This window comes from Hypomesus nipponensis, chromosome 21 (genome assembly GCF_054491055.1).
Source record: "Hypomesus nipponensis isolate SF chromosome 21, ASM5449105v1, whole genome shotgun sequence".
NCBI classification, from domain to species: Eukaryota; Metazoa; Chordata; class Actinopteri; order Osmeriformes; family Osmeridae; genus Hypomesus; species Hypomesus nipponensis.
Window position 1 is genome coordinate 13,929,427 of NC_140381.1, and position 121,583 is coordinate 14,051,009.

At 40.3% G+C, this 121,583-nt stretch overlaps 2 protein-coding genes and 1 long non-coding RNA gene across 7 annotated transcripts; all 3 read left to right on the forward strand.

The window, feature by feature from the left end:
* The first annotated feature begins 403 nt into the window (after positions 1-403).
* LOC146238096 (uncharacterized) lies at positions 404-1,552 on the forward strand. Its single transcript, XR_014740492.1, has 3 exons — positions 404-513; positions 743-914; positions 1,086-1,552. It is a non-coding gene; the product is annotated as an uncharacterized LOC146238096 (long non-coding RNA).
* A 14,466-nt stretch (positions 1,553-16,018) lies between these two features.
* sptbn1 (spectrin, beta, non-erythrocytic 1) lies at positions 16,019-71,622 on the forward strand. Of its 3 annotated transcripts, XM_084684812.1 has the most exons (36): positions 16,019-16,148; positions 35,827-36,028; positions 44,304-44,455; positions 46,231-46,404; positions 51,019-51,110; positions 52,474-52,554; positions 53,102-53,217; positions 53,334-53,446; positions 53,696-53,883; positions 54,006-54,123; positions 54,254-54,412; positions 54,795-55,097; positions 55,428-55,581; positions 55,816-56,686; positions 57,058-57,195; positions 57,444-58,200; positions 58,416-58,618; positions 58,782-58,872; positions 59,090-59,236; positions 59,533-59,796; positions 60,031-60,255; positions 60,396-60,485; positions 60,681-60,959; positions 62,653-62,783; positions 63,236-63,440; positions 63,562-63,936; positions 64,240-64,484; positions 64,876-65,014; positions 65,107-65,191; positions 65,816-66,012; positions 66,945-67,045; positions 67,257-67,308; positions 67,990-68,201; positions 69,293-69,466; positions 69,622-69,664; positions 70,252-71,622. In XM_084684812.1, exons 2-36 carry the CDS (start codon positions 35,884-35,886, stop codon positions 70,474-70,476), a joined length of 7,044 nt encoding a protein of 2,347 aa, XP_084540938.1. In that variant the 5' UTR covers positions 16,019-16,148; positions 35,827-35,883; the 3' UTR covers positions 70,477-71,622. The 3 variants fall into 3 exon arrangements, with proteins under 3 accessions (XP_084540938.1, XP_084540939.1, XP_084540940.1); XM_084684813.1 differs by lacking the exons at positions 16,019-16,148; positions 35,827-36,028 and adding an exon at positions 38,630-39,013; XM_084684814.1 differs by lacking the exons at positions 16,019-16,148; positions 35,827-36,028 and adding an exon at positions 44,810-45,101 and having other exon boundaries at positions 44,366-44,455.
* Positions 71,623-73,917: 2,295 nt separating this feature from the next.
* eml6 (EMAP like 6) lies at positions 73,918-113,579 on the forward strand. Of its 3 annotated transcripts, XM_084685786.1 has the most exons (43): positions 73,918-74,114; positions 92,709-92,868; positions 92,989-93,087; positions 93,326-93,394; positions 93,747-93,932; positions 94,325-94,460; positions 95,535-95,736; positions 95,913-96,050; positions 96,323-96,579; positions 96,795-97,004; positions 97,243-97,410; positions 97,655-97,761; positions 97,912-98,012; positions 98,281-98,467; positions 99,800-99,905; positions 100,279-100,372; positions 100,929-101,029; positions 101,190-101,392; positions 101,601-101,712; positions 102,598-102,725; positions 102,893-103,034; positions 103,146-103,298; positions 103,451-103,582; positions 103,719-103,807; positions 103,911-104,078; positions 104,184-104,385; positions 104,513-104,639; positions 104,719-104,797; positions 105,603-105,732; positions 106,092-106,190; positions 106,523-106,543; positions 106,755-106,769; positions 107,501-107,674; positions 109,260-109,468; positions 109,790-109,947; positions 110,147-110,261; positions 110,357-110,545; positions 110,894-111,066; positions 111,178-111,340; positions 111,484-111,587; positions 111,980-112,133; positions 112,365-112,465; positions 112,751-113,579. In XM_084685786.1, the coding sequence occupies exons 1-43, from the start codon at positions 73,918-73,920 to the stop codon at positions 112,773-112,775; spliced, it is 5,883 nt and encodes a 1,960-aa protein (XP_084541912.1). In that variant the 3' UTR covers positions 112,776-113,579. The 3 variants fall into 3 exon arrangements, with proteins under 3 accessions (XP_084541912.1, XP_084541911.1, XP_084541913.1); XM_084685785.1 differs by lacking the exon at positions 106,755-106,769; XM_084685787.1 differs by lacking the exons at positions 106,523-106,543; positions 106,755-106,769.
* The last annotated feature ends 8,004 nt before the right edge of the window (positions 113,580-121,583 follow it).

Here is a 121,583-nt window from a genome sequence, read left to right on the forward strand (position 1 = left end):
CAGAGTTGCCTAATACCTTTGAGAAATTAAGATATTGTAAACTTGTAATTACACGGGAAGATACTTTCAATTATAGGCTATTAATTAACAGTTTTCTGATCAACTTGGAATATTTTGTGTTATATAACATTTTATCACTTGTTCTATACTGGTTGAACACATTTAATGTTCTAGGCTGGTGTGGCTTTTTGTGGCTTTTTCAAGGAAGCCAAGTGGCTTTTTCAAGGAAGTAGGGTTACATTTTGTTGTAATTAATTCAGTCAGAGCAGACTCAGCGCTCAGAGCACACTCAGCATATATTTAATTGGAAACAGCTTGGCTCCAACACAAAAGTAAAATGACGTAATACTTCCCCTTTAAGCAAGTTAGATTACAGAGTGCAACAAGGAGGTTGCTTAGCAACCAAAAATAGCCATGGTCATTGTCACTATACGATCCAATTCTTCATAACATGTATCATTGTGCTGAAATATGCTTACCAAGAAAGAAAAATATAGTATATGAAACGTTCCAGTAAGTACGTTTTTTCTCGAATGCGTCAGAGTGAATGGTGTGACGCCACATAGTTCGTTTCTTTTTTAACAAAATGTTTCTGTCATACAGTATTTCATGATTAAACTTAGACTAGCTTTCCATTTCTTTCTAAATTTATTGTAAACCTTCATATTTGTTAACACTTCTGTCTGTGTTGCAGCCTCTGAATCTGATGTTTCACCCAATTTTTCTGTTCAAATACATACAGGATATTTGATGAAAGGATACCTGACATATTGGAAAAAGTTACCAGAGACCCTAAAGAAAATGAGCTGCTTAAGACACACAATATTCCACAAACCTCTTGTGCCAAGTTTATTAGGACTAATGTAAGGTTCCTGAATGCACCTGTAACTCACATGGAGACAGAGATGACAAAGGTTTGTCAAGTAGGCCCTGACGGTATATGCGGTATATATTTTTTTGATAAACAACCTTATCAAGGGTGCAGCAGCTCTGTTCAATGTACTTGTAGGTTACCAGGTTGTGTCATATTTTTTCTCCTTATATACTCTTCTTTTAGTTCTCTCTCTCAATTTGTATTGTAACAGTGTAAATGGTGGCCAGTCAGTAGATAATGATTTGAGGGTCAAGGCACCATACAGCATGGACACCACTCAAAGGAAGGACTACCAGGCCATTCATCAAACACTGACTCCTGTCAGACATGTGACAAACAACAACAGAATGGCTGCCTCCGGAATACGTAACATTGTTGTGTGATTGTGTTTTTAAAACTACATTTCACTTAACTGAAAATCCTGGAAAAAAATGATTTCAATACAGATTGGTTTTCTATCAGCAATGTACGTATAATCAGCATCTAATGTAATCTTGTGACCAAGTTATTTTAATGGTTTGCAGTTCCCACTTTACCCCCTCTGGGCAGTCCAAAGGTTTTGTTGGAGAGCAGTGTTTGACTGTAAATTGTGATGCCAGTGGTAGTTGTGGGAGCAGCCTAGCTGACTCACTAGCCTAGGACCTTAAGTTATTTTTTACTCAATACAAATGTAAAAAATAAAAGTCCATAATCCAAAAAGTGTATATTATTGTTTGTTTACTGGTTAACTTTGAAGAAACAATATAACAAGATCAGGATAGTATTTTTAACAAGTATGTATAGGTCAAAAGACCGGTGCTTCAAGGTCCAAAAGCTTCTGACTGATTTGCAGGGATTCTTGACTTTAACATGCAAACAAACAGCCAATCAAATTAGGTAGAAAATGACTACACCATATCTCGGCCCCTAATTGACTATGCCTTACCATATCAATTATCAACTTAAAACTTAAAATTGGGGCCATCAACAACATTTAAAAAAAACTTATTTTAAGCGAGGATCTTCCTCCAACCTTGAAACTTCTCATCAGGCCAAGCCATTTTTGCCGTTCTTGCAGGAGTGGTAGGTACTCATAAGTCCACCTGCGCCAGAATAGATCCGCCATGTTTTGGATTTGTCTCCAGCAACAGCGAACATAGACATAATCCTTAACGAACACGCCAGGTGGAAAGCTGAGGTGTGCCTTCAAGGTGAGCAGATGATTCGGTGTCAGTGGTTCGAGGTCATTGGTGTCGTTCTGTGTTGGTGGTTAAGAGTCTCCCATTGATGATGCTCTCAACCTCGCATAGAAGAGTCTGTAGTCCTTCATCTAACAGCTGTTGATTTACCACGGAACTGAGCACTTTTCTCACTGTGCGGATCTGACGCTCCCAGATGCCACCATGGTGGGATGTAGCAGGAGGGTTGAAAATCCACTGTACACCTTTTTTCATAATGGCTTCATTGATACGAGACTAGTCTAGCTCTGCTAATGCTTCTCGCAGCTCTTGTTCAGTGCCAACAACATTTGTTCCATTGCCGGAATGAAGGATTGACACTTGTCCTCTTCTGGCTTGGAAACACCGCAGGGCATTAATACACTAATCAGTGTCAAGGGAATCAGCTACTTCTAAATGCAGTGCTCTCACAGTTATGCATTTGAAAAGCACTCCATAACGCTTCACCTTGACACGTCCTCTTCTGACCTCGATATGTCCAAAATAATCCACACCCGTGTTGGTGAAGGGTGGTTTGTCAGGAAGCAGACGATCTTGCGGCAAGTCTTCCATTTTTTGCTCTCCTGTCTTTGCATTCAATATTCTGCAGAGATTGCACTCTGTAATCACTCGTCTTGCTGCTGCATTGGCTCTTGGTATCCAATACCGTTGTCTAAGTCTGGCTAACATGTGGTTTCTGCCTCCATGTCCAGTCTCTTGGTGGATGTGGTGAAGAATGAGGTGGGCTATTCTGTGTTGTTTATGCAAAATGGCAGGATGCTTGGCCTCCTCAGACATAGCTGATCGGTTCAGACGTCCTCCTACCCTCAACACACCATCTTCGACGTATGGATCCAGTTTGAAAATTGGACTATTCCTTTTCACAGGGGAGCATCCTGTGTGCAAGGCCTTTATCTCTTCAGCATAGGTTTGTCTCTCACTGAATTTGATCAGTTCTATTTCATCTCTAGATATATCTACATATGTCTTTTTTCTAGGTTTTTCTTACATGGCACCATCTTCTGATCAACCCTGGATTTGCGCCTTTTTGGATCATTCTCTGTCAGCTGCATGCTCCGTTCAAACTCTTTTCTTTTTCTCGCTCAAGTGTTGCAACGTTGCAACCGGCAACCTTCTGATTACTAGCCCGATTACGTAACCACTCAGCAACCTGTATTACGACACAACACCATACCCATATCTTGACATGCGTCTGAGAAGTGATGAATTTGAGCAGCTTTTGTGGGTCCAAATGCTGTGGGCTTGAAACATTGGTTCCAACTGAGTTCTGAAAGCTTCTGTCTGCCATTTCATCCATGTTTGGTGTGGCTTGTCAAGGATTTCTTCATCCCAACCTTTCTTCTCTTTGCATAGATCTTTCAAAATGAGCTTGGCAGGCTAGAGCATTGCTATTAAAAAGCCCATCGGGTCATACACCGAATTGACAACGGATAAGATGCCTTGTCCGGCAGGTTTATCTTGAACCTAAATCTGTCAGTGCTTGTGCACCATTGCACGCCTAAGGCTCGTTCCACTGGCAATTCATTGTGCTCCAAGTCTAGATCTTTGACTTCAGCTGCTCGTTTGTGTTCAGGGATGGAGCCCAGCAGGACTCGACTGTTGCTGACCCATTTGGTCAAATGGAAACCACCACTGGCACACAACGTCATCAGCTCCTTCACAAGAACAACGGCTTGGTCTTCTATAGCTACTGACTTCAGGTATTCAGCACTGACTGTATGGCCTCTGTGCTTCTTGTTGTTGCATCTTCCGCTGTTCTTCTCAGTGCATATGATGCACAACTAGGGGATGATGTAGCTCCGAACAGATGCACACACATTCTATACTCCTCTACTTCCACATTCAGATTGCCGCCTTGCCACCAGAGAAAGTGTAGCAAATCTGCATCAGAGTCTGGAATCCGCACCTGGTAGAACGTGGATTCCATGTCCGCCATCATTGCGACAGGCTCCTGTCTGAATCTCAACAGTACTCCAATGAGGGTGTTTGTTAGGTCAGGTCCTTGCAACAACTCGTCATTGAGCAACACCCCTTGATACGTTGCCACACAGTCAAAAACAACTCGCAATTTTTGGATGGTACACCCCATGGTGTGGGGTGTACCATACTCTTCCATCGCTGCGACTCAACTGCTCTTCTGGAACCCTCTTCTGGAACCGTTGTTGCATAACCTTTCTACAGAATGTTGTTCATGAAAGTCTTGTACTCTTGAAAGAAGTTTGTATTCCTGATGAACTTACTTTTTAAGGAGCTAAGTCTCTGTTCAGCAATACCACGGTTGCATGGCATCTTCACCTTGTCATCTGTCAAAGGCAGCTTGAAACAAAAGTGACCATCCACAAGTTGCCCTGATGAAGTCACCGTATGCATGAACTTCTTGTCATGTTGAGAATGTTCTTGTCGGTCATCACATTGTCTTTCTGGGAAATCCACATTGTAATGTTTCACCAACATGTCTTCTATGTTCATCACAGAGATTTGATTGACAAGACAACTCTGCTGTTTGCCGTCATCTGATTCGTTTTCTTGGCATCTGCGGATTGGCCCATTGACGACCCAACCAGGAACTGTCTTCACAGTGTAAGGTCCGTCGTTCGACTACTGATGATCTTCCAAGACTCCATGGCTTTGAACGCGTTGGCGCCGATGAGAAGACCAACTTCTGCTTCTAGTTTAGGGAGATGGACTCGACTCAGGTAAGACCACTTCACCAAATCTTTCTTACGTGGTATGTTGGCTTTCTTTGCAGGTATGGGCTTTCTTTGCAGGTATGTCTGGCTGAGTGTACACATTGGGTAGCTGGATGTATTTTTCTCCATCTAAGCCCGCACCTCCAGGTTGGTAAGTACATAGCTACTCACTTTCTGTTCTTGGGCTATGGTTCGTAGCAGGAACTTTGTCTTTCTGCCGCTGAATGAAGACTTTTTGCCAAGTCTTCATTACAGAAAGTTGCTGTGCTTCCTTGATCCAGGGATGCATAGGTCTGTACAATCTTTGTGCCTTTCCTGTGTTTTATCTACACAAGTACAATCGGAAAAAAACACTCACTTTTCTTGGCCCCGGTATGATCATCTCTTCTAGACCCTGCAGACACGACTGGACTTCTCTTGTGCCCTGTGAGCCATTATCTGCACCAATCTTCTGAGGCAGCATATTTCCTCACAATGTAAAAGATAGCTGGCTGCTTGAGTGAACAATCTGAGCATGATGCTTTTTTCTTACAGTCGTTGGACATATGACCTGCTGTCAGACACCCACAGCAAAGGCCAATTGTTTTCAGGAACTGTATTCTTTCTTTCAAAGGCTGTTCTCGGATCTTGTTGCACAGTGCATGGTTGTTCAGTGCATGGTTCTTCGGACAGTACAGACAAGGACTTTGGAAAAAACGTACTGACTTTACTAAAAAAGCTTTCTTCTCAGGCTGGTCTTTAATGACATATTTTTCACTTGCAGACGTGTTTACAGCAAAGCTGCTTTTCCTAGACACACCTTTTGCGCTGCTGAGTGGCTTCTTGAAGCTCTTCTGACTATCTGCAGGGGAGTCCAGGATGTCTCCAAACAATGGGTCAATTGCAACTTTTGCTTGATGATAGACAAACTCTACAAGATCAGGAAATCTGGCTCTTCTTCCACTTTTTTTGTTGGATGTTATATGCACAACTTCTACATCTTGCCTTCAATTTGTATGGAAGTTTGGACAAGATGCACTTCATGTTATTGGGATTGTTCATTTCGAACATGTAAGCCACGTCATTCACTGTTTTGCTACATCCAAGAACAATGCAAAGGCCTTTCTTCTGATTTTATCATATATTTTTTTTAGGCCATTCCATTGCTTTCTTGATGTAAGCTGTAGCGACGGTCAGATAATCTCTGTAGTGACAATCAAGCTAAGCTCTAGCTTCTTTGTAAGCTCTGTCAGGTCTCATGTGCTCTCAGCTGCGAACGAGATCAAGTAGCTCCCCACTTGTGAACTGTTCGATGTAATACATCCGATCTTGATGGCTGTCTGTCTTACTGTCAATAACATGCTCGAAGGCCCTTATGAAAGATCTGTAAGTCAGAGGATCTCCTGCAAACGTTGGTATGTCTCGGTGAGGCAATTGAGATAAACTCTGCTGTTTGATGAGCATCTCAGTGACTTCATTCTAACGCTGTAGCACTTTATACAGTCTGTCTGTAGATGTCTGTAGAATCATGATGATCAGGACTGCTGTCTGTGATGAGCGGTAATGGTGGCCTTCTTCTATCTGAAGCATCAACTTGAACAAATGGCTTTCAATTTAACGTAGAAGAAGGCTTACCAGCTCCACGGCTGGCGTATCATCACTGTCAAGTTCTTCTTGTCTACGCATCACAGGTTCAGCTCTAGGTCTTGTAGTCATCTTTAACAAATCATCCACTGACTCATGAGCGTCTTCACATTCTTCATACACCCTTAGTTTGGCATCTGTAGCAGCAAGCTCAATTTCAGTTTCCAATAGTTTCTTCTTTGACTTCAAGCAAATTTCTTCCTGCTCTATAGCTTCTATCTTTTTCATTGAGACAGTTCTTGCCAACAATGCTGCACGTTCTGCTTTAATTCTCAGCTTTGCAGAGTTAGTGCTTGAAGTACGACTTACTGCAGAAATAGCCTTCAATACACTATCATGTGGACTAACTTCCTGAGGTTCTTTTATGACCTCTGCAATCCAATTATTAATTTCTTCAATAAACCTCTTGAATTTCTCTCTCTCCTTAGATGGCGCCGACGAAGGCAGCCGCGGTAGCTAGGTGCTCTCTGTTTTGTCTTGTTTTGTCTGTTAATTCAGTGTTCTGCCATGATTTCCGGGGTTTTCTAACAAGAGAAGTACTTTTAAACATCAGGACTATAACTCCTGTGGATTTATTTCCCACTTTTCTGCTTCCAGTGGCAGAATTAGTGGGAATTATAGTCAAAGCCACCCTCGGCTTTGTCCTACCAGCGAAGCGCTGGAGAAGAGGCAAACGAGCCGGTGCACTGGTGCGACTCCGTCGGCGTGCGGCATGCGGCATGCACAGCGTTACCGGGGATATTTTTCTCCAACGTGCGTTCACTGAGCAACAAACTGGATGAACTTCAGCTACTGGTGTGGAAAAACAGAGACTTTCATTCATCTTCCGTTTTGTGCTTTACGGAGACATGGCTGAGTGAACTGATCCCAGACTCTGCGCTACAGCTAGCAGGTTTCAAACTGCTGAGAGCGGATCGTGACCCTGTGCTCTCTGGCAAAACGAAAAGTGGTGGTATTTGTTTTTACATTAACAGTGGCTGGTGTGAAGATGTGACAGTGATTCTGCAGCACTGTTTTCCTAATCTGGAATCCTTTTTTATTAACTGTAAACCTTTTTACTCGCCACATGAGTTTGCTTCATTCATACTGGTCGGTGTCAACATGCCCCCTCAGGGTAGCGCCAACGAGGCTCAACGTGTGCTCGCCAACCAGATATTGTGCGTGGAGCATGAAAATCCTGATTCCTTGGTCATTGTGCTAGGCGACTTTAACAAAGGCAATCTCACTCAAGAACTCCCCAAATACAGACAACTCATCGAATGTCCTACCAGAGAAGGGAACACTTTGGATCACTGCTACTCTTCAATCAGTAAAGCATACCATGAGGTTCCCCGAGCAGCACTGGGTCACTCAGACCACGCCATGGTTCACCTGATTCCTGCATGCAGGCAGAAGCTTAAGCGCTGCAAGCCTGCTGTGAGGACATCGAAACAGTGGACCAGTGAGGCTATGGAGGAACTGCGGGCATGCTTGGACTCTGACTGGGATATGTTCATGACTGCCTCCAATAGTCTGGATGAGCTCACGGAGGCTGTGACATCATACATCCGCTTCTGTGAGCACTGCTGCATACCAACACGCACCAGGGTGAGCTACAACAACGACAAACCCTGGTTTACAGCTAAACTCAGAAGGCTGAGGCTGGACAAAGAGGCCGCGTTTAGGAGTGGGGACAGGGACAGATTCAAGGAGTCAAAGAACAGATTTAGCAAGACGGTGATAGAGGCTAAACGACTGTACTCATAGAAGCTGAAGTGCCAGTTCTCTGCTAACGACTCTGCTTCTGTCTGGAGAGGCCTCAGGCAGATCACCAACTTCAAGCCCAGAGCCCCCCACTCCACTAACGACTCTCGCCTGGCCAACGACCTGAACGAGTTCTACTGTCGTTTTGAAAGACAATTGGACAGTCCTGAACAACCCCTTTCCACCCGTAGGCCTCCCCCCTCCCCCCATCTACAGTGAAGACCCTCTCCATTCAGGAGAGAGAAGTGAACAAACTGTTCAAGAGACAGAACCCCCGCAAAGCAGCTGGGCCGGACTCTGTCTCTCCAGCCACCCTTAAGAACTGCGCTGACCAGCTGTCTCCGGTGTTTACCTACATCTTCAACACCTCCCTGGAGACATGCCATGTGCCAGCCTGTCTCAAGTCCTCCACCATCATCCCTGTGCCCAAAAAGCCAACTGGACATAATGACTACGGACCCGTCGCCCTGACCTCTGTGGTAATTAAGTCTTTTGAGCACCTGGTGCTGGCACACCTTAAATCCATCACCGACCCTCTACTGGACCCCCTGCAGTTTGCCTACAGAGCCAACAGGTCTGTGGACAATGCAGTTAATATGGCCCTCCACTTCACCCTACAGCACCTGGACTCCCCAGCATCCTACGCCAGGATCCTGTTTGTGGACTTCAGTTCTGCCTTTAATACCATCATCCCCGCTCTGCTTCAGGACAAGCTCTCCCAGCTGAATGTGCCTGATTCCACCTGCAGGTGGATCACAGACTTCCTGTCTGACAGGAAGCAGTGTGTTAAGCTGGGAACACAAGTCTCTGATTTCCGGTCCATCCGCACCGGATCTCCCCAGGGCTGTGTCCTTTCTCCTCTGCTCTTCTCCCTGTACACCAACAGCGGCACCTCCAGTCATCCGTCCGTCAAACTCCTGAAGTTTGCGGACGACACCACCCTCATTGGGCTCATCTCTGGTGGAGACGACTCTGATTATAGGTGGGAAGCAGACAACCTGGTGACCTGGTGCAGCCCGAACAACCTAGAGCTCAATGCTCTTAAGACAGTGGAGATGGTTGTGGACTTCAGGAAGAACACTGCCCCACTCACCCCCATCACCCTGTGTGACTCCCCAGTCAACACTATGGAGTCCTTCCGCTTCCTGGGCACTATCCTCTCCCAGGACCTCAAGTGGGAACTGAACATTAGCTCCCTCACCAAGAAAGCACAACAGAGGATGTACTTCCTGCGGCAGCTGAAGAAATATAACCTGCCAAAGACAATGATTGGGCACTTCTACACAGCTATCATTGAGTCCATCCTCACCTCCTCCATCACCACCTGGTACGCTGCTGCCACTGCCAAGGACAAGAGCAGGCTGCAGCGTATCATCCGCACTGCAGAGAAGGTGATTGGCTGCAATCTGCCTTCCCTCAAGCACCTCGAGGACCCTGAGACAAGCAAAGAAGATTGTGGCGGACTCCTCCCACCCTGGACACTCCTCCCACCCTGGACACCCTAGACTCCTCCCACCCTGGACACAGCCACAGAAGGCTGCAGTCCATCAGGACCAAAACCTCACGCCACACAAACAGTTTCTTCCCTTCCGCTGTTGGCCTCCTCAACAAGGCCAAGAGCTTGCACTGACTGAATGTCTTAAAAACTATTTACATTTTGCACTACTTTCAATTCCTGTAATATTTGTATTTTAGATTGTATTTTATATTGTAAATTGGCAACTTATATTTTATTTTATTGTATATTTTATTTTAATTGTATTCCACTTAGTATTGCTAGTTTATGTATCCTTAGTATAGTTAGACCACATTTAAATGTAAGATTCCTATATGTTTATTGTATGCACCTCCCTGCCAAAGCAAATTCCTTGTCTGTGCAAACCTTCATGGCGAATAAATCCCTTTCTGATTCAGATTCTGAATTCTGAATGTTTGCCGACGAAAACATCTTGATCCTCATTATTATCCACATCAATTATCAACTTGCACAATTCTTCATGAATGCGGTCATACTCTCCTAAGCATCTTTCACACATCAATAATGCTTAATCTTTAATGACTTTAACGTTGTGTTCACTTTCCTTCAATACCTTTAAGTCATTCTTCTGTTTGGTTAACCGTGCTAACTTTCCCTTGTGTTCGCTTTTTAGCCTTTAAAATTTCTCCTCTACAGCCTTTTCCGTGGGCTTTGCAGAGGTGTGGACTCGAGTCACTTGACTTGGACTCGAGTCGTCATGAATTTGATGACTTTAGACTCGACAAAATGTAAAGAGACTTGCAACTTGACTTGGACTCAAACATCAATGACTCGTGACTTCACTTGGACTTGAGCCTTTTGACTTGATAAGACTCGCTCCTTTCCCCAAAACCCAAATATTAAAAAGTATGTTATTAAGGAACGCTCTGTGTCTTTCATTGTGTATGTGTGAATCTGTGTGTGTGTGTGTACGTGCTGTTGGCACAACATCCAATCAAATTAGATCCACGTTGTTTTGAAGCAACAGCATCCATCCAATCAAACTGCAGGTCAACCAATGAAGAGCAACTGTCAAACAACGCGCCAGTTAGGGAAAAAATTATACCAAAGACAGTTTCGTTCGGGTATAAAAAACTACGAGGTGGTCAACAAAAAACAAAGTGCAGTCTGCAAAACATGCGGTCGAAGATTTCAGACAAAGACGCAACAACTTCCAACTTCGTTTGACATTTGAAGTTGCACAAAGAACGGTAGTCCCTCATACAACCCAACTTCCCAAATCCCGAAATGAGTTTTACAATACATGATCAGTGCTGTAATATGCAATAAAATGTCTGACTTGATTATTGATTGCAACTTGCCCCTGTGTATTGTGGAAAACAAGAGTTTTTGGCACTTTCTGACAGTGCTTGACAGCAAGTATAGCCCAGTATGTCGCAGAACACTGACATCAAAAACAGAGAACCTCCCTGAAAAGAAATGTTCAAAATTAAAAACTGATCATGTTTCAGTCATTGTGGACATTTGGTCTGACCGAAAGATTAGGGGATTCCTTGGTGTCACTGTGCACTGGATAGAGAAAGAGGCAGAGAGGATACAGCTAAAGTCCAATCTCTTGGCCTGTGAGCGCTTCAAAGGCTCACACACAGCTGAAAGAATCTGTAACCAATTTGAGGCAATATGTGATGAATACAACATTAAAGATAAACTGGACTACATTATTAGTGACAATGCTGCTAACATGCGAAAAGCATTCACTGTGTGCTTCCCCAGTGAACAAGAGGATGACGATGACAGAGATCATCTTGATGACCCTGAGCTATGGTGTGACTTAACACTGGAAGATCAGCAAACAGTAGACGTTGCTATGGCGAAGAAACAGCGCTTGCAGTGTTTTGTGCACACTCTTCAGCTGGTGGTGGGAGATGGTTTGAAAGAAACAAAAGTGGCATCTCCTTCTCTTTCAAAGTTATCAAAACTCAGCTCACTGCTGCACACAAGCACAACATTCAAAGATGTGTTTGATGCTGAATTTGGGGAACAGAAAGGCATCTCTGCTGCAGTCAACACAAGATGGAACTCAACACTGAGGCAAGTGAAGGTAGTTCTCCAGTGCAATCATCTGAAGCTTGGTGCTGTTCAAGAAAAAGCTGGGCACAGGGAGTTGTCATTCACAGCATGGGAGTGGAATCTGCTGAAGGAGCTGGTGGACATCTTGAAGCCATTTGGAGAAGTGACTGATTTGACACAGGGGGAGAAGGTCAACACAATCAGTGCTGTTGTTCCATCCATCTTGTCCCTCAACCACCACCTTGAGAAGATGAAGCCTCAAGTCTGTTTGCTGCATACCATAAGAGGCAGAAGAAGGATGTTGGGACCACTCCAGCACTCCAGCTAAGTCACTACCTTGACATAGCCGAAGGACGCGCTTTTGTTCTGGGTATTGAACATGAAGACTCTTCCTTCACTGTTCCGAGTGGCCATCAGAGTCCTGGCAGTGCCTGCCTCCAGTGCTCCAGTGGAGCGAGTTTTCAGCCATGGTGGAATCATACTACGTCCCCATCGTGCACAAATGACTGACAGACTTTTGGCCAATTTGGTCTTTTGCAAATGCAATGCAGCAAACGGCCCTGACATTTAAAAAGCACAACCCTGTTCATTGTTATGTTCATGTATTTGTTACGTTTCTCACATGTACACACACACACAGACAATATGAGGTGAGATAAATTAGAAGAGATAAATACAGGACAGAAACTGCTGTGGAACTAGTTAAAATGCTAAATACAATGTTAACGCTTTTGTACAAATAATTACAGTTGCACTTGTTTTTTCAAATGTGTTCATTCTGCAAAGTGGTTTAAAATGAAGAATCTTCTTTCAAAATATGAGTTAAATGTTAAAAATGACTTGGTTAATGAATGGTTAATAGTGCAATGTCAGCATTTTTTTTCTTCTGCAATTTCAATTGCACTTATACAAGTTATACTTGTACTTATAATACATAAATACAGATTTTAAAAGCATACATGATCTGTGTAAATATATTATTACTCTGTGATCAAAAGGACTCGAAACTCAAACTGCAGGACTTGGACTTGACTTGAGACTTGTCAGTCTTGACTTTGGACTTGACTCGGGACGTGCCTGTCTTGACTTGGGACTTGAGGGCAAGGACTTGAGACTTACTTGGGACTTGCAAGAAAATGACTTGGTCCATCTGGGGCTTTGGTCCATCTGGGGCTTTGGTCCCCTCTGTCTCCGTAGCTCCAATGATTCTCGGGGATTCTTGGCTTTTACATGCAAACAGCCAATCAAATTAGGTAGAAAATGGCTACAACAGTAGTGATACTCAGGCACATGTTGTATGCCCATGAGCACAAGCAAGCCAAATATAAACACAAAGGATTTTACATCTTGTTTTGTCCCTTTTTGTGAACATAAGAACCCTAATTTTCAATGGCATACCAAACACATAGCAACATAAAACAAACATATTATTTTGAATCAGAAGATACATCTTTGAAAACCACAAGGCTGATTGATCCAGGTCAGTCAGACGGGATTTAGTGTGGAACAAAAAGGCTTACACAAGGACATGAGTTTAAAGACACTTTAGGGCCTGGCATTTCCCACTCAGTTGATTTGCTCCAAGTCATGTTGTGCCTTGCAGTTGATGTCCAAGACTGTTGACCCAAAATATCACACAAAGAGGCCCTGTCTGACTTTGAAAGTACATTAAGTGTAATGTAAATGTAAGTAAGGCAAATATCATGAAATCCGATAAAACCAATTTCACTATTTTTGTGAAGAGTTGTTTTATTGACTAATCAAAAAACATTTAATTATGGATCCTTTATTCAAACAAAGAGGGAAGGGTCATTTATGAGTGGCATTTTGTCAAAGACAGCACACAACAATGAAAAAAAAAATAATGTCTTAACTTCACAGCAAGTGCACACTGGAATATATACTGTCTTGGCAGCTCTTGAACCGTTCAGCAAACAAAAACAAAAAAACAGCTGCATCCGCCATCTTTACCCACCCTCTCCTTTTTTTCTCAAACCTTTTTTCCCCTTTTTCTCTTTAGCACCATGGAGCTTTTGTGGAGAAAAGTGAATCCAAAAGGAGCAAGCACATTCCTGGGCGCCAGAGGGTCACGTCCACCAGCAGAGGACGGAGGAAATGCTGTGACCTCACCCCAGCTTTCCACACTGTACCCCCAGCACACTGGAAATAGTGGTGGGGCCAGCTCAAGTTGGGATGAGCCCCAAAGTTAGAGGCCCCTTTGTCTGGGGGTCATCTCAGGGGAGTTAAAGCCAGCTGTTTCAAAGCTTAAATAGATCCACATCACCCAGAGTGAAGCACATTGTCCAGGAAGAAGTACCATGGATCTCCATAATCTTTAATGCAGTTGCCGAGGAGAGATAATGCATGCGGTAAGTGCATGTGAAAAGCAACGAGAATCATATCTAATGAGAGCAGGCGTTGAGCCACAGCACGTCCAGTTGCTCCAAATCCAGATTTAATAAACCAAATGAGAAACCAAATTAGAAATATAATTTTGCACTGTGTTGTTGTATTTATTACCAATGGTAGAAATACGAATATTATAGAATGCAATTTAAATCCCAGAAAACTTCAGAAACATCAGAAAAACATAATGGTTGATAATGGTTGAGAGGTCCCTCTTAATGGGGATCCAATATGATGTTTTTGTACTTATGAATGGAATGCATTTTTGATAAGAACACATTTGTATGGGCAACAAGTGGGACACTGCAGCAAAAGGTGAATTAAAATATGTTTTACGTGAAATGTATAACCTAGGTCTCTATAATGTAAGGCTCAGATACTTTGATGTCAGACCATGGGATAGATTTAGGGGGGGACGCTAAGTACTTGTCCCCACCAACATTTGAAAATGACAAAATTGTCCCCACCAATATTTTAGTGAACTCCTTTGTAATGCAATTTGGATCGATTCCGAAAAAATATTTTGCACAATATATTTGAAAAACGCATTTCCTATTATTGTCCGTCGCCCAAAAAAGTGAAAAAAGTTAACCAATGCGCCCTAGAGCCTGGGAGACAAGATTATGTCATTTAATTGGTTGAAGTGGCAGAGTCAGAAACACTCCGTGAATCTTGACTTGCAGAAAGAGAGCTGTCAGTAGTCTGACACGGTAAACTACTAAATACGCCAGGAAATAATAAAGAGTCATATTACTATTTCGTTTGGTCTCAGCATTGATATTTTTGACCCTTTTGTGTTTTTTCACCACCCGGAGAGTAAGGAGCTAGCAAGGTCGTTCTTACTAGTAGGAAAACTACCCACACAGTGCAAACCTGCTAGCCTTACATCGCCACCCATTCTACAATGGAAACATGTTTTGAAAGTTGTTAGAGTAGTAGAGCATGTAACTTTTGCTTGTATTAAATATATCCCTAGCGTCTGCAATCTTTCGACCAGTGTGTTAGCAGCAGCTGGTCTTGTTGAAGCCAGAAGGATAAAGCTAACCTTCCCACATAATGGGACCGTGCTAGTTTAGCATAGTACCAGCAGGCTAGCAACTCAAAAGTGATTTTAACTGGTAATAAGTAGGCCTATATGATCCCTTGGATAGTAATATCCCTATAATCGCGACCAATGTCAGCAGTCAACTAAGCATGGTTAGTGTCTGTATTATTTAAATTGATGAATTACTGTGCAGGAAAAACTGCACCCTGAAGCTACAGATGTAGAGCAGGTTGGTGATGAATCAGCATCAGGGGTTAAGGTGAGAAGTTGAATTGTCCACTTTGGTAAAGATTGCAAAAAATTGCAGTTTTTTAAGGGATGTTTAGACAATGTTACCCATGAATGTTATCATTCACACTTATACTTGTAGGTAGTAAAAAGGTATAAATATAAATCCATTATTTCATTGCTTAGCAGTCCAGTACAGATAATGTAGGGTTAGGGTTAGGGTTAGGGGGGGGGGGGGGGGGGGGGGGCTTCAGTGTCCCTACCAAAGCTGAGACCAAACCTACGCCCTTGTGTCAGACACAACACGCATTGTCATACCTCTACTTTTACTATTCTCCCTCACACTCACAGTCCGTAGACATACACGGGTCACACAGTAGCTTATAAGATATACTTACAGTAGCCTAATTAACTTACAAAACGAGAATAGCCTACTTTTCTAACTGTGTGCAAAACATTTGAAAGAAAATAAGTCAGATCTACCAATGGTCCCAATTTTTTTTGACTAGATTTCTAATCTTGCGTATTAGCCTACACGTCAGAAGGAAGATGCCTTCTTAACGTGGTACACGCGGCTCAGACTATGTGCAAAGTAGGTTCGTGTTCTCTTCTTCAGTCTCCGCCCCTTTAAGGTTTAGTGCAGCAGTACGGCCTTTGTGGATTGGGGGGAGGCAGTGCGGATTCTTCCAGTCACTCCCAGCTTGTTGCCCGCCCAGCATCTCGTTTGCCCATTGCGGACTCAAAGCGGTGAAGTTCGACACTTTTTATTCGAGTGGTAAGTCCAATATGTGTCGTTTTAGAGAGAAGGCGTTATTGGATATGTTTGCTGTGCCGGAGCGTATATGTCCCAGTTAACCTTTGCGTAATCATGTGCCGAATGGGTAAAAGCACTGGTATTGTAATGCTGAAAGGTAAAAGGAACCAGGATGACGTGAGCCAAGTCTATCGAATTAAGTCTGTGTTTGCTTTTAGTCAGATAGACGTATTTAATTAGTTATTTTCAAATGTATTGCAACTGCTTGTAGATTGATTTCAGAATAGCCTATAGGCCACATTTACTGTAAATTGCATAATAGAGGATCATAATTATATATGTCGATGTGATAGTATTGATTACTTTGACTACTTGCCTCAAATATGGATGGAGATACCGGTACAGTCGAATGGATGCAAACAGGCGTGGTCGTGCAGTTCGGTGGTGCGGAGCGCTAAGGGTAGTGCTGATTTGACAGTCTAATATGACTTCTATTTTGCCCTTCCCTACACGAAAACACACTGAAAATTCAAATGTTTATATATTTTAAGTCAGGCGTACTAAAAAATGGGTGCTACTTGACACACTTTATACACCATTCGCAGGGTGCCCAATTGTTGATGCTTCGGGGATGTTGACATCCATGGTAGCGTTTTCCTCACATGATGAGAAACAGGCCTATTATGCATGACTTGGGAGCCCTGCTGCTGGCATTTTATACAAACATTTGGGCTTCTATACTTTGGCAGTGTCAATTTCCCATTTTAAGCACCTTCATTCTATCAAATATTACCTCATAAATGTACGCATCTCAGCATTGTACATTAATTGTAATGTGTGAATAATAACATCATCAAAATATGCGTTGATTGCCTGTCCGTCGATATATTGTAACATTGTATTGAAATACTTTGATTTAGTGAGTTACGGTGATGCGGACCTTCCAACCTGAAAACATTTCAGCGCTGCAGTACTGCGGCCTAGTCGAGTCAAGTCCTCTCTTGTAGCATGCAAGATACAATATGGGCAATATGACCGGGTTTACACGCCAACCATTTTAGCAGTTCGTCATAGAACAACACGTTGATGCTACACTTCTGACACTCACAGTGCATGTGCCAGAAAAGATGCTCTTGAAGGATTTTCAAAAGGGACTCCACAGAGCCACTTCATATCCGACACAAATTTAAGAGTTAAGGAAGTTATATTTCTATAGAAATTGATTGAATAGCATCTAATCATCTGTTATATTATAGCATTGTCTGTCTGTCTGTCTGTCTGTCTGTCTGTCTGTCTGTCTGTCTGTCTGTCCTACTAAACTAGTAGTAATGCAACATTTGTACTTTTAAAACATGAAAGTATCAATAGTTAAACATCCCTAACATATATGTATGTGCTAACTGCTTGGCACTCAAGAGCATTTTCCAATTAGTGCTTGATGGATCTATTTTATCAGTAGCATCAGCCCCATCCAGACTACCTCAGTGAGACCCACAGTCTGGCCTTGCCCGCTTAACATGTCTGAAAGCACCTAAAATGTGGAGTCATCTTACAGGGAGGGGTTAGTGACGTGAGAGACACAGTTCACAATGATGCGAAAGACCATTTATATGGAATCAGTGTTTGGCTGAAAATTGTTTGGCTGGATGACGCTTGGCTGATTGAGGCATCGGTGGGGTTTAAGTTGTCTGTGTTTGTGTAGTGTTTGTACTGTAATGGGTGTCTGTGTGTGTGTGTGTGTGTGTGTGTGTGTGTGCGAGCACATTTTAATAAGTATACTCAAATCTGTAGACATTGAGGTACAGTGTCATGTCTAGTCTTGACCAATACCCTTTATAGATTTACATGCACTGCACAACTTGGCAATATGGTTGCACTTTCCAGGGATAAGTGGATGTTAATGTAACATAATCTTCAACTGCCCCTGTACAACATTACAGATTGTCAAACTGCCCTTTGAAATCATGACTGGTAATTTAGATTCACACAACAGTGTGAACCTGTGTTACTATAGTGTGGGTGGTGGAGAGGGGTGGTATCCTATGCATGGAAGGGAGGAGGACATTACAACTGTATGGGGTATGGGGGGCGGGCCAGGAAGCAGCTGTCACCAAAGGAGTGACAGGTGAGGGCCACATGGCCTTACTTTGCTGTGTGTGTGTGGATACACTTGTGTGAGTGTTTGTGTGAAGTGTAAAGTGTGAATGAGGAGGCTGTTTTGGGAGTGGTCTGCCATTTTGAGAATACCAGGGTCACCTCCCTCTTGCTGGACAGTCAAACATCTCAGCCATTGCAAGCATGTTTCCACAGCTGTGTCTTGTAGGCTAAGAGGAATTTATGGCCTTATTTCTGGGTCCAAGTGTCTGAGAATTCAAAGAAACTCAACTGTTTGTCTTGCAGCTATCCCAGTTAGGTCGAGATCTACAAAAGTAATTGAATTACTAAGTGAGTGGATGGGAATGTATTTTACTGTAAGATTGCTTGCTTGTGTGTTGGTATAATTCAACCACACAATGTGTCACCAAACCACTCAATATCTTTCAATCTTTCATCGTATATACAGACGGTGTATTAAAATGTATCTTTGACTAGAGAAGAATAAACGTGGTGTTGAATAAAATCATAACGATAATAAAATAAATATGCTTCTGCCTAAAAGTTGAGGCATAGGTTTTTTATAAAAAAATGTCTGACTGTAATTTTGCAAATCACTATATCTTCAAAGGCTGCTTTTTAATGGTCTACTGGAGTTCTAGTGGGAAGCACACAAATCTGCTAGCTCATGCCATGCTACTGGAGTTCTATAGTACACCCGAACTACAGTTTAACAGCATGTTACAGTAAATTTAGGAATTTACATCAGTAGGATTAGACTCTACATAACAAAATGTTACAGATCTTTCCAGGTACACAAGTTGACCCTTGATTAAAAGGTAATCAAAAACCACCACAGAAAAGCAGAGCTGAGAGAGAAAGAGAAATCAAGAGAGAAAGTGCTCCAATTGGAAGACACTGTATGTTTTGCTCTGCTGAAGTACTTTTATTGTGCTTTCTGCTATCTAAACCCAAACAGAACATTTCAGCGGAAATGAGAGAGTGAGGAGCCCTTGGGACTGGGCGAGGGCCTGGCCTCTCTTGAATACTTTTTCCTCTCTCTTCCCTCCTCTCACTTTTTCTAGATATTTGATACACTGTAGCTTGTGTGATATTCCCTGAGCTCGCTCTCTAAGATACATGGCACAGTGCAGGCGAAATGCACACTTTGTTGGGGTGATGTATCACTTTGACCCGAGTTTGAGCCCACAGAGCAGCCCTTCTCCACATAGTTTTTTACTGAGAATGAGTTACAGTGATATTTTAGCTTGCTATTCTGACACAGGCTCCCAGCTGTATTTGAGTCAGATCACTTACAGTTTCAACACATTAGTCATGGATGGGAACCAAAGGAATTTAGATGACCATGGGTACACAGCTGTGTCTCACACCCTGGAGTCTGACATTGCAGGGAGAAGCCTGACAATTATGGTAAAGACTGGTTGTTGGTTTGGAATGGTTGAATTTGAATTGACAGGAAAAAAATCTATATTTAGTTGATAAACAATGCATTCTCTTAGAAGTTCTTGATTCGCGATTTATCTACTTTTTCTTTGAGTGGAATTGAAGCAACCTATGTCCTATGTTGCAATATGGTATCGTGGTGGTTTTGGAAACAATGATGGAAAAGTAGACGGTTGAAGATGGTTCAGAGCCATATATTATAAAGTATACAGCATTCAATATACTACTGTACATAGTTCATTACCTTCACATTCTTCTGTTTAACCTCAGGGGAAAATATTAGCATGAGTTGCTAGAAACATTGAGCTCATACATTGTAAATACACTTCCAGTGCCATAGTACCATAAAAGCAGGAAGTGCTGACCTGATGTTGTGCACTTTTCATATGTCTTGTAACTCAACATATTTCATATAAAAAAACTAAAAAATATATGTGTTGTGGACAAATACATGTTTTATTACATTTCTAAACTGCGAAGTAAAGTATATAATCTACCAATCTATTGAGAGGAACAAGGTACTTGTGCCATAGTAATGAGTAGTCAGAGGGGACTCAATGTGGCAGAATTATAGCCAGCCCAACTTATCCCCGCCCACAAAAAAATTTGGTCGGGAAGTTGGGTCTGGGGTGGCCCGTTTGGGGAAAAACTATGTCCGAACAGGACCTGTTTGGACCAATGAAATTTTCAGGGCGGGCTTTATACGATGATGGACAGATGATGAACATTAACGTAATGAATCACGTCACGAAAGAGCACTTGGGTTTAATTTGTTTTTAACAAACAACATATTACGTTGCTCTGATTGTTTGTAGGTCTATCCAATTGAGCAAAGAGGCATTTGTTTGCCCTATACTCACAGCCCAACGGAGAGTTATCAGACTCATATTCTGACTAGAATTATGAATATGACAATGTCAGGCTAGCAGAATTAGGTATGACACTTAAGAATTGAATGACTGTGGGAGTGTTTTCTTGCCCTGTGTAAGACAGAGTGGGAGTATAATGACATCCAGACCTCAGCTCTGAGTACTGCACTTCAGTTTACACTGGTAGAATTCCAAGTGGATGTATTCTATTCTGGTCTTCACACCGCCAGATAGAGAATGAATGTTGGGATTTTGGTCCTTTCAGGCCATGATTACACAAACATATATATTTTGGTGCATTGCCATCTTAAAAAATGCCAAGACAAATACGAATGTGCCATTTCCAAAAACATTTATTTTCAGGTTTAACTCACACATTTATTGTATACCCATAGTTGCCTGACCTGGGTTAAATCGCTTTTCAGTTGTGTATACACAATGTTATGTAGCTATGGACCTCTTTTCACCTGTTAGCATAAATGTTTGGATGATAGATTATTCATCTGTTTTTGTCAGGAAGATGGAAGATCTGGGTTTGTTTACTGGACAGTGTTTCCCCTCAGATTTTTTTTAGCAGTGGGGGCAGGTCCGGTCTACCCTACCTGTAGCAAATAATAACAATATACCCACTATTTATTCATTATAACTAGGCTACTTAAGCATAATAATGCACCTAAAATACAAACGTGAGCAAGGGCAGCAATCGCTATCAAATCAACAGACGTGCAATTTCGCTAGCAGGGGAAGAATACAAACAACGAAAATCACCAGTTAACTTAATTTAAATTTGCAAGAACTATAGCCTAATACAATAACAGGCTTAAATGAACTTACAACATAAGTTATACGACTTTCAGTTCTCAAGGACGCACACGCGCTATCTCAACTGCGCTGTGAAGCGCGTCTGTGCTATTCTCCGACATGCGCTCTAACAATCACGGCTGATAGACGACCTACACTTTTTACAGCTCTAATTCTGACACCGTGGCGGCAGAAATTTAACCGTGGCGGGCCGCCACGGTAAAATCAACATAGGGGAAACACTGCTGGATGTTTCCAAGCTCTTACTCAGTTAGTCCATATGTCAACCTCGTTGTAATGGAGTAGCTTCTACATGAAAGTAGGATGAAAACTATCAATGGAAATTGTCAAGTGATTTCAAATTATGTGAAAGTATACAGAACTGGTTAGGAATTGATAGTAGTGTTCAAGGGACACCTATTTGTCCTCTGAGTCAGCCCTTGTCCAATAGACTTCTCCCTGGTATGTGGTATATTCTCCTTGGGCTACTAATACCAGCCAGAGGAAGGAGATGTCCATCCCTCTCCCCTCTCACACCACCATCATGTGGTCCAATTGGTTTCTCCACTCTGGTAGAGACAAGTGTGAAACTCTGTTGCCTTGCACTGCAAGATACACTTTTTCAAGAGTTCAAAATTGTTATTCTTTTGATGTATTTATTACTTAACTTCTCTGGAAATGTCTGAAAGGTTTACATTTGTTAAGTTTCAACTATTTATAAAGATTCACCTAAAGTTCAGACTTTCACCTTCCTTTAACTGGATAATGTCAAACTAAGAGTGCAGGACAATAGGGTGTGGAAAAGACAGATCTGTTTACTTGGTGAGAGTGACAAGTTTAAGGGAGGGACCCTGGCTAGAATTCTATTCTGTTCACAGTTGACCTCTTGCTGTCTGTGATGTCCCTCCAGGGCTGGCCTGCATGTGCACATACTCACAAAGCCTGCATGGGACTAGGAAAGAAAACGGCAGGCATTTTCCAGGCTGTGGGCGCAGGAAATGAAGTAATGTTTCTCTGGAATGGTGACATTTTAAGCGCATGACATCGATGGGCCTCAACAGAAGACTGGAGTTGTCCCAGCCTCATTACTTATTGTCAGAGGCTGGTTGAACTGATTAGATTACAGTACAAATATACCCATAGAGGAGACACACTCTGCTTCATCACAGTACAGTAGTCTCAAATGGCTTAATCTCCTTCTTGGACAGATTCGAGAGACCGCAGATAGAGTGCGGCTAGTCTGGTTTGTTATATGTTTTAGATATTTGACTTTTATCACTTGTATTATTGTTTTGGTTGATTTTATGTAAAGCACCTTGAGCTGCAATTCTTATATGAAATGTGCTATATAAATAAATTAGTGCTGTCAGTTTAACGCGTTATTAACGGCGTTAGCACAAACCCATTTTTAACGGCGTAATTTTTTTTAATCGCGTGATTAACGTTCTTTTTGGCCAAGCAAACGTTGGAGTTTTTTTCACATGCTGTTGCAACAACTACTTACGTTAGAAAAACTACAACAACACACCGGATCTAGCTAGACCGGAAACAAAACAACAGGCATGCTGCACACACTTGTTTGGGCTTGCGAGCCGGCTAAAGAGTAGTAGGCTAACGTTATGTTTTGAGTGGATGGCGGGCCTAAGATGCTGAAATGAATGCCAATAACATTCTGAATGGATTTTTTATTTTTTTTTTAGTTGCCAAATGGTTCCATTGACAAGACCGAAGTGATCTGTGTGTTTTGTCGAAGTGAACTAAGCTATCATCGCAGCAGGTCCAGTCTGAAATACCACTTGATGGCCAAGCACACAGCTGATACTAATTCTCTGCCCCCTCGTCAAAGCCAGGCGATTGCAATGTTGTTTTCAATTAAAAAAAAACATTTGCACCAAGCAATCCGATCCACTTCTCCATGTTGATAAGAGCATTAAAATGAGAAAACATTATTGGACAAAAATAAATCAAGGGACATTTAGAAAAGATAAAAATGTGCGATTATTCGCGAGTTAAAGATGACATTAATTAAATTAATCGCGATTAAATATTTTAATTGTTTGACAGCACTAAAATAAAGTCTTACTTCCCCTATTGCTCCTATCCACTTATCTGAAACAGAACCAGGGGAAACAGGACAGACGATCCAGAGGATTTTATGCAGCTTGATAGAAATTCTGAACAACTTCCATTACATCAAATAAAGTTTGTTTAGTGAAAATATAGACTGAAGTCCTTCCAGATAAAGGAAGAAAATGAAACAAGTAAATGTGTGAAGGGTAACACTTTTGGCATGTTGTCCAGACTGGAATCTATTCAAAATTAGAAAAATAAGAAAAAAAAACGATTGTATTTCTGTACATAATGATTATTCTGCTAACATGGGTGAAGAAGTTGTTACCCATCTTGGAAATAAGTCTTGAATACCCATCAACCTGCCCGGGACCGGAATCAGACGATTTATTGCATGCTCGGCCGGACTGGTGACCGGTAGGTCAGTCGTAGGCCTATGTCTTTCCGATTATCGGCCGATCCGTTTCTTTGCCAGCGGCGCAGGCAATAACGTTACAAGTGTAACAGACGTGGCCACGCTCCGTCACAAGGTCTACAACCCGATGTTCGCCATTCGCCATGTTCAAACACGTTTCTGACTTGTCAAGTACGACCACTACCAGCTATGCCAACAAAAAGCTAGCTCTTTGTTGACGCGGGTGGCCTGTTATTTGAGGAGTGAGTTTCACCGATTCACACACAAGCATGCTCACAGCCGTATGTAAATATGTTGTTGGCGTGGGAGTTCTTCACTGTGAGTGAAGAAGACACAAAGTTCGCAATTTGTAAAAACTGTCAAGCTAAATTAACCCGTGGGGGAACCACCTCGAAAACGTTCGGAACAACAAACTGCTAGCCAGAGTGATGTGTCGTTCGTGAACGATTCGTTCATTTTGAATTAATCCTTACAAGGACTCGGGAGTAATGAGTCCCCTCAAAGAGAGATTTTTCCTTTTCTCGTGGCCGCGCATCGGGAGAGGTAACTGTTTCCTCTACTAAACCAATGCAGGTCACTTGAAAAAGGATCCAAAGACTCGTACAAAGACCCAGTTGGGAAATGAACAAAGAATTTCTCTTTCCTCTAGCTACCAGTGCAGGGGTCTCATTTATAAAACTGCGTAGGATTCTTACTAAAAGTGTACGTACGCCCAAAAGCTTAAGGTCACATGACATGAAAACTTCACTTTAGGACGTTCTTTAACATTAATATGAGTTCCTCTAGCCTGCCTTTGGTCCCCCAGTGGCTATAATTTTCGATAGGTGTAAACCAAACCCTGGGTATTTTTCTCCGCCTATAATAAAATGAAGGCTCAAACGCTCGGTTTGAAAATCTCCTTGTTGTGATGTCACAACGAGCCAGGCTACCGCCCTTCTCTCTGCTTTGCCCGCCCAGATAATCTGGCCCGCCCATGAAAAACTGAGCTATGATCGTGCAAAGGCAAGTTTTTCCTGGAGAGACATCATGGCCAGCAACTGAACGAAGTATAACAGTTGCTCAGTGTTTGGATGCACATTTACATTTATTCATTTAGCAGACGCTCTTATCCAGAGCGAATTACAGTAAGTACAGCACAGCGGGGAATCGATCCGCCAACCTTCTCATTACTAGCCCGACTAAAACTTTGGGAAGTTGTGTCGGCGCATTTCAAGCGAAAATAAAATTGAGACTGGTTGTGCAGAGGCTTGGATGAAGGAACTAAAAAAAGACTTTTGTTTTGATTTGTACATGGGGAGTCTAATTTTATTTTAGCTCGAAATGCGCCGACACAACTTCCTAAAGTTTTGTATGTCTGCGCCAAACATTTCAGCCACTACAATTTCCTCAATTTGAGCCAATACAAAGCTGGCCTTGATGAAATTAAATTCTGGATCATTACTAACTTTCCTCGGTAAAGCTACAAACCTTGGACAAGTAAGTTAACTAACGCTATATCATTTTGTTGCTTTACTGTATATGGTTACCCAGCTTGCTACCCTTAGAATGTGGCTGTAACATTAGCTCTGCAGCTAACAGCTGAGTTACTGTTGCTAATGTAAAGGTAGACGGCATCAAGTGTGTGTGTGAATACAAACGCTGTAATGCCAGTGTTGTACACTTTTTTGTTATTTGGATAACCGTTCTGCTGTTGGTGTTATGGCGCACAATGTCTGCCTTTCTCCTCATTGAAATGACTATGAGTGTGCACCTCTGCAAACCAGGGTGATCAGATGAGAATGGCTAAATTCGAGGCATCTTACAGCAATGGGCGCTACGGGCCATTGCGACACATCCGTTGTAAACATTAGCGCATGTCTCCTCCTCATTAGCATTTAAAGCTACAGACACAGAAACAGTGCGTTTTGAGGAAAGTTCATTGTGGGACTGCTCGTAGTTGCTGTAATTATGCACCAAGGCTGAATTTCGGGAAAGATACTTCAGATACAGTAACAGGGAACCACTAAGACCAATATAAAAGCATCACAAAACAGCATATCATGTGACCTTTAAAATGGCGTACGCACACAAAAAATGTATTAAAAGATTTATAAAACTGTACACAATGTTCCCTTTATAAATCACAGATTACCCACAAGTGTGCATACGTGAGTCAGCATTGTACCCTGCCCTGAACATGCCCATTTTTAACCATAAATAGTCAATGCAAAGCACCTCATGAATGCTAATCTAGTATCTCATCATGACCCTGGCATGCGATTGTTCTTTACGGTGAATCATAGCGCATGACAAATTCTCGGACACTGGTGGAGCTCGAAAATTCAGTGGCCGGTAGATCACCAATTTAAAAAAACTGTGCGAGTGGCGTCAACTGTGCCAGATAAGGGGATGAGAGGTTGGGACTGCAGTTACGTCATGACAAGCTCAGAGCTAGGCGTAGGGGGGGCGGGGGGGGGGCGTGTGTAAGCTTGTGTGTACATGTGTGTTTCCAATATGTATTGGTTATATACATCCCTCTTCCAGACAGTTTTATGTGATATGGTGAAGAGATATGAAGCCTGGTTTCACACAGGCTGGGGCCACACAATAACGGCTACTGTTACACAGCACAAAGGTTGCTGGGTACTCAAAGCTCCATGGTGATTTGCCAAGCTAGTATCCAAGCTGCTACAATTTCCGCTTTCACTTAAAGTGAGAGGGAGGATGAGGAAGACAGTAATAGCTGAACAAAAGGTTGCCTGCGAACTGTCCTTTTGGAGCCAAGTGTGAGCAGAGCGTTTGGAAAAAAGTTGTATGTTCAGGTTCTGAACATGAGCTTTCTCCAGATTCTTACCCAATTTGATTGATGCTGTTTTGTTACAGAATTTTCTCCTAGAAAGCCTGTCTGTTTTGTGTGTTTCTAAATGTTAAATGTATTGCTTCTGCAGTTCTGTTCCAAAACTGCACCTCAGGGCTAAAACCGTATTACTTTGGCCTATGCTAAAGTTAGATGTATTATGACTACATCTCTCTAATAAAGCCAGGAATATCTGTGTGTGTGTGTACAAATTACAATGGGTTTAGTTTACCATGATCAGTTCAAGAACCGGGCACTTTGCAAAGTTCATATTCAGCTTATGTTCTCTTTATAATCCAACAGAGTGCAGTACTGCGATTGACGTTGTTTGGATAAGCATTTCGACATCCAATAATGAACAAATAATTTGCCGCCAGTTCGGCTTGCTCTCTTCGCATCCCAGCCCCTTCACTCTGATTGGTCCTCTAGTCTGGAGCGAGTTTCCTACGAAATATCGAGCACTCTCTTTTAAGTTAATATTTTGCAGGTGTCCTTCTTATAATCCAAACAGAGTGAAGTACCGCAATTGAACTTTGATTAACAAAGGCATGTGATGTAATGACTGTTATTAACTGTTAAGATGGACCAACTGGCTACTGGCTGGTGGACCCAAATGCATAACTCCACAGAAGGCACGGTTGACTGGTTTCTTGGAATAAAGGTTAAGGAGAACGAAGGAGATCCGGTGGGGCAGGTGTGGCAGGCAGGCGCACAGGAGGATGTGGCACAGGCAGAGAGAAAACAGAATTATTAGTAGTGTACTAAGTTATATAAACATAGCATAGGAACCAGTACTAACAATGTAGGAGAAGCGTTGAACTGGCGATGAGTGACTGGAAAACCAGGGTTGAAATACTGTGGTGCCGATGAGGGATGGAGCATGTGGCAAGAAACCTGGAGCCTGGAGCCAACACCTGTGAAAAACAGAAAACCTGGCCCGGATCAGGCCGGGGACATAACAATTAACTAAATGTTTAGATGTTTGTGGTGGTACAATTTAACACAGAACCAATATAGTACATTTTGATCAACATAACATAAGCGATTTATAATGTAGGAAACAGCAGACAAATTAAAACTACATAACCATTTGCATGAATGTAGGCTACCACAGCATTGGGAATTTGACTAGAATAGATGTGGAGGTTGAACAAGTACTTCAGAGATGACAGAGTGATTTGTGATCTGAGAAATATAGGTACCAAAACCACTGAAAAGAACTGTCAGCACCAGCTGCATCACAGGCACTGCACTATCTATCTATAATTCCAGAAATCTGTGTGTGTCACAGATTCTAATTGTTATCTTATTTGGACTGAAATAGAATGATCCCTTTCTTGTAAACACCTTTGTTTGAATAATTGCGGTCCGACCACGATCCGATCAACACCCCGAGATTACTCCGAGATTATCTCCGTTGCCGTCTTTCTCGAAATGTTGATGTTGTTGTTGTTGGTAGTGGTGAAGAGGTCAAGCGGAATGGGCTGTATCACCACTAGTTGTAGAGAAAACAGCGCCACGTATCGTACTGGGATATTACATGCTTTCGGACAATGATTCGGTTTATTCATTGCCATATATATTAGGATAATAGCAGTTGCCCTCAAAATTAGCATTATCCGAATAAAGCTAGATTCAAATTGATACCATCATGTTAACGCAGTGACTGATGTCATTGGGGGTACTGTGCCCTATCTATAATTCCAGGAATCTGTGTGTGTGCCACCTATTTTATCACGGGCAGTCGGGCACTATGCACATCTATAGTTCAAGGAATTTGTGTGTTTCACTGACATCTTAATCACCGACTGCATCACGGGCACTGTACACTAGTAATGTAAAGGCTAGACAGAGATGTTGTTATTGACATTGACAAAGTACAGCTTCTCTAATCCCCACACCAATCACTCCCATTCAGCTTGTTATAGTCATGGACTGGTAAACAACTGTGGGGACGGTGGTGGCTGTAGCTCAACAGCTGCAGCTTTAGCTTAAATCTTTTGGTGGAAAGGAAGTATCTAGCTAGGCACAAGGAAGCTGAGGACATCTAGTGGTGGGGTGTAGTAGATGTTCCAAATGAAAAAAGGTGCTTACTGGAGAGCAGCAAACTTGAGACAAAACACATGGCATTAATGGCATTCAAATCCATTTAAATACCAATAATAAGGCAGTCTCTTCTAGGGTTGACTGTACACAGTTTTTATATTTTCAAGTAAAGCCTGGAGTTGCATAGATGGCTCATCTTACCTGATCCATTATAACTCATGTCCCTTAGGACTTTATTCCTTTCAAGGAAAAAAAGAACAACACAATCCATATGCAGGCCTCCCCCAGTAAATGATCTCAACACCACTCCTCTTACATCCAGTAAATGTTTGTACGGCTAATGCATCATACCTTATCAACTTTCTGCTGAACCTGAAATAAAAATTAATAGTTTAGATGGACATGTTTTGATGACATTGCAAGTTTGACTGATTTGAAATGCGATTGGAACCATTTCCTTAGTGTGAGTTATTAGTGAGTTACCTGAATAAATTACCTGAATGACTTATCACTCTTCTGATAAATTGTGACTCATATTTGTGTTTTAACTGAAACTGACACCATGTAGAGCACAGGTGTCAAACTCAAGGCCCGCAGGCCACATAACATGATGTGGCGGGCCACATTTGGCCTGCGCGCCTCGAGTTTGCTTGAGTAAGCGGAAGCTTAAATGGTGTATTAAAATAAGTCTATGCTGTTTTACAGCGTGCATTGGCCATAAACTACAATAGATTTAGATTATGTTACGGTTAAGTGATGACATCCCATCTCTAGAAAGCAGTGTATGCACATCAGTGTTAAACGCAAAGTTTAACTGGGTGGTCCCCGGGCATTCAACCCAAGTTGGTATCGCTCTCGAACTTGGTTAGAGTACTCAGCCAAGCTAGCATGTTTCTGCTTCCACTGTCGATAATTTGGAGCCACAAATTATGAAGACTTCGCCTTCACTAGACAAGGTTTTACCATTTGGAAAACGGCAATGTTTATTTTACATAAAGCTCAAAAAGCTATTCTGCGTTCAAATGAAGGGCAAATTCACTCTCATTAAGCTTGCATTAAGTGTGTGAGTCCCTATCTAGCATCACAACAAACCCAGAATACGTTTTAGGTTTGGGCTAATCCCCGAATGTTTACAACGCCTGGCTCCGTGAGTTTTTCTGGGAGTTTTTCCTTATCTTCTTTGAGGGTTTAGGTTGGTTGAGGGGCAGTTCTATGTGCGTATGTGAAGCCCTCTGTGACATGCTTGCGTCGCAGGGACGTGCACAGGTTGTGGCCAACCCTACGTTCACACTGCAGCAACGTGAATCTCTTGCCATCACTCGCCTTCCCACAGTTCACCACACTCGGGGGAGTTTCAAACAGATTCATTTAGAATGTAGTTCTCTAAAGTCACTGTTGTAGTTGTAATGGCCAAGTGTGCAGACTTGGGTTTACGTACTCGCAACATCGATCAAAATACAACTTGTATAAAAAATACAAAACTGTTTAATAGACATACACGTTGACATGTGTATAAAACGTTTTATTATATAACTCAGTCTATGCTAATCTGTCGATACGATAGGGATCCCTTACAAAAAAAGAAGTATATTAAAGTATACTATAAGTATACTATAATATGGATAGTACACTTTTAGTTCACTTTTGATATACTTTTAAGAAGTATGCTTGGAAAATAGTTCACTTTTAATATACATTTAAGAAGTATAATTAGAAAATAGTTTACTTTTAATATACTTTTAAGTATGCTTTGAAAATAGTTCACTTTGGATATACTTTCAAGTATGCTTTGAAAATAGTTCACTTTTGATATACTTTTAAGAACTATGCTTAGAAACAGAAAATTGTATACATTTCTTCTGGAGTAGGATGTACGTTTTGTATTATTATTCAACAACAACAGTCAAAATATTCATGGCGAATAAACACCAATTCTGATTCTGAAAGCGGATGTTTGTGCTTCAAGGAGAAAAGCCGGTATGTATTTTCTGTTATAAGGCCATGTCAGTCGTTAAAGAGTACAATCTCCGTCGGCATTTTGACACCAAACACAGAGATAAATATGCCAAATTTGTCCTCCAAGAAAAACAGCAGATTGTACAAGAATTAAAAGGTGGCCTGCAATTGCAGTAGAATATGTTCACAAAAGCTACAACTAAAACACTATGTTTTGACATTGTTACTGACTTTACGTTGTAGTTACAACTTGCCCTTTGAGGGCAACCATAATGCTGATGTGGCCCTTGGTGAAAATGAGTTTGACACCCCAGATGTAGAGCATTCTGAATAGAGTTTATGACAGTATCAAAGAATGTCTGTTTAGTTGAGGCCTCCAACAACTTTAAAATAAACAGTATGACCAATAAATACTAAGAACTAATCTTAAAAACATAACAATTTTAAAAAGATGTTGTAAGATAACACCAACATAAGATAATGCTATTGATAGCTTTATCTTATGATAATTCTTCAACAACTCAAAAAGAAAAGGTTGACATCACTCTTTGCGAGCCAATGAAACAAAACAACTTTTTCAAAACAACACTAGCGATCAGAAATAGAAGCACTGTAGTGCCGTATTGACCAGCTAAGGAAATGGGCAGGGGAGGAATACTTCCTGGCAGTAATGGTCCAGGAAGGGGGGGGGGGGTGATGCATCAGAAGGGGAGGAAATGTTGGCGTATGTTTCCACTGATAGATTTCTAAAGACATTAGCAACCTCCCCTTTCTCTTATGCATGTGTATAGCCTTTGGTGAATACGTAAAGCAGGGGTTCTCAAACCTTTTGGGGTCAGGGATCCTTTACAGGGGAGAACATTTTCCAAAGACCCCCCACCCCATAATTGTAACACCCATTCAGCATACCTTTTGTGTCCTTAAATGGACACAATATTCTTGTTTTATTGGGCAAATGGTCCCCATCTGTAGATTATTATATATTATTTCACTTTTTAATGATACAGCATAATTAAACAATTTTATAATTTATGGAAAATTATTTCGCGGACCCCCTGGCTATGCTTCGCGGACCCCACTTTGAGAACCACTGACATAAAGGACACAAGTGCAGTGTCCTTGAGCATTTACAGCAATAACAATAACAATGGTGTCTAAAATCAGTTATTTGCAATTGTGATACAAATGCTTGATGATAGGATGGGACAGAATATCAAATTAATCTTCGAATATACAACTGCAACCTTATACAGTATTTTGGTCTGAATTTTCTTTGGTCAGCTGATATCGCTAACATAACAGTGTCTTTTGAAAGTTACTTGATTAGTGATTAGTTTTAAGGGGGGAGAGAGCAAGGGAGAGTGGGAGAGAGGAAGAGAAGGAGAGGTAGGTAAGGGTACACCCACATTGGTTCCAGTATTTGGTTGCAGTATAAAATCAATAATGCTCCAGCAGACAAAGCTCTCAGAAACCTTTCATGGTTAATAGGGTTTGGAGTCCTTCTCTCAATCTTTTGAAGTCATCAGTTTCTCGTAAAGAGTTAGAGTGGCCGTATGTAACTTCCTGTTCACACAAATTGCATAGTCCCTCTACCTTGGTAAACAGCAGGTCAGTGCATGTATTTCATATCTGTAAAAAGTATTATCGTTGATGATATGGTAGCATAATCATTTAGTATGAAGTATGTCCTTACTTTGTAGATAATGTAACCTTAATGTAAAGGTTAGTCAAGTTTGACAAATGTTTCATTTACAGCCAATAGCTAAGTCAGATCTGTTGTGTTTTCAGCAGGCAAGTTATGTTACTCAATGCATTGGCATAGTCTACCACTGTCAGCACATGTATCTCATTAAATATGTAACAGGATTAATGATCAAGTATTGGGCAGAATAATGGTTTATGGGTGATTTCTATACCTACAGGGCAATGCAATTTATATTTTCAACAATGAGACAGCGAATACGTTGTTATAAAGTTTGATCTAATCGCTGGCCATTGCCACTCAACATGTCTGTCTCTTTGAAAATCCTCTTGCCAGCAATATACTGTACCTATAACATTTCAATGCACTTAAAAAGCACTTAAGACCTGTATCTCTGCAGGGCCCTTACGCGCACAGGTGCCCACATAACTGACTTAGCCTCAGATTTAAAAGCAATCTGAGCAAGATGGTAAAGCTATTTATAGAAAAGGGTTGTTTTTACTTGCTCAAAGATGGGTATGCTAATTAGTTAAGTGTATCATCTGTCTTGTTTGCACACATTTTAATACTGCGTTGTAGGGATGCTCCGATCTAATCGGCGCCGATCCATATCGGCCGATATTCCCATTATTGGTTTTGATCGGCGTTCTCAAAATGGCAAATCAAACATGGCTGATCAGATGACATCAAATCTGCGAGAACTACTATCAGAGACGTTTCAATAAAACGTTATAGGCATTTCAAGCCCCCAATGGTAAGAAATTATTCTTTAACCTTTAGATGCGTGAGTTCTAAATATTTCTGACGCTTCCACCAGAGTTTTTGTCCCAAAACGGAAGCTAGCTAACTTAAGTTAGCTTCCGTTACCTACCAACCTAGCATAATTCTTGTAGCAATGCTCCAACCTGCTAGTGTTACTTGTTAGCCTCATAAATGTACATTTGAAGCCATACTATAGCGTTTGTCATAGTTTTTGTCTATCGGAAAATAGTCGGTTGGAATGTTCAGAATCGCACATGTGCGACGTTACTCTGTGAGACCCGCATTTGAACGATCATTTTTTAGTTGACTCCTAAAAATGCTGATATGATTATATTTATCAAAGCAAATCTGCTAGTGATGCTGCTTAATCAGAAGGAAGGTTTGAATACTCTAGTATACCCTCTCCGAGTGCGTGAGTGCGTGAAGTGAGTGAAGTGAGAAAGTGAGTGAATAATGTGAGAGTGAGTGAGTGATTGAGACACTATACAGATAGATATACATGTTTTGTTTTTTTGTTTAATTGCTGACTTCCTGTGCACCTTTAATCTTCATTCTGTGTGTTATTTCCTTCTAAATGCAGACAAATCGACTTGAAACTGACTAACTTGTAGCGTGTTTATGTTGCAGTTAAGTTTGTGTCATTATTTTTCCACAGGAAAGCTACTGTATAAGCTCCGAGTTCTCTTGAGAGTGGAATGTTGCACATGTGATTCGATTGTTGTGATTTTTATTTAAAGGTTAATATTTGTATTATTATTTTAATATGTATTATTATTTATACATTTTATAGTAAGCGAGGGAGCTTCAACACTGGAATGTTGCACGTTCCTTGCAATAGAATGGATGGTTGTCAATTCATGATACTCTCTCGTCTCATAATTTAAATAGTTAAAATACAATACCAATGTTGTTAAGAATAATTAATTTCATAAATAATGCTACACAATAAATAGAATGCTTCAATCAACACTGTGATCGGTGATCAGTATTATTGGATCTGCAGATACTGATTTCAGTGATCGGTGATCGGCAACAAAAAACCTGATTGGAGTATCTCTACTGGGTTGATACTGCCTTATTCATAGTTTTAACTTGTAGCCGAAAGACACATTTTATCTTTATACTTGCTGTTTTTGCTGCCAACCATAAGTGACATGGCACAGATTATTTCACTGGGGGAATTGTGGGTCCAGTATCTGCAACTGGTGTTGGGTGATAAATCCCTTTTTCTATTACATATCTGTTCTAATTGTCAAAGATTTTACATGCAAAGCCCTGTGTTCTAAATCTACCCTATGTTCTAATTCTAACCTGTCTTAATGTAGATAATAATTACAGTTTTGTTTTTGACATACGTGTTCTGACTGTTTACAAAAAGCCACCAGTGGATTGGAGGCATTTACATTCTGAAGCTCTCCTTGTTCAATTCCAAATGTTTTGGTGGAAACTAGAAATTAATACTCCTCATAAGAACCTTTTCTGTGTAATAAATCTGAATACATGTTTATTCTATTAACTCTATCTTACAAGATACAACTTTCTTTTTAGCGTTGTTGTGTGCTGCACATGAGACATAATTAAGATTTAGCACGTCCGTCCCGTCCCATCCTTTTCTTGTGATGATTCAGTGGCTTTATGGACAGAGCTTAAAGAAAAACACCAGACCACACACACACACACACACACACACACACAAATACATAGTGTGATCCAATTTTGTGGATCAAATATTCTTGATAGAAAAATCAATAAAGAGACTGTAGACAGACAGACAGCACTTTATTAATCTCCTAGGGGAAATTCCATTATTATAGCAATATATCAAAAACAGTTAAACACAAATTATGCATATACAAAAATTATACACAGCAGTGTGTCGAAACAATCTATTCAACAATTATACACAAAATATGCACAGAAAGACAAGTCTCATACATCAACCAATAATGAATCTGTTATATGATACAGGTGCTTGTGTGCAGTGTCAAAACACTACAATGTACCTGCATTGTAGCTAAATTCAATGGCACTGCAAGGACAGCAGTCCAATGTTGTGCTCACTGTTTAGTTTTTTGTGAAACATTTTAAAGAAGGTAGAACCAGCAAGGTATGCATACAATATAATTAGAATGTAGGCATAGTAATATTGCAAACCTTTCTTGGTTGTCTGTATGTGTTTAGGGGACAGCAGAAAGCTTACAGATCTGAATGCCAAATTGTAACAGAAGATGGCGCTGTTTTTTAAATGTCATCCTCTCAGAGGATTAAATGTCTTAACTCCTTGAAAACATGAATGTCTTATTTCATTAATGGTCTGAACTAATGATGCTGACAAGTGACACATTTCACGGTAGGTAGATAGGTAGGAAGGTTCTTTAGTAATACCAAAGAGAATAACAACAGAACAGAAGAGATTGAAGTAATTAGATCAGAGGCCCCCACCCTGTTCTTGGAGAGCTACCTGCTTATAGGTTTTTGCTCTAACCACACTAATTTGACCTGCTTCAACAATATTTCAACCAGCTAATTGTTAGAATCAGGTGTGCTAGATTAGTGTTGGAGCAAAAACCTCGACATTTAGCTCTCCTGGAACTGGATTGGAGACCTGGGACGTCTTGATCTGCAGTCAATGCTGCACCACTGAGCTATAATTCTAAACGTGAATGTTCCTCCTTCCCTTTCAGGGCTTCAGTCGAAGTCGCTGATGTGGATGTGTCATCGTTGAAAGGTGAAAAGTCAGGATGACGACAGTAGCCGCTGAGTACGACCACATGGACCTCCAGCAGCAGTACAGTGACACTGTCAACAACCGCTGGGATGACGAATGGGACAATGAGAACAGTTCAGCCCGCCTGTTTGAACGCTCACGTATCAAGGCACTGGCAGGTGAGGGAGAGGAAATTTGCTGTGAAAGTTGTGTGTGTTTGTGTGTGCGTGTGTGTGTGATTGTGTTTACATGCCTGAAAGAAGGAAATAAAACGTTCATATACAGACACAATGTCCATTTCACACAGGAAATTATTACACATATAAATTAAAAGCAAATAAACCTCTGTCCATATGGTTCTTATATTGGCTACTGATGAAAACTCCTATATAGAAATGGATTTAGCTTGTGATCATGTAATAATGTATTTGTTTAGCAGACACTTTTTACAACCTGTGATCTCTTGATTGTCAGTCAGTTGCTTTCGCACTGAGCTATAACTATCCAGTTTCATGACAATCCATTCTGATTTATAAGACTGTGTGATCTCCAGTCCAACCTAATTTATGGATTTATTGCAGCCATCAAAATATTTGGTAATGTATGTAATGGATTATGTACTGAAGTTTTAGAGTAATGTGACCTTTGAAATATTGAGCATACATTTACACGTAATTTGTAGGAAAAAAAAGACAGATTCTCTGCCCAACCATTCTGTTCCAGAGTTTGGAAGTAAAATGAAAGAGAAAAAACTCAACAAAATTAAGATTGTAAAGTTTCTGCCTCTTTTTTTGTCAAAAACCACAAGCTTAAAACTCCCCCCAAAAGCCCACAGCATTCCACAGAGCATCCTGCTTGTCACATGACTGTGTTTTTCTGCATTCCTGACTTACGCCTCTACCCCAGCCTCTCTCATTGGCTGTCAGACTGGGGGATGAGAACAGTCAGCAGTGACTCAGGTGAATAGAGACCTTCTGCTCAGTAATGCTTGGGTGGGAGATCACTGTTTTTCAAATGGTTTTTAGGTCTTTATTTCAATTATATGGGACACGTGCAGTAACAGTTGTTGCAGTTTACACAAGAGCACTTGTGTATGTAAGTTTTGAGTATTGTTTAGGGTAGGATTTCAAAGTTTGTGTGTCATCCTCAAATTCAACAGGAGGTTTTTCTTGATATTACATTCCTATTTCCCGGTTGTCTTGTGAGTGCATTGGAGAAACAAGCTCCACACTACTACACACTCTTTCAACCCCTCATCCATGCTTAACCCATCGAATAAATCACTATTAGCAGTGAGAATTTAGATTGGCGGTAGATGAATACAAAAAATTGTTATGCGTTTACTGGTGTTTATAGAGTATTTTACATTGCCTTCGAGACAATCAGAATCAGGGACTGGAACTTTCCATTTTATAAAAGCAGGTTAACTTATTTTGGTTATGTGTCAAACGTTCAATAGCAAAATAAATAAACGTACATTTCAGTTAGAATGACTGTTTGTGTTGGTGTCGTTAGGTAGTTTTTGTGTTCAGAGGGACATTCCTTTTGCAGCTGTGTCCGTACTGTAGGGAGGAAGATGGGATAAAGAGGTTGTAGAAGAATGAGAGCCCTGAGGTCATGGCTACACCAATGTCCTGTGACAAGCCTCATGATATGGGTATCCATTCTTCTTTCAGTTTTTTTCAACACACACACATACCACAAAGTCATCCGCACATACACACATGTGCACACACACCCTGGTTTCAGTCATATAAAAACAACAAAAAACTAAAACAATGCCACAAAAATGTGGCTTTTTATACACTGAATATGAAGTTTCACTTTACATTCAGTTTTGTACTCAGACAATGTGGTTCAAAGCAGATGATGATGCATCATGATGTTTAATTAAATGATCATGAATCAAAAATGAAACATCTTTTGTGGTTTCAATGCAGTAGATCTATGGCTTCAGTTTAAATAGCACTTTCTTTTGGAGAAAAGAAAGTCAATTAACAAAATACATTCCCAATACCACACCAGTCAAAATGTTCCAAAATACAGAATTAAAATAACTGTTTCGAGGACAATATGATGTCTAATAATGTTTGAATTTGTGTCACATGGATGACTGTGCTTCCCTTTGTTTAGGAGGCAACCATAGAGGACACTGCATGCTTATCCAGCCCACTAAGCCATTGAAAGTAAAGGGGGAGGCAGCTGGATAGCCACTGAAACAGTATGTTTGCAGACAGCTTTTGAAAGGAAGTTGGTTGTTCACATTATTTCAAAGCAACATCTTAGGAATAGCACACTTTTTCTCTATCATTGAGTGAACAACAATGTGGGGAAACGGGGTGTTATCCTGGTGGCTCCCTCCACACACCCCCCACTTCCTCTCTAGACTTGGTACAGCCCACCTCCTCCTCTCCCTTTTTCTTCCCTACCTCTGTGGCCAACATGGAAATCAGGCACTGACATCATCACTCAGCTCTCAGGCAGTGGCTAGCCGCTGATAAAATTACAACCTTGTGTTCCCCTCCCCTCTAACCTCGCCTCCTCCCTCCAAACCGGAGAGAGGTGTACTGTGTGTGAGAGTTGCTTTCATTCTATTTTTATTGCACAGCTCCATTCTTCTTGTTGTGCTTGTCCTGAGTTCTGGAGTTTTTGTACGGACCCATCAAATCCCATTCCTCAAAGTGTGCTCTGCTCAGTTTGAACTCCCCTCCCCACCACTGGCATGAAGAGGGAGGGGTGTGTTGGAGCGAGAGAGAAAAAAGCCTGCTTTTGAATGGGATGGGAGGGAAAGACAATCAGCAAAAGAACCATGCGAAAAAAAACCTTTTCCTACAGTTGCTGTTCTGGGCAAGGCTTCTTAAGATGAGAATTTCACTACTTCTCTAAAGGCACAACATTCATTACTTTACAGGATATTTTTGGGAGCCTGTGGTGAGGAGAGGGGGGAGGTAGGAAACCTTTCAACCCCTCTCTAACTTCCCTCCGTTTTTTCTTTGCGGTGTTCTCAGTGGATTTTTTGTTTTTGCGGCTCCCAGTGCAGTAAATAAATATGGAGGTGGACTGGAGCTCTGGTGCCCAGGATTCTTTTTACTTGGACCCTGGTTACCCTACTCAGGTGCCTTTCAACTACAACCAGTTAGAAGGACGCTTTAAGCAGTTGCAAGGTAAGCCCAGGCTGGAAGGAAGAAGCCCATTGTTTATAGGCGTTGCTACGCTATGCACTGTCAGCAGACAGGCACACAGACGTCTGGTTAGGAGAGAAAAATGAAATCCACCGTGCTGAAGTTGGCAATATAGACTCTACTTTTTAATTTATTAATTTATTTACAAAAAATAATTTGAGCAAAATCTGGCAAATATGGATAAAGTATTTTGGGCATAAATGATACAAAGATAACTATTTTATATGGGTGGTTTCTGCATATCTATATCCTAAGCAACTGGCACCCTCTATACAAAAACACAATTCACACTGCTATCTAAATGACATGGCTGCTGGCTCTTAATGGATAGTCATAGACAACAATAGCAAGAGGAATGGTAGGAGTGGTTGTTTTGTTCAGACATCTGTAGCCAAATGTGGTCTTGCAAGAAGCTGTGTAGTGAAGATTATTCCAAATCCTGTGAACTCTTGTGAAGATTATTCCAGAACAATGTATTTTCCCACACTCAAATAGGCTACTCTTGTGTGCACATATTTTTGATGCTGACAAATAATTAAATGACATGACATTATATGTGGTCTTAAATAATATTGTATTTGTTTACCTGATTAGCATTTGGGTCATGTTTTTATTGTAAATAAACCTATGCTTAAGTCTAACAAGTACAACCAGTAAACAAAAGGTATAAAAAATATATTTCACCCATTTAAAGCATTATTTTATGTATTGTTTTGCGGCATACAAATTATTTTTTTTTAAATTCTGCAGAACTCTACAGCAAAACAGTAAGTAGATGACACTGCAATTTCAGTAATTTTCACAGTTTAAATGTGCTTGTGTTTGTTCAATTTTAAGACAATTGCCAAACTGACCCTTGGAACATGGTTGTCCTTTGTTAATATGTAGCATTTGAGTACACTACATCAACTGATGCAACCTAGTCTAATGCTGTAAAAACACAAGTAAAAAGGATGTACCAGAAAAATACTCAACCTTTAACCTCATCTGAGGAATGACTCAGTACAAAAAAACACAAAGCAGCTGAGATTCAAATATGACGTTTGTTGTTTATTCATTGCTTTGAATATATATTTTAAATAATAAATAATATTAATATTTAATAATATTAAATATTCTGCAAGCATCCTCCTTTGAATCATATTCTTAGGTTGGCAAGAACTTTTTAACTTAGGTCCATGTTTGCCATTCTTCCATGTTTTGAGCTTGAGCTTGACTGCTTTTCACCATTCAAACTGAATTGAAGGATAAAAGCTGTTTCAGTGTTTAGCATTCTCAAATTCAACTGCCATGGTGACCTTGCAAACCCATCATGTATTCTATTTTGTTCTTTTTGCTTCTGGAACCAGTCTGCGTTTCTCTGCACCACAGCAGCAGACAACTACTTCAGCTATGAGAGATCAGCATGCTGAAGTACTGCTTTTGTCTGTAACCAGAGTGGGCCCCTGCCAACCTCTACCCCCCACCGTCTTCTTCTAAATAACCCTCTGTTCAACTACTGTCCAGAATAGGTTTTATGGGATGATAAAAGGGCAACAGAAAGTCACACTTCCGAAAAATGATTTGAATGGTACCATGAAAGAGTGTAGTTCTGGCCATTACAGGTCTAAATTTACTTTACTTGATATACTATTCCACCATCTAGTTGCCACATACTGTATATATGTATATATGTACCGATGATCCACAACGATTTAGGGTATTTTGAAGATTATTACATCCTGATTGTAATGACCAATTGTGGATATAGCTGGATTTAAAGGAAAGGATTGGTATTTTTCCTCTGTACATGTGGCATCTCCAATTAAACTGAGTGTAACAGAACCAATGTTCAAAACCTCACACAATATAATATTTACTGTAGACCCCCTCCAATTATGTTACAGTGAGGGTGGAATTGGAGGTAGGGAGGTGAAAGAAAGTACAGTTTAGAGAAGGACAGGAAAAAAGATCCCTAAACCTTTCATACACTTCCTGGAATCATCCCTCTTATGTGTGATCAGACACTATCAGGCGTTGATTCAGGCTTCACTGGTGTGGCTGGGTTCTGCACACGGATCTATTGAATACACTGTGTAAAGCTAGCTTAATAGAGCTCAACCATATAAAATAATTATTTATTTATTTTTGTCGGAAGGGGTGTTTGCAAGGAGGTTGATGACATTTTTGTTTTTAACATTGAAAGTCCACTCCCTTAACATGACTCTATGACCTCACCATGCAATCCACAAGGGACACACAGGAAGTCAGTAGAAATCTCATAATGTTACCTATATGCCACAGAATGTTCATTCAACAGGGAGGCAAGAAGGAAACAAGCTTTGTGCTGACTCGTTTGAAAGTCCAGTCGCAGAGTTGCATTATATGAAATAAAAATATATGATTTATGGATCCTCTCTGTTGACAGCATGATTATAGGGCTGGGCTGGGCTGGCCTTGGTCAAGGACTGACCCCACAGCTTGATGTTATAAGGTTATTTAAATATGTTGCTGCAAGGCCGTAAACATGGACATGGGGGTCAACATTGGGGGAAATCTGCAGGGGAGTCTGAGGGTCCCCCCCTGAAAACGTTCTTTTCTTATTAATTTACACATGCTATTAACTTTGATTTTTTTTAGGACAGCGTGCGTGGTTGCAAAAAGGATCTTGAAATATGTTTGGGATGAAGGATGCTTTAATCAACTCTCTTTTCCTGATACATCCTTGTCAAAACAAAAGGATTTAAATTATATTGTGGTCTTTGTTAAATTGTATTAATAATGAGATTTGTGTTCACCCAACCCAGGAAATATGGTCACTCGATAGTAGATGGTGTTACAGAGATACAAGGACAATCATTAAATCAATAGCTGCTAGTCTGACTGTTATTATGGTATACTCAAGTCCCATATTAGTCTCTTTGTTCCTGAAACTAAAGGCAAAGGACTGTGGTTAGTAGGTCAAGGTCACGAATGTGAATGGTACTGAAATAAAATAATATCCTAGACATTTAACCCTGAAATACTGTATCTACATGAGGTAATTACCAGTGAATATTTTTTATTTCAAGAAATAATTAAAAAGTGGCCCTATTCTTTTATTTAAGAGAGAGACCTCCTGTAGTTTGTATCAAAACCAATAATTACTTCTGGTAAAATTACAATGGATGCTCCAAATATATTAAGTGTCAATCACTTTGCGCTATATTGTAGCATTGAAGTGAACACCGTGTAAATGGAAACTGTTTAAAAGCCTTGGAAGGGACATTCAGTGTTAACAGCGATATTATCATGCAGTTCAAATTTTTTTCCTTTTCCACATCATTTTTGGCGCTCAAAGTCCTCCAAACCAAACCTGAACATCAACAAATGATCTTAATGCTCAGATGGTAGAATAAGATCTCTCAGCATCTTAAAGGCATCTCAAAAATCTCAAGACAAAGCATTGATCCTATGTCTGCTTCCCTAAATGCAGTCACTTGGGAGACATGTCTATACTAATAATGACAATATTTTTATTTTTATACTTTTTACCCAATACCTCCCTCCCCCCAAAATATATTAATTAGAATTGATTGCATTTAACTTCCTAAACAGCCTAAGGGTCCTAGAATTGACCTGCCAGAAATGGCATTGAGATGACTTTCTCATTTTTCATGAACCATCTTGGTTGTTCTATTTTTCTCTCCTCCTTAACTTTTGTAGACTCCTTGCGGGATTTGTTTTGTGTCACCTCAGCTGTGAAGAGCTTTTAACACTTGCTCATATTCTGTTAATTGTTTGAGGCTTGTAGCCAGTTGCTGTATACAGTACACACCACACTTTTATCAATCCTACAATGTTCTCAAAGATGTGTGTGCTTTATAGTGAGGCCAAATGCTAGCTTTATGCAACATTCCTCAATCCTTCCCAAGATTCAGTTAGATGGACAGTTGTGGAAGAAAGAAATACTGTTTCTTTTGTTGCTTCGAGTTCTCCAATCCTCCTCTTCTCTCCCCAAATCCTCAAGGGGACTCTAGCAATCCAACACTATGTTGCTCTGTTCATCTTTATGTTACCATGTTGCTATAAATCCACAGGAATGTATTGACAGATTAGATGTCTGTTCATAGTCCCTTCGCCTACTGAAGTCAAAGGCAGGATGCAGGATCTGGAGCTAGGAAGAGGATATGAAGCAGGAAAAAGATTGTTAGCATTGATTGTTAGTGGGATTTGTGTTTAAACACATTGTTTAGGGCGTTTAAGGGGCTAGACTGGCAATCATATTTTGGCAAGATAGTTTTTTTTGGGTGATTCCAACTTTACCATACCATATGTTCATTTTGACATTTGTTTTGTGTCTCCATCTAATGGCAACAAATTACCAAAGGGTGGATGGGCTGATTGTCAGCACAGTTGTTTGTGGTTGTACAGGTGGTTGTCTGTGTGCATTTATGTATGTACGTGTGGTATATAATTGTATATGTGCATCTGTGATGTTCATTGTTTATTCTCACAATATTCAAATTGTTAATGTAGAGTTTCAAATTTGACACTACAGTATTCACTCTTCAATTCTTCAAACATGACTGTCCACAGTAAAAGATGTATATCATTACTGAGATAGAGAAACAGCCGTTTCTGACTAATCTTTCTTTACGTAATCAGAATTGCATTCATTTTTGTCATTTTGTTTAATTGTGTGTGTGTGTGGGAGAAAAAAAGACTGAGGTCAACTTTTTTATTATTTTAAATTGCTGATGGCTCTTCAGTCTTGTCAAACAAACCACTGTTTGCTAAAAGTCCATGTGAAAAGCCTTGGAAGGGCATCCTTACACTCCTAGGCGTAGCAAACTCTGTGTGCGGCCAACAAGGTCATTCTACAAGAGCGAAGCGAAGAACAATTGAATCCAATGCTTACGTCTTTGTCTGGATAAGGAATGCAATAACAGGAAAATTGGGGAGGATTATAAATAAACCCATCAAGTGTTCATGGAAGTGAACTCCAAGCCAGAGGGTGGGATATGCACTTCACCATGTGGCTGAATATAAACAGGATAGCCCTTGCCCCCACTTAGATTTTTTAAACTTTGGACAAGTATGAGAGCAGCCAAGAAGGTAGGGTATCAAAGTTTGATACCAAATGTGGGCCTACTAATGGGGAGTAATGGGTATATTGGCAATAACACAGATTTAAAACAGTTATTTACTGATATCAACATATTGATTTGTCTCTCATTGAAAAAAGTTTTTTTTACAAAGATGATATCAAACATCATTTTAAAATGTAAAATTTTATTTTTTTTGCTTGCAGATGAGCGTGAGGCAGTGCAAAAGAAGACCTTCACCAAATGGGTCAACTCCCACCTGTCCAGGGTGTCCTGCCGCATCACCGACCTGTACATGGACCTGAGGGATGGACGCATGCTCATCAAACTACTGGAAGTGCTCTCCGGCGAGAGGCTGGTAGGTGCACATGCACATGCACACACACATACACTCGTGGTCAGAGGGGATCTCTGAAAAGACTGGTGAGTATAGCACAGACTTGGGTTCGGTATTGATCCCTTAGATGAGCATGATCCCTAACAGTTTTACTTTCAAAATGTCATGAAAAATACAAATGTATGTGCATTCAAATCATAGCATCTGTTTTACCTGTATTTGGACAAGGCCTAATTTGAGGCTGTATAAATAGAAAGTACCTAATTATCATATATATATCTATTACGCAGTATTCAAAAACTATTGGTTCATGTGGTAGTGGCAACAGTTAAGTCAGCTTTTTGCTGTTTTTAGGTACTGCCTTTTCTGTTTCAGGGCAACCTGTCATGAAGAGCTGTGCCGTCAGTCCACTATCATGGACAAGGCTCCTGATAAGATATCTCTCTCTCTATATTCAAATACCCAACACAGCACTCATAGGCCTGTTTCCCCAAGGACACTCCAGTATTTGACTATGAGGTCATCATTGTGTGGACCTGGAAACGAGTGTTTGTCAGTGTTGTATTCTGCTTGGCTGTATTTTCCTGTACAGTGTGCCCTCATTCTTCTTCTTCTTAGGAAAGAAACTCTTGCATGAATTCCTTCTGACACACCTTCAGTGTGTAATGTGAGTTGAGTTTCTGCACAGCAATCTGCCAGGTTGATGCAAAGTCCTCTACCAGATTAGGTTTCCAGGAAATTGTGAGAAACATGAGAATTGAGTGTACTATTTATGAACATTCTAATGTGTCTCGTATGTCCCCCAGTGGACCCTAGTTTCATCTATTGGGATTTTTGGTCAGTACATTTAAACTTAAATCGACTTAACGATGTTACGGATCATTCCAGTTAAATTGAGATATTACACCCTGGCACAGGTGTGCTGTAATCATGCTTTGCCAATATCCTAACAAATATTGATGTTCTCAATCAAGTGCCCCAAAAAATACTTTTAAATCCTTAGTACTGTGGCCACAGGCATGCACGCACACACACACACACACACACACACACACACACGTACTACTTTTAGAGTACAGTCTTTTTCATAATGATATAAATCCAAAAGAGCAGTTTTATAACATGGTTGTGGGAACTGGTCATAGGACTGACAGCTGTTGCCAGCATCACCCTTCCCCCCTGCTGTAAAACCACACCTCAGTGCAAAGTCTCACAGGCCACACAGCTGCAAGTTATTCATTCACTTCCAACAGCATGAAATGGTGATAGGGAGATACTGTTCATAACAAACTGACAGTGACATGGACTGAGCACAAACCTGTTATCAATTAATTCAAACTGCGTACACCAGAGCAGAACTTGACAATAAGTGTAACGCTCACAACTGTCATTTCTATACCCATTGTCATTTATTAAGGAAACAGTTTAGAGAGTAAAAAAATTAATAATATATGATGTCATGAATAACTCCATTCCCACACCATGAAAGTGTACTTTAATTTGCTCACTTACTTTGGTTGTATTTAACTTTGAAACTCTTTGTGATAAATGAAAGGTAACCCCTTAACATAGTACATTGTATGTAATGTGCATGATATATACAGACACAGTTATTGATACAGTTCTTTTTTTTTTTACATATCAATTTAATCAAATCATGTCATCCATACCATACCAAGGCCATTCTGAAATGTTTTAATTGGACTATCAAGGCCATCATTCATCAACCATGTAAGGAGGCTGTAATATACATTTTTGTATATCTTAAGAAGTAAATATCTCTCTTCTCTCTCAAGCCCAAGCCCACCAAGGGGCGCATGCGCATCCACTGCCTGGAGAACGTGGACAAGGCCCTGCAGTTCCTCAAGGAGCAGAGAGTCCACCTGGAGAATATGGGCTCCCACGACATTGTGGACGGCAACCATCGCCTCACCCTGGGGCTCATCTGGACCATCATCCTCAGGTTCCAGGTAAATAGGATTGAACACACTCACTTAACTGTAAGACAATCCATACCTGTTTCAAGCGCCTTTTATTATAACATACTTTTAGAGAACCAGAAAAAAAGACCAAAAACTTGCATGAAAGACCATATACTCCAAAGTTTGTCCTAGTAACTTGGTATGTTGGTTTTTATTTTAAATGATTTTAACTCTCATCTACATTAATTAATTGGAGATAAATGTACATAAAAGATCTAACGATTGAAAGTAGAAATTGTTACAATACCTTGAAGACTAAGGGCAATGGTTGAGGGGGACTTGGCATATTGGATACAATGTCCTGTCTTGATGTAGCCTGGCTTCCAGCCCAACTTAGCCCCACCCACAACAAAAATTTGGTCGGGAAGTTGGGTCTGGACCAATGAAATTGCCAGGGTGGGCTTTATACGATGATGGACAGATGATCAACAGTAATGTAATCAACAACGTCACGAAAGTTGTTGTTCGTTTGTGATTGGTTGTAGGTCTATCCAATTGAGCGAAGAGGCATTTGTTTTACGAGTTTGGTTGAAACATGCCCCATAGTCACAGCCCAACGGAGAGTTATCAGACTCATATTCTCACTAGAATTATGAATATGACAACGTCAAGCTAGTCTTGATGTACTGTTGATGTGATAAGTCTCTTGATAAATAAGGAAATCTGTTGACAAAATCTCCTAGATTGAGTTTGGCTGCCATGTATTGCATTTCAGATTGACCAGAAATGTAATAATTGAATATTGTATGTTAGTCTTAGTCAGTACTGTAGCGGGGTGTGGTCGTTTAAGAATAGATATAATTGATCTATAATCAAGTGTTGAATCATTGGGGCACCACCTTGATATCGTTTTCGGGACATCAAGGAAACCTAGGTTTAACATGTAATAATCAGTATTCTGAAGGAATTAATTTGTTCTAAGAGAAGAGCAGATCATAACAACAGTGAAAACGCACACGTCAAAATCTATTTTACAAATAATTTCTTAAAGTAAATATGGATAGTATTAACAAGTTAGATTATGAATTTGATATGAGATTGGTTCCAATGAACAGAATGAAATGGTCTAACTTAAAGAAAGACAGAAATTGTACAGTCAACTAGAGAGCATACAATTTCTGGGGAAATTGTGAGTGTGTGCTTGTGGCTGCCCCAGCTTTCCATACACTCCTGGTGTTTACATATTTCAAAAAGCATTTAAGTGTATGACTACAGTTCTGACCATTGTGTTCCCTTGATAATAAGTTTGTAAAAATGACATGCATCACTCAGATGGAGGAGAGGTGATACTGGTTGGTTGGAAGAGAAGGAGGCCAAATGTAGCTCATGAAGATGCAGCGCTAGATAACTTATTAAATTGTAATCAGATATAAACAACTTGTTGGTTGCCCTATTATGTCCTATTATCCTCCTATTATCGCCCTATTATGTAATTTGAACGCCCTGAACGGCATCATTTGAGTAATGAGGGCAAGCGTAGGCTTATTGATTACTTAAAAAACGTTAAGTTTCATTATGCATCATAGAGGAGCCTAGTTAGAGAAGGATTTAGCAGTTTAATATTAGAAGCCTATTTTATTAATAATTTTCAGAGTAACCTCAAACCTTTCTTTTGTTTCTTTGACCTTACATTTTCTTTGAGGGCTTAGTGGTCTCGGTTTAACATCATTATTTATAGCGACATAATTACCGGACACTGTTAGCTCGCAATGTAGACAAAGAATGCCCCTGCAACAAAGTTGTAACCTGGTAACAAGTAGCCAGCTAGAAACCGAGCAGAAGTTTGTAGCCATATAAAGGCCTATAAATATAGGCTACTTGATTTGGCTGCAAGATTCGCTGATTTTGAGTGTCCAAGATATGATGGATTCTGATCTGGATCAACAGTCTAGCCATGTAGCTAAGGCTTGTCCGGGAAGAGTACATTTTTTTTTAACGGCAAGTCTGGAAGATCAATTTAGGCTAGTGCTACTTGCCCCGATGCACTGGACAAGTTATTAAAACTCAAACAAAATAAAATGCAATGTTAGGCCTACTTCACGTTATGTGCCACTCGTTACGTCTATCGATTTTATTTGAGCGAATTCTGCATCAGTAAAACCACCAACCCAAGATCTCTACAGACCAGCTAATTTCCTGCTCAACACTTCAACGGGGGCTTATTACTTGAAAGATGAATTAGGCTATTTACGGTCGTCTCAGTTACACCATGAGGGGTTGGAAATACTGTGATTTGCTTAAGAAGGCAAATGGCTAGTAAAACATAACATTTCATAATAATTTCAATAAATCAAGCAGCGCAGCAAGACCCAGTAAAATGTATATCCTACAGCTAAGCAAGGCTGAAGCAGGCTGACATTAATTATTTTCATGAACAGACAAAGTTTTGACATTGACAAAGTTTAGGCTGTGGCAATGAAGTTCAGGTTAGTAGTCAGATACTTTCACCTATTGAAAAACTTTTGAGTAAGGGGAAAGCCAAACATGTTCCGTCGCCGTTTGACTTTCTAAACATCTCTAAAGAGATGTTTTTGTTAGCTACTCATTAGTGTCTCGGGTAGGCTACAGCGTTGCAGTGAGCCGCCACACTGATTTGAAACCACAGGTAATGGTCATTTCACCAACAAATCGTTTATTAATGTCAAAATAAATCCTACAACAAAAACGTATTTGTGAGGAATGTTTATTTTAACGATTGAAAACAGATGCATCATGACCACTGTAGTATGTGTTGCCCAAGCAACAGAGGCTAATGTCATGATGCTAATGCTTCAGTGAAATAGTAGACTACCGTTTCCGAAAGTAGATGTGGGCCTACTTACTTAATAATATCAGCTAATATTGTACATTACATTTCACAATTATGTTTCACACCACAAAGTAAAATGATTAAATATCACCCTGGCCTCTTTGCTTGTGGCGTTTCTGCAGCTGCCTTGCAGACTAGTATCCCCCAAGTTAACAGATGGGAAACTAATGTTCTGCTAGAGATAGTCACGCGAGTTTTCGTGACGTTGGTGACGTTAGTGGCGTCAGTGACTGTGGCTAGCAAGTTAGCCACCGTTAGCTTCACTTTTTGCCACAAAAACGTAATTTCTACTTAAACCGTGCAATGGAACATAAATCCCAATACAACCAACGCAATCGCTACCGAGACGAACCTTTTGACATCGCCGTTGTCTATGTAGTCCAAATATTGAGGCATCCTTAGGGGGGCGAAAAGAAACAATAAATAATAAATAATATATATGTGAGATAACAATGGTTTGTGCTCGCCGAAGGCAAGCACACCCCAATGATTACACCCTTACAAGTCATAAACATGGCTCACGTCAATGCTACGGGGAGGAAAGAGCATTAGCCATAGTTAAGTTTGATCAGGGTTGATCAATAAGTTGAGGGCTCTTCGCCAATCCAAAGTCAAAGCGCGGCTGCGCTGCAGGGATCATGAGACAGAGTATGCATGATTTCAGTCAGGTCGCAATTAAAATAGTATTTTGGGTAGACTACATCTGCAGAATCGTTCAGGTAATTGTTGCGATCACTAATCCTGTGAATCCCAGGAGAATCTTGGCGAGACCTTTTGGAACCCCAATCTTGATGTCGTTTACCATGCCATCATTGGAATTGCTGGAATCAGAGATCGATTGTCAACTTAGATTTTTATACAGTTCAGATTTAGGAGGAGTCCGTTTCTGAACTCAGAAGTTGATTGGGGGAAGCTGGGTTCTCAACTCCCCCTTCCCTCCTTAACACCTCCCAAAGGTTTGAATTGGTATCTGGCTGGTTCATAATAGTGTACAAATATTGATCTGGACATTTGTACAGTCACAAAATAGAATTGAATGATTGTTTAATAATATCAGCTTTGTGTAGATACCATGGATGACTTGGTTATCTTTAAGGAAGAAGAAGTAGGCCAAGTTACTAGAATCAAGATGACAGTAAACACAACATTATAACAAATTAGCAAACATTACACAAATATTCCTCTCATAATTTTTGACCTACTCTTGCGGTAAACGTTCCTTAAAGTTCTGGTAAGGTATGTTCAGAGACGACAAATGCATGTTGGACATGTGTCATCTCAAGCAGACCCTTTGAAGCTTGCAAGCTAGCAGGAAGTAATCACATGCAGAGTGGGGAGGTCCCCCTCCAACTCTATGGTTAATTTGCATGAGCGTTTGGTGGGTAATCAGCACACTGAGGGTGTCAAGAAAGCTGATTAGGTTTGACTGATGTGGTTGGATCAGACTCTACAGGTGTGACAGGATGTCGGCTCTGTGTGGTCTGGCTGACATTGCTACAGTACATAATCATTACATATTAGAACATACAGTAATTTACATGTGTATCATTCCTCATTCATCACAAATCTTTAAGTCTGGACAGATGTAATAATAAAATGCAACCAATTTTTTGTACTTAGTTGTATCCTGTAGGCATTCCATTTATCAGTATTCTCGGATTAAAATATGCATGTGGTTAATGTACAGTTAGAGGGATTTTGTTGTGGTTATTTTCTCAACTGTCTAATTAAAAGAATTGTAGGATGTTTATGAAAGCTCACTGGTGGCTGCTGTGGTTTTGTCTGTGTCACAGATTCAGGATATCAGCGTGGAAACAGAGGACAACAAGGAGAAGAGATCGGCCAAAGATGCCCTTTTGCTCTGGTGTCAAATGAAAACTGCTGGGTAAGTGACTGACAAAGAAAAAAATATGCCTGATGTCTATGTCAGGAACTGACAGGATTTTCTGGGGGGGATGGAAATGTCCAGTAGAATAATGATGGTATCTATCATTTATACATTTACCTTTAAACCCAGTTAAGCACTGTATGTTGACTCAAGACTAACTTTTTGCCTTGGTTGTACTGATGCGCCTAACTTTTTTATTTAGGTGCACCATATTTTATTTATCACGCTCCATATATATTCCTATATATTATGTAAATTATCTTAAACAAGAATAAGGTGTAGGTAAATACTTTTTTTATTTGAAGCACAATTATACTGTTCATAAAAATACAGATCTTTTAAGTGCTTTATTGAGCTGCCAAACTAAAACATTTTAATCAAAATAAAACATTTAAAAATAGAAAGTGCTACTGTTTAAAGTGCTTCCCTGAACTGAGACCAAACATTTTAATGTCTCAAAGTCTTATAGCGGGTCCCCCCTTGCTGTCGCATGCCCTTCAGATGGCCAACACCAGTAATTTGGCCTTCTTGCCCTTTGGCCTTGGCTAAACCAGCTTGCCACACTCTCCCTAGCATCAAAATCCTAGCTCCATGGGTTAGCTCCATGGCCCAGCTCTGTAACTCAGGGGTGGGCAATTTATTTTTACAAGGGGCCACATGAGAAACCAGAAATGTGTGGGAGGGCCGAATCAATGATAATTTGAGCTTAATTCTGCTCACTATTTATTTTCTCCGATGTTTGAGATGGATATGCAAGGACAGCTGACAGGTGATGATCCGGGTCTGCAGCTTAACTAGCAAATCATCAGTGGCCCGTGCCCACTGAATCAGTCAAGTTCCTATTATGTCCGTGTTAGTTTTTTTCTTTAGTCCTTTATTGCCGATTCAAATTGTAATCTTCAACACAGCGACCGGTTCTCCACAAACTAAGAACACAGCTTTGACTTTGAACTCAGTAAACAGATACTTAGAAGTCCATGTATTGTTAAAAACTCGACATTCTGTATCAACCTTTCGTATTTCATTTCCGAGGCCTCACCAACAGCTCACATATGTAAATCTCCTAATAACTGTAGTCTTTCAGGACTATATATTTACTACCGTTCAACACATACATTTATTTTTTATTTTTTATTTACCTCACGCGGGCCGGATGAGGACCAAATTGGTCGCACTCTAGAGCCCTGATTTAGTGTTATGTTCCACCATTATTGAGCTGCAAAACATTTGCTTTCAGGACTGTCACTAATTAGCTCATGTCATTTTTAATTACTGTTGTGTTCATAGATTCTGAGTTTCACTTATGTATACAAAACCTTTCAGTCAATTTATTTTTTAACTTTACCATTTCTCTTTACAGCTATCAAAATGTGAACATTCGCAATTTCTCCACCAGTTGGAGAGATGGGATGGCTTTTAACGCACTCATTCACAAGCACAGGTATTCAGACACTTCCAATTTTATTTTATTTTAGAAATATTTTTAGTTTATGGTTTCATTTTTGTTATCATTTCTGAAAAGCACTACAGTGTTTACATTCAAATGGAAAGCAGTATTTTGTTATAAATCTTTCAGGATCAGGATGGAATCCAGAATACAATATATACACTTTGTGTGCCAGAACGATTTATAAGTTGGCCAATTTCTTATCAGCCATTATGGGCTATCACAGATACACTCTGTATTGGTATCGGCGGATATACGCCAATATTATTTTGTTACTGTGATATTGTAAGCATTAGTTATATATTTGTGTTTTATTTGTGTGTTTTTTTAATTTATAGCTGCCATATATGTTTATAATGTATATATAAAGAATATTCAATGTATTGGATAAGTAAGTATTGGAATTTTTCTACTCCCTAATATTGGCATTGACCTAAATAATTCGGCATCTGTCGGGCTCTACTTTGTGTACCTACTATTTAATGTTTTCAGTCATTCCAAGAGTTGTGCATTGGTGTGTTTTTGTGAATCTTCTGTGCAGGCCAGACTTGATTGACTTTGACAAGCTAAAGAAATCCAATGCCCATCATAACCTACAAAACGCTTTCAACCTGGCAGAACAGCATCTAGGCCTAACCAAGCTCCTGGACCCAGAAGGTGAGAAAACAAATGACTATATTTCAGGCAGTAATAGTAAACAAACAGTTCACCAAAGTCTCAGGCCTTGTTGGCAGGAATTGTTTTTGTTTAAATGAATAATAATTGTTTTGTAGATATAAGCGTGGACCACCCTGATGAGAAGTCAGTCATCACCTACGTGGTGACATACTACCACTACTTCTCAAAGATGAAGGCTCTAAAAGTGGAGGGCAAGCGTATTGGGAAGGTAAGTTAAGAACTAAAGACTGTTTCCAAATGTTCCTAGTAAATCCTAGTGTCACATTTTTATACACTTGTATTCATAAAAAAGTGCTTGGTAGTCATTACTTTGCGCTAGTTGATTTATTAAGGCTTCAGAAAATGGTAATACATTTTTTTTTTAAATGATACTCCCAACAATCAATGAAACCCCCAAAATGTTATTTTTCTTATTTAAAATAATATATTGTACTGTTGTGCCTGCTTTGGTCACGAGGTGCTGGACAATGCCATTGAGACAGAGAAGATGATTGAAAAGTATGAGTCTCTTGCCTCTGATCTGCTGGAGTGGATTGAACAGACCATCATTATCCTTAACAACCGCAAGTTTGCCAACTCTTTAATGGGGGTGCAGCAGCAGCTTCAGGCCTTCAACACCTACCGCACAGTGGAGAAACCCCCTAAGTAAATAACCTAAGAGCTAGTGGTGGCCCCTCATTTATATTAGTATTGTTAAAAGGTTAATAGCAATGTTATCAAAGTATCTTTAGAATCTAAACAAAAACAAATTACCTGTTATATTTTAGGTTTACTGAAAAAGGCAATCTGGAAGTACTTCTGTTTACCATCCAGAGTAAAATGAGGGCCAACAACCAGAAAGTATACATGCCAAGGGAGGGAAAACTCATCTCTGATATTAATAAGGTAAGGACAAGTTTTCTAAAAACCTTCTTATGGGAAAGTGGCATGCTGTTTCTTTACAGTCCTGTGGATGGAATGCTTAAGATATGTTTGATGTGTGACGTGATGTGTTTAATGTCTGGACTATCTGCAGGCCTGGGAGCGACTGGAAAAGGCAGAGCATGAGCGTGAGTTGGCACTGAGGACAGAGCTGATTCGCCAGGAGAAACTGGAGCAACTGGCTCGACGGTTTGACCGCAAGGCAGCCATGAGGGAGACCTGGCTGAGTGAGAACCAACGCCTTGTTTCACAGGTACACACACAAACACACACACACACACACAATCATCTGAGGAAGAAATTATTGACATTTAATTCATATTCAAACAATATGCGGCATCTTTTCTTTCAGTTGCAGACAGTTTTTCTAATATTTATTGCAAGTATCTTTGTTTTCAGAATTGTGTAAATTGGTTTCAGATTTGATGTCCTTAGAGGATATAGCATTTCAGTTGCCCCAAAACACTGAAATGATTGAAAGGACTAAGGGAAAAGTTAACACATTTTGATGTATGCACAGCAGAAATCAACAATTTTGTCACAGTGAATGCTGATCCAATATATTGTCATACTGGCATGTTGTCATCGATTAAGTGTACACTGATCCACGGTTTCTACCCCACTTTGTCTTTCAGGACAACTTTGGCTTCGACCTGCAGGCCGTGGAAGCCGCAACTAAGAAACACGAAGCCATTGAGACAGACATTGCAGCGTACGAGGAGCGCGTGCAGGCCGTGCTGGCTGTGGCCAGAGAGCTGGAGGCGGAGAACTACCACGACATCAAGCGCATCACAGCGAGGAAGGACAACGTGATCCGTCTTTGGGAGTACCTGCTGGAGCTGCTGAAGGCCAGACGCCAGCGCCTGGAGATGAACCTGGGCTTGCAGAGGGTCTTCCAAGAGATGCTTCACATCATGGACTGGATGGACGAGATGAAGGTAGGGAGAGAGGGTGGTGGGTGGAGTTTTAAGAGATGGGAATATGAAGGTTTAACAGAGGCTGGAGGCTACATCTCATGTCATTCATATCATATTGGGGGAAACGGATAAACGGAGTATGAGGAATAGAATGAAAAATATGGCCCTCTAGATAGAGACTGAATGAAACTGCAGACAGGTATGAGATCTACCACCCTCTATAGTGCTTACCAGTACTTTAAATGGGATAGACCAAGATGCACAAAGAAATGCATCACAAAGCCTCATTTGAGAATTTGATTGTCGTTGAAGAAGTGTTGACTATGTTCTGAACGTGTCATTTCCGTCCAGATGCTCCTGCTCTCTCAGGACTATGGGAAACATTTGCTAGGAGTGGAGGACCTTCTTCAAAAGCATGCTCTGGTGGAGGCTGATATTGCCATCCAGGCTGACAGAGTAAAAAATGTCAACGCTACCGCTCAAAAGTTTGCCATCGATGGTGATAGTAAGAAATATTTTTTTACATTCTATACAAATATAAGACTTGCCAGCTTTCATTGTACCATATATTTTAAGATGCAGGTTGAACGCTTAATGCATTGTCAGAAAACTTGTGCCCATATTGCAATGAGAATTAACTCATAACTAAACCTATGTCGACTCAATAAAGCAAACTGCATGTGCAAGATAGTGTAAGGTTGTTGATGCTATGTGAACTGACCATATTTCTCCTCTCCAGGCTACAAGCCCTGTGACCCACAGGTGATCCGAGACCGAGTAGCTCATATGGAGTTCTGCTACCAGGAGCTGAGCCAGCTGGCCGCAGAACGCCGGGCTCGGCTTGAGGAATCCCGCCGCCTCTGGAAGTTCTTCTGGGAGATGGCGGAGGAGGAAGGCTGGATCCGTGAAAAGGAGCAGATCCTATCTTCATACGAGCGTGGGAAGGACCTGACAGGCGCTTTGCGTCTGCTGAGCCAGCATCGCACCCTGGAGGATGAGATGAGCGGCCGTTGCGGGCACCTCCAGCACACTATCGCCGAGGGTGAAGCCATGGCGACGTCGGGCCACTTTGGCGCCGTCAAGATCCGTGTGCGAATAGCCGACTTGCAGACGCAGTGGGCGGCTCTGGAGTCCCTCGCGGGAGTGCGGAAGGCTCATCTGGAGGAGGCCCTGGCGCTGCACCAGTTCCAGGCAGACGCGGACGACGTGGACGCTTGGACCTTGGACGCCCTGCGCATTGTGTCCAGTTGCGAGGTTGGGCATGACGAGTTCTCCACCCAGGCACTGGTCAGGAAACACAAGGATGCGGCTGCCGAGGTCGCCAGCTACCGGCCTGTCATCGATGCTCTCCATGAGCAAGCAGCCGTCCTGCCTGAAGACGAGGCAGAGTCGGAGGAGGTAAAGGGACGATTGGCGGGCATTGAGGAGCGCTACAAGGAAGTGGCTGAGCTGACTCGGCTGAGAAAGCAGGCCCTACAGGATGCACTGGCCCTGTACAAGATGTTTAGTGAGGCAGACGCCTGTGAGGTTTGGATTGACGAGAAGGAGCAGTGGCTCAATAGTATGGAGATACCAGAGAAACTGGAAGACCTAGAAGTTATTCAGCACAGGTATGTGGTCCAAATATCTGTTTTGAGTTTGTACAGGAGGCTAATTTTATCTTCCTTTCCTTTTGTTTAATGGGCTTTGTTGGCAACCTCTAATAATGATATAGATTGACATTCCTGTGTTGTATTCAGATATTATACTATTTTGTAAAACGTACCTTGAAATTTTCAAGGTATATTACAGACACCTCCATTTACATACAAGTACAGTAGAACATACAATAGTATTGTCATTAATAGAACATGAAGATGATGAACGAGATTAACTCAACATTATTTAACATAAACAAAAATGGTTATATATTTGTTTCCCTATTATCTTTGAGTCCTTTTTCAATGTATGAAGCAATGAACATTCGGTCTTCCTTTTCCAGGTTTGAGAGTCTTGAGCCAGAGATGAATAACCAGGCCTCTCGTGTGGCTGTGGTCAACCAGATTGCCAGGCAGCTGATGCACAATGGCCACCCAAGCGAGAAGGATATCAAAGCTCAACAAGACAAGCTCAACAATAGGCAAGTTGCAATTGAGAGCAAGGCTTCAGATGAGGCTTTTGTTATTTCACACAATACAATTTGTCTATGATACAGATTGTAAGATTGTTGACATCCAAGCATACAGTAGGTAAGATGTTAAATACAATATGACATTTAACAGTAAAGCTAAATAAAGCGAGTTTAAATAAGAGAAATAAGAAAAAACATGAAAGAATATTTTTAATGTGATACTGCAATATTGGTTAGCATCTAATCTTCTTTTGTAGATGGAGCCAGTTCAGAGATCTGGTGGACCAAAAGAAGGAGTCTCTCAATTCAGCGCTTGGCGTGCAAAACTACCACCTCGAGTGCAATGAGACAAAGTCCTGGATCCGTGAAAAGACCAAGGTCATCGAGTCCACTCAGGAGCTGGGGAACGACCTGACAGGTGTCATGGCGCTGCAGCGCAAGCTTACAGGCATGGAACGCGACCTGGCCGCCATCGAAGACAAGCTGGACGACTTGCGAGGTGAGGCGGAGCGTCTGGCCGAGGAGCACCCAGACCAGGCCAAGGCCATCACGGGCCGTCTGGCAGAGATAAATGCTGTGTGGGAAGAGATGAAGAACACCTTGAAGAACCGCGAGGAGTCTCTTGGTGAGGCCAGCAAGCTGCAGCAGTTCCTCCGCGAGCTGGATGATTTCCAGTCCTGGCTGTCGCGCACGCAAACGGCCATCGCCTCAGAGGACATGCCCAACACCCTTGCCGAAGCTGAGAAGCTTCTAGCGCAGCACGAGGGCATCAAGAACGAGATCCACAACTACGAGGAGGATTACCAGAAGATGCGGGACATGGGGGAGATGGTGACCCAAGGCCAAACGGACGCCCAGTACATGTTCCTCAGACAGAGGCTACAGGCACTGGACACGGGCTGGAACGAACTCCACAAGATGTGGGAAAACCGGCAGAACCTGCTGTCCCAGTCTCATGCCTACCAGCTGTTTCTCAGAGACACCAAGCAGGCAGAGGCTTTCCTCAACAACCAGGTGATTTTGAGTCACTTATCGACTTTGGTTCCCACAGTACTTGCTAGCTGAAGTGTGTATACAAAGAAACAAACAAAACCAGATGTCAAACACAATGAAAAACATGAACATGTTTTTAGACTGCATTAGTATTTTATTTTGCATGCTACATTATGAATTTCCCTTGTTTTGCCACTGACTGACTTTATCTCAAATTGTCTCTATCAAAATTCTAGGAGTATGTGTTGGCCCACACAGAGATGCCTACAACTTTGGATGGGGCCGAATGGGCCATCAAAAAACAAGAGGACTTCATGACAACCATGGATGCCAATGAAGAGAAGATCAATGGCGTGGTGGAGGCTGGCAGGAGACTGGCGAGTGATGGAAACATCAACGCAGAGCGCATCCAGGAGAGGGCTAGTTCTATTGATGAAAGGTAAACTCCTCTTCAAACTTCAAATTTGGCTGCAAACATTGGATCAAAACAATTCATACTGTGGGTGTTGAATGCTAATTAACGAATAAGAAATGGTTGAGGCATGACGTGCCATGACAAGTAATTTCATATTGGGAAACGTAACTTTTTCTCCCGTGTTAAGGCATAAGAAGAATCGTGAGGCAGCAGTGGAGCTCCTGATGAAACTGAAGGACAACCGTGACCTTCAGAAGTTCCTGCAGGACTGTCAGGAGGTCAGCAACTTCACATTCACAAAACAACTTTCAACCAGTCAATTTAAAATATACAGCTAATATTGGGATCTTTTTTGTCTGATGTATTTTGTTAATGTTCCTAGATAAGAAAGACATTAGTAAGTTGCCAATGCATAAATATGAGGAAAACGTGACACTTATATACATAGTGTATTATATTTGCATTATTTTAATAACTCGCTTTCTGTGTGTGCAGCTGTTTCTATGGATTAATGAGAAGATGCTCACAGCGCAAGACATGTCTTACGATGAGGCCAGGAACCTCCACAGCAAGTGGCTCAAACACCAGGCCTTCATGGCTGAACTGCAGTCCAATAAGGAGTGGCTTGACAAGATTAAGAAGGTAGTTTGAAAAGGCATTGATGATATAAATGAATAAGATAGTAGGTACATAGAAGTGTAATTTCTTTGATTGGAATCTAGGTGAATATAACTCTGGTGAAGGTCATTTAAACGCTCAACCTCTTCATGATCTTGCTAGTTTTCAGGGGGAAGCAAAAGCAGGAATTCCATGGGGGTGTTCACACATGTTTGTATTCTATGGAAGAAGAGCAGAGATTGATCGCAGTAAAGAGGCTGGAGGTAACATTAACTTGTGACACATTTCTTTATTCATTGTTCCCTTCCATTTCCTTCCAGGATGGGTTGCAGCTAGTGTCGGAAAAGCCAGAGACCGAGGCTGTGGTGAAGGAAAAGCTCTCTGCTCTCCACAAAATGTGGGAGGAGCTGGAGTCCACCACCCAGACCAAGGCCCAATGTCTGTTTGATGCCAACAAGGCGGAGCTCTTCACCCAGAGCTGTGCTGACCTGGACAAATGGCTGGGCGGCCTGGAGGGCCAGATCCAATCAGACGACTACGGCAAAGACCTTACCAGTGTCAACATCCTGCTGAAGAAGCAGCAGGTACTGTTTAGATGGAAAGTGGAGGAGGGGGCTGTAGAGGTTCAGCAGAGTACAGATGTAACAACTGGATAAGACAAAAATAGACTCATCTGCACACCAGTCCCTCAAATCCCTGATTTGTGGGAGGTTTACATATTTTACGTATTTTTCAGTATATCTTTATTATTAGACAGTTTTAAATTACTGATAATCATACAATGTCCCACTCATATTTTGCTTCCTCCTGTCCTCCAGATGTTGGAGAAGCAGGTTGAAGTCCGACAGAGGGAGGTGGTGGAGCTCCAGAGCCAGGTGCAGGCCCTCAGCCAGGAGGGGAGGGACACGGATGAGGTGGACGGCCGCAGGCAGGTGGTGGAGAAGAAGTTCCAGGAGCTGCTGGATCCGTTGTCCAAGAGGAAGAACTTCCTGGTGGCGTCTCGTGAGATCCACCAGTTCAACCGGGACGTGGAGGATGAGATTGTGAGGGGCCCTTGATTTTTTACCTGAAAAGTCTTCCTTTACTAAATTGTAGTTTCAAACTCATTTCTTAACAAGTTTATTGGATATTGAAAGATAACAATGAGGTATAGTCATTTGAAACATCACATTGCTTCTTCCAGCTGTGGGTCCAAGAGAGAATGCCAATTGCAACTTCGACAGATCACGGCAACAACTTACAGACCGTTCAACTGCTTATTAAGAAAAACCAAGTAAGAGACTTTCCAGTGTGCATTTTCACATTCAAGCAAATGTATCCTCACCTTTGTCTAATCTGTGTCCCTTTAATTTACGGAATCAAAGTTGTATCAGTTCGACTGCTGAAATAAAATACCATTAAATGCAAAGATGTACGTTTGGGAGTACCATGTTTACTCACCCTCTGTTCCTCGTTTTTTCCCTAACAGACCTTACAGAAGGAAATCCAGGGTCATCAGCCTCGCTGCGATGACATTTTTGAGAGGAGCCAGAGCCTACTGACCGAGGACGGCCCCAACGTGGAGGCGATCCGCCAGCGCCTGGCCGACTTGCAGCAGCTGTGGAGCCTGGTCATCGAGGAGACAGGCAAGCGCCACGCCCGTCTGGAGGAGGCCCACAATGCTCAGCAGTACTACTTTGATGCGGCCGAGGCGGAGGCCTGGATGAGCGAGCAGGAGCTGTATATGATGTCTGAGGAAAAGGCCAAGGTACGGTGGTGTTAACATCGACACATCCAATTATTCAATTATATTTAGGTGAGTTTGAATGGGGAATATTGCATATTTGTTTTGTTCATTATACATTTTGGGCCTTTTTATGACTTTATTGGACAGAAACAGTTATAAATATAGCTACAAGCAGCAATGAAAGGGCCAAGCAGCTTTCGATATGGAAATTCAGTAGCTAAAGCAGCAAAGCAAAACTTGTAATAAAATATATTAGCTTTTCTAAAATCGCATTATACTTTTGGGCAACGTGGTTTCGCTACCCCAAAACTTTTGAGTCCCTTCACGGCGTTACGCAAAAGACCTATACCGAGTTTTGTAACGATCAGCCGATGCGTTCGGTAAATATGTCATTTTGAGACAACATTTTACTCTATGACGCCATAGGGTTCAGTCGTATCGTTTGCATCTAAGGAATCCAATGATACCTCACTTAAGAAAAACGGTATTACGGTTCAAAAGTTATGGGCGTAAGCACACTTCCAAATTTGACCCCTTGGTGGGGCTATAGTGCTTCAGTGGTCAACATGAAACTTGGTGACGATAATCAGGAGACTGTTCCCAATCAGCATGCCAGAATTCAAAACTTTTCACCAATCCGGTCTATGGACTGCCATAGAATCCTAGTCCTAAGTATAAATATAATTCTCCTGAGAATGAAACATTATAGTTACTATTATGATTATACTGCTAGACAGCTACTGTGGCATACTTTGCCAAACAGATAATCTGGAATCATGACATGCATGATGACTGTGGCTGGATTTGTTCCTAGAACCGTTTCATAGGAGCACGTGTTATCTCAGTGAGCTATTCTCGCTGCTGAGAAATGTTGTGTTCGGGTACTTTATAGAAAAAAGGAAGCCGTTTCTCCCGTGGTGAACGTTGTCAGATTTGACCCAAGTATAAACAGCTGTAATTCAGTCATATTTTGACATATCAAGGTGATTGTGGTAGGAAGATGATTAGATGACATGCTCGTGATGACATTATCAAAGTTTCGTCTCCATACGTACCATCGCAGAGACAAGGCCTCACATCTGCTTTGGCGTGCTCTTTGTCAAAATCGTTTGCGCGTTACTCGTGAACGGTTTGACTTATCGATAAAGGTTTTCCGTCTGCATGGTCTAAAGATGATCTGTTACGATTTTCATGTAAATTGGAGCAACGGCCTAGGGACGACAATGACGCCATAGGGTTCAATCGAATTGTCTGCGTCCAAGGAATCCAATGATACCTCAATTAAGAAAAACGGTCTCATGGTTCAAAAGTTATGGGCGTAAACGCACCTCCAACTTTGACGCCTTGGTGGCGCTATAGTGCTTCAGGGATCGACATGAAACTTGGTGACGATAATCAGGAGACCGTTCCAAATCAGTGTGCCAAATCAAATTTCAAAACTTCGCACCAATAGGTGCTTGGCCTCTAAATAGAGAGGACATTTATGGGAAAGAGAGAGAGGAAGACATAAAGAAATGGCCTGTGCCGGAATCAAACCCCTGGCCGCTGCGTGTGGGTCTCAGCCCATATGTTACATGCCCTACCAATTGGCCTATGGGGGCGCCCAAATATGTTAAATAAATGTTTTTATATCTATGCAGTACTAGTAAATGGCTCATCGTCTCATATCGAAACTGAATGTTGAACGACTATGCCCTTTTTCCTTTTGTCTTAGGACGAGCAGAGTTCGGTGGGCATGCTAAAGAAACACCAGATTGTGGAGCAGTCTGTGGAGGACTACGCTGAGACCGTCCACCAGCTCTCCAAGACAAGCAGAGGCCTGGTGGCTGATGGCCACCCAGAGAGGTCAGTGAGAGCCCACTCAATGGTCCGCTAGACAGATGACCATTGGACATGCGTGCTAGAACCATTCTGACCTGCCTTCATTATAATCTTTATTCATAACAGAAACCATTATGAATGGCAGTATAGCGCCGCCTACAGGCTAGTCACTTCTGTGCATGGTTCCGACTTTGCGGGTTAATTATACTGTATAATGTGGCCTGGAATACAGCTTTCTAAGGTGGTTGCAGTGGGAGTTGGTACAGTGTTAATGTAGGTGTCTTTTCAATCCGCTTTTGTGAAGATCCACACTGATAGATGGATATACCTAACAAAATAAAAACACAACATTTAGACTCAGAGAACAGTGCCAGTTCATATTAATCTACTCACGCAACAAGAATCTGAGGCAGTATTGATATCTCGGAAGGATTTTGGCATTCAGATTCTGACCATATTTCTAATTTTGTACGCAGTGAGAGAATAGGTATGCGCCAATCCCAGGTGGATAAATTGTATGCCGGGCTGAAGGACCTATCGGAGGAGAGGAAGGGGAAACTGGACGAGAGATTCCGCCTTTTCCAGCTGAACCGTGAGGTGGACGATCTGGAACAGTGGATTGCAGAGCGGGAGGTGGTGGCTGGCTCTCACGAGCTGGGACAGGACTACGAGCACGTCACTGTGAGTGTGGCCTCACTGTTCCTTATTTGCTCTCTTGAACGCACTCCTGTTTGAACACTCAAGGGATAGGTTCCGACATTTCCTCTACCACCTCGTTTTCCTCTCTTTGCCCCTGTCACAGATGCTCCAGGAGCGTTTCAGGGAGTTTGCCCGTGACACCGGCAACATCGGCCAGGAGCGTGTGGACGCCGTCAACCGCCTGGCCGACGAGCTGATCAATGCTGGTCACACAGACGCCGCCACGGTGGCCGAGTGGAAGGACGGCCTGAACGAGGCATGGGCCGACCTGCTGGAGTTGATCGACACTCGAACACAGATCCTCGCCGCCTCCTACGAGCTGCACAAGTTCTACCACGACGCCAAGGAGATCCTCGGACGCATCCTGGACAAGCAGAATAAACTTCCGGAGGAGGTGGGCCGGGACCAGAACACAGTGGAGACCCTGCAGAGGATGCACACCACCTTTGAACATGACATCCAAGCCCTCGGAACACAGGTGCGTTCCGTCATATAATGTTGGGCCACTTCAGAATCAGGATCGGCTTCATTTGCCGAGTATGTGTACACAGAAGGAATTTGGCTCCTGTTTTCACGTTTCCATTGAGATAGAAGACTGACTTAGGTGTGATGTGCCATTGTTTTATGAAAGCTGTGGTCCTGTCTATGGTCCATGTCTGTGCTAAGTCTACTCTCTTTAAATGTACAACTACTGGAAATAAATGTACTGTAATGCAGCAGTTGTTTAAGCAACTCTCCCATCAAAAAAACATCTCAGAGCTTTGAACTTTTGATCCTTTAGGTAAGGCAGCTACAGGAAGATGCGGTCCGTCTCCAGTCGGCCTATGCCGGTGACAAGGCAGACGATATCCAGAGGCGGGAGTGCGAGGTGCTGGAGGCGTGGAAGAGCCTGTTGGAGGCGTGTGACGGCCGCAGGGTCCGTCTCCTGGACACAGGCGACAAATTCCGCTTTTTCAGCATGGTGCGCGACCTCATGTTATGGATGGAGGACGTCATCCGTCTAATCGAGGCCCAGGAAAACCCAAGGTGTGAACAGGAGGGCCCAACTCTGCTTTCGAGTGTTAACATTAGGGCCCAGTTTTCCAGACATGGATCAAGCCTAGTCCTGAAGTAAGAGAAAAATTCAATGAAGATCTCCATTGAAAAGGTTTTTAGGAACTAGACTTAATCCATGTCTGGGAAACTGGACCTACAAGTTAGAGATGTTATTTAGAGACAGTTATGAAACTGGAACACACATCTTTTCAAAATATGAAACTGGAACAAAAAAAACATCTGGAACTCAAAGCATTTACGAACACGCCGTAGACATGTCTGAATTTTTGGCCTACCAAATGAAGCTGTGTTGAAGAAAGTTGGTGTGTTGGGAGAGGAGATCCAAATGAAAGTGTGTGTACTCGCCTTATGTTTTACACAGGGATGTGTCATCTGTGGAATTGTTGATGAACAACCACCAGGGCATAAAGGCAGAGATTGATGCCCGCAATGATAGCTTCACTGCCTGCATCGAGTTGGGAAAGTCTTTGTTGGCCAGAAAGCACTATGCATCAGAAGAGGTGGGTGGCACTATTAGTTCAATATGATAAACAAAAATACATTATTTCCCAAAAAGAGAACATCATATGAGACGTGTTTCTTCCCTGTTTAGATAAAAGATAAGTTACTACAGCTGACGGACAAGAGGAAAGACATGATTGATAAGTGGGAGGACCGATGGGAGTGGTTAAGACTGAGTACGATTTACTTTTCATTTTATTCTATTCTATTGGTTATTCATTTTCATGTTTTCCATCATAGCCTTATGAGTCATGGGACTTGCGGTCATAAAAAGCATTTTCCATGTACTTATGTACGTATTTCCTTATTACTTATTACTACACAATCTTCAAGACTAATCATCATTAGCTGACAATGTGCATGAGATGACATAAATTTGCAATCCAGTGAAGAGGAAAGGCTTGACCTTTTGTCTCCTGTATGGAGAGCTTGACCTTGTGAGGAGCTTTTGGGCTTATGTGTGCTTAAACCAATATAACACCTTTTCTCTTAACCCCTCATCCTTTGCTAATGCCTGAGGTAAGAGCATTGGGTATAGTGGTTGGTTTCCCAGATTTAGTCATGCATTTTAAAATGTAAAATGCCCTTAAAAAACATATGACATGTAACAGGCATCTCATCACTGCTCTTCATTACAGTGTTCTTTAAATGTTTTTGGAACATTAAAACTCTAAAGTTAAAACTCTTATTTATTTTGGGGTGTACCGAGGAGATGGGTGAAATCATAGTATAATAGTATCATGGATTAAAATATGACCCTTGTCATCACCCCCCTACCATCCCCCCCTCCCCATCTCTAGTTTTGGAGGTTCACCAGTTTTCAAGGGACGCGGGCGTGGCTGAGGCCTGGCTACTGGGTCAGGAGCCCTACCTGTACGGTCGAGAGATGGGCCAGAGTGTGGATGACGTGGAGAAACTGATCAAGAGGCACGAAGCGTTCGAGAAGTCGGCTGCCACTTGGGAAGAGCGCTTCTCCGCACTGGAGCGTCTGACAACGGTGAGGCCCACTAAAGAATAGGATGAATCTAGGAGGCTGTTTCTGAGCTGCAAGCTCCACGATGTCCACTGTGTTGTTATTCATTTTTTTTGTTTATCTAAAATAGAGCCGTATTTTACTAAATTTTTATGATATGTGTGGCGGCCTGCGGAAACCCATCGGATGTTGCGACAGCTCATTGTTGGCTATAAGCCATAAAAGATCAAAAAAAAATTCTGTCAAAATTTAGATTTATGTTTTGTATAGTTGACACCCTAAACTTCAATGTAATGTACAAAAAGTATATGATTTCTGATGAAAAACTGTTAATTTCAACGGGTTTTGGACAGCTAGCAAGATTTTCAAGCCATGTCAAATCAAATGCTCAGTTTGCCTGCTCTTCTGAGTGCTGCAGCAACCCCAAACAACTGATCAATGAAGTCAGGCTGTTAAACTCAAAAATAACTTGCTAAGAAGTTATTAATGTAGCCTATAGTTAAACTGACATTTACATTCACAACGTGATTACGAACAAAAGGATTTCCTTTCCATATTCGCCACAGTAAACTAGAATGAAACGGAGTGGAATCTTTGAATGCAGTTTTCTCCCTTATCACTTTTTGACACAGGTCAACTTTAAAATGATGTTACTTCAGTTGTGAAAAAGATATCTGAGTGATTTAAACACATTCATATTCAAGAGTTTGTAGTTTTCATATATGTATAACCCAGAAAGTCACATTTTCACCATGTGAGGGGTTTTCCCAGGCCGCCACACATATAGGTTTTCTACAGTTCCATAGTTCTATAGTTTTTATGACACAGCTATCTTTCAATAGTAATATTGTCAACAATGATACCTACCTTGCACAACTAACAAACGGTACAGTAGCAATGTGGGATCAGGTGGTGTCAGTGAAGTGGGATTGAGAGCACGCTGTGTATTCTGGCAGTTGGAGTTATTGGAAGTAAGAAGATTGCAAGAGGAAGAAGAAAAACGGAGGAAGCCGCCCACCCCAGAGCCTGTCCAGGAGTCTAACCCCCCACTGCACAGGCAAGATATCCTGTCTTAATGTGTCCCACATGTCTGTAAAAGTGTGTCTATTTCTTTTGAAGACAGTGATGAGATGGGTTTTGGGGCATTGCATCAATGGGTATATGCATATATGAGCCATTGGGTATATGGGTATATGCATATGTGAGCCATTTGATGTATGGATTATCATCCAGTTTGATTTTGCTGATTCTCTCTTCTTCTTTCTCAGGGAAGGGGAGCTGATTACTAATGGACTGCCATCAGACCAGGACTCCCCGCGAGTAAGTCACTTCTGTAAACCTCATAGCACCAGACCGGCACATTCCCATTCTTTGGTCGTCATAAAACTGTCAGCCAACACTCTATGACAATGATTATGTTTATCTCTCTGACTCCCTAATATGTATTTGAGAAATATTGTATATGTCAGTAATGAAATACATTCGCAATCACACAGAATCCATGTAATTATTTTGAGGGGTTGGGTCCGTTAAGAGTTTTAAGCTCATCTCAGATGTGTCATCCCATTATTTACTATTAGCACCTACTGCACTGTTAACAACATGAATTAAGCATCAATTTTAACTGACCACCTTTCAACTTATAGCCCAGTAACCCAGTCATATAGTATTTGAAAAAAACAACATGCATATATGTTACTATGCGTCTATAAGCAATCTCTGGCACCAGCAGGAGGGTGTATCCCAGCTGTAAGCCAGGTGACTGAACGGTGACTAGTTTCAGATCTATGGTGCCCATATAATCTAAAATCGACTTTTATGTTGATACTCAGTAATAGAACTACAGTAGTACATGGTAATGCTCTGGTACCAAAATCTTTCAGATATCATATAAGATTTAAGCCAGTAAAGAGAACCTGCTACAATGTCAAGTGACTTTTCAGCATTCCATAACCGTCACCATAACAAACCACTCTTCTTTTTATTTCCATCCCCTCTCAGGACGGAGTGGATGGTGAAATGGTAAATGGTGTTGCAGAGCAAAACTCCAAGGACCCGAGCCCCATTCCCTCTCCCACCTCTGGGAGGAGGGCCAAGGGCAGCCAGTCGCCAACTCTGCCCACCAAGAACCAAGACTCACCCACATCCCAGCTAGAGGGCTTCCTGCACCGCAAACATGAGTGGGAGGGGCATAACAAGAAGGCCTCAAGCAGGTATGATATTTTAAATCATGTAGGATTTGAATGTGAAAACTTCAGGGAATACATGCTCTGACACAATGTCAATTTTTTTAACGATGGATCAACTATTCAATCAATCAACGACATGTCCCAGTCATTACACTGTACCACTGCTTTTTATCAATACGACCAACTACGTCGCTGTGTAGAATTTTAAATTATTAGTATTTGCATTCCCTTGTCACAGGGATTCACAGATGCCCATAGATTGACACCTACAGGTGCATCTCAATGAATTAGAATATACTGAATTTTGGGTTTTCATTATCTGTCAGTTATAATAATCAAAATTAAAAGAAACACTTGAAATATATCAGTCTGTGTGTAATGAATCTATATAATATAGGAGTTTCACTTTTTGAATCAAATTAATGAAATAAATCAACTTTTTGATGATATTCTAATTTATTGAAATGCACCCATAACCAGCCTAAACCTCTGTAAAAATGTAAGAAACGTTGGGAGCAGTAATTCAATGAGGAATCCCTTCCTCCAGAGGACGTTCAGTGATACAGAGAGGTTCAGACTATAGGCTCTAAACAATTAGAAAATAAAAATGGAGATCAAAGGAAAATTGTGCAAGTGAATGGATGGTAAAGACACAGACAAATCAAATGAAATTTATTTGTATAGCCCTTTTTACACGCAAGCATGTCACAGAGGGCACATTTCAGGGTTCTGAATCAGTAGTGTTTGCAGTATTCTCCATTAGTGTTTGTCAGTTTGGGCAGTTGTCAGCTACAAGGCTGGAAGGAACAGGATCAGCTGAGCACCACAAGACAGTCAGGTAGGCATCAGGGACTGATGTTTGCATTGTCATCAAGGTCCACAAGATGGTTTAGAATGTCTAGGCCAACCAAGGTCAGGTAGGGACGGGGGAGTCTGCTTGGCCCATCAGAGGGCACTGGAGACCGATGTCAACGGTGTCAACTAGGTCTGTTGACAAACCGGAAACTGGATGATGTTAACTTCTCTCAACCCCCCACACCATTATTGACTATATATTATGTATATTGATTGTATTTTCTCAGGTTGTGAGCGACCTTTTGCACCTTCTGTTTCAGGTCCTGGCATAACGTGTACTGTGTAATAAATAGCCATGAGATGGGCTTCTACAAAGACAACAAGAATGCCAGTCAAGGCATTCCCTACCACAATGAGATCCCCATCAGCCTGAAGGATGCTGTGTGTGATGTTGCCACTGATTACAAGAAAAAGAAGCATGTCTTCAAACTCAGGTAAAGACATACCAACATATTGGAATAACAAAGATAAGACCTTCTGTCAGAACGTATTCTAGAAGCTCTTCAGAAGTATGCTACTGGAACATTTAAACCATCACTCAACCATTATGCAATTATTGAGTAAAATGTATTTCTTTTTTTTCTTACAGAGTTACAGATGGAAATGAGTTTCTCTTTCAAGCCAAAGAGGAAGTAAGTCTGTCTATGCTCTTCTTCTGACTTAATACTATCAATCTTAGCTGGCAAAATTGCAACAAAGCAATGTTACAGAAGACAAGCTTGTCAAAACCAAATGATTATTGTTGATATTTGAGTCTATACTGAAAGGTCAAGGGGTCAACACTTATCTTACACTTGGTGTCAAGATGTCTTTGACAGGACACAAACAGATGTTGATGTAATGTTTGAGATGGTTTAGCATAAGTTATATTTGCAATAGTTAGCATAAAGGGATGCATTATTGACCTTTCAAATTCACAAATGTCCCAGATACCTTTATTGTGCCTACAAAATGTTTTATACTTGAACATTTTGAACGAGTTATGTATATATATATTAAAGTACAATACAGTAACATAACTGGGTTTTGAAAAATTATTATAGCAAAATGTTTGTAAAATTCTGACGATGGTCAAGAGAAAGCCAATTGATAATGCTATGTGATTTCTTATCAAGAAATCTGATACACAGGTTTCATACACAGACAGTAGTTACACCTATCTCTGAGACAGTGGTAGAGAAAACTATTCACCCTGACCTCTTTATGACCTCCTACTCAGGAGGAGATGAGTACGTGGATCCAGGCCATTCTGAATGCAGGGTCGCTGGAAAAGATAGAGATCACTTCCAGCAACCAGAGCACCCCAGCATCGAGCCGAGCCCAGACCCTGCCTGCCACTGTCACCCTCACTACAGAGCCCAGCCCGGGCACCGGCAAGCGGGAGAAGGACAAGGAGAAGGACAAGGAGAAGCGCTTCAGTCTTTTCAGCAAGAAAAAACAATAGAGGATCTCTGTGAACAATTTTTTTTATTATTATCAGTGAAATGTCTTTTCTCTCCCCTTTTTTTTTCTTTTTTTTCCTGCCCATTTACAATCTATTTTATTCTAGCTGAAACAAAACCACACAACTTGTGCCTAACATTCTGAATGGTGAGATTAACTAACAGCCTTGAGGTGCAACTATAAGGAAAACACACATTATTTGGTGGAGGTGAGAAGGTGTGGGGCAAAATTCACCATGAAATTGTTTGATAATGTCAAATAGAGGACCGAATGCAGGTGTTTCTTCCATTGTTTTTTATTATGTCTTTGTTCATTTGATTGTTTTTCTTTGTTTTTAATTGTGGTTAGTAATGGGTCTGAGTATTTAAACATTTCCTCAATTTTGTGAGGGTGTCTTGAAGAGACGACCTGAATTCTCTTTTACTGTTGCGAAGGGAGGCAACAGTGCTTGAAATGATTCCTTTTTTTGTGTATCCTTAGTGCTCACACATATTTTGGATCAAAATTTAACTTACACTCAACACACTTCTTAAACAGTTGGGCTCCTGAAGAACATAATCCTAGCCAGTATATCCGCATGCTTTATCTGGTTTAGAAAAGCCTTGTCTCACTTACAATTGAAACTTTATGGATGGATCTAAAGACATGATTTCCTCAAGGTGGACCATTTTTTAACATAGTTGTTTTTTTCTTTCATTATAATATATGTTTGAAATAATAATTATAGTACAGATTATAAAATAAGTATGTATTATAAACACTTAAAAGCATTGATGTTAAATGGAAAAGTGGAAATACAGCATTTTCTGCAAAAAAATTATCCTGAAAAAAGTTTGCTTGCTTGTCCGCTATAGCACTGCGCATTATGATTTTTGCAACGTTATCTTGCTATTTGATACATAGTGTGCATTTCTCTGTCACTACATCTATTGTATTGAAATAAATGCCATCTACAGCACAATCAGAAATTACGTAATAGGAATGAAATTATTTGCAAGGTCTGGGTCTTTGGGGCATATATATAGAATATAGACCTGTCATTCTGATGTATGAAACTGCACCTGTAGACTCTCTCTCGATTTCACTCAGTCACTCACTCTATCTCTGTTAAATATGTGCAATGTCATTAAACTGCTTTTAAACATTACAGCTTTTGTGCATCCATTTTGGTAGTGTGTGGACATGTGTTAGTATTTGAGTACTACATATACAGATCTGAAAAACATTAAATAAGAGACCAGGATCAGAAGTGTAAACGTGGGTAAAAGAGGCCACTGCAAATTTGACCCTTCTGTTCTTCTCCTATAATTGTCCTTCTCAACTTTTTTTTTTTTAAAGGAAAGAAAAAGGTGCAATGGTCTCTTTTTTTCCCTAGAGCTGTATGTTACATTATTCATTTGTGTTCTTGTGCATGGTGAAAGTTTTAATTTTGATGAAGTCTTAATAAATTACATGTGATGTTAAAGCAAATAAACCTAGGCCTATACCCATTATCCTGTGAGCGGGCGCTAGGAAGATAAAAAATCTATTACTGTCTAAATATATTTAGTTTCCATCTCAACACAAAAAGTTACTTCACTCTTAATGTTTTCCATGCCGGTAATGTGTCCAGAGATCTTCAACTTGTGTCTACAAAGGGAGATACGACTCATTGTATGCCTGCATTAACACAATGGTGAGTGGTGAACACAGGACTTTTGGCAGTCATGGAAGGGTCACCATATGGACAAGCCATATGTTTCAGATTAAACCATAAAACCAGTGCTGTGGGCAAGGACATACTATTTTGCCTAACCATCTACATGCTTGTACAACACAAAGGGAAATAGAGTTGCTGTGGAGAATGTGGTTTACCTAAAATCCCTAGCTTCATTATCTGTAGTTATTGAAGGTGTCCATGCTATAAACGCATGGGTCATCCAACATTGTAACATACAATAAAGCAATTTGCTCAATGTAACATGTAAGCTATTGCGTATCAGTCAGATCCGTAATAGCATTAGTAGCTTGATGAGAGAACTATGAAGCACTACTTTTACTTAGGCTGGTTACTCTCAGTCCAGTTAGTGGAAACTGAATAAAAAACATTCACTTTGGAGTTGAGAGTCAGATTGTCCTATTACTTGTATCTCACTTATCAGTATCTCAGTTTCGCTAAGTGAGTATGATTGTATTGCTGTTCTTCTGTTTAATAAGTTATGGGTCCTTTTTGTCATATCAGCTCATCTGTACCATTTTATATTGGCATTTATTAGGCTACGTAAATAATGTTTTATCATCGTATCTACACGGGGAATTAGTTTCAGCACCTAGGACAGCGCAATGGCCTAGCGGTTGCCGGTATATGCAGTTCTTGATGGCAAGCCATTTAAATGTGAATGACGGCAAAGATGTCAATAGAAAACTTCAAGATCCACAATTCCTTGTTCTATCACGGGTATTTGTGCGTATCAAATAAGAGCCGCCCTAAAAGGCGTCGTGGTAACCAAGTATTAAGCGTAGAAAGCGGCTGGAGCCCCAATTCTTAAACACGTTACGCTGAAAATGCTTCTGATAAGACAAGTCCCTACGTTAAAATCGTTAACTTCTGGATAATATCCACTGTGTAAGAATTGTACATGTTTTCACTCGTTTCACTTTACATCAACCATGGAGCAGTCTCTTTATTATATTCCTAATTTAAAACATCATCAATTAATAGAGAAACAACAGGGAAAGCCTACGTAAGTGGAGACAAATCGGCTGCAGCCGCTCGCTTTACAATTGGGAATATACATTGATATATCAGCACATTAATATCTTGATTTGTATAAGCACAAATCCATGCAAATATTTCACGGTCGATTGGAAATTGCCTATTGGATTTTTGCATGGCGTTGGAACATCGTAAGGTTTAGTGGTGTCAACGATGGAATTTAGCTTTCTGACAGATTCATACGCTTGTCGCACCCGACCCTTTCGGACACAGGATTGCTTTTCCAGGTTTGAGTTTTGAAAGCGGCAGATTGAGGATCCATGTTTAACATGAGAAGAGCCAACTTGAAGCTGTCTATGTCTGAAATGTAGCTCGAATATTTTATGAACACTCAAGATTATTTAGGCTTATTTATTTTTACATTGCGCACTAGTCAGTTGATAGCCGAGTCAATGAAGAGCAACATCAATTATTTTAAGAGCTGTTCCAAACCCTTACAGACCTAAGGAATTGTAGGTTTTATGCATGCATAGCCTTATTGAATAGTTGTGCACACATATACGTTCAACAGGCCAAGAGCATTATTCATTTGAAGACAGGTCAACGAAGATCAATGTGTTTAAAATATGGCTATCTACCAGTGGACCGCTCTTCTCTATGTTTAATCATTTGCACATTACAGTTGATCTGAAGCAAAAACTGACTTGTAAATAAAACCAGAACAGTTGCTTTTTAGTTTGATAAGGCATGGCCGACAAGACTGCACCTCGTTGCCAATTGAGGTTGGAATGGATTCATGGATACAGGGGACATCAGTGCCGTAACAATTTGTATTACACTGCGGGGAAGGAGCTAGTTTACTTCGTGGCTGGAGTCGGCGTGGTTTATAATACGAGAGAACATACCCAGAAGTTTTTTCTTGGACACAATGATGACATTATCAGGTAAGCCAGCCCATACATTTAAAGGCCGGATCTGATTCAACACAAATGAATTGTTAGCCTACTTTGATGCTGACTCATATAAATCGATCTGTCACCAAGTGGTTTTCGGAACCTTTAAGATAAGTGTCTGTGTACAGACCGTGTTACATTCAACCATGAACTCTAAAATCAGGATCATGGGAGATACCATTAGACATGACCTATTCTTTGAGTTACCAGACCTTATAGGTTTCCATCTCGCCCTTTTCAACAAGGAGAGCTACCATCATTTGACCAGAGATTTAAACTCAGTGCTTTAGTCCAAATTGACTTACAAATGAAAGCCTTCAATCACAGGAAAGTACACACAATAAAAAGAAAAATTATATACCGGTGGCAATATTTGAGGTATCTTCCATATTCCTCTGATTTTTAACATTTTCTCTTCACATTGTATTTCTCTAGTCAGAAAACAGGCCTTTTCCACTGTTGGAATTTGAGATTTGAACTACCAACTATCCATCGATAGTTCAAAGCTAACTTATCCATTCACAAGAGATCAGTGATATCCAAATTAAGAAAGGAAGGGAAAGCCATTGATCAAATGCTGATGGATTTTGTGTGAGTAGCATAGGGGATGCCCTTTAGAGCTGCAACAAATGATTATTTTGACTAAGCTAACGATTATAGTTAACGATTAATCGACTAATCGTTGAGACATTGGCATTCACCATTTAATTAACTCTATCAACAAGTGACTGACTGATGCAGCATTCTGCCTAATATCTCCTTTTGTATTTCATATGAATATGGAACATAATAAAGGTGAGTGATGAGACGTTTTATTTTTGGATAAACTATTAAAAAAAGGATTCACAAAATGTCCTCTCATACCTTATATGAGACGTGTTGTTGACAATTTTTTATTGTCGACGTTGTCGATAACGTGTAGTTTTAGGGCTTGGCACTGGCTTAAGAAGACCAATACTCTTTAAGTGATTGGGGTCACTCTACAGCAAAGAGCCAATCAGTCGTTGACATTGTAAGAGTTGGGTTAATGAATTGCACAGCCAGTCTGGTATGGCCACCAGGTTTCAAGTACCTAGAGTACAACAATGTCACAGTGGATGTTTTGATAAAGGAGAAGTTAAGACAACAAGAAAACATCCATTCACCAGGAGATGTTGAGTATTTCCTGTCTTTAGCTATGCTTCCTCCTCACCTGTCAGTCTCCCTCTTAGATTTCTTCCGGTCATACATGGTCAAATTCAGAATTAGCCACATTGCTAATGCAACATAAAGTTAAAGTCTGCATCTCTGTATACTCCAAATAGCAGTCCACTTAGGTTTGGTATAGATTTTGTAAAATAATAAACATAGGCACGCAATTAAGATTAGTTTATACACAAAAAAGGAATTTTGACAGATGAAAAATATTAAATTTGCTTGTTAGTGACATTGGTAATAAACATATTCTACAGTAGAATCAAAGAGGTTTTAAAGGTTTTGGATGCTTTTATAAAGGCCTTAGTGGTCCCCTTAATACTGTATCTGAAGTCTCTTTCCTGAAATTCCACCTTGTTGCAGAATTACAGCCACTACGAGCAGTCCCACAATGAGCTTTCCTCAGGACCCCAGCTAACAAAATGACGTCTCCAGGGCGTCCCCTGAATGTTCCCGAATGTTACCAGGATGTCGCAAGGGAACGTCCCCATGGCATTTTTTTGTAGGGTCCCCTGAAAGTCCCAGGGACGTCACAGACAAACGTCTCTGGGACAATCCATGTAACGTCCTCATAACATTTAGGGGACGTTCAGGGGACATTTGTCTGCGATGTCATGGGGACGTTCCTTTGCGATGTCCTGATAACTTTCGCATACCAAATGCAGAATCAATTTCTCAACCTTAATTTATACACATTTATGCATTTAATGGATATTTTTTGTATACAAAGTATAAAATGCATATCAGCCTATAGTGCAAAACTAAACTGAATGTGTTCACTTAAACTCAACAACGTAATTTAACTTCTTTATTTAAAAAAATCAACTTTAAGTATAACAGGCTGCTGCTAAGTATTGTGTATTGTAACTTATTATGTGTATGCTTGTAGAAGAAAAAACACGATTTACAGTATAAACAAACACTTTATTTCAAATGCATTTTAAAAACCTGAATTAATTTTCTTATATTTTTATTGTGTCAACCCCTCCTCATCCTCTCAATACTCCTCCTCCTCGTAACTTGAATTAGCTACAGTTAGACAGCAGATCAAATGCAAAGAACATTAAGTGGAAGTGTATTTTATCCATATGCTCCTGGAGTTATTTTTAGGACTGTAACAAGTGAAACGGAAAGCGGGGAAGCTCCCTGACCTTCAATATCCAGATATTTACAACCATCTAGCTAGTGCTAATCAACTTTCCTTCATCTACTCGTTGTGAACATTTGTCCGACGTAGCAACGTAGCATATCATGATTATACTTTTCTTGCAAAACGTCTTGGTTTATTGTAGCTCTAGTCTAGAGATAACTACCCAGAAGTAGCTTCCTACTCTACAGTAGAGTTAACGCTACTTGACTTGCTAGAGCTGTAGCCTTCACCTGTCCAAAAGTAGCTTCGGCTGTTTTGTATTTTCTGTATCCTTAAAGACACGACACCGCTAGAGTGTAGACATCCGATTTAGAGCTAGCTAGTGCTATCGAGAACATTGTTAGCTACTGTACAAATTAAGATGATACTCTACGACGTCTCAATTTAGCCGACCTAGAAAACCAGTGCCAACTCAAAATGGCTAGAAATTAATATACATTAATTTTTGATATGTTTATTTCACGTTAGCCTGGATCTACCAACCTACGTACTTCCGCTTGGATTTTGCTTCTGTACTCGGTCTGGCCGTTCAGTAGGTAGTCAGATTTTGCAGGTTACTTTTTAACCGGCCAATCAGCGAACAGAGGGAGTGGCTGAGAACGATGACGTTGATGTCGTGCCCTAGTTTGTGTTGTAAGTCCGTAATGGCGGCAGAGAAAGATGCGAGCCAAGCCATTCAGTCCGTTGTGGCAATGCTGCCGAATATCCACAGCTAAAGCCGGAGCAAGAACAAGTTTTGCTGAGTTTTGTTGGTGGCCATGATGTTGTGGCCGTCCTCCCCACGGGGTTCGGGAAAAGTTTCCAGCTACGGCAGCTAGCTCTGTTACAGTAGTGGTAAAGGAATTGGCTAATTGGCTCTCTACAAATGAAATGTACGAGAGTCTGGTTAGGATAAGTTGGATAAACATACAAATACATAGATATCAGAGCTAAAGTTTGTATTAAAACATATTTACCTCAAATTCTGTCCTTCAGGTGGCCCACTTTCACAGGAGTGCGCTAAATTAGCTAGCTAGCCAACTACACAAAAAACACTATTAAAAACACAATAACAAAGAACTAAACTATCGACACTAAAACTTAAGTTGAAGATATATTTACACAAATTGATTATCAAACGGTATTATAGCTATAAATGAAGGATGCGGGATCAAAACGTTTTGCTGTATCTCAACGACTTCTTCACTCAACAACAGGGTTTACGTCAAGAGCGATGACGTCCGCGAGAAATGTGCTGTAATAGGTTAGTATAGAACATTTCTAGAGACGCAGCTGGAGCTTGGATAGGCTGGATCCAGCTTAGATGTTTTGTTTCAGTGATGGTACATCCCCAAATTATTTATGACTATAATGTATTACTTTGCTAAAATGCAAGTTATTGGTACCATACATCAACAATTGATTTAATACTGTAAAGTTTCCAGAGTGACAGTAGGCTATAGCTCGAGCAATTCACATCACAGAATAACACACAAACTTGAATATCAGCTCGGAATTTAGATGGTTACGTTATGACCAACAAATGACATTCTGGAACCCCCCGAAGGTTTTTAACATAATGTCATATAATTCCCTACCAGGGACGTTGCGGGGACATTCCTGGAAAGTCCCGAATGTCCCTGAACTTTTTTACATAATTCGTATCATAACCAACCAGCGACTTTCCTGGAACGTCCTCTGAAAGTTTAAAAATAAATGTCTATAACGGACTAAATTGTGACCTTTTAGGAACTTCCTAAAACGTCCAAAGTACGTCCTAGGGATGTCCCAAGGATAACAACACAGTATAACCTACAGGGGACCAAATAGGAATGTCACCGAAGGTCCCCAGGACGTCCCTTGTTAGCTGGGACGTGCCGTTTCTGTGTCTGTAGCTTTAAATGCTATGAGGAACAAAGAGGCGGGGCTAACTGCCATGCTTCAGTCGTTAGCAAGCCATGATGTCTCGAGGAAAAACCAATAGCGCGCTCGTACGGTCGTAGCTCATTTTCTCATTGGTGGGCCAAATTCTCTGTGCAGGCAAAGAAGAGAAAGGGGAGGTAACCTTCCCTAAAAGAGGGACATTTTCAAAACCGAGCGTTTCAGCTTTCATTTTCTCAAAGGCAGAGAAGAATACCCAGGGCTTGGTTTACACCTATCGAAATTTCTAGCCACTGGGGGACCAAAGGCAGGCTCGGGGTCCTGAATTGAACATTTCATGTCATGGGACCTTTAATAAGAAAGCATGTGCACTGACAGCACAGGACTAATTCAATTTTTGTTTTGCTCAGAGTGTAGCCCCTCAGTTATGCATCAATAATGGAGAAGTTACAAGTAATAAAGAAGACAATACAAGTAATAAAATACAATAGCTAGGCCAAGTCAACTAATTATTCTCTCTTTTGACATGTAAGCAAGCATTGAGGTATTTACTTACACGTTTTTCGTACACAAATACATAGCTAAACACACACACACAAACAAAAGCACGCTTTAATGTTTAATAATCATGAATCACTTCAACATATTTAACACCCATAGCCATTGATGAGTCAGGTGGCTAAGCGGTTAGGGAATTGGGTTAGGGAATTGGGCTAGTAATCTGAAGGGTGCCAGTTCGATTCCCGGCCATGCCGAATGACATTGTGTCCTTGGGCAAGGCACTTCACCATACTTGCCTCGGGGGAATGTCCCTGTAGTTACTGTAAGTCTCTCTGGATAAGAGTGTTTGCTAAATGTAAATGTGATGACCTACATACACTATGTATAGCACTTTATTACATTTTTTTTATTCAGATAGGAAAGATAAAATATATGCAATGAATCCTTACATATTATTAATTTTATATTGCACTTGCTAAGTGTGTCATGCAATTTTACATTGTCTCGGGCTAAGCAGGCTTGATCTTGTTCAATGCTGATTAGCTTCAGCAGTGAAAAGAGGGGATCACCAACCATTAGCAGAAAGAGCCACAGGCTCTCTGAGAATTGCTTAGATGAACCTCACATTAACCACATTTGATTTTGGTTTAGTCACGCCAGTGCAGAATACCCAGTCTTATTCCATCTGTTGTGGCACTCCGTCTGTTCTGAGTTTTCTGTACCACAATTTTGAGTTCAGTCTTAGAAACTATTAATTGACACGCAAGTGAGACAAGTAAATCTTCCACAAAAAATGTTTACTAGAAAACGTAAAGTTACAAGTTCACACTGTCAAAAAAACTATGTTGCTTCCAACGTCTCTGAGCTCAAATCTCAATTAACACTCCAACACGCAGGTATTATACTGATGTAACGTCATCTGATGGAAGCTTACATTCTGACAAGTTATTCAGCTTTGAAAATCCAATACTAAATTATATAGTTTAACCTAAACATTCTTTCAAATCATAATGAAATTATTTATCTTCAGTTACCTTTGTAAACAACATTTTTATAACACATGAAATAATGAATTTGGCTCTTACACCATCATTTTTTGGGTCAGCAGACAAAGTCAAAGCGGTCATTTGTCTCATGCACCAGATAGCATAGCATCATCAGGACAGTGAAATTATTGTGACCTGGAGAGAAATATATGCAGTAGCATAAAAAAATATATATTTAATGCATTCATATTGAAACATACACAACACTCTACCTCCATGTATTAGTGTATCAGAGATTAGATCATAGATTCAGATGGCTGAGCGGTGAGAGAGTAGGGCTAGTAATCAGAAGGTTGCTGGATCGAAGCCCCACCTTGCCAAATGACGTTGTGTCCTTGGGCAAGGCACTTCACCCTACTTGCCTTGGGGGAATGTCCCTGTACTTACTGTGTGTCGCTCTGGATAAGAGTGTCTGCTAAATGTAAAATGACTAAAGTGGATCAGTGTATGCTCAACAATGCTTTCTATAGAAAGCCTTTTTAAGTTCAGATAAGATGTTTCAAGAATATTGGGAATGCTCCTTTAGGATCTAGAAAACAGCAAAGGATACAAATGTGTCCCTTGTCCAACATGTAATCAAATTCAAAGTAATTCAAGAACTCAAAGTAATTTAAGAACTCAAACAAATTCCTGCTCTGGGCAAACTTTATGAAAAACAAGAGAGGGTACAATTTCTGGGGAAATTGTAGGGTGTGCTTGCTTGCGTTGGTTGCAGGGGTCCGTATTTAAATTACATTTTACAACTGATATTTCTGTATATTTTATATAAAAATGCATAGCCTACTTATTATTTATAAAGATTACATAGATTTAAAAGCATGTTTTTTTCTGCTCATTTACAACTCAAAATACTAATAGTGAAGAGTAGAATGAAATAGTCGTTTTCTCATTTCCCCTGCAAGGGAACGACCTAAATCAAAAATCTGAGATTGCAGTTCCACTCGAAATCGCTTTCTCAACAAAGTCCAATTGTTGGGAATTTTGTGGGAGGGTATTTTTAACTCATAATCCAAGCTTCAATTTGCGTGCTAGAACGTCTCTATCACCTACACTAGGCTACAGCGTTGCAGTGAGCTACACTGGTTTGAATCCACAGGTAAAGATAATTTCACCCACAAATCGTTTACTTGTAATCTAATGTCATAATAAATCCTACAACGAAAATGTATTTGTGAGGAGTGGTTATTTTAACGATTGAAAACAGATGCATCATAGACCACTGTAGTATGTGTTGCCAGGGCAACAGAGGCTAATGTCATGATGCTAATGCTTCAGTGAAACAGTAGATTACTGTTTCCGAAAGTAGATGTACTTCCTTAATAATATTAGCTTATATTGTACATTACACATTACAATTGTGTGTCATATCACAAAGTAAAATTAGCAAATAGTTATCACCCAGGCCTCTTTGCTTGTGGCGTTTCTGCAGCTGCCTTGCAGTAAAGCAGTTAACCTAGCCATCTCCCAGAAGTTAAAGAGCTGCTAAACTAATGTTCTGCTAGAGATAGTCATGCGAGTTTTCGTGACGTTAGTGGCGTCAGTGACTGTGGCTAGCAAAATAGCCACCGTTAGCTTCACTTTGCGCTACAAAAACATAATGTCTACTTAAACCGTGCAACGGAACGTAAATCCCCATACAAGCAACTCAATCGCTACCAAGACTAAACTTTTGACACCTAGGTTGTCTATGTAATCCAAATATTGACTGAGTTTTAGGGGTGGGAAGAGAAACAATAATAATACTAGACAAGGCTGTTCCTGCAAAACAGCAGTGAGAATGCTGAAAACCTGAATGGGGATAGCTGACCATGCTAAAAAAGCTGAACATTTTGAACATTTTCAGAAAGTTATAAGCTGAAGCTTCAAAGCGACCAAAAGGTATTTTAAATAGGGGCTGGAGCTGGACGAAGGCATAAAACTACAGAAAAGATAAGAAAAATGCTAAACAAAGTGAAAAAAATCTGAAAGAAGAGAAACAATGCATAAAAATCCCAGCAAGATGAAGGCAGCAAAGTACAGAAAAGAGGGAGAAAAATGCAAAAGTACTGGCAGTTGGAAGATACTGCTGTGAAATGTATTTTTGAAAGGACCTGGAGCAAGATGAAGGCAGAAAACAGAAGAAAAATGCAAAACAAAAAGGGGAAAGATGAGCTGCAGGAAAATGTGAAAATTGAGCAGAAAAACAGTTGCTGAAGTCTGGGTTGAACACATTTGAAGGTAAGAGGACAACACTGGACTGACTGGAACTTGCCAGAAAAACGTAGCAACCGCTGGTCATTGGCAATAGACTAGCAACATTTCTGACCTAGAATCTCAAAACGGAGGAGAAACTAATCAAGCGTGCCTGCACACCCAGTCCTGTTCAGACATGTAATTTAAGATTACATCAAAATCATAATTCATAGTGCAGGGTGGCTGATGTTGTCCTTGTCCCTGGTGAGTTTTTTTAATAGTAAATAACAAGATCATGCTACATCTAACCAGCAGATCATTTCTTGCAAGTGTGTCAAAGTGGTATGTGGGTCAATGACATAAGGATTTTTAACAGGCCAATTTTTAAATATAATAAATATGATTTTTTATTGAATTTGTTCAAACATTAACAATGTTGTGTATGTATGAATTTATATAAAACAATTTAACTAATTTTAGTGTTTTTTCATATTCATGAATTGGCCATGACCTTTAAAAATGTCATTTGGTGCGACCGTGAAATATTTAAAAATTAACATATTAACCTATTTACATTTATTTTACAAGTTCTCAGTAATATGAAGTCTTTATAAAACGAATTATTTGGATTTTTTCTGAAATTCTATAGTTGTTGATATTTGTTTTTGTTCAATAACATCACAGTCACCTACCTACATGTAGTTAACATACGCATTTTTCCTGTGAATTACACAAAACTGAAAAACATGTCTAAACAAAATAATTCCCTTCAGCATACTCAATCAGAGATTCAAATTTTAGCCTCTGAAATGTCATATTGCATTTTGATTTTAATACAGTTATTGACATTTTTGGTCGCACCACATGATGTGTGGTCGCACAAAATGATCAAAAATCTATATATTAGGAAGCAATAAGTTCCATGTAAAAATCTATCACAGATTTAAGTAAAGCAAACATCGTTTCATCCACTGTATTTTGTAAACATTTCATTTTAAAAACATCAAATTTTACTACTTCAACTTATTCTGATTCATTGGGATTGGGTAAGGCATTTCTTTAACCCCAGGAACTTTTGAACTTTTCCCAGTTATTTTTGCTCAACTTAGAGCAGCGAGAGGTTGCTGGCTCAGGTTCTGAGATCACTGACTGACTGACGTACAAAAATCTAAAACAGATCACTTACATGCAAAAATCTAAAACAGATTTTTATTAAAATATAACAGATTTTTTCTGTGAAAGCAAAAAATTAATTTCAATTTTCACAACATAACATATTCATAAAAAATAAAACGCTTCAAAGGAATTGTATTCATGGCATTTTGTAAACATTTCATTTTCAAAACATTAGTGATGGGTTTCATTTATTCATTAGCAGTTTTCACTACTCCTACTCATTCTGCTGGGACCATTGGGATTGGTGTATAGGCATTTCTTTAACCCCAGAAACTTTCAAACTTTTTCCAGTCATTGTTACTCAACTTAGAGCAGCGAGAGGTTGCTGGCTCAGGTTCTGAGATCACTGACTGGGACATCCTTCTTTAAGTAGGAAATGGCATCAGGACTTTTTGGCCACTTGAATAAGTTCTTATTTCCTGACTGCCACATGACATTGACCCTGATCTCCTCTCTCACAACCTCAAGGACCTGGCCAATGTATGGAAGCTCATCATATGTTATTATCACAAACTTTCCACACAAGTCCTGAAGACTATCTTGTTCCATTGGTGGCTCAGAATTTGTTGACGCATCCTCAGTGTGGCATGTGGTGTCCGTCAGGTCAACTTTTACTGGCTGGTAGCATAAGCGGGTCTTCATTTCTGCATGCTTGCAGAAGCACGACACCTCCCTATGGCTTATCTGTGCAGCTTGTGAAGACAAAACCTGGTGGATCTTTAAGGTGCCCTTCACAGCCATCATCTTGCCTGGAATCAGCTCATCATACTTTTGTATTGCCTCTTCGCTTATCCAGTGATGATGAAAGCTTGATCCCGACTTTTTGGCCAGCGTTTTGTACAAATCCTGTGGAGTCTGCAGGTCGCCTCCTCGTAGAACGTATTGATCGGCCTCCCTCTTTACTTGCTGCAGGGTCGGAATTGACACATTCCCTGTGGCAAGCAGTCTTTACCTTTTGCAGCGGCATCTGATAAAATGGATTAAAATATATTATTATTATTATTAATACAATGTTATGGTTATGTATTTTTCTCATTATATTGTACAAGTACTAATCATTAACCTTTGTCTCTGAAATACAGTAAAAAATGTGAAAAGCCTTATCTTGTTTAAGCCTTAAATCTTGTTTATTGAATATCAAAATGAATTACTATTTGTATATAAACCATCAAAAGAATAGAAGAGCACAAATCCTGTCAATATTGGATATATATCAGTCTTGGAAGGCATAATTTTATGGTTGCACAACATGATATTTGGTCGCACCACATTATTTATTTTTTATTCAGTCAAATTTTACAGGCACAGCATTGGCCACCTAAATGAAACTAGCTAGTTTCGCACAGAAGGCCACTACGATATTTTCTGTCAAAACATCAATTTTTAAATATAAATTAACATTCATTGTCTTTTTGAGGTCATACCACATGACATCCAAAAGTGGAAACTACATACCAGCCATTCAAAAAGTTACTTTCTTCAAAATATGAGAGGGTTACAAACCTGCTTGTTGCTTTCAAGGGTCCTTTGCAAACTGATGTATGACGCCACTTCCTGTCTTTCAGTGGAATTCAAAATAAAAGCTCCAAAATTGTCATTTCTTGATGGTCGCACCGCATGACCTTTCATTAAATGGACATACTCGGACAAAGTTCGTTTGTATATTATAACAGAAATATCAATAAAAGAGCACTGTAATTTCATATAAGACTACAAAACACTTTGTAAATGATGCCAAACAGGGCAGAAAATACATTTTAATACATTATGAGCAAATTTCCAGAAGTTTCCAAAATAGCACTCATGCCCGACCGGTCGCATCAAATGATATTTTGACACTTTAAGTGACAACATTTTTTGAAATGCCATATGATTTTTGAAAAGTGAATGTGGTTACATAAAGGGGAGAGACACTAAATATAAATAGTGTTTTTTCTATGAATCTAAACCATTTTTAACTGGAGAAAATGCAGTCGGACAGTAAATTTAGGCGTCATGTAATTGACCCATGTATTAACACCGTAGGCTTGAATAATAACCGAAGGCGTAAAGCAAGAGAGGATGCAATGGAAGATGTAATACATAAGCTAGATCTACTACTTCAAATTGAAAACGGACAAGATATTAAAGGGGCAATTGACTGGGTTCTTTGGGTATTTCATACTGTTCCTTAAGGTCTCCGAATAGGGTATGTAACATTGGTTGGGTTGAAAATGGCCCGGGTGCTGTTCTATGCCCTCTGACAGATCCTCTGAAATGTTCCCGGAAAAAAACACTAGCTTTTCTCCTTTTATGGTATGCTCATTAATATTTAGATAAGCTGCGCACTGATTGGTTGGTTATCAACAAATGAAGTTGGGAGCAAAAACGCAACACGGCCAACAGCAGCACTCGCTGAAACACAGAAGTTGGAGACTTGAAATAAAAACACGCAAATAAATCTATTGTGTCTAAACAACACTGTTTTCAACAGATTGAGTATATATCATTTGAAATGATAACATTACTTGTTTCCACTTCTGTTGTTGAAGCAAACTGGATTGACTTAGGTGGGTAGAACGTTAGGCTACAGCTTAGCAACCAAACCATATCGTGATTCTACTCGGCTTCAGTTAGCTAGCTAGGCTAGCTCTAGATATCTTGCTGTAAAATAACATGACAAAGATCTGGACAAACATGCATCGTGAATTGTAGATTTTCATTACACAGGTTATTTATTTGAATGAAACACAGTCAGGAACATGAATCAACGTCAGCCCCATTGCCAATAAACTAGGCTGAATTATCACACATTCTACCTATGCTCTTGCGTTAACTAGCAAGCTAAACATGCCTACAGTCTAAGTGTTACTAGTAGCAGTTACTAGCAATGATAACGTATCCTGTATCTAGAACCTGCCTTTCTCCAGTTCTTTCAAATAGATTATCTAGAGAGGCGTTAGCAATAAGCCAGACTGCTGTTGATTTTCTGGCTATTTTTCGGAAGCTTCCCTTCTAATGCCGACTACAGCTAGTCTAGCTAGACAGACATTTGATGTGTGTAGAAACGTATTTAGCATTCCACCTGGTATGCTATATACAGGAAACGTTAGCATTGCTAATAACTGTTAGCACAACATCATACTGTCCTTATAGCTTGCGGTTGCAATGAGCATACGGTCGGAACAGCACCTCTTTCCAGGTTCAGCTTCCTAGCAAATCCTGCTTGAAATTGTCCAAGGTTGTCAAAACTGTCTTGGGTGAAATGTTCAGAGCAAATGAATGATTGAGTTTCGAGCAGCCATGCCTGTTGAATGTTTGGCTCCTTGGGAAGACGGTGAGTGTTAGCCTTCCCTGTACAGCCTGGAACACAGTATTTATGACCGTGGTCCATTTTCAATATCCTTGTTATAATTCAAAACGTTCTTCTTTGTATTTCCTTATAAGTAGCCTTCACAGAGCAGCGCGCAGCTAAACTAGTATCGGAGATAGACGCTACCTTGGGCTGGTCTGGATGTAAATTCGGGGGCGTGACAAAGATACAGACCAGAGCCAATAAGATGGCGATCACCGGTCCTACGTAGGAGGGATTAACACCAGCTGCAGCAAACACTTAAGCTACCCCAGCCCTGGTTTGGCTGTTTGTGACGGTCAGCTACGACAGTAGAGCCTCGATTTTTGCAGACTTCTGTAAAACTTGCTAAAATAAAAACAATCTTGCTATATTATGTACACTTTAAGCTCAATGTACATACCTTGTTTGGCCAATTTGGTCGATTGTGGAAACAAAGTTGAACCGTTTTTAATATGGAGAGCCATCACGCTAGCTCGATTTATGAAAAATGTAGCTAGAATCCACACCTCAAACAAGTTAACCAAGATGCAAAATGTACGTCCAATCCAAAAAATAAGAATATTTTCAGAGACCAAGAGTCTGCCAAAACCATTGATATCCTTTATGTGTCTGTGCGGTCAGAAATACAACTCTTTTGACAGTTTCCAAAACGTCACCCAATTCTGCTTTCATGGTGCGTGTCTGTTTGGTTGCCACGGTGATGGCGCAGCTGTGATTGCTAACAAGCTGGGCAGAGAGAATAAGACATTTTGCTGGAATCCACACCTCAAAAAAGTTAACCTAGACGCAAAACTATACGTCCAATCCAAAAAATGAGGATATTTTCCCAGACCCAAGACACTGCCGAAACCAGACATGTCCTTTATATGTCTGTGCGGTCAGAAATACGACTCTACCGGCAGTTTTAAAATCGTCTTCCTTTCGGCCTTCTCTGACGAAATTTACCCACCTCTCCATTGAAGTTAGTGATAGAATTTGAAAGGCTGCTTTCGCTTCAAGGCTCATGGCTGAAAATCTGTAAATGTGAGCTCTTTAGTAGTTACATTGGCTGACAGAGGATACGTTTTCCTACATTTTAAGGTATAACTTGTTTCTGTAAGTTAAACTATATGAACGTCAGAGGAATTTGTTTGACAATTTAGTGGAATATCAGAAAAAGAGTGTGCCACTCTGCTGGCTGCTCAATCATAAAAATCAAGAAGGAGCTACAGCTGAATGTCTTGTGAACATTTTGAAGGCTGAATGGTGTCCCTAGCTGAAAGTATGCTGAAGTAGTTAAGTTTGAAAGAGGAGGAAGCATTTTAATGATTTGAAAGGATTTACCATTACTTTTAATGGGACAATAATTTGCACAAAAACCTTAATTCTTTAAAAAAGTATAAAAGTGAGAAATACCAAAAGTCATAGCCATCATCTCCTGAAGGAGCTGAACGTTTTGATACAAAAATTTTAGGAATCGGTGAAAGTATGCAGGACTAGTTAAAGGCCAAAAAACGGCGGATGAACTGAGAAGTTGAAAAACAATTCTCACAATAATAAATAGAAACAGGAAAACAATAGTGAGAATGCATTCTCACAAATATATATGTGAGATAACAAAGGTTGTACTCTCGCCGAAGGCAAGCACACCCAATGATTGAAATAAGCATGTGACAGTCAGAACAAGGGCATATGAGCGAGTGGGATCCACATGTCCTCTCACAGCATGACTATGCCTGATGTAAACTGACAGAGGAAGAGAACTGCTGAAAAGGAGTATGTGCAGAATGCTGATGCTGACATCGCACATAGATTTTCTTTTTGTTCTCCAGTAAGACATCATTTGCCAGATGTGTCGGTAAGCAGTAGGAATTAATGTTAGCAAAGTTAAGTGAGGGGGCTTGGGTGTCATGTTCATACCCCACTTTACGTGTGTGTGTGTGTGTGTGTGTGTGTGTGTGTGTGTGTGTGTGTGTGTGTGTGTGTGTGAGTGTGAGTGAGTGAGTAAGAGAGGTCATCCATGTCAGGCACCACGTGGGCAGTTGGTCATGTCCTCCTGGGCACAATGGTTGGCTAGTCTGAATCATGGGTAGCCTTAGGGGTCAACCTACTCTGCCCACGTTCTACAGATGGCCAATGCCTGCTGTCCATCAGAGGAAACGAGCCACCATACACCATTTTTTCAAGCCCCTGTAAGAAGTCTGTTAAAACCTACAAGTAATGCTGACATGGGTTGTCATGTAAGATTTTACTACGCCACTATTTGAGAATTCAAAAAATTACTTAACAAGTATTTTCTGTGTATTGCATTCAAAGATCATATTACTTTGTATGTGAATGTTATTTATTTTATGTTTTAGGTATATTTTACAGCAATTTTTATTTGTCAGGCAAATTACACCACAAGGAGATCCACTCTAGGATTCGCTCCCTTAGATGTATGTATCGGATAGAAAAAGTATTGTAGACTAATGCTATGATAAATATGAATGTTCTATCACTGAACACAATGTAGACCCAATTTACTTATTGTACATAGAATTTGCAATAAATAGCCAGATAGATAGAAGTAGCAGTGTGGTAAGGACAGTGTGCAGGCATGCATCGCAAAATCCCACTGTCCTCCTATTATTGTTGCAGCCGTTTATGTCTGTACTGAATCAGAATCAGAAAGGGTTTTAATCTTCATGAAAGTTTGCACAGACAATGAATTTACTTTGGCAGGAGGGTGCATACATTCAACATATAGGAGTAAATCTTAAATAAGTTTAAACAAGTCTGACTATACTACACAAAAGGTGAAAAGTCTAAATTAACTAATACTTACTAATACTAAGGGGAAAGGTATGTAGAATAAAATAAATATAATGGATAAAATAGCTTTAATGTACACTATAAAAAAAATAAAAAATGCAAATTGGGTGCTTAGTGCAAATATGGCATGGGTGCAAAAATGGCATGGGTGCAATGTGTGTTTTATCTTGTATTTGTCCTTCTTTTGCTATGTTTTGTATTGTGCTATGATCTGTTTTTGTCTGTGTCCGGAATAAAGAAATAATAATAATATGGCAATCCTTTAAAGTCTGTGTGAACCCTTGGCCTTGTTGAGGAGGCCAGTGGCAGATGGAAAGACACTGTTCTTGTGGCATGAGGTTTTGGTCCTGATGGACCGCAGCCTTCTACTGTAGGGGAGTGGCTGAAACAGAGTGTGTCCTGGGTGGGCGCCACAATCTTCCTCGCTCGCTTCAGGGTCCTCAAGGTGGGCAGGTCCTTGAGGGTAGGCAGATTGCAGCCAATCCCCTTTTCAGCAGTGCGGTTGTAATGCTGCTCTTATCCTTGGCAGTGGCAGCGGCGTACCAGATGGTGATGGACGCGGTGAGGATGGATTCAATGATAGCTGTGTAGCAGTGCACTATAATTGTCTTTGGCTGGTTGAATTTCTTCAGCTGCTGTAGGAAGTACATCCTCTGTTGTGCTTTCAACTGCAGCCAACTGCTGCCAAAATATTTCATACCATTCATAAAAATTAATGACGAACATGCTGTCCAGCTCCATTTGAAAAATATTCTGTTTGGCTTCGATGTCAGTAGACGACGTGACATAAATAAAACACTGCACACCATACTTATAGTAGGAAGATATTTAACACATTGGACTGTTTGACCAGTTTAATATGACAAGTACTGGTTTAGCGGTTAAGGAATCGGGACATTAATCAGAAGGTTGCCAGTTTGATTCCCAGCCATGCCAAATTACGATGTGTCCTTGGGCAAGGCACTTCACCCTACTTGCCTCAGGGAGAATGTCCCTGTTCTTACTGTAAGTCGCTCTGGATAAGAGCGTCTGCTAAATTACTAAAATCTAAATGTACTGGGATATAATTTAATTCCATATGTAAAAAAAGTTATGTGTCAAAGGTACCTTGAACTGATCTTGAACTGTTGTGTATAGCAGGGGTGCAGACGGAATCTTTGAACTGGGGGGGAACAAGATGTCAGCAAATGATTCCAACTCAATTAGTTAATTTGTGTAATATATATATATATATATATATATATATATATATATATATATATATATGTGTGTGTATATATACTGAAGCTGCAATAAACATTAGTATGTCAATCACGCACCAAAACTTCATGCCCTCTGCAAATGTTTTATTTAAACATTTGCTGATCTCAGCAGGATGTAAATTATTACAAATATAACAATGTGTATGAACACGGAAGTATAAACACTTAAACAGATTACATCAATAAAAATAAGTATAGCCTACATACCATGAAATGTTTAATTAAATTTACACTTTAAATTAAATATTCCGAATTCCCTCTGCAAGTATGACTTTTCATAGTAAATTTTTTCCAATAATAAACAAAAGTGATTTAAAAAAAAGAATTCCCTCTGCAGCCAATCAAATGTAGTCTACTCTCTAGAAGCAGACTCGATAGGTCCTCCTTTCATTTCCCTGAAAATATTGCTGGGCAATATCTTGTCTGTCCAGTTTGTTAAGTAGGCTACGTCTTGGTGAATATGGCACACAGCAATGCTATCGAGCGTTTTTGTGTCATGGTTGATCGCAACCATGTTTTCAATCTGCGTAAAGCACTGAAACTGCGGTCTGCCTCCGCAGATGATATGGGCACCACCATCAGCAACCTTATAGTGCCTCCACCTGCTAATACATGCTAACAATGTTACACATGCTAATACATTGCTAACATCGCCTAATCAGTTGCGCAGTTATTAACTGATTCTTGTGGCCTTACGTAGGGAGAGTGGTGGGGACGGATCGGGGTCACTAGGAATCTGAGGGGGACATGTCCCCCCCGTCCCCAGTGCCATCTGCGCGCATGGTGTATAGACCCAGAATCTCTCACCTTACATGTTTACACTGAACAAATGCTCAAAGAATGTTTGATCAAGCAAGAACAACAGGGCACCTCCACACCATCAACATACTTGTATTGGTGGATGTAACATCCTGTCTGTCTCATGGGTTGGAATACACAGCCACAGCAGATGCTCCCAGGCACAATACATCTATGGTCTTCCCAGATGGTGATGCTGATACATTCATATTATTATTATTATATATATAGTGTATGGTACAGTATAACCTTGAGGTTTCAGAAAGAAACCTATTCAGATCCTTATGGCGTCGTTTGAAACCATTGTTTGACTTCGGTTGCACCAAACTATCGAGTTCCTAATGGCCTCTTTTGGCAATTTCAGCAGAAGAATGTAAGGAGCTTCATGAAATATGTTTGCTGGACTAAAATCACCATGCTCAATGCCAAGTATTGACTGGCACCATTGAACTCGAGAGCTGTGGATTTTGTGTTCTCTTTACCGTCTGACAGCCTGACAGATTAATCTGCTTTTCTCAGAGGCCAGAAGAAGACTAACAGTGTACTGGTTGTTGGAGAATGGACTAGGGCTATTTTGTCACTGAGCTGGACCCCTACTGTAATTCCACTTAAGGAAATCTTAATGCGAAACATAATGAAATTCTAGACAATTATATGCTCCAAACCTTTTTCTACAGGGCGTGAAGGGAACCCAGTTCAGCACCGGTGCATACTTCAAGTCTTACAATTCTTACAGTATCTTGTTTGTATAACATAGTGTCTGTAGATGAGCTGACATACAATCCAGTACACCCACTCAAGGGGCATGTACCACATTACTTTTGTAGTTGGGTCACCAACAAAGTTCTAGAGCAAAACTGCCACAAAGCCAGACAGCCAAAGCTGTTCCAGAACCAAAACACATTTCACATGCCAAAGTTAGGCAGATGTGTTACTACCATTAAGCATCTAAACCTGTGCCTGACTAACATTAAAGGCATGTCTCTCCATTAGTTTGTGCCACTGTATGGATGGGACAACACTTTAGAGATAACTGAAATCGTATTTAAAGATTCTTCTAGACATATGGGAAATGTATTGCAATTTTACAATTACAGGTAAGAAGGATATATTAATACCCCCAAACTGTTGTTTCTACATATTTAGGGGGTGTCTAAGTTTCATTAGGGGAGTCAGTCCCCCTCCATTTCCACCTGTCATTCCCTGGGATTGCGTTGACATGGGGCACTGTAAGGGGCACAAAGGACACACATTTTTTATTATTCACATTGTTAACCTATATTTATTTCCTTTTGACAGCCTCGCTATGCATCCTGACAAGGTTCAAGTGGCCACAGGACAGGTAGGGAAGGATCCCTACATCTGCATTTGGGACACGTATGCTTTGCAGACTGTGTCCATCCTGAGAGACATGCACACACACGGGGTGGCGTCTCTGTCCTTTGACTCAGATGGACAGGTGAGCTCTCAATACAGTTTGACCAGAGCTTGTTGGAGGCTGTTCATAAAGTTGATTGGAATGTGATCGCCACATCAGATGCTTCGGTTCAGTCTGATATTCATCATGTTCCTTGTGCAGCGACTAGCCTCCGTTGGACTTGATGCAAAAAACACTGTGTGTGTTTGGGACTGGAAGAAAGGCAGAGTTCTGGCTGCAGCAACTGGACACTCAGACAGGGTAGGCAAGCTGATGGTGCTTTCTTTTTTGCGGTGTGACCTTTGATGATGTAGAAAGTGACAGGTTTCATCCATGCCAAATGTGTCTGAACTAATCATTTTTCCACACAGGTGAAGAACTAAAAAAATATCCTCATGATCATTTTAGAGTTAACAAACATTTGCAAAAGACAGTGTGACGGTTGCAGTGTTTTAATCGTGTTTCTTGCTATAGTCATTAATTATTCTTTCCTTTCCAGATTTTTGACATTGCATGGGATCCATTCCAGCTCAACAGGCTGGTAAGCTGTGGGGTGAAACATATCAAGGTAAGGCCTACAGTGACAGTGATATTATATTACATTGTGCTGTTGTACTGTAAATAACAGTTGGAGTCACAGTGGTTTGCAAAGAGACGCCCCCCCCCCACTGCTATAGTCAGCGTCAAACTAGTACAGACACCAAAAACTTCATAGAGGAGGTGGGGCCATTACAGAATGTATACCCAGAATGCCATAGTGGTCAAATATGGCAGTGATCATCCCGTATCCCTTGTCCAGTGCTCCAATTCTCACAAAGATCTATGATGCAAAAGTTTGACCGACAGAACTTTAAGTTTATATTGTGGCATTTTATACCGAAAGATTGTACATTGTAATTAGTATTTCCTTCATCTCCCAGTTCTGGACTCTATGTGGAAATGCATTGACACCCAAGCGTGGGATCTTTGGCAAGACTGGGGACCTTCAAACCATCTTGTGTCTAGCCACAGCCAAGGATGAAGTGACATACTCAGGGGCATTGAACGGAGACATTTATGTCTGGAAGGGGTTAAACTTGGCTCGCACTGTGCTAGCAGCGCATGGGGTTGGTGAAATGCACACAGACTTACACATACGCACACACAAACAAAAAAGAAAAGCATACTTCTATGACTCTCCTCATTGACCCTTGAGTGTGTATGTGTATGCTAGTATGTTAATGTATTTAAAACTGAGCATTGCTTAATTATACCAATAAAGTTCACATTTGAATTAACTCTGCTTGAAAATAAGTACACTGAAAAGTATATACAGTATAGAGTCCCTGTTTCCCTTGTATCCATTGGATGAGAAGCATGATGTACACTGTAAAGAATGCATGGATATAAATCTTGAGCGAGGTTTCGTAATTATTTGGGGGGTCTTTGCTCTTCTCCGCCCTGTAAGTGGATTTGAAAAACTGTAGAAAAATCTGTCTGAAACATGAACTTTTTACAGGCAGGGATCTTCAGCATGCATGCCTGCGAGGAGGGATTTGCCACAGGGGGAAGGGACGGATGTGTGAGACTATGGGATGTAGACTTCAAACCCATTACCAAGATTGACCTCAGGGAGACAGAACAAGGATACAAAAGTAAGGAAACATTGAGCCACTAACATTTCACTAAGTGGTTGAGTAAGACCCCGGTCGTTAAAGGTCGAGTTTGCTGTTTGGTGCATTCATGCGTCTTTTTGCCCAGTGGATTTCCACGAAATTTCCCCCTTTCAGCTGACATTAAAGTGGGAAGAGGTTAAAAGTTCAGCAATTTAAGTTCAGACACTCAAGGTTCAGTAACATACAGTATATTTTAAGTTAGTGACGATTTGGAAAAATAATAATTTGTGTATTAAAAATAAATATACAAAAGTAGGAATAGAGGAGCATACTATTAATAAGCTGTGCAACACAATTTTTCTTTTGGATTATGCGCTCGATTCATGACAGACACCTTGCCATTTAGATTAAGAATTGGAAATAGGTTTTGGACAGCTACTCTGTAGATTTGGACTTCTTAATCAAATCTTCTACATCTTTTAGTGGTAGAAGCTATGGTAAGGCTTGGTTTACAGAAAAGATTAGAGCCTAAACTATGGCAGAGGTAAAAGAGACGCATTTTGCAAGGGTCCCAATACTATTTTGCTCTCTTATCTGTATCTTTTCCCCTTTTCAACGTTATGAAATCTTATGCTTGGAATTTGAACATTTTGAACAATAATATTTAAAAACTATTTTAAATTTAAATTAAGATTAGCATAAATTGAGTCCTTAATCAGACGTTAATCAAAACAGATGTGAATCTTGTTGATAACCATTATGAATAAAAATGTGTTTGTATACTCCTGAAAATTATATCAAGCCAAACTAACTTACAATATTACAACTAGAAACAACAGTTACAATATCACTCAATTTACAGTGCAAGATAGCTACACTATACACAGCATGTGCATAATGTAGTAATTTTAATTACTAAGTCACAGTTAGTAATTTGTAATTATTACTAAACTCATATTTATTCATAATGGTTAGGAATCATCGAAAGTAACATCTGTTAAGGACTGTAATAGATGTTTCCAATGACTTGATTTATTATTTCTAAGAAACTGCCCCCTTCTCTTTTCTTCCTTGTCTTTCCTGTCACCCACTTTCTTATCTTGTTTTCCTCAGGCTTGTCTATCCGGAGCGTGTGTTGGAAGGCTGACCGTATCCTGGCAGGCACTCAGGACAGTGAGATTTTTGAGGTGATGGTGAGGGACAGGGATAAGCCTGTGCTGCTGATGCAGGGTCACTGTGAAGGAGAACTGTGGGCTCTAGACGTTCATCCAAAACAGCCAGTAGCTGTAACCGGCAGTGATGACCGTTCAGTAAGGTTTGTGGCCTTCTGTATGAATGACTCAATCACTTCGATGCCCAAAAGTCACATTTAAATTATTTAAAAAAACGTTTTTCTAAACAGGGTGGAGGGTTTAGGGGGTGACAGAGATGGATAACTTTCTTTCACAATATTCCTCTTGGTCAGCCCTTATGTTCTTGTTCTCTCTGCAGACTGTGGAGCCTTGGCGACCACACCCTCATTGCCCGCTGCAACATGGAGGAAGCGGTTCGCAGCGTTTCTTTCAACAACGACGGCTCTCAGCTCGCTCTCGGCATGAAGGACGGCTCTTTCACTGTGCTTCGTGTCAGGTGAGTTATTTCCTCAGCTTGTGAACAGAACCAGTTTTTCCCAATCCTTTCAAAATACATTGATCATCCTTTGACTTATCTAACTCAGTGCCATGTAACTGAATCAACGTTTACAGATCAGTTAGTCCTCAACTGACCACACCACACCAACAACCACACCAACTTGTTCAAGGAATGTATCAATAAAAGTGTCTCAGGTTGGCTTAGAACCAATATAGATCTACCTTACGTGACCTCACGTTCCATTTCCTCTGACACGGGTCTATTCTCAGGGACATGACAGAGGTGGTGCACATCAAGGACAGGAAGGAAGTCATTCACGAGCTCAAGTTCTCCCCGGATGGTTCTTTTCTGGCGGTGGGCTCCAATGATGGCCTGGTGGACATCTATGCCGTGGGGCAGCGCTACAAGAAGGTGGGCGAATGTAACCGTTCCACCTGCTTCATCACGCATCTAGATTGGTCGGTAGACAGCCGCTTCCTACAGACCAATGACGGGGCAGGAGAGAGACTCTTCTATAGGATGCCAGGTTGGTAGACTCTCTTGTAAAAGTTTATTTGAGGTGGTACAAACTTTGTGTTGATACTGTAATGATGCTAACAGAAAAATAAGAATAATAGTAGCTGGGAATGGGAATAGTCATTAAAACCAGAATAGAGGAATATCTATCAAGTTTTATCATAAATGTTTGCATATACATTTTAATATTCATTTTACAAAATTTGATGTGCTTTGGTTCTGTAGCAGGCAAACAGCTGTCCAAAGAGGAATCTAAGGGTATCCACTGGATGACCTGGACGGGTATCATCGGACCTGAGGTTAACGGGATTTGGCCCAAGTACTCAAACGTCACAGACATTAACTCTGTGGACGCCAACTACAGCAGCGCTGTGCTGGTGACCGGTGACGATGTCGGCCTTGTCAAACTCTTCAGGTTTCCCTGCCTTAAAAAAGGTTGGTGGGACATTTACTGGATAAACGACTATGCCCCATACAGACACACCCGAAAACGCATATCCAGGAGGAAAGTTAACATGTAGATGCCTTCAGGTAGTTTTAGTTTTTAGTTTTATCATACTTCGCTATGAAATTCTGGAACCTGTTGTATACTTAATGTATGTTCAGAAGTCTTCATTGATGTGGAACTCACGTATCTGGAATGTTAAAATGTATTTCTGTCTCTTTGAAACAGCGGCTAAGTTCAAAAAGTACATTGGCCACTCTGCTCACGTGACCAACGTGCGCTGGTCTCATGATCTCCAGTGGGTGATGAGCACTGGAGGAGCGGACCACGCTCTGTTCCAGTGGAGGTTTCTCCCAGAGGGGGTCATGAATGGGGTGCTGGAACCTCTTCTGCAAGGTGGTCCTGGACCTGCAATTACAAACACCTACAGCCTTCATATCTATACACTTTATTTACCATATATACATACAATAATTGTTTTACTGTACAGTAAACTAATTTATTGATCATAAATAACATAATAACCGATAAGTAATCTCACATTTTGGTTTAACCTTTTTAAATACATGCCGGTAATCAGGTGATGGCACTCCTGAAGGTAATTTATTGTTAATGTGTGTGTTTCTGTTGTGTTTTCCAGAGGGATATGCTGACTCAAACAGTGGGGAATCTGACTCTGATGTCTCAGATGTTCCGGAGCTAGACTCAGATATTGAGCAGGAGGCACAGATGAACTATGAAAGACAGGTAATTAATATGTATCATTTATATTTAGGAAAACTCGTCATACATATTTTGATTTAAAAATGTATTTAGTCATTTCTTTGAAGTTATAGAGTTGAGTACTTGAACAGTTATGTTCCATTATAATTGTAGGACTGTTAAACTATCTTTTAGGTTTATAAAGAGGATCTACCTCAATTACGAAAGAAGCTTGTGGGTTCGTTGAAGCGCCAGAAGGCACCAGATGAAGGGCTTCGACTGCAGTTTGTTCACGGGTAATCACCTTTCATGTCTGTATTTCTGTCTCTCTTTCTTTGACAGTATATTTTCTTCTTGCTGGTTTTTGTGGGCCTTTCTTTGGAATGTTTGCCATTTTGATTCCTCTCCTTATCTTTTTATACTCAACAATCAAATTGTTACTACATAAAATGTACTAACATTATCTTAAATAATGAAGCGAAGCCCTCCGTGTTTTCCATCCCTTCCCCTGTTGTTGTGTTATAGTACTAAAAACCACTTTCTCACATTTTTCTTACTCTGCAGTTACCGGGGCTGTGACTGCAGGAATAATCTGTTCTACACACAGGCTGGCGAGGTGGTTTACCATGTGGCAGCTGTCGCCGTGGTCTATAACCGACAGCAGCATTCACAGCGATTCTACCTTGGCCACGACGATGACATTCTGAGTCTGACTGTCCATCCCTTGAAAGACTATGTGGCCACTGGACAGGTAGGTTCACAACTACCTGTTACATAAGTAACTCATGGCAGCTGTTGATCCAATTTCACAAGGTCTTTATAGTATCTGCTTAAGTTAAATGCTCTCTGTAGGGACTATGAAATCCTTTGTTGACCCTTTGCGTTAATCACCCTTGGGCTGACTGGGGATTTATTAGACCCTTGTTATGCTTGAGTAAAATAAAGTGAATGTTCAGATGAGATTGGAAAATTAAAAGATCTTCATTTACTGGTAATCCTTTTGCCATAACAAACAATTATTTCAACCAGATATTCCAAAAATAAAGACTTGTTTTAAACAAGCAAACTGAGAATGCAAATTTTCGTCAAACAAGAAAGCAAGTAAACCAAGGTTTAAAGACTGTGCTTTCCCAGCAAACTACCTCTCTAGGCCTCAGCGCCTTTCCTTTAAGGACAACTTGACCTATAGAGGGAGCACACATACTAAACAGCAATTAACAAAACACACACTGAAAATGGACACTAAATGCAAACAAAAGAATTGGCTTCTACCAAGAGTGATGCTTGACATAAAGATCTACAGTGGCACAGGACCCTCATTACTCATATAACTTTTCTTTCTTCCAAGCTGGAAGTGTGCAACATAATGCACTATACAAACTTCCCTTGCTTAATCCAGTATACAGGAAGTGAGTTTGATATCAGCTTTGGCAAGGACATCAATAGTTAAAGGGAGCACTCAGCAATGTTTTCCACAATAATTTGAGGACACATATTGTTTTTTGAGTTTCATGTAATTTAATACTTTGGACTGATGTTGTTATTATATTTGAGTCTAAATAAGATGATCGGTAGGCCTATTATTTAGAAGCTTTTTTAGTTTTCTTAGCCTACCTCAATTCTGACTTGTGTGCTGACACCTGGACTTCTCTGTGCCGCTTCAGTGGCTATTATAGCACTGAAGGAATTCTGCGGGCATGCATCAGTTTGTGTTTTCAGTAAAACTGCGTTGATTATACAAGCGTTGATTGGGATACTGCATTTCTTATTATGTAAATGAATGCATTGACTAATACAGTAAATTGTTAAAACACTTAACTAGATATTTTACTGTGGCATATCAGAGGTCTAGCAAAAACCCTTGGCTCCTATACTCTCTATGCCGTGAATATAGACAACACAAACAGTGACTAAATACTTCTTAGTACTGCTATACAACTACAACAGTAGAGGGGATTGAAATGCACGGGACCTTGTTTACATATTTTAAACAGTAGATTTTATGTATAAACCATTAGCTATTTTCTTATAAAAGATATGTTTAAACATTAATTTAGATTGATTGATTTGTCTCCGTTCCTAGGTTGGCAGAGACCCAGCCATCCATGTGTGGGATATCCAAACGTTAAAGTGTCTGTCCTTACTGAAGGGGCATCATCTGAGGGGTGTGTGTGCTCTGGAGTTCACAGGTAGGTCATCACAGTGTACTGTGAGGATTGTTGATACGGCATTATCTACACACAACAGGAGAACCCTCTGTTGGAACTCACTGTCCAAACCCAAATTAAGGGTCAATAAAAGTGGTTTCAATAATTGTAGGGGTTTCAGTTATATATATTAGAATGTTCTGTATGATGATGAGTTTATCAATAGTATCTCAAATAAATGTTGAGATTACTTGTACTGTAAGGTTCAAGTGCACATTTTGTTTGTTTGACAAAATTGTTTGCCTAGGTTAGCACAGAGCTGCCTATAAAAAATATATTTTTTTATAGGCAGACTTCATGTGGCTGTATAGAAGGATAGCTTGATGAATTGCCCCTTTGTTCAATTGCCATGCAGTGGACGGGAAAAGCCTTGTTTCTTTGGGCATCGACGAATCTCATTGTATTGTGGTGTGGGACTGGAAGAAAGGCGAGAGGCTGGCCAAAGCAAGGTATGGATCAAGACAATCTGGCGCAGGCTAACAATTACATGTTCATGTTTACACAATGAAGGAAAACAAACAACATACATGTACTGTATATACTGTATGTTTTGGAAACTGCAAAGGCAGCTCGAGTCTAAGACAGATTCAAGAGACCGCAGATACATTGCGGCTAGTCTAGGTTGTTAAATGTTTTGGGAACTGCAAAAGCAGCTTGAGTCTAAGATGGATTCGAGATACCGCAAACACTGCGCCTTATGTGTTTTGATTCCCGCAAAGACTGCTGCTTGTATTTTGTTGAGTTACATTTCAATTTTTAAATTTAAATTCATTTTTATTACTTTTATCACTTATGGTATTATTGTTTTTATTGATGTTATGGAAAGCACATTGAGCTGCAATTCTTGTATGAAATGTGCTAAATAAGTAAAGGCTTATTATTATTGCTTTGATCAAACAGGAAAATACATATAAATACACGATGTATACAACAAATACAAAATAAATAAAGTAACTTGAATCTGAATGAAAACATAGTGTGTGACTGGACCCATTTGTTCCCTAGAGGACACAAAGATAAACTGTTTGTCGTGAAGTGCAACCCTTTTCGTATGGACAAGCTAGTTACCGTGGGCATAAAGCACATCAAGTTCTGGCAACACACAGGTATTTCATGGTTACTTATCATACTTAAATGACCAATGACTTAAATACGTGTTAAATAACATGAATACGTAAAAACGTGTTCTCCATTCACAAACTGGATTAACGGAATTATTTGTTTATGAAGTAATAGAGGCATTTTGATGAATGCATGTGTCTCCAGGTGGAGGCCTTACGTTCAAAAGGGGCATCTTTGGGAACCTGGGGAAGCTGGAGACCATGATGTCTGTCTGCTACGGGCGCTCTGAGGAGCTGGTTTTCTCCGGGGCGACCACGGGGGATGTGTACATCTGGAGGGAGACGACACTAATGAAGACCATAAAGGCCCATGACGGTCCAGTGTTTGCCATGTGCTCGCTCGACAAGGTAGTCATCACATTTCTCTATTTCTACAAAACAATTTATCTATAATATCAATCCTAAAGATACAAAGGGATATAACCATGTTACTGTTTTACTTCCCCACCATCTTTCTGAAGCACTGAAGACAAATGGACAAATAATGTTACGTTCCTTGAAAACACAGAGCATAAAGATATTCTGATTTCTGTTTGACACAAGTCTTCCTTTGCAGGGGTTTGTGACCGGCGGCAAGGATGGTGTGGTAGAACTTTGGGACGATATGTTTGACAGGTGCCTAAAGACCTATGCGATAAAAAGAGCGGTGCTGTCTGCTTCATCTAAAGGTACTGTACTATGTAACAATTTGACAAATTTACACATTTTTTGAGAAAAATATTCCCCCCCCCCCCGTGTTAATATACTATATTTGTATTTATACATAATAATAGTATAAGTATTTCATAGTAATGGTTTGGTATGCTCTTCCCTTCAAATCGCAAAGCCCTTTGGCAGATCAACTCATATTTTAAACACCCCCGTTACTGCTTACAAAAATGATACCACTCTTTGGTAGTTTTCATGTCACACATTCTTTAAAATATATAAGTTACAATACATTATTAGTAAATACGTTGGTCATTAAACACCTCGTATATGCATTGGTAAAGTTAGGGTTGCAGTGATCATTACATTTTTTTCTTTTGAGGCTTTTTCAAAACCATAATTTATCACAACTGCAATCTGCGATCATCAAATGCAGGCCTATTAGAGGTCACTAGAAGCAGTCATAAGAAAATTGGTCATTCGGCCTTTGCTAATTACTCCCCAAAACTATGGAACAAATTACCCATAAATATAAGGGAAGCAAACACGCTAGACATTTTTACAGACGGCTTAAAACCTACCTTTTTACCGAAGCATTTAAGTAATTTGATCTCAGAAGGGTTTTACTACTTTTGTTAGTTATATTATTGTTGCTATTTTAATTATTACTTTTATCACTTGTATTATTGTTTTTATTGTTTTTATTGATTTTATGTAAAGCACCTTGAGCTACAATTCTTGTATGAAATGTGCTATATAAATAAAGTCTTACTTACTTACTTACAACAATATAAATAATAGTGTTTTGTGTATAGATAAAATGTATAAAAACATCTTACTTTTACTGTGCGTGACTATAATTTGTATTTACTTTGTGGATTTGTTTTTTTTAACCACGTTATTAGGATTACTGCTGGAGGACAACCCATCTATCCGAGCCATCACTCTTGGACATGGACACATCCTTGTGGGAACCAAAAACGGCGAGATTTTGGAGATCGACAAAAGTGGCCCCATGACCTTGCTGGTTCAGGTGTGTGGGTTCCTCCAACCCTGGGATGAGCAGCTTCCACAACAGCTACAGATACCAGGGATACACAGTACAACTAACGCTGAGAGTGGAGGACGATAGCTCCTGTGAGGGATTTATTTTTCCGGGCAGTTTCCCGTTGTCTCATTGTGTTTGTGTGCTTTCTTCAGGGTCATATGGAGGGTGAGGTCTGGGGTTTGGCAGCCCATCCCCTGCTGCCAGTATGTGCCACTGTTAGTGATGATAAAACTCTTCGCATCTGGGAGTTGTCTGCCAACCATCGCATGGTGGCTGTCCGCAAACTTAAGAAAGGTAACTTGAATGTTTCTTGTGCCTTTCTTTACAGTTGAGTAACTACTTGAAATTGCATCCAACTTTGTGTTGTCCTTTGTGTGTGTGTGTGTATGTGTGTGTGTGCTTTAGGTGGAAGGTGTTGTGCCTTTTCTCCTGATGGAAAAGCCTTAGCCGTGGGTCTGAATGATGGTAGTTTCCTTGTTGTGAATGCTGACACTCTGGAAGACATGGTGACCTTTCATCACCGGAAAGAGGTTATCTCTGATATACGATTCTGCCAGGGTGTGTTATTTGTTTTTGCTATCTATTTTTCGATTGTTTTGTTTTGTTATTGAATGATTAGTTTAGTAGATTTCTAAATACAGTATCTGTACAAATTCTATGTGGAATTGTGGGAACAATTTTCTCTTTGTTAATCTCTTAATGTGTGCCAGATGCTGGGAAGTATCTGGCAGTGGCTTCCCATGACACCTTTGTGGACATTTACAATGTTCTCACAAGCAAAAGAGTTGGCATTTGTAAAGGAGCCTCCAGCTACATCACCCACATAGACTGGGATACCCGTGGTAAGGGCCAGAAAAACACACGTCAAAACACATTTGAAAATCCATTACGCCAACAGTATTTTACCCGGGCATGGCAAAAGGACTGATGAATGTAATCAAGTTTACTACAATTTATACATTTTTATTTGAATTACAGGTAAATTGCTGCAGGTCAACACTGGTACAAAAGAACAGTTATTCTTCGAAGCTCCTAGAGGAAGGAAACAAAACATTAACGTGGCAGAGGTCTGAAAATTAGATACATTTTTTCCAAATTGTGTGACATAAAGGCACTTACTCTTACATACATATATTTTTACTCAGAAACACTGTGCGTGTGTCTGTACAGTTTGAAAAGGTTGAATGGGCCACTTGGACGTCAGTTTTGGGCCCAACCTGTGAAGGGATCTGGCCAACACTGAGTTTTGTCAATGCTGCTTCTCTCACCAAAGACTGTAAACTCCTGGCCACAGGAGATGACTTTGGCTTTCTAAAGCTATTTGGCTTTCCTTCTAAGGTAAGTGCACTTCCATTAAAATAATTCCAACTGTACAAATAGAACACACACATTATTTTGCAAGAGGTAGGTGTGCTTGTATCCTCATACACTCTTTTGCTCCAGGGCCAGTTTGCCAAGTTTAAGAAGTATGTGGGGCACAGTGCCAATGTGACCAACGTTCGCTGGTCCAGCGACGACACCATGTTGCTGTCAGTAGGGGGTTCAGACACGGCCCTCATGATCTGGGCCAGAGAAGCTTCCGGGCACAAAGAGAACAAGGCGGTAGATAGCGAGGAGTCTGACGACGACGCAGAGGAGGATGGAGGTATGTAACACTTGAAATCTGGACAATTTATTTATTAAAGTTATGACAACAATTATCTATTAATAATCACAAAATAATATTGAAGGATTCTCCCTGAAGCCAAACCTCATACTGTCTAGTTTTTCAGGATATGACAGCGATGTTGCACGAGAAAAAGGCATAGACTATGTCACCAAGATCTACGCTGTCAGCATTCGTGGCATGACTGGCACCAAGCCCCACCTGCAACAGAAAGAGGTGGCAGTGGAGGAAAGGTAGAGTGGAATCCCTCTTTTCTGAGGTCCACTGTATGCAGTTATCCATACTAATGTGTTCAGTGTTTGGTGTGTGCAGGCCTCCTGTGAGTCGAGCTGCCCCCTTGCCAGAGAAGCTTGTGAAGAACAATGTTAACAAGAAGAAGAAAGTAGTTGAGGTTTGTCATGCTTTCTAAATCTTTCCAGGAACCAATATTCCCTCTAATTATTTTCCACACTGAGCAAATAGAAATCTGTCTGAGCGCAAACCTCAGTACTCTGAGCAAAGTTTGAAGAAAACCCCGGAAGCTTCTTTGTAACTAAATATATCAGAAAGCTTCACCAGCCTACCTGGACCATAGCTTGTGTCCGTTTGAACGATTTCATCAAGCAATTTGTGTTTAAATGTAAAACTGACCCTTTTTTTGGGTGCCTGTAAGGTAACGTTCCTGATTTTCGTTGCTAGTCAAAGCTTGAGCTGAGCGCCAGGGTTGTCATTTGTTTAAAGCTTGCATGTAGCCTAGAGTGACATTAAAACGTATAAAGTGGGCTTCGCTGCTTTTGACCGATGAACTGAACATTTATAGTTTTTATAAAATGGTAATAAAAAAAAATACTTATTTTATTTTGTGCACAAATCTAGTGCGCAAGTCCTTCAATTGGTCTGCACGGCCGCACAGGCGCGCAGCTTAGAGGGAACATTGCCAGGAACAGTTAGTTCAACTGTGTGGTTTAACATAGTGGTTGACTTTGTCATGTTGAATGATAACTGTAGAGGGAAAGCATTTCTATTCTGGTATGATTTTCATATTTCAGACTAAATCATTTAACTTAATATTGCTATTTTAAACTATTTATTAGTTTGTAAGTACGGTATATCTTACAAGTAACACCAAGCATATACTGTATGTCTGACAGTCTGTTCTCCAATTATATACTGAAAAATCTATGTGTGGATGTGTGTCTGTTTCTGTGTTTGTTTAGGAGCTAGCCTTGGAGCATGTGTTTGGTTACAGGGGCTTTGATTGTCGGAACAACCTTCATTACCTAAATGATGGTGCCGATATCATCTTTCATACTGCAGCAGCAGTTGTCATACAGAACCTCTCTGCAGGTGTGTATGGGGACAAAAGCCTGGAACAACCTGCAATGTAGAATGCAGGCCGTGGTCAAAGTAGAAAATCAATCACTAGTATTTACAATATTTGAAAGAATTTTTGATATATTTAGTCCTTCAAGTATTTAATCATACAAATAATTTGCTTTAGAAAGATTAAGTTATTGTTAGTTTGAGGTTGTTGTTTTTTGCTTTAGGGCTAGTATTCATGGCATATGGGTGAATTAGGGTTAGGTAGTCAGTTATTGAAGACTAAAAATAATGAACTACATTGTCAGCTCAATTGTTAGCCCACATCACCGGTGTTCAGAGAAAAGTAGATTTACTGTTTATTGAACAGCGACCTCTTTTTATAGGGACGCAAAGTTTTTACCTTGAGCACACCGATGACATTCTTTGTCTCACTGTCAATCAACACCCAAAGTATCAAAATATCATCGCTACAGGGCAGATAGGTGAGTGAGAACACATTCACATAAAAGTTGTGTGGCTTCCATTGATGTCATCCCCATTCTACATTTGGCTTCTTTTAAAAGGAAATTGTCTGTACATACAATTCCTTCTTTTTGACGTGTTATAATAAAGGTTTTGAAGGTACTTTACTTCCAATATCCCCATCCCTTTATTTCTCAATTGACAATAACAAGACAATAACAATAGCAAGCCATCTAGAGCTTTTTAACTTGTAGCTTTTTATTGAGCACTGTGATGCAAGTTGACCCTTTTACTCATTGCACTGATTTTCTTTTGACGCTTCCTCATCCTGTTATTGTTCATCACATGACAGGCGATGTCACAGATCTTCCAGGTAAGACGTTGTTTTTTTCTTCATGTCAGTTTTTCTTTTGCCACAAATCTTTTTTTCCCACAGTTCTAACATTCATGGTTGTGACTGATCAACAACGTTCATGCATGCAACACACCCAAGTAACCCAATTTAAAATTTGCAATTTATTTCAACTTCATTAGGATGTTTTTTAACAACTGATATTATTTACTGCCCACGTTTTTTTGTGTAGATTCTGAAGTTTGTGGTGAGTATTTATTGTGCAAGCCCTCCTGTTCAGGTCATGTTAAATCCATCTACGGTACCTTGTAATGTAGTGTGTAACCCCCCTAGCAGAGTGGTAGTGATATGATATTGAAGCAAGTCTGACTGTGAATGAATCCTTGCTTCACACTTATGGTAAGCATGCAACACTGTAGCAACGGAGGCCTTTGTGTTTGGTATGACAAGGGTGCGATTGAGGATTATTTTTACGTATACTTTTTATATGTAATAAAATAGAAGAAATAAAAACATTAAATTAAAATATTTACCAGCATTAGACTGAAGGATTTGGATAAATTGCCATATACTTTACTAACGTGTGAAAAGCCAAGAGTCAAAACTGAATAAAACATTAGAAACATAAGTAAAGTACTGTTGTAACCATAGAGAGTCTGAGTTGCAAAATACAAGATTGTCAGTGGTCTACAGTTTCAGATTTCCCTGCTCTCACATTAATGCTAAATCAGACCCTCAGTCACGTGTCAAGTACTGCCCTTTCAAACAGGCGCAGCATGTTGATACCAACCCTTGACCAGTCTTAAATGAATACATATAGGCCTGTATTAAACAAGCTAGGGGGGTTGTAAAGTTCAACATGCCAATATTCCCATCAGTTAAACCTCAAACCCTTTGCTATACACTGCCCTTGTCTAAATACATCTGTTAACCTTGGGTTATGATACTTTGAAACAACAAAGGATTTTGTGTGTGCAGGCCTTGCCCCCTCTATCCACGTGTGGGACGCTGTGACCAAGCAGACGCTGTCCGTCTTGCGATGTTCCCATGCCAAGGGGGTTGGCTATGTCAACTTCAGCGCCACAGGAAAGCTGCTGTTGTCTGTGGGAGTCGAGCCTGAGCACACTATCAGTGTGTGGCGCTGGCAGGAAGGTAAGACCACTTGGTGACTGTAAATGATTCCTTGCTGCACATTAAATTCTCTGGTGTTTCATAGAGCAAGACACTTTATTTAAATAGCACATTTCATACACGAGGTAGACTCAGTGTGCATCACATAAAAACATGTCATATAATAAAACTAAATATACAAAATAATTAGTGCGGTCAGTTTAACGCGTTATTAACGGCGTTAACGCAAACCCAAATTAACGGCGTCAATTTTCTTATCGCGCGATTAACGCTCTTTTTGGCCTTGCAGACTTTGTAGTTTTTTTCACATGCTGTTGCAACAATTACCGACTTTAGACAAACTACAACACCACACCGGATCTAGCTAGACCGGAAACAAAACAACAGGCGCGCCACAAACACAGCCGGCTAAAGAGAAACAGACACTTGTTTGGCTTGCGAGCCGGCTAAAGAGTAGTAGCAGAGCCCGTTTACGGATATTAGACATTCTCTTGTAGTAGGCTAACGTTACGTTTTGAGTGGATGGCGAGTGCAAGATGCCGAAATGGATGCCAATAAGATTCTGAATGGAGAGTTTACTTTTAAAAAGTTGCCAAATGGTTCCATTGACAAGACCAGTGATCTGTGTGTTTTGTCGTTGTAAACTGAGCTATCATCGCAGCACGTCCAGTCTGAAATACCACTTGATGGCCAAGCACACAGCTGATGCGAATTCTCCGCCCCTCGTCAAAGCCAGGCGATTGCAATGTTGTTTTCAATAAAAAAAATATTGGCACGAAGCAATCCGAACCACTTTTCCATGTTGATAAGAGCATTAAAATTTGAAAAAAAAGAATGTGACAAAAAATAAATCAAGGGACATTGAGAATAGATTAAAATGTGCGATTAATTGTGATTAATCGCGAGTTAACTATGACATTAATGCGATTAATCGCGATTAAATATTTTAATCGTTTGACAGCACTAAAAATAATGCATAATTATGTATTTTAATAATCTATATAATGTATTTTAAGAAGATAGATTGATTGGCTTGCTCAGGGCAATCGTGGGGCAATCGGATAGCCCCCCACTCCACTTAATACCTTGTAGCTAGTGTACTTATACAGTACTGTGTTTTGGTGGAGATTTGGGGTGTAACGATACACTCAGCTCACTATTTGATATCATGATACTGGGTTCACGATACAATACAATATATATTTTGAACAAAATTGAAAATTAAATTAACAGAATTTATTTCCAAAACATTAAACATTTTCAATAACTTTCTTTGCTGTACATACAACTCAGTTCAAGCCATTTCTGTGAATGAGTGCATGATGCAGGTGCAGAGTAGATAGCGTCCCGGTAGCACAACCAATACAATAAAAAGGACGTCATATTGTAAAAGTCTAGCCATAACTCTGTTAAATTGTTGTTGTTAAATACTACATAATAGTGTTGCCTAATTAAGAGGATAGGACAATTGATTACACAGGCTGTAAGGCTGCCTTGCTAGTGTAGTCAAACATCATCACTGATTGTTTTGTTACAATTTCAAGGTTGCTTTATATACTTGGTCAAAACTTAAATTAAAGTCTTTTTATTTATTTTTTGTCCATAGGCACCAAGGTGACCAGTAAAGGCAGCCATGCTGACAGAATCTTTGTGGTAGAGTTCCGGCCAGATTCAGACACTCAGTTTGTTTCTGTGGGGATCAAACATATCAAATTTTGGACCTTAGTCGGAGGCTCTCTCATGTATAAGAAAGGAGTGATTGGTGCTGTGGAAGATGGCAGAATGCAGACAATGTTATCTGTGGCTTTTGGAGCTGTGAGTATCACGGTGTTTTTTTTCACCACTGGCTGATACAATTTGCTACACCAAGGGACAGTTGAAAAAAAAAACCATGATTGACATTTCACATTGAATTGTTTTTACCAATATATATAACAAGTCACACATTATTACTCAGAAAACTGTACATAGAGAATAGCTTGTAATATTATAAATGTGATACTAGTAGTGTCAATGTCCAAGGAGTCAACAATGACAGTTAGAGCTACCCAGAGTCAAAACAAGTAACGCTATGCATATATCTTACAAGAATGTGAAACACTCATACAGTTGCATTTTCAATTGCTCCCTTCACAGAATAACCTGACATTTACTGGTGCCATAAATGGTGACGTGTATGTGTGGAGAGAGCATTTCCTAGTACGGGTGGTGGCCAAAGCACACACAGGACCAGTCTTTACCATGTACACTACCCTGAGGGACGGCCTCATTGTCACCGGAGGAAAGGAGAGACCGTGAGTAAAACAGGGTGTTATTTGAACCTGGTTTGAATTCTCTTTTTAAATGCGGTCAAATGATTGGGATGGGCCTGATGTAGATTTGTCATATGCTTGAGTGATGCTGTGTGTTAGGGACAATACCATTTTGGCACAAACTGATGGCAATATCATAGGGGATGTCATGGGTAAAATGTTGTTTGTTTTTGTTTAACAGAACCAAAGAAGGGGGAGCAGTGAAGCTGTGGGACCAAGAGATGAAGCGCTGCAGGGCGTTCCAACTGGAGACGGGTCAGGCCGTGGAGAACGTTCGATCCGTGTGTCGGGGCAAGGTATGTATATAGGATGTGTTGAAATCTGTCAATTCTGCTTCTGTTTATTGTTGTAAAATATTTTGTAAGCTTTCTTACTTTCATTTCTGATAAAGGGAAAAATTCTTGTGGGAACAAAAGATGGAGAAATCATTGAAGTGGGTGAAAAGAATGCAGCTTCCAACACCATGATAAATGGACATACTCAGGGGCGAATCTGGGGACTAGCAACACACCCCTCCAAAGACGTATTCATCTCAGCCAGTGATGACGGCACAATAAGAATATGGGACCTTGCTGATAAAGTGAGTGGTGAATCATGATGAAAATGAAACATGGCCTGAAATTCAATGTATTTGTTTGTTGTCATGGACAAGGCAGGGGGACACATAATTGAGCTTTTTAGACTGAGAAAAAGATCAGACAGGTTAGACCCCCTTGCTCGATTTTACACTGCTGTTGGGAAATGGGATTGCAACTCCTAGAGAATACAAAATGCATTCTGTCTGTCTGCTGTAGTGCCAGGTTAGTTTTGTAAGGCCTTAATAACTCAAATACATGACTGCAATATTGAACAAACCAACAATTTGACTTGAAATGTTTAGGTTGTCATTTTCATTGCTTCTAACTGTTTCTGTGCCTTTCATTGTTAGAAACTTCTTAATAAAGTGAGCTTGGGCCATCCAGCCAAGTGTACAGCGTTCAGCCCGAATGGAGAGATGGTGTCCATTGGCATGGAAAATGGAGAATTTATAGTCCTCCTAGTCAACTCCTTAACCGTGTGGGGCAAGAAGAGAGATAGAAGCGTAGGGATCCAAGATATTCGGTAAGCCCTACTTCTAGCTGTACACTATTATCCAACTCTACTCAAATTTTAAAGACATTTTTCAAAACCTGAGATATGCGCATAATGTGTGCACATCTGACTTTACTTCAGATTCAGCCCAGATAACTGTCTCCTCGCGGTTGGCTCAGTGGATAGTGCAGTGGACTTCTATGATCTGACTCTGGGTCCATCTCTGAACCGAATTGGTTACTGTAAGGACATTGCAGGCTTTGTCATTCAAATGGATTTCTCGGCTGACAGCAAGTATATTGAGGTATGAGACAATTGTCAAATATCTATAGGCGAGGTACATTAATTTATCAAATTTCAGGAGGGAGGATGGTGATAAAGAACGTCTTACGCATGTTTACACAGGAGAAGTTCATGTGCAGAGGGTTTTCTCATTTGTCATCACAGGTATCTACAGGTACATACAACCGTCAGGTTCATGAAGTTCCATCAGGGAAGATGGTAACAGAGCAAACAATCATTGAAAGAATAACTTGGGCCACTTGGACAAGGTAAAGTTAAGAACTTGTTTGGCTTGTTTCCATTAAGGATTCTTTCAAGAAGTACTCAAGCTTTTTCTTGTCAGTTTGCTGCTGGAAGCTCATATTTCCTAGTGAGAAGTTACAAATACATGCATTCAGGCACATTTCTAAGGTGTCACCTAAATCAAGTAATACTTTGTAAGATGTTGATTCCATGTAATTGCCTTTGTAACATTAATAAATATGCTGATTTAAAATAATTAAGAATTACATTCCCATTCTTGTACCTTTCATAAGCTTAGAGTTCAAAGCCTTCGATGACGGAGAAATACTATCACAACATACACAGAGAAACTAAGCTTGACTAAAATAAAATAAGAATTCTGATGTTTAATTTTATGGATTTTTGTGCTTGTTTTCAGTGTATTAGGGGATGAAGTCATCGGTGTGTGGCCGAGAAATGCTGAAAAGGCAGATGTTAATTGTGCCTGCGTGTCTCACACTGGTCTCAATGTGGTCACCGGGGATGATTTTGGGCTTGTTAAACTCTTTGACTTTCCATGCACAGAAAAATTTGTAAGTTAATGATGTGTTAATTGCGTAATCCAGATCACTTTAGGAAAAAATGACATGAGATTACAGTTACATTTGAAAAGCGAGGTGATTACTTCGATATTCACATCCATATTTTCTTGAAGAAGACAGACAGAACATTTGTTTGATGGTGTCAAAGTACTACCTGGGTATCATGTTTAATTTATATTACTTTTGGCTATGAAAATGTAATTATTATCTTCTGGTTTACAGGCCAAACACAAGCGCTACTTTGGTCACTCTGCCCATGTGACAAACATACGTTTCTCCTATGATGATAAATATATTGTCAGTGCAGGAGGCAATGACTGCAGGTAAGTCTGCAAATGTTTATTTATTATGTTAGGTCCCTGGTTATAAAACCTCTTTCATGCATAATTTTTTATAATAAGCCAAGTAGTTTTGGCATCACTGTAATAGTAAATTAGTTTATCAGTACTGGCAAAATACATATTGAATACTGAATGTCTTTATGGCCGAAAACCTCTTTATTCTCCTTCACATTGATTTAGTGGCTCCTATTTCAAATTATTATGAATATTTTCTCACATGTCCATCTTCTTTCTTTCATTTCTGTCTTTTAATTTTCTTGCCTGCAGTTTGTTTGTATGGAAATGCTTGTGAAAAAGCATCACCAAAGTTCACTGGAAAATTTTCAAAGATGTTGAAGAAGGAACCAGGTGCCTGAAGAAAAAATCAGAGCTGCTGTACTCCTGAAATGCTGCATTTACAAATAGTGGATTGATCATTTCTATCAACCTCTGAAATGGCAGGGTAATTAAAGGGGATTCCAGTTTTTGATTCCTTACATTTCCACTTTTGCATACTAGTGGTGAAAAGTGAAAAATAAGCCAAAAAAGTATAATACAATTTTAATTTTTAGTATAAGCAGACCTAAAAGAGTAACTGAACAGGCCATTTCTGTGTTAGAGGTAATGCTCTGAGCATGCAGTTCATGTTGTAATAATGCCAACTAAATGATCATAGTGAGTGCTAAATTTGAAATCGTATTTCACAGATTACAACCAGATTCAACCTGTGCTGGCACCAAAATAGCTCTATAATTTCCCCACAGCTGACTTTCCTTTCATTCCCCTTTTGCAAATAATAATTGCAATCAAGATCATCAGGATTTATGTGTTAAACCATGCATGAGTGTTAAACAGGAATATAATAATAATAATGGTTTTGGTATTTAGTTACTCTTTCACCCTTGGACAGTAAAAACATCAATATCTAGGATTGAGGTTTGGTGCTTTACTAAATATGTGTAGAGGGCTGTAAAGTATTCGTGAAAATATACATTTGCATAGAGAGAAAATAAACAGTTAGTTTATTACATAGAGTAGATAGACTGTTGTATGTTCAGCCATTAACTCAGATGTGTAAGTGCCTTCTAATTGTTATTAAATTATTTTTATACAGTTATGGTGCTATAGATCGTGCAATTGTATTATTTTATGATGTATGTATGTGATAAATATTGTGTTTTTTATTCATGCCTAATGTAAAGGAATATACATTCTCTGTTTTACATGTTGTCTTCTGAAAAATATAAGGTGTGCAACTCAGGAGCAAAACATTTCTTGAAAAGTTAAAAAAATAATTTGACATAGTGCTGTCATCCATTTTTGTTGTTGTTGAAAGCTATGTCTCAATTATAACAACAAAAAAAAATATATATATAATGTAGCGCAAAATGACTATTTGACAAACAAAGACCCAGATATGTTTAAGCATGGAAGTGTTATGAAAGTGTTGTTGTTTCTTAATGGTCAAATAAAGTAAAAGCATTGTTTGTGTAATGTAAAAAAAAAAATCACATTAAATCTTTTTTTTTTTCATTTAAACATGGCAAAAATATCAGGATGAAGGTGATCATATTCAAATAAGTTTGCACTGACCCTACGCTCTAAAACTCTGTACCTAGCACTTTTAAGAGGTGAAATTTGCCTTGCTGAATTTCAACCCAACCATTTTCCATGGAAAGCACTTTTATGCCCTCCTCATGGCATACCTGGTGATGAATAGCAGGTGGAAAAGCAGTAGACAAAAGGAAGCAAATTCTACTATATGTAAATGTCAAACAATTGTCTTTATTGTGTCATTGAGCAGCTACTAATTGGTAAGCTAATGTGTCACCACCCCACCTTTATGTTGTCCTAAGTTTCTAGCTATCATAACTAGTGTTGGTGGACGGACGTTTGAAGGAAGTGGACATAACGCCAAAAGTTGGGTACAAAGGGGAAGGTGTCTGCTGTAGTTGGAGTGCAAAATGCTTAAGAGGACCATGGACAATGCTGATTATCAATTTGTCTTTTAAAATGCAGAAGATGCAACAAGCAAGGCAAGCAGGCTGCGATACTGCGCCTGGATGAAATAGAGTTTCTCAGGCACCTGGGGGATCTAGCGCTGGGAGGAGATACTGGCACTGTTTAGCTGGGTGTGGGTCTGGGGCAGTTGCCTGCTGATTGGACTACCATGCAGTGGTAGTCCAGATTGTAAAGCCAGGGAAAGAGGCTATCGATCCAGTTTCATATAGACCAATGTCTAAAATGTGCAGGATTATGGAGAGGTGCTAGTGTGCACACTTGAGAGGAAGGGAGCTCCTCAACAATGGGGTTTCAGAATTGGTCCCTTTATAGTACTATATTATAAAGTATAGTACTCAGGGCTGGTTTTGGATTTGGATGACCAGAAGTAAATAAGGAAGCGGTGATGGCAGTGTTCCTGGACATTGACAAGGCTGATGACAGGCTGTGGCAGGAGGGCCTGATAATACAATTATCTGACTCGGGCATCTGTGGTATGCTTCATGTTTATCTGACTAGGTTGAGACAAGAGCACTCTGTTCTGGGGAGTAAGTTGGTGTTGATTAGGAAGCATGCAGATGCAAATTGTAAGGGGTGCAGAGTGTTTCATTTACTGCTTCACAGTGAAAGATATTCAGAAAAGCGGAGCAGTGTTTTTTTTTTTTTTTAGTTGACAGGACTTGGTATGGCAACCCATTTTTGGGGCTCAAGGAAGAGTGACGGTGATGTTTTTAAGGAGGTTGTCACCTTCCTATGCATCTCTAGTTTATATCCACAGATCTAAACTTTGTTGAGCGAAGATCAAGAGCAGTGGCACTGCCTCACAATCTTCTGACAGGCAAGATAAATTATATTTAGATGTTTGGTTATAATAGTAATAGTATGATGTAAATCCGCCCACACCTCCAAGGACAGCTTTATCTAAGAATAAACTAAAATATGTAATATAACTTTATTGAAATTTCTGGATTTTCAAGACGAGGTTTAACTTGTTTTGAAACTTAATGTGTGCATTCAAATGTCGTCATGCTATTATATGTCCCTTCACCAGCCAGCTCAGTCTACAGTACACAACAAGAGGTAGACACAAGACAGCTTACATGACAGCTTGTAGATACAACATATCCACTAAACACAACAAGAGGAAGACCCAAGACTACATAAACACTTTCAACATGCTATATATTATGGTATTCGTTGTATAAAAACATCTCACTAACAACTCATTTTTAAAGCCACTGATTAATTTACCTTATCTACTTCACTTTACCTTTTCTTCATTCACAGACAGTGACACAGAAAGCAAGTATTTAAATATAGCTGCAAGCAGCAATGAGGTGGTCAAGCAGGTGAAATTAACAAAAAACATTTTAGACATCCTCAGAACAGGGTTCCGAGTAAATGGAGCTTTGAATCCATCAAAGATTTGTTGAGATACGACCCAACTTCCTGTTTGCAGGCTTTGCCGCAGATTTCGATGTACCGATCAAACCGTTTCGAAATTCAAAAATAATTTTGATAGTTTGTGTGAGGATTGCCATGACTATATACAGCTAGACTACAGGTAGCTAGCAACTGCATTAAACCTGGCTGCCTTTGCAGTGGCTTACAGTCTCGCTAAACAGAAAACCAGTGATATGGCAGGCTTGTTGGCTTTGGCTGGATTCGAACCTCTTACATTGCCCTTGCCAAGACAACAAGTTATCCTAGTGAGCTATTCTCAGTGCTGGAAATGACCAAATTCACCAAAATCAGTCAATATTGGACACATTTTGTTGGAGGAATAGGGAAAAAACTTTTAATAAAACATAAAATGGCGCTGCATCAATTAATCTTGTATCACCAGTTAACATGTGTCAGACACGGGATCACCCGCTAGCGGTTAGATGACACAACCTTTGGTGGAACTCTTTGTACCGAGCACCTGTGCCAAGTTTTATGTCAATTCAGCCAACATTTCCTGAGATATGATCTCACTTCCTGTTTTGACGGCTTCATCGCCGACTTTGATCAGCTTTACTGGAAAAACTGTTTTGAAAATCAAAAACCATGTGAAAACGTTTGTGAGGCTTGATCTGAAGATAATTAGTGCCAAATGTTTGCTTATTACAGCGACACCTAGAGTTGAAATGACCTATTGGACCTCTTTAGAACAAGGTCCCTAGTCCTTATACCAAATTTGGTGTCAAGGCAGTAAAGAGGTACTGAAATGTGACCTAACTTATTTTATGGTGGCTTGGTTGATGACTTTGATTGGTTGTTCCAGTTAAAAGGTTTAGAAAAAAAAAAAAAATGTGATGTCTTTTGTGAGGCTTGGTCTGAAGATGATCTGTGCCAAATTTGGTGAAGATTGGACAACTTTATACGAGAAGTAGCGAAAAAACGTTATATTTTTCAAAATGGTGGCCACATCAATTTGTCTGGTATCACAAGTTAACATGTGTCAGACATGGGATCTACTGAGATACCACAAGACAAAGGAATCACTTAAATAAGACAAAAATCAACAGTTATTGGTGCCTGAAACAGGCTGTATTTTGTGTTGTTATCTCTCCATTTCAGAAGCAACCTTGAAACCGGGCTGAGAGAGCACCCGAGCAGGTGGGATGCGTAGGGAAGAACAACTCCCTGATACACGAAAGACCAAGCACAACCCTTTTTTGATATTACTGTTTCAATTGCACTGTATAATATATGCTGGGGCAGAGACAGATAGCCGGTTGGACTTCGTGAACCAGCCCAAAACTCTGTTGCGGGTAGGGAAGCGTAGACAGCCCCAGAGCTCTGTACTTGTTGATTTCCAACTGCTGCATTAAAGCTGATATTATCGGACCTCTGCGACTCCAGACCACTCTTTCTAGAACACATATTTGTGTCATTAAATAACATCATTACATATTGGAATAGACACAAACAATCTACATCCTTCACTTCCCATTTTCCGGATCAGTTGCTCAATTTGATTGGCTGTAACTAACAAACAGTTGCAAAAATCTAAACTCCATGTGATGTCTTTTGTGAGGCTTGGTCTGAAAATCATCTGTGGCAATTTTGAAAAAGATACGACAAGAATTGTAGGAGGAGTACCGAAAAAAACGCTTTTGTATGACGTCATAGAGTGCGTTGGACTCTTCTTGATCCAGGGAATCCAACGGTACCATGGATGACGAGCTCTCCCTCACGGCCCACATTGCTGCAGTCTCCCGGTCATGTAGATTCACCCTCTACAACATCCGGAAGATCAGGAGATACCTGTCTGAGCACTCCACCCAGCTGCTAGTCCAAGCACTGGTCCTCTCCAAGTTGGACTACTGCAACTCGCTGCTCGCTGGTCTCCCAGCATGGGCAACCCGCCCTCTTCAGAGGATACAGAACACAGCGGCCCGCTTGGTCTACAATCTACCCAGACGCTCCCACGTTACCCCCTCCTCATCTCTCTCCACTGGCTACCCATCAACGCCCATATCAGATTCAAGACCATGGTACTGACCTTCCGAGCAGCGAACGGGACTGCACCCGACTAAATCAAGTCTCTCCTGCAGCCTTACACCCCCACCCGTCACCTACGGTCTTCTTCAGACAACCACCTGGTGGTCCCACCGCTCAAGACTGCCCGGTCCCAACACAAGCTCTTCTCCTGCCTGGCCTCCCAATGGTGGAACCAGCTCCCCACCTCCATCAGGGACACTGAACCAGCTCACCACCTTCAAGAGAAGGCTCAAGGCGCACTTGTTCCGGGAGTACAACAGCACTTAGGAATGCCTGATTGGACCTGATGTTAGTTTCCTCCAGGATCACAATGACTCTTATTGAAAGACTTGTTGCTCTTGTAGGTTAGTTATAATGAAGTTTACTCTTGTTCTCGCTGTGAAATATTTTACTGTTGATTGTTATTCTACAGGTATACAGTCTTGCACTTTTTGGGGTTCATGTTGTTTTAATTTGTAACTTGTATAACTGCATGCTCTTATGGGTCTTCCCTTTGGTTTAGTTTTTCACAATGTATGCTTCATGTTTTGGCTGCTTGCAATGATTGGGACTATCTCGTTGTTATGATCAGTGACCTTTGGATAAAAGCGTCTGCTAAATGCATAAATGTAAATGTAAAATACAAAGAGTGAATTGTAGAATGACATTTTGTCTTCTCATTTCCCCTGCAAGAGGGAATGGTGACCGGCTAGTTGAATCAAAACAAATACATTTGGCAGACCGGTGTTAAAGTGGACCTATACGTTTTTCCCTCCTCGTCATATTTGCAGGTATTTAGCCTACTTGTATTGCATAATTCAATAATAAATAACCCCCTTTGAAGCTTATTCTAACCACAACGTTACCGGCAGTAGTAAATGTAGAATAGCTATCTCAGATGGAATCGCGATTGAAATGAAAATGGGCTTCTAAATCTAGGCTAAATAAGCTTGACAAGATTTAGGGGGAAATCGCTCATTCATAAAAAGCTCACTGGTAGAAATCATTGTCATGATGATGAGTGTTGTTTGTTGTTTACTATTAGTAGCTTATTGTTAATGCTATCGTTGTGGCGTTAACTGACTTAAAGTTCTAACAATATAACGACCATAACAATATTGACGTTATCAGACATGATTTATTCATCTTTGTCTTTGCCTCAGAATAACATGTCAACAATATATAATGACGCCATAACATGCCACGATATTATAACTAATTATACTTGGCTATAACTACGTTTGTCATGCCATGAGCATAATAGCGTTCATTAGGCCTACAAAATGGTTAAATCTGCTTTAAAATAACTGAAATTAACTCTACAAACAACCGTCATGTATGTGCAACCATTTGTAAAACGTGCAACAATAAAGGCAGGCAGCTGTAGATTATCAAATCCTTTCTCCTTGTTCTCATTCAGCTAAGGTAAATCAGAGATTTAAGATGCTCCCTTTGTGCTTATTCATTGTTCTTATCCGCGAGCAGGTTTCCAGGCAACTTTTCTTGACGTAGGCAAATAAATGGGCTGCTAGTTTACCCAAAACCAAACGTCTATTAATGGATATAACGTGATCTAACAAGACGTGTTAATAATGTAATAAATAAAAGCTCGAGAAGTGTGTCTAAAATATACTTTATTGAACATTTGCCTTTGAAAGGGGCATGTTCATAGAACCATGGGCTACAAGACGTTTCCATCAGATGTAAGTGGGGGTGAAACATTGTCCCACAAAAGCAGTCTGGCTTGATGACACGATCAACAAAAATAATAATGGGTGTGTTTAACAAAAGCTTCTGAAGGCAAGACTAGTATTATTTAAATATATATAATTCCCTATTGTGGTTAACAGTTAAAGTATTAATCTTCGTCTTTGCTCCAGATAGACATGTCAACAATCTATGCTCGCGCTTAACGTCATATATTTGCCATCGTGGCATGAACGTTTTTACGAAAAATCAAACAACGGGAATTAACTATATTAACAACATTTCATGTAGGCCTATGTGTGACAACGATTTGCTTAACTTGCTACAAGGCTGGCAACTCAAGCCATTTCTCCCTGTGCTCATTCAATATAAGTCTATGGCTCTTTCAGCGCCATGTAAATCGGCTATCGGCCAATGTGAACTTTTGTGCTCGTGCCCTGTTAGTATCCGGAGGCACATTTGCAGGCAACTTTTCTTGACGTAAGCAAATAAATGGGCTGCTTACCCATTTCGGATTGGTTTCAATCTTAGCAAAAATCAGGAAAAATTAGTCTATGAAAAAGCTAGTAGTATGAGCCAGGTTGGAGAATCGAACTAAAATTATTGGGGGAGATAGTCTTGTAAATGTTGACTGGAGTTAATAGAATAAAAACGACCGGAAGAGTCGGAAACCTAACCGTAATGCAATACCACCTATCCACCGGGGCCGTTGCTTCAAGCCGAGGGGCGGGGGCTTGGTCCAGTCTCGCGCTCTCACTTGCGTCACTGCGTCACTGAACACTTTTCATAGCAATGAATGGGGACGCCATCTTGGAAGACAAAAGTAGCTTACTCTAGTTATATTAACTATATGATGTAACAGGCTCGGTTAACAGCTTCTCCCGCATTGTAGGCTATTAAAGCTCTTAGCTTTGTTGATGCAGGTCAACTTCCACACGCCTCTTGAATTTCAACTATTTCTTCACAACGTTCAAACGTATTCTCCCGCATTGTATTTAAGCACTTAGCTTTGATAGATGATTCAGTTCAGCTTCCACACTCCCTCTTTTGTGTGAATCATACATTTTTTAATTAATTTCAGCTTGCGGGTATTTTCTAATTTCTGTATTTTCAGCCATAAAAATAAAATTATAATTCCAACGCATTTTCAGCAGGAAATGCATGTTCTTGTTAAATTTGAGGTTCCTATATGTATATTATAGATGCCACAACCTTAACTTGATGTCAATCTGTTCAGGAAAATTTCCTCTACACGACTGAAACTGCTAACATTTTCCAGTTGGGACTTCTGAGATATTTGAGTTTAAGTCCGATGAGTGCATGCACCTATTCACTGCAACGAAATAGCATAATGGAACTCGACTCGGAATCTGAGTTTCAGGGACGGTTGACAAAAAAAGACAACATTTGGCGTGTCAAGCATTTTAGAATTGTTAATGTGATGTGTTCCCATCGTATTTAAGACGAAATACTTTACAAGCAAGATGCTTGTTAATGTAACTGTATACATATCTCACTCATACTGGCTAATCAGCTAACATGTAGTAGTTTACATCCAAAGTCACTATCGTAAAACTAGCCTCTTTCACAAACAGCTGATTAACGGAAGTCGCTTCGAGTTTAAATTAAAAACCTTTAAAAACGTAGACATTTAGCAAATGTTGTTGATAATATTGTGCACACGTATTTTAGTATCGTAAATATGTCATTTCCAATGGAATAACGAATAAAAACGTTTTTCAGGAAAAACGCTCAAACGCTCAAATCCTCCTGAAGATGCACAAGTTCTGGTTGGTTGGAGAGTTTAGTTGAGACGATTGCCTGATAAAGTTGCTAACTTTGAACTAGCTACAGAAAAAATGTGCAAGAATTGGATGTGCCAACAAATGTTTTAAGAAAAAAACGACTATGATTATATCAAAAATCAGGCTCCTCCATCGACGGG

Coding starts and splice junctions, on each gene's coding strand:
- sptbn1 (XM_084684812.1), top strand. CDS start 35,884: ATGACGACAGTAGCCGCTGAGTACGACCACATGGACCTCCAGCAGCAG. Junction 60,256..60,395: donor GGGACGTGGAGGATGAGATT/GTGAGGGGCCCT, acceptor TGCTTCTTCCAG/CTGTGGGTCCAAGAGAGAAT. Junction 66,013..66,944: donor CACTGGAGCGTCTGACAACG/GTGAGGCCCACT, acceptor GTATTCTGGCAG/TTGGAGTTATTGGAAGTAAG.
- eml6 (XM_084685786.1), top strand. CDS start 73,918: ATGGCCGACAAGACTGCACCTCGTTGCCAATTGAGGTTGGAATGGATT. Junction 92,869..92,988: donor CCTTTGACTCAGATGGACAG/GTGAGCTCTCAA, acceptor TTCCTTGTGCAG/CGACTAGCCTCCGTTGGACT. Junction 112,466..112,750: donor GCAGGAGGCAATGACTGCAG/GTAAGTCTGCAA, acceptor TCTTGCCTGCAG/TTTGTTTGTATGGAAATGCT.